Consider the following 144,179-nt stretch of genomic DNA (forward strand, 5'->3'; position numbering starts at 1 on the left):
TATGGCACATCTATTGCCTTTGGTTTGGTATCTTTACAGTAGATATGTGTGGCATGTGAACATCATACTGTTCAGATGATCAAAGAAATTATGTTGAAATAGCAATCAGTGTAATTACTGTATGTGTGCACCTAAGCTTCTTCAATGGTCATAAACGTTGTGAGTGGATTGGCTCACAAAGTAAATAATCCCACTAATGATGTATACTGATCAAAAATATAAACGCAACATGTAAAGTGTTGGTCCCATTTTTCATGAGCTGATGAGTATTTCTGTCTGTAATAAAGCCCTTTTTTGGGGAGAAAAATAATCATTCTGATTGGCTGGGCCTGGCTCCCCAGTGGATGGACCTGGCTCCCAAGTGGGTGGGCCTATGCCCTCGCAGGCCTACCCATGGCTGTGCCCTTGCCCAATCGTGAAATCCATAGATTAGAGCCTAATGAATGTATTTCAATTGACTGATGTCATTCTATGAACTGTAACTCAGTAAAACCTTTAAATTGTTGCATGTTGCATGTATATTTTTGTTCAGTATACATGTGTCAATGTGAGAAATGGACTTCATATAAACGACCACATAGGCTACAACTCTGCAAAAGCACTGTAGGTTTACAAGACATCATTGAATTCATCACAGCTCGCCATAAATTGTTTGGGTTATTTAAGGAAGATGAGTGGAAAAATATGCGATTTCTCTCTCAATTGGATTAAGAATATGATTGTTGTTACCAGATCTCCCTGTTTTATATCTACATCAAAACAACAATTCGTACTAAAAGTAGCGTTACGTTGAAAAGTATCACTTTCATCAGCTATCTATTACTTTTGACTGCTCGATATTGTCAGGATCAACTAGTATGGTATGTCCCCATAATCCTTTGCGCGTCACAATAGTTGCCAGTCATTCTGCCGACGAGACGAATGTGAGTGTTGAATGGAGTCAAATAAATGTGAATTCTACGTAGTTTATTTTGACATGTCTTATTGATAGTTACGTTTACTTGCACGTTTAATTTCAGACAGTATGAAAGAGACAACAGCCAAGAGACGCGAGAAATCCAAGGACTCCAAAGCTGATAAACAGAAGGATGCGGGCCCCGAGCCGCAGGATGTGGAGATGCCGGAGGAAGACTCTGCTACTGCAGAGAAGAAACCCAAGGAACTTGATACCCTCACACTTGAAGGTAGCTTAGCTAGATGGTTAGCTGAGCTATAACAGAAATGCTGAAAAGGATACATTCAAACTTAATGTCAGATACTGAATATTGCAACTGCTTCGTGTTTTTGCTACCTACTGTACTTAATGTTAGTTAGCTAGTTAGCGTTAGCAAGCAGTTGTTAGCCAATGTAACTAGCTAACGTTAGCTTATTTGCCCGGTTTAATTGGCAATATTTTCGTCAAATGTAGCTATACTGGAAGAATATAGTTAGCTGACCTAGTTAGCCTGCTTACTATATGGTCTGACTAACTGCGTTAACGCAGGTCTGACTTGTATTCACTCGCTGTAGTTAACTAGCTAGGTAGCTAACGTTAGTAACAAAAACAAACCCCCCTAGTCATAGCTAGCCAGCTAGTGAATTAATCAGTTTGCTAACAATGTTTACTTCAATGTGTGTCAGTTGGAAATCACTACTGTCAAAGCAGTACATTTATATTTTTGTATCTCTAATTGTAGCTACCTAGCTTGCCATGTCAGTAACTACATTGTATTTTAAATTATTTTCAGTTTTGAGATGAGTGAAAGAACTGACATTAGATGTCTGATGTTTTTGTATCACTCTATCATAAGTCTCTCCTTATGACCTTACTCCCCCTCTCCCTTTGCAGACATCAAGGAGCATGTAAAGCAGATAGAGAAGGCCGTGTCGGGCAAGGAGCCTCGCTTTGTGCTGAGGGCCTTGCGTGCCCTGCCCTCCACCAGCCGCCGCCTCAACCCCAATGTGCTGCACAAGGCTGTGTCTGGCTTCTACACCTCCAATGCCGCCGGCAAGGAGTTCCTACTCAGCTTCCTGGAGGAGGTACGATGAGCACAGATAGTATTAGATAGAAAAGACTCTGGTACTACTATTACTATTGCTGAGAAACCTTGGCTATAAACTATTACTCATGGCCTTTTTCACTCTGTCTCCTTTGGTCACTTTCTGTCTGGTTCCGTCTTTTTCCCTCCTCTACCCACACCCTCTCCCCTCCATCTAATTGCATCCATCCAGCCCATGGACACCGAGGGAGATGTCCAGTTCAGGCCTCGTACAGGAAAGGCAGCTGCCACCCCCCTGATCCCTGAGGCGGAGGCCTACCTGCAGCTGCTCCTGGTGGTTTACCTCACCAACAACAAACGCTACACAGAGGTGGGCTGACTGAGCTCACACGCGCTCTCTCTCTCATGCATGCCCAGTACATATTTATATTGGATTGAGCTCTGATTTCTCTTTGGTTTTACATTGCTCACCATCATACCATAGTCCTTAGAAATAAGTTATGACTGGGTCAATGCCCGACTGCCTGTCTTGGTCGTTAGCTTCTCACTTTTCTCTCTGTAGGCCCAGAAGGTGTCAGACGAGCTCTTGCAGAAGATCGGCCCTCAGAATCGGCGGGCTCTGGACCTGGTGGCTGCTAAGTGTTACTACTACCACTCCCGCGTCTACGAGTTCCTCAACCAACTGGACACCGTGCGTAGGTAAGCCCACCAATACTTTCACTGACTGTTTTTGTTTTTTCTGACTTAAACAGATGGGGAAAAATTGAATTTGTTTCAAAAGGCAATAGGCCAGTTTGGAACCTGTCAATATGTAATGCCTGTGATCGATTTTTAAACAAATTAAAACCCTTCTTGCACAGTTTCCTGCACACGCGCCTGAGGACAGCCACCTTGCGGCACGACGCCGACGGCCAGGCCACGCTGCTCAACCTGCTGCTGAGGAACTACCTGCAGTACAACCTGTACGACCAGGCTGAGAAGCTGGTGTCCAAGTCAGTCTTCCCCGAGCTGGCCAACAACAACGAGTGGGCCCGCTACCTCTACTATACAGGTGAGGGGGAGGAGCCCTAAGCATACCAATTTCTGTTGAAATAAAGCATCACCTGTGATAAAACTGTAAACATTTTATTATTTGACGACATCAGAAGTTTAGTTTAATCACATTCAATTGAATTATCAGGCCACTATGCCTCTACAGATTTTGAAGTGACTATAAGAAACTTCCTCAGAATATGAATTAATTTGTAGTTATGGCCTTAGTTTGAAGTTATTCATACTTTTACTTTTGATACTTATGTAGATTTTAGCAATTACATTTACCTTTGAGAAGTAATTAAGTATATTTAAAACCAAATACTTTTACTCAAGTAGGTTTTTACTGGGTGACTTTTACTTGAGTAATTTTCTATTAAGGTATCTTTTACTTTTACTAAACTATGACAATCGGGTATTTTTTTCCACCACTGCTCAATCGCCCCTCCAGGTCGTATCAAGGCTATCCAGCTGGAATACACAGAGGCCAGGAGGACCCTGACCAACGCCTTGAGGAAGGCCCCCCAACACACAGCTGTGGGCTTCAAACAGACAGTCAGTACACACGGCATGCAGTTTTCCCTAAGTGCAATTATTACATTTCAGTCTTTTAGCAGACACTCTTATCCAGAGCGACTTATAGAAGCAATTTGGATTAAGAACCTTGCTCAAGGGCATAGCTGATAGATTTTTCACTGTCACACGCATTTAAAATGGCGACCTTTTGGTTACTGGTCCAACTCTCTTAATCACTAGGCTACCTTAAGTGTATTTTTTAAATTATATAAAAAATGTTAAAAAGGTTTTACGGTTGTTGCTCAAACTTTATTTATATAGCACATTTCTTACAGGGAGTGATGCATTTCTTTTTTTAAATATATAATATTTCGTTTTACATTTTTCCTAATTTTCTTTCTCCCCTTCATATACAAACCTACACACACAAACAACAACTTAGACGCACGCAATATCATCTCATCTGCCAAGACCCGCATGCTCATAATTCAGCAGATGCATATCAAAGGGCTTAACAAATGTTCACATCTCTCTATCCCTATCAGGTCCACAAGTTGCTGATTGTGGTGGAGCTGTTGCTTGGGGAGATCCCAGACAGGCTGCAGTTCCGCCAGGCTCCACTGAAGAGATCCCTAGCGCCCTATTTCCTGCTCACCCAGGGTAAGTTGTCGGAAAGCTGGGTCATGAGAATGCATTTTAAGTGTGAGTAAGATTTCAACCCTGGTCTCTGTTCCCACACAGCTGTCAGGACGGGTAACCTTGCCAAGTTCAACCAGGCCCTGGATCAGTTTGGAGAGAAGTTCCAGGCAGACGGCACCTACACCTTGATCATCCGCCTGCGACACAATGTCATCAAGACAGGTCAGTGACCAGGCCTTTCACTTCGGGCTCTTCTTCCACATTCTCAGATGGCTTCCTCTTCTTTTTAAGTGTTTGGTCATGGCTCTTCTTTTTTAATACCTGAATGACTTGTTGATATTTAAAACCATCTCTCCCTGTAGGTGTGCGTATGATCAGCCTGTCATACTCTCGTATATCCCTGGCAGACATCGCTCAGAAGCTGCAGCTGGACAGTCCAGAGGATGCTGAGTTCATAGTGGCCAAGGTAACATGACATACTACAGCCATACTCAGTTGGTGGACTTTTATCCGAACCCAGATTGGGGTCAACACGGTCTAGGGGCGTGGATCAGAACCAGTCAGTATCTGATGTGACCATTTGCCTCATGCAGCGCGACACATGTCCTTCGCATACAGTTGATCAGGCTGTTGATTTTGGCTTGTGGAATGTTGTCCCACTCCTCTTCAATGGCTGTGCGAAGTTGCTGGGTCTTGATGGGAACTGGATCACGCTCTCATACATGTCAATCCACAACATCCCAAACGTGCTCAATGGGTGACGTGTCTGAGTATGCAGGCTATGGAAGAACTGGGACATTTTCAGCTTCCAGGAATTGTTTACAGATTCTTGCGACATGGCATTTTCATGATTTAAAAATGAGGTGATTACGGCGCATGAATGGCACAACAATGGGCCTCAGGATCACATCACGATATCTCTGGGCATTCAAATTGACATCGATAAAATGCAATTGTGTTTGTTGTCCGTAGCTTATGCCTGCCCATACCATAATCCCACCGCCACCATGGGGCATTCTCTTCACAACATTGACATCAGCAAACCGCTCGCCCACACGACTCCATACACACTTTCTGCCATCTACTCGGTACAATTGAAACCGGGATTCATCTGTGAAGAGCACACTTCTCCAGCGTGCCAGTGGCCATCGAAGGTGAGCAATTATCCACCGAAGTCTGTTAGGACGTTGAACTGCAGTCAGGTCAAGATTCTGGTGAGGATGACGAGAACGCAATTGAGCTTCCCTGTGACTGTTTCTGACAGTTTGTGCAGAAATTATTTTGCTGTGCATACCCACAGTTTTATCAGCTGCCCGGGTGGCTGGTCTCAGACAATCCCGTAGGTGAAAAAGCAGAGTGTGGAGGTCCTGGGCTGGCGTGGTTACATGTGGTCTGCGGTCGTGAGGCCAGTTGGACTGACAAATTCTCTAAAATGACGGGGGCGGCTTATGGTAGAGAAATGAACATTACAGCTCTGCTGGAAATTCCTGTAGTCAGCATGCCAATTGCGCTCTCCCTTAACTTGAGACATGGCTTTGTGCGCTTGTGTAATGATCATGCTGTTTAATAATCAGCTTCTTGATATGCCAAACCTGCCAGGTGACTGGACAAAGGAGAAATGCTCAATAACAGGGATGTAAATAAATTTGCATCACATTTGAGAGAAGCTTTTTGTGCGTATAAAAAATGTATGGGGTCTTTTATTTCAGTTAATGAAACATGGGATCAACACTTTTTTTTGCGTTTTATGTTTTTGTTCAGTGTATATATTGTACCTTTACCTTAAGATCATGGTGTATCCCCACCTCCTGCTCTACATCAACTCCTGCAAGTATTTCCTAAAGATCATTAATAGAAAAGCACACCGCTTCTGTGTGGTAAATATGGCATGCAGTCCTCAACTGTCCTAAGCCACCGGTGGCAATGGAAAACTACCTCAGTCTCTTACTGATTTCTCTCCTGACATCCCTCTTTTCCAGGCTATCCGTGATGGGGTGATCGAAGCCAGCATCAACCATGAGAAAGGCTATGTTCAGTCTAAAGAGACCATGGATATCTACGGTACCAGGGAGCCCCAGCTGGCCTTCCACCAGAGGATCTCCTTCTGCCTGGACATACACAATATGTCTGTCAAGGCCATGAGGTTTCCACCCAAGGCTTACAACAAGGACCTAGAATCAGCAGAGGTGTGTACCAACCTTGTACTACTCCATGTATTAGCCCCTGAAATTGACCCTCGTGAGAGTTCTGTTGGAGACGGTAGGAAATTGTTCTTTATATCTGTTCTACTGAACTACCAGTATACTATATTTTACTGTTGTGACCACAAGGGGGTAGTGTAGTCAACTACTTTTTGTCAAATGTTATATTTGGGGCTAGAATTTCAGACTAGATGCATACTATCATTTTAAAATGATTGCAATTTGCAAACTTAATAGTTTTAAAGATGCACGATGCATAAATTACTCCGCCATTTTCTGGTTGCTGAGTCTAATAGTTCGCCTAATTTCAGTTTGAGAATCATTGTACCATCTAAACCACTGAAAAATATTTTCCATAACCAAAAATATTATACACTGCTCAAAAAAATAAAGGGAACACTTAAACAACACAATGTAACTCCAAGTCAATCACACTTCTGTAAAATCAAACTGTCCACTTAGGAAGCAACACTGATTGACAATAAATTTCACATGCTTCCTGGCTGATGTTTTGGTCACTTTTGAATGCTGGCAGTGCTTTCACTCAAGTGGTAGCATGAGACGGAGTCTACAACCCACACAAGTGGCTCAGGTAGTGCAGCTCATCCAGGATGGAACATCAATGCGAGCTGTGGCAAGAAGGTTTGCTGTGTCTGTCAGCGTAGTGTCCAGAGCATGGAGGCGCTACCAGGAGACAGGCCAGTACATCAGGAGGCCGTAGGAGGGCAACAACCCAGCAGCAGGACCGCTACCTCTGCCTTTGTGCAAGGAGGAGCACTGCCAGAGCCCTGCAAAATGACCTCCAGCAGGCCACAAATGTACATGTGTCTGCTCAAACGGTCAGAAACAGACTCCATGAGTGTGGTATGAGGGCCTGACGTCCACAGGTGGGGGTTGTGCTTACAGCCCAACACCGTGCAGGACGTTTGGCATTTGCCAGAGAACACCAAGATTGGCAAATTCGCCACTGGCGCCTTGTGCTCTAAACAGATGAAAGCAGGTTCACACTGACCACATGTGACAGAGTCTGGAGATGCCGTGGAGAAGATTCTGCTGCCTGCAACATCCTCCAGCATGACCGGTTTGGCGGTGGGTCCGTCATGGTGTGGGGTGGCATTTCTTTGGGGGGCCGCACAGCCCTCCATGTACTCGCCAGAGGTAGCCTGACTGCCATTAGGTACCGAGATGAGATCCTCAGACCCCTTGTGAGACCATATGCTGGTGTGGTTGGCCCTGGGTTCCTCCTAATGCAAGACAATGCTAGACCTCATGTGGCTGGAGTGTGTCAGCAGTTCCTGCAAGAGGAAGGCATTGATGCTATGGACTGGCCCTCCCGTTCCCCAGACCTGAATCCAATTGAGCACATCTGGGACATCATGTCTCGCTCCATGCACCACAGACTGTCCAGGAATTGGGGGATGCTTTAGTCCAGGTCTGGGAGGAGATCCCTCAGGAGACCATCCACCACCTTATCAGGAGCATGCCCAGGCGTTGTAGGGAGGTCATACAGGCACGTGGAGGCCACACACACTACTGAGCCTCATTTTGACTTGTTTAAAGGACATTACATCAAAGTTGGAACCGCCTGTAGTGTGGGTTTCCACTTTAATTTTGAGTGTGACTCCAAATCCAGACCTCCATGGGTTGATAAATTTGATTTCCATTGATAATTTTTGTTTGATTTTGTTGTCAGCACATTCAACTATGTAAAGAAAAAAGTATTTAATAAGAATATTTCATTCATTCAGATCTAGGATGTGTTATTTTAGTGTTCCCTTTATTTTTTTGAGCAGTGTATTTTCAGCTATTTGAAGCTGATGTACATAACCAAATTTTAAGATTGGGATGCATAGAAATAACACGCACAGAACAGATCTACCGCTTAAACTTGCTTTCAATGAGAGTGACAGATCTATAACATACATTTCTGTGTGAATTTGGTCAGGTCTCCCAAAAAAGAACCTATTGCAGCTTTAATGTGTTGACATGTTCTTCTGTGTGTTTACATTTCAGGAGCGCAGAGAGCGGGAGCAGCAGGACCTGGAGTTCGCCAAGGAGATGGCCGAAGATGACGACGACAGTTTCCCATGATCCTCTCAGGGGAGCAAGTGCAAGGATGCCTTGATGTTTTTTCCCTTTCTCTCCCCCTCCATCCTCCCTCTTGTAATAGTTGTTTTTGTTTATTTCTCTGCAGGCAAAAGGCCATTATAAAGTTATATATCTATGTTAGCATTCTAACATATAATAAGAACACTTCTATTCAACCCTACCACTGGTCCTCGTTGTCCCTGCTTTTAGACTTTGCGTTTCACTGTTAACTTGCTGGTGGAAGCATTTGGTGTATCTGTACTGAGTTTGAGGCCAGCACACAAATAAACAGTCTTTGTCAATTTAATTTCTAATTTGGGGAACACTAATTTGTACAGTGAATGTCTGGAAAACTAAGAGCTGTTTGGCACAGAGCAGCTTGTATTTGTAAGCTTTTCTGTCAGGAATGATGTTGGGTCCTTGATTTGTTATTCAATATCTTGACAGCTGCCCTTTCTAAAATGCATAAATGGAAACTCATATTTCAAAATACCTTGAGGAAATCAATTAATTTGTTGGCCCTCTTGAGAACTGCGTGCCATTGAGCTCAACTAGTTAGATTTCTCTGCCTCATTGTTCACAGCTCCTGTTCCTTCCTCTGAGTTCTTCATTTAGCGCCCTCTTCCTCCTACCTCAGGGTGCATCCCAATTATCTCTGTTTTTTCAGGAAGTCTACACTTGTTCCATTCGCTTCATGGATTTTAAAAGAAATGACTGGTATAATACAGTGCATTCGGAAAGTATTCAGACCCCTCATCTTTTTCCACATTTTGTTACGTTGCAGCCTTATTCTATCTACACACAATGCCCCATAACAAAGCAAAAGCACGTTTTTAGAAAAGGTTGCAAAATTATAAATAAATGGAAATATCACATTTTACTTAAGTATTCAGACCCTTTACTCAGTACTTTGTGAGGCACCTTTGGCATCAATTACAGCCTTGAGTCTTCTTGAGTATTACGCAACAAGCTTGACAACTGTATTTGGGGAGTTTCTCCCATTCTCTGCACAACCTCTCCAGCTCTGTCAGGTTGGATGGTGAGTGTTACTGTACAGCTATTTTCAGGTTTCTGTGCGCTTAGGGTTGTTGTCCTGAACCTTTGCCCCAGTCGGAGGTCCTGAGTACTCTGTAGCAGGTTTTCATCAATGATCTCTATGTTGCGCTGTTCATCGTTCCCTCGATTCTGACTAGTCTCCCTGTCGTTTCTGAAAAACATCCCCACAGCATGATTCTGCCACCACCATGCTTCACCGTAGGGATAGTGCCAGGTTTCCTCCAGATGTGATGCTTTGCATTCAGGCCAAAGGGTTCAATCTTGGTTTCATCAGACCAGAGAATCTTGTTTCTCATGGTCTGAGAATCCTTTCGGTGCCTTCTGGTAAACTCCAAGTGGCTGTCATGTGTCTTTTACTGAGGAGTGGCTTCAGTCTGGTTACTCTACCATAAAGGCCTTATTGGTGGAATGTTGAGGAGATGGTTGTCCTTCTGGAAGGTTCTCACATCTCCACAGAGGAACTTTGGCGCTCTGTCAGTGACCATTGGGTTCCTTCTCCCCCAATTGCTCAGTTTGGCTGGATGGCCAGCTAAGGAAGAGTCTTGGTGGTTACAAATTTCTTCCATTCAAGAATATGTTCTTGGGGACCTTCAATGCTGCAGGAATGTTTTGGTACACTTCCCCAGATCTGTGCCTCGACACAATCCTGTCTCGGAGCTCTACGGACAATTCCTTCGACCGCATGGCTTTGATTTTGCTCTGACATCCATTGTCGTCTGTGGGACCTTTTATATAGACAGGTGTGTGTGCCTTTCCAAATCGTGTCCAATCATTTGAATTTACCACAGGTGGACTCCCAAGTTGTGGAAACATCTCAAGGATGATCAATGGAAACAGTCTCATAGCAAAGGGTCTGAATACTTGTGTAAATAAAGTGTTTTTTAAAATATACATTTGCAAACATTTCTAAACCCCTGTTTTCACTTTGTCATCATGGGGTATTTTGTGTAGATTTTAGGAAAACATTTCATTTTATCGGTTTTAGAATAAGGCTGTAATGTAACAATGTGATCTAAGGGAATACTTTCCCGAATGCACTGTAAACAAATCATAATGCATTCATCTACCAGTCATTTCCTGTCAAATTAATGAAGCGAAGTGAACAAATACCCATGCCAACACCAATCCAGTGCTTTTCAATATGTGGAGACTAGTGAATGAGTCATACTTCAGGAGGTGGGAGAGATTATTGGGACACAACCCTAGACATACAGTTAAAGGCCCTTTGCAAGGTAAGGTCATTTGTGGAAAGTCAGTTTAATTTGTACACCAATTACCATTGCATCTATGAAAATAAAAAATGTTTGTCTTTGGTAAAGCGTGACAGTAGAACCTTGGTGCATGTTTTGGCCATTTATCAATCCATTGTATTATAAAAAATCTATACACCTACTGGCTGCTTGTGATCATTTGTCAATGTGTTTTCATTTGTTAAATTAAGATATAGAATTTGATAATACTTCAGAAAGTTGATAGGTTCAAAGTGGACAAGATTTCAAGAGCACAAAATCTAGAGCACCTTGCTTGATTACTCAATCGCTAAGGTGACAATTGAATATTAAAATGTCAAGGTGCTCTGCAAAATGGATTGATCATATTGTCAGGGACCAGTCATAATGATTCATTCAATATTCACGAGCTTAGCATTACAGGTATGCACAACAACTGGAAAAGGCCTAGCCTACATTAGAAAAAATATATACCACCAAAAGAAGCATAAAGCGCTGTCATGCCAATTCTTGAAGCAATATAGGTTATTCATGAACGGCATGGTAAATGGTACACTAAGACGCTGAGAATGAGGTCAGTTATTGCCTAAAAAGTATTTGTAGTCAAGAACAGCGAGCACACCTTGCAATCAAGATGTGTGTGGGCCTGCTGTCAATTGCGCAATGCACGTAGCCTGAAGTAAGACGACTTGACTTGCTGCTGATAAAACGATTTCATAAATGGGGATATTCGGCTTTAATATGCAAGCATTTGGTAAAGCAACCGTATATCCTTTGTATATGCCTACTCAGAGGGTAGCATACGTAAAACGAGGAATTGCTACAACTAGAGTTGTGAAATTATGTACATATATTTTTCCTGAGTAATGTAGCCCTACATGAACGTCACTGAAAATGTTTGAGTCATGGCTCGCCATGATGTCAACAGCTACACGTGCGAACTTTCTCCGCAGTGTATTTGGAGCGCAGATAGCTACTTTCAAGCATAGCCTATTGTCCGCAGCGCGACTGTTTACTTCAGGCTATCGAATTTAATCAAAAACTCATGTTACATTCTTTCTGAATTATAGGCTACAACTAATTTCCCATTCACAAATGTAAATTAAAGAGTAAAAAAAATTATAGCAATTATAGCCTATAGGCCTGTTAATCAAGTCAAGTCACCAGCTAGGCCTTTTTAAAGTGGATTTCATCATTTTCAACACGCTTTATAAATAAAACGTTGTTTAATAGATGGGGTTAAGACACAGACAGTTAAACATCAGGGAGTGCTGTAGGGCAGGTGCGACAGTAAGTCCAGACATTGACAGCCAGGTGGAGGTGGAGGGATCACCGGGTAGAACAGTGGATCCAATCAACATAAGGCAATTCATAGCTTTGTTTCATTTATTTGATTCATTATGTGCAGCTCAAAGTGCTTCACAATAAGAAATAGGAAATAAAATAATATTGGCCAGTTAAATACAAATAATAGCATTATAATAGATGTAAAACAGCAAAATAAAACAATTAGGCTTAGCCTATATATCGTTTCTGTATTGATAGCCTAATAGGCAAGTTGTCTTTTTTTTAAATCATAAACGCAGTTTTAATCACATGGATTATATATTTGCTCATGTTCTGATTTTCAAATCAAATTTTATTGGTCACATAAACATGGTTAGCATGCGAGTATAGCGAAATGCTTGTGCATCTAGTTCTGACAGTGCAGTAATATCTAACAAGTAATCTAACAATTCCACAACTACCTAATACACACATGGATGGAATAAGAATGTGTACATATAAATATATGGATGATCGATGACTGAGCAGCATAGGCAAGATGCAATAGATGGTATAAAATACAGCATATACATATGAGATGAGTCATGTAAGATATGTCAACATTATTAAAGTGGTATTATTTAAAGTGAATGCATGCCTAGCTATCACAAGGTCAGCCGGAGGTAAATCCTATTCTCTCAAGGAATTTGATTCAAGATGTAATGTAATCTCATTTCCGATTGAGCCTACATAGGCAGCTTTTAGCGTGAATTCAGTCTCCGCTAAAGCGAGAACATTGCCTGTAAATTTCAATCACGCTGTAAAACAGGACTTCCGCAATGTAGATTGAATAGAGACCAAATTATTAGTCACTCACTATTGCAGGTATACAATGACCCTTCAGTGGAAATTCCCATGAATCGTACTATCATTCATATAAATACTTCAAGTCTCCTTCAAGTCTTTAGCAAAATAGACTAACCATACTGACACGGAATGAACACTCTCAAAAGTAAGTGATATTTTATCTTATAGAATGTATAAATACATTTGACTAGGACACTCTTAATGAGTGCATTTGTTCTGCTTGATGCAACTTTTTTTTAAACTTGGAAACAATATTTTGTTTTTTAAAATTATTGTCTGAAGAAAGTCATAATAGCTTGGACATATTTTGAGTGGTTGTCTCCAGGTATTTTTATTGTGCATGGATACCGCGTAACTCAATGCACTATATTTGGCACGCGCTACTTTCTTGCTTACGGTTCTGCGCTGCACTGGCTGTACGTCATAGTTCAACTTGTTAAGGATCTGTAGCATTGTAGAGTCGTTCTGCAGCTGTTTTTTCCTTTCTCAAAGTTGTAGGTCTTCTCTGCTGTTCAGCTTTTCTGGTCCGGTCCGCGCATATTCCAGAGAAATCAATGGACGCAAGGAGTTTGGTCGAAAAAATATTAGGCAACATCCCTGTGGTTCACGAGTCTAGTGTCAAAATCATGGTAAGTCTATGGGAGGGCGATGGTGTCCTGTTCTTACCTGGTGTGTATTGTCTTTACTGCATGTAATTTATCGCAAACGTCTATGGGTAAAATTACGCAGCTTTGCATGGTCTTTAATGCTCAATTTGAGTTGAAATCACGTTGACCGTTTGATGAATTTGTATCATGCAAATATTGTGGTTTGTTTTAGCAAAAAAACACCCCTAGCACGCGACAGGCCACATTTTAAACTAAAGAATGCAAAGCATGTATCTAACAAAGATCAATATCACCTTTAGCTGCAGCTACATTTAGTCAATTCAATCATGCCTTGTAGCTGCAGGCCAATTAAGGAAAATATAGGTTTAATTAAAATGCTAATCAGATGCATTTCTTTGTGCATTTACACTTGCAGTGGTTGGTTTTACATCCAGTCATGACCACTAACACCACAGATTCCAAAAGTGCACTAACCATAACTTATCTCTGTTTTACATTTACATTGGCTCCAGCTCTATAACTTCACCACTCCTGTTCTCCTAGGGCCTGACCCTTGACCCGTCCAGCCAGTCTAGGAACATGCGGTACCAGTCCATGGTGACCTCCCTGGGCATCCCCGCAGCACCAGAACTAAGGACTGTCTGCAGACCCCTAAACCAAATCGATTTCACCCTGGTGAGTGTGCGTGTGTCAGTGCTGTTTAAGATGAGGGAGGACAATTATTTTTTTTTAATGAGCATGGCCTTATTTCTATTACAGTGTATCGGATTACTGTCATTCAAATTCCATTCACCCAGCTTAATATAACATCGCTAAGTTTAGACTACTACATGTTACAACATTTTTCCATATACCCATCTGGAGGTTGCTACAACCTAGTCTATTAATGTAAGTTCACAACGTAGGTGCACAGGTCGAGAGCCGCCTTGTACACTCTTGCCTGCATCTAGCTGATCTAGGGTGTAATCATTAGTCCAACTGTTGCAAACGAGTTTCTATTGGACAAATTCAGGTATGTTTATCCATGTTTCGTTCTGTTTGCTTCTGTTTAAGAAACACTTTTCAACTGAATCGGCAGAATGAATACACCCCTGATCACACGCAAACGCAGTTCACTTTCATAGCAGCCACATACAAACGGCATGATCACTTTTGTTGTATAATTCTATCTCACGTCTATACAATCTCCTCTCACATTTTCCCTTTGCTTGGGGACTTCAGTGCACAACACATCAGCTGAAAACCTTTTCAAGCAAATATTTATATCATAACCATTAAACGCTACATACAGCGTACATCGTTGTCATCATATTAGCTGACGTCATAGTCAACATAGCTACTATAACTAACACGCTAGTAAACCCGCTACAATCACGCAGTACAGTGTAAAGTCAGCAAGCAGTTTTGCAGTTATACCTGCCGGCCCTGGTGGCAGTAAATATTAAAACCAAACGCTAACCTTGACTTGGAAGAGTTTCAGTGTTTGATAGCCAGCTAGCTAACATAGCATCCCTCTCTTTTTGAGCCGGGTGTTTGATTAGGCTAAACTAACTAGCTGCATATTCTAGCTAAGCAAGTGAAAGTGAAAAAAATACAACAAAATATAGCGCTCTCTCTCTCTCTCTCTCTCTCTCTCTTACTTCGCCTTCAATTTTGAGGAAATTAATTTGTTCAAAACTGTTCAACTATTGTCTTTCTCTTTGAGTCAACTACCCATTTAATGCACTGCAGTGCTGGCTAGCTGTAGCGCATGCTTTCAGTTGTAGATTATTCTCTGATCCTTTGATTGGATAGCCACCATGTCAGTTCATGCTGCAAGAGCTCTGATAGGTTTGAGGAAGTTGTCATAATTACTGTGTAAGTCTGTTTGGGGGTGAGAGCCGTGACTCTCCTAGGCTTTGTATTGAAGTAAATGTACCCAGAGAAGAATGGAAACTAGCTCTCCTCCAGCTACACCATGGTGTTAACCTACAAAGTGCTGTTGAGGCTACTGTTGGGTTATCATTTGAAATACTTGCTACACCAGAAGTTAATGGTTATCTGTATGAGGAATGTATATGGTGGGGTCAATTAAGTGTGGATATGAGCCCTGGGCTTGGAGAGTTACTAAGTGAGGGAAAAGCCAATCACATGGTTGTGGTCACTGATAAGGGTGGATAGCTGTGGATTAGTGAGGAATGGGGGCTGAGGTCAGGTCACATGAAGGGAAAATTAAGTTTATTACACACATCACTTAACTTTCTGCCTAGCAACACAGATGTCATGTTTAGAGAAAAGGAGAAGAGAGTCAGCCTAAAGTCGGGTGTAAATACTCGTGCTGGTGGGAACATGTCTTTGTCTTTTCAGCTGTCTGACCCGTTGTTTGGGTAAATAAACTTGGTTTGAGCTTTTCCTAGTTGTCCATTAGTTTTTGCTCTGTTTATTTAGAACCTAACACTACTGTAGACCTTCTTTACAAAACAGTGTGTTTTAATCAATTATTTGGTGGCGTGAATATATTTCGTATTTTTATGAAACTCACTGAGAACAATGGTCCTTCCCTTCCTCCACTTGTGTGTGTGTGTGAAGGGAAAACAATGCTATGGTTCTGCTGAATGTTACAGATAGATTAATAAAGCTGACATGATTAGTTCGGACACGATTCCTTATTGGGTTGTGTCCTAGCCTACTGGACATGGTCCTGGTTAGTTGTCTGACTAGCTGTGTGCTTCTGCCTACAGGAGGTGTGTCTGAGCAGTATGTCTGCAGGGCTGCAGCTGTATCAGGATGTGCTGGGTGAGCTGAAGGAACGTGTGACCACTGACAAGGTGACAGGACTCCTGGCTGATATCAGAGACCTGCTGGCCCAGGTCAACAAGGTGAGACTGACACACACACACACACACACACACACACACACACACACACACAAACTCCCTAAGTAATAAAAAGTAGACACATGCATGCACACTGGCAGCACAAGATTATAGAGGTCCTACAATCATATCATCACACTTGAGATGTTCCTTTAGGTTAATAACCTTCTGTATGTGTTTGTTTTTGTGTTGTTCAGATGCAGGAGCCTGGCCAGATGAGCAGTGTGGCCCAGTACGAGGCCTCGGGGCTGGCCTCACGCCTCCCAGGGGATTACGAGGTTCAGGTTGCAACTCACTTTACCCTGCTGCAGCTCCGTGACTTCACACAGAACCTAAAACGCAGCCTGCGCAACGTCGAACACCTGACTTCCAGGCCAGGACAGAGGGGCTGAACTGTACTCTACAGCAGCAGCAAAACCTGTGCAGACATGGATGGGGGACCGGAGGGGGGTCGTCCGTGCCAGAAGCCTATTGGACATCTAAGGCAACTGCGTAGTGATGTAGTCACTACTGTTCCCCATCAATTGGGATAATAGCAACTGGTCAAGGACTGAGTGCCTGCTTTTCTTAATCTCTTTCTCCCCATGAGGGTTTTGTTCTTAGCTTGTTCTGCCACTCATCACCACCTCTGATTGCTTTCTCAGACTTTCCTTGAGATAAAGCAACACCGATAGCTGCCAGAGAGTGGCAAGTCCCCGACAGTCTTTGAGATACTTATTTATACTTAAAATATATATATTTATGAAGTACTGGGATATCATTTGTTTGTGTATTTGAATTCATTTGTTGTGTATGCCGGTATTTATTTGTAATGTATTTATGTATTTATACTGTATGTGTTTGTATACTGATTGATACTGTTATTCCTAGAGTAATTTCCTGATGGGTGTCAAGAGATTTGTACTGTATGTGGTTTGACAGAGAGGTCATATTTTTTTTTTATATACCAGGAGCTCTGATCTCCTTCTCTTTGTTTTATTTATTATTATATATATTTTTACAGGACAATAGGAAGTTGGAAGACATGTATAGAACAAACGGTGAGGAAGGGCTTTAGACGAACGGCCGAGTTGAGACTTGATCCCGTCGCCTTGGAGGCATGTCTGGTCTGGGAATCGAGTGTGTTACTGCTCGAACCAGACTCCGGCACGAGAGGGTTATTGGTCAATACAGTCACCCCTAGAGTCATTTCCTGGTAGGTGTGTCATTCCCTGTTTTAAGAAGTTCCTATTCTAGTTTTTATTAACACAAGACAAGTGTGAGAAGTGTGAATTGATGTTAACTGACTGTGTGTGTTTTAGTCATCACTTATAGTGTCGTAAACATCACACTTGGTGAAAGCCTAGAAAGGTATCTATTTATTTCGTCTAACCCTGATGAACTATACTCTTCACACTGAAGTATGTAAGACATTGAACATGTTCTAATGTGTGTAGTTTAAGAAGGTTGAATGGTACTTGTGACAACATACTGTATTTAGATTTTAGACTGTATTTAGGTCTAGTGTGTATCAAACGTGTCCTTGTTTAAAATGGTGATGTCATCTTATTAACAGAAAGGTTTTGTTAGTAAACCCTATGGGAAAATGACTTTCTACAATTGTACTATACTTGATCAGTTACTTGCGTTAATCAGTTGCTTCCATATATTTTGCACTAAAGTTTTTTTTTTCTCCAACAGTAATAAACCTTTAATGTGTAACAAGAAACATGTTACTTTTCTAGTCTGTTTCATCAGAATGGAAGTTACCTGGAGCAATACAGTGTACTCAGTTAAATAAAGGTAAAAAGTGTGTGTATAGATATATATATATATACTCAGGAAGGATTTCCTGCAAACACACTTGTGTGAAGCGTCCAGGCTGTTAGAATGTGATTTTGGTTGACTAAGTTTCCTATGAACTTCTCTCATAAATTTACAAACATTGAAAGCTTCCAGGCTGTTCACTGTTTACATGCCTTGTTGTTTTCTGGGAAGAAGCAGGGAGCGCTCCCATTGTTGTTACAGCTATGGTAAGCACTTTGGTCACTTGATTGACCATTTTGAACAGATTCACAACATTGTCATAGAGCTGTGAAGACCTGTTGGAGACGGCAGAGCTTTCACAAGACGCAGGGATGTGAAGAGGGAACAAATCAAATCAAATTGTATTTGTCAAATGTACCGAATACAACCGGTGTAGACCTTACAGTGAAATTCTTACTTACAAGCCCTTAACCAGCAATGCAGTTTTGCCTTTTGATTAGCTGTTCAGGAGTCGTATGACTTGGGGGGGGTAGAATTATTTAGGAGCCTCTTGGACCTAGACTTGGCTCTCCGGTACCGCTTGCCGTGTGGTAGCAGAGAGAACAGTCTATGACTAGGGTGGCTGGAGTCTTTGACAATTTTTAGAACCAAGCTCTGGGGTGTTTTAGGTAAGGAAGTGAGTGCATTCCTAGGTTTTCTGTTAATTAGAACTGTCAGCTAAGTGGTGATCGATAATGTTGAGGGGTCAAAAAGTTAAGTCAGTTGTGTTGTGTGTCCTGTGTATGTGCTGGGGGGGTCAGAATGAACTCAGAACCTCATGAACCTTTAAAGTTCCCTTTGACCCGGTCTGGAGGAGGAAATTCATTTTAGGAGCAATGAAATGACGTCATGTTATTGTATATAAACTGTTGCTCGTGGTAAAGTGGCAGCGCACTCCAAGAATAAATTCTGTTACCTATTATTGAAATGGCTGGTCTCCGTCTATTTTATGCAAACAAGAATCTTACAAATTCTCATAAAATAGATTAAGGGTTTTCAATGAATGAAAACGCATTGGCATAATTAAATTACAGTAACACTGTCTTGGTGTGCTTGGACCATGTTATTTAGTTGGTGATGTGGACGCCAAGGAACTTGAAGCTCTCAACCTGCTCCACTACATCCCCATCGATGAGAATGGGGGCATGCTCGGTCCTCCTTTTCCTGTAGTCCACAATCATCTCCTTTGTCAAATTGACACATTTCTTCAGCCTACTGAGGTTGAAGAGGCGCTGTTGCACCTTTTTCACCACGCTGTCTGTGTGGGTGGACCATCAGTAATGGTTTCGCCACACACTGGAGGGTCTGGGACTGTACCATTATTCACATGAATAATTGTACTTCGTACAATCAGGCAACTATAGACAGGCAACTTACTAGGAATGGGAGTCCATGGGAGCAATGTTCCCTTCAATGTTTGGGCACTGAGCAAATTGTTGGTCTTTTGAGCGGAAACTTGAACTTTGTGCAACTTCTATACCCTTACAGTTTTAGACAGTAGCCAATAGGCTATTGTGGCTATTTGAGCATAATGTAGGCCATGACAGACCAACCCTCTTCATGGAGATCTACTGTCCTGTATGTTTTCAGTCCAGCACTAATTTAACACAACTGATTCAGCTAGTTAAGGTCTTGTTGAGCAGCCAATTAGTAGAATCAAGGTTAAATTAGGGTTGGACTGAAAACCCATAGGACGGTAGATCTCCAGGAAGAGGGTTGGGCAGCCCTGATCTAGGCCTTCCAGCAAACCAATGGCACAAATCCCATAACATTTTCACATGGAAATAGCTTTTGACTTCTATGATTTTCAATGTAGGCCTAAATTGCATGATACTTTTAAAAACATTTTTACATTATGAAGGGCTTGACATCAATTAATGATTTTTTACTTGGTCTGTAACACCATGGGCCAAATAGGTGACTGTAAATAGCATTGTATTGTGTTGTAGTATGCAAGACACCACTTTAAAAAATGTAATGTAATGATTAATTATTACCTGTTTTGCTAGTACAGACTGGAGTATGTTCCGGGATTGTTCTAATGACTTTGAGGATTACACCACATCAGTCGCTGGCTTTACCAATAAGTGCATCGAGGACGTCGTCCCCACAGTGACTGTACGTACATACCCCAACCAGAAGCCATGGATTACAGGCAACATTTGCACTGAGCTAAAGGGTAGTGCTACCTATTTCATAGTTCGGGACTCTAACCTGGAAGCTTATAAGAAATCCCGCTATGCCCTCCGACGAACCATCAAACAGAAAAACCATCAATAGTGGACTAAGATCGAGAAGCACGACACTGGCTCCGACGCTCGTCGGGTGTGGCAGGGCCTGCTAACTATTACAGACTACAAAGGGAAGCACAGCCGAGAGCTGGCCAGTGTCACGAGCCTACCAGACAAGCTAAATATCTTCTATGCTCACTTTGAGGCAAGTAACACTGAAACAAGCATGAGAGCATCAGCTGTTCCGGACAACTGTGTGATCACGCTCTCCGCAGCCAATGTGAATAAGACCGTTAAACAGGCAATATTCACAAGGCCACAGGGCCAGACGGATTACCAGGACGTGCACTCCGAGCATGCGATGACCAACAGGTAAGTGTCTTCACTGACATTTTCAACCTCTCCATGTCTGAGTCTGTAATAGCAACATGTTTCAAGAAGACCACCATAGTTCCTGTGCCCAAGAACACTAACTGGATCCTGGACTTCCTGACGGGCCGCCCCCAGGTGATAAGGCTAGGTAACAACACGTCCGCCACAATGATCCTCAACACGGGGGGCCCTCAGGGGTGCGTGCACAGTCCCCTCCTGTACTCCCTGTTCACTCATGACTGCACGGCCAGGCACGACTCCATGCTGAGACAGCCTATAGGGAGGAGGTCAGAGACCTGACCGTGTGGTGCAAGGACAACAATCTCTCCCTCAACATGATCAAGGCAAAGGAGGTGATTGTGGACTACCTGAAAATGAGGACCGTGCATGCCCCCATTCTCATCGACAGGGATGCAGTGGAGCAGGTTGAGAGCTTCAAGTTCCTTGGCGTCCACATCACCAACAAACTAAGATGGTACAAGCACACCAAGACAGTCCTGAAGAGGGCACGACAAAACCGATTACCCCTCAGGAGACTGAAAAGATTTGGCATGGGTCCTCAGATCCTCAAAAGGTTTTACAGCTGCACCATCGAGAGCATCCTGACAGGTTGCATCACTGCCTGGTATGGCAACTGCTCGGCCTCTGACCGCAAGGCACTACAGAGGGTAATGCGTACGACCCAGTACATCACCGGGGCCCAGCTTTCTGCCATCCAGGACCTTTATACTAGACCGTGTCAGAGGAAGGCTCTAAAAATTGTCAAAGACTCAAGCCACCCTAGTCATAGACTGTTCTCTCTGCTACCGCACGGCAAGCGGTACCGCAGCGCCAAATCTAGGTCCAAGAGGCTCCTAAATAGCTTCTACCCCCAAGCCATAAGACTCCTGAACAGCTAATCAAAAGGCTACCCAGACTATATGCATTGCTCTTTAATCATTTGTTATGCTTATCTCTTACTTTTTTTAGGTAATTTCTTAAAACTGCATTGTTGGTTAAGTAAGGGCTTGTCAGAAAGCATTTCATTGTATTGTATTCGGTACATTTGACAAATACAATTTGATTTGATTTGTTCCCTCTTCACATCCTGCGTCTTGTGAAAGCTCTGCCGTCTCCAACAGGTCTTCACAGCTCTATGACAATGTTGTGAATCTGTTCAAAATGGTCAATCAAGTCATGGACAACATTGGAAAGCAAGAAATATCTGAATCATCACTCTGAATCATCACTCTGGCTTTCCAGATTGACCAAAGTGCTTACCATAGCTGTAACAACAATGGGAGCGCTCCCTGCTTCTTCCCAGAAAACAACAAGGCATGTAAACAGTGAACAGCCTGGAAGCTTTCAATGTTTGTAAATTTATTAGAGGAGTTCATAGGAAACTTAGTCAACCAAAATCACATTCTAACAGCCTGGACGCTTCACACAAGTGTGTTTGCAGGAAATCCTTCCTGAGTATATATATATATCTATACACACACTTTTTACCTTTATTTAACTGAGTACACTGTATTGCTCCAGGTAACTTCCATTCTGATGAAAGAGAGACTAGAAAAGTAACACGTTTCTTGTTACACATTAAAGGTTTATTACTGTTGGAGAAAAAAACACTTTAGTGCAAAATATATGGAAGCAACCGATTAACGCAAGTAACTGATCAAGTATAGTACAATTGTAGAAAATTATTTTCCCCATAGTATTCACTAACAAAACCTTTCTGTTAATAAGATGACATCACCATTTTAAACAAGGACATGATTGATACACACTAGACCTAAATACAGTCTAAAATCAAAATACAGTATGTTGTCACAAGTACCATTCAACCTTCTTAAACTAACCTTCTTGAACATGTTCAATGTCTTACATCCTTCAGCTTGAAGAGTATATTTCATCATCATTGCTAGACTAAATAAATTGATAACTTTTCTAACTTTCTAGACTTTGTTTTGTGTTAATAAAAACTAGAATATGATCTTACTAAACAGGGGATGACACGCCTACCAGGAAATGACTCTAGGGGTGACTGTATTGACCAATAACCCTCTCGTGCCGGAGTCTGGTTTGAGCAGTAACACACTCGATTCCCAGACCACACATGCCTCCAAGGCGACGAGATCAAGTCGCAACTCAGCCGTTCGTCTAAAGCCCTTCCTCACTGTTTGTTCTATACATGTCTTCCGACTTCCTATTGTCCTGTAAAAAAAAACATATAATAATAAATAAAACAAAGGGAAGGAGATCGGAGCTCCTGGTATATAAAATATGACCTCTCTGCAAAACCACATACAGTACAAATCTCTTGACACCCACCAGGAAATTATTCTAGGAATAACAGTATCAATCAGTATACAAACACATACAGTATAAATACATTACAAATAAATAAATTACTGCATATGCAAGCAAATGAATTCAAAGACAATAACAAATGATATCCCAGTACTTCATAAATATATATATATTTTTAAGTATAAATAAGTATCTCAAAGACTGTCGGGGACTTGCCACTCTCTGGCAGCTATCGGTGTTGCTTTATCTCAAGGAAAGTCTGAGAAAGCAATCAGAGGTGGTGATGAGTGGCAGAACAAGCTAAGAACAAAACCCTCATGGGGAGAAAGAGATGAAGAAAAGCAGGCACTCAGTCCTTGACCAGTTGCTATTGTCCCAATTGATGGGGAACAGATAGAGCAAGGCTTGAACCAGCTACCTGCAATTATACTATGAGGTACAGACCTTGGCAGATACAGGGACGCTACACAATTGGTTTTGGTGCCATCCCCTATCTCAGATAAATAAAGTGCTCCGCTTGCTTCATGTTTTCAAATGTCCCGTTTGACCTTGATGGACAGATTAGATAGAAAGACTGAAGCAGGCTCGAACTGAAATGAAACATGTTTCAGCAAGACTACATCACTACGCTGTTGCTTTAGAAGTCCAATAGGCTTCTGGCATGGACGACCCCCCTCCGGTCCCCCATCCATGTCTGCACAGGTTTTGCTGCTGCTGTAGAGTACAGTTCAGCCCCTCTGTCCTGGCCTGGAAGTCAGGTGTTTGACGTTGCGCAGGCTGCTTTTTTGGTTCTGTGTGAAGTCACGGAGCAGCAGCAGGGTAAAGTGAGTTGCAACCTGAACCTCGTAGTCCCCTGGGAGGCGTGAGGCCAGCCCCGAGGCCTCGTACTGGGCCACACTGCTCATCTGGCCAGGCTCCTGCATATGAACAACACAAAAACATACACGTGCAGAAGGTTATTAACTTAAAGGAACATCTCAAGTGTGATGATATATGATTGTAGGACCTCTATTATCTTGTGCCAGTGTGCATGCATGTGTATACTTCTTATTACTTATTGAGTTTGTGTGTGTGTGTGTGTGTCAGTCTCACCTCGTTGACCTGGGCCAGCAGGTCTCTGATGTCAGCCAGGAGTCCTGTCACCTTGTCAGTGGTCACACGCTCCTTCAGCTCACCCAGCACATCCTGATACAGCTGCAGCCCCGCAGACATACTGCTGAGATTCATCTCCTGTAGGTGGAAGCACACAGCTGGTCAGACAACTAATCAGTAGGCTAGGACACAACCCAGTCAAATCAAATCAAAAAGTGTATTTGTCACGTGTGCCGAATACAACAGGTATTCCTCTTCCCAAGTCGGATGGAAAGCAGTTGGATTTGAAAGAGCAACAGGAGAGAGAGATGGAAGAGGATCAAGAGTCAGTTGTTGTGAAGAAGGCTTCAGGGCGCCCAAGAAAGTCCAGCAAGCGCCAGGACCGTCTCCTTAAGTTGATTCAGCTGCGGGATCGGTGCACCACCAGTACAGAGCTTGCTCAGGAATGGCAGCAGGCAGGTGTGAGTGCATCTGCATGCACAGTGAGGCAAAGACTTTTGGAGGATGGCCTGGTGTCAAGAAGGGCCGCAAAGAAGCCACTTCTCTCCAGGATAAACATCAGGGACAGACTGATATTCTGCAAAAGGTACAGGGATTGGACTGCTGAGGACTGGGGTAGTCATTTTCTTTGATGAATCCCCTTTCCGATTGTTTGGGGCATCCAGAGACCGGAGACCGGAGACCCCTCCGATTGTAAAGCATCCTGAGACCATTCATGTATGGGGTTGCTTCTCAGCCAAGGGAGTGGGCTCACTCACAATTTTGCCTAAGAACCACAGCCATGAATAAAGAATGGTACCAACACATCCTCCGAGAGCAACTTCTCCCAACTATCTAGGAACAGTTTGGTGACGAACAAGGCCTTTTCCAGCATGATGGAGCACCTTGCAATAAGGCAAAAGGGATAACTAAGTGGCAAAACATGGATATTTTGGGTCCATGGCCAGGGAACTCCCCAGACCTTAATCCCATTGAGAACTTGTGGTCAATCCTCAAGAGGTGGGTGCACAAACAAAACCCCACAAATTCTGACAAACTCCAAGCATTAATTATGCAAGAATGGGCTTGCCATCAGTCAGGATGTGGCCCAGAAGTTAATTGACAGCACGCCAGGATTGCCGAGGTCTTGAAAAAGAAGGGTCAACACAGCAAATATTGACTTTTTGCATCAACTTCATGTAATTGTCAATAAAAGCCTTTGACACTTATGAAATGCTTGTAATTATACTTCAGTATTCCATAGTAACATCTGACAAAAATATCTAAAGACACTGAAGCAGCTCACAACTTTTGGCCACGACTGTATTACATACCATACAAAACGTAACATATCATACTAAATGGAGTGTCTTGGATTTACTTACAGAATAATGTGAAATCCTCTGAGACCAGGTTGGGAAAGAAGGTATGTGAAAATGACAACAAATGCTGGTTCCTTCCTGCACTGTAATATAATAAAATGAATATGAATTCAATCTTAACATTTGAGTTGGCTCATTATTGGAAATAGCACATTTACCCTCCTCTAATGCTCCACAATTTCAACAGGACCTATTATATCCAAGTATTTGAATGGATTGTTAGTCCTGCATGGATGGCTGTCATAAAGTGAGATTAGTTTTCTTCTAGGCGACAAGAAAGTCAACTGTCAGGAAGCGCTCGACTGAGCAGCATGGCACAAATAGGCATTTATTAATTTATTTTATTTTACCTTTATTTAACCAGGTAGGCAAGTTGAGAACAAGTTCTCATTTACAATTGCGACCTGGCCAAGATAAAGCAAAGTAGTTCGACACATACAACAACACAGAGTCTTCACTATTATTCTACAATGTAGAATTGGTGTTAAATTATGTGTTATTTCATAGTTCATAGTTATCCAAACTTTTGACTGCTACTGTATATACACTACCGGTCAAATGTTTTAGAATACCTACTCATTCAAGGGTTTTCTTTATTTGAACTATTTTCTACATTGTAGAATAATAGTGAAGACATCAAAACTATGAAATAACACATATGGAATCATGTAGTAACCAAAAAATGACGTGGCTTGATCTGTGTCTCACAAAGACACAGTGGTCGGAACCAAAAATCTCCAATTTGGACTCCAGAACAAAGGACAGATTTCCACAGGTCTAATGTCCATTGCTCGTGTTTCTTGGCCCAAGAAAGTCTCTTCTTCTTATTGGTGTCATTTAGAAGTGGTTTCTTTGTAGCGATTCGACCATGAAGGCCTGATTCACACGGTCTCCTCTGAACAGTTGATGTTGAGATGTGTCTGCTACTTGAACTCTGTGAAGCATTTATTTGGGCTGCAATTTCTGAGGCTGGTAACTCTAATGAAATTATCCTCTGCAGCAGAGGTAACTCTGGGTCTTTCATTCCTGTGGCGATCCTCATTAGTGCCAGTTTCATCATAGCGCTTGATGGTTTTTGCGACTGCACTTGAAGAAACTTCCAAAGTTCTTGACATTTTCCGGATTGACTGACCTTCATGTCTTAAAGTAATGATGGTCTGTAGTTTCTCTTTGCTTATTTGAGCTGTTCTTGCCATAATATGGACTTGATCTTTTACCAAATAGGGCTATCTTTAGAATAGGTCCTGTTGAAATTGTGGAGCATTAGCGTAATGTCTGGGGTGTAGTGGAGGAAGGAGTCAGACGCAGGAGACAGAGAGTTCAGAGTAGGCACGTCTTTAATACACCGACCAGGTGAAAAAGCAGACGCCACTCAACACAAATACCCCAAACCACAGGGGAACTAAACTGTATCCAAAAAACAGCTCACGTACACGAAACAGCCGTGACATACATGCGTGCACGACAAGTACACATAGAACAATCCCGCACAAAGAGCAGGCGGGCCGGCTGGCTAATAAAGCCCAACTAATAACCAAATTAACAACAGGTGTAACCAATAAACAGACAAGGAGGGGGAGGAAAAAAATCAGTGGCAGCTAGTAGGCCCGTGACGACGACCGCCGAGCGCCACCCGAACGGGAAGGGGAGCCACCTTCGGTAGGAGTCGTGACAATTAGAGGAGGGTGGATGTGCTATTTCCAATAATGAGCCAACTCAAATGTTGAGATTGAGTTCATATTCATATTATTATATTACAGTGCTGGAAGGAACCAGTATTTGTTGTCATTTTAACTTAACCTCTGAGACCAGGTTGGGAAAGAAGGTAAGGTTAGGGTTTTTATTTTTATTAAAACATTTTTTTGGTAAGGTTACAGTCAGGTGAAGGGTTAGCTAAAAGGGTTAAGGTTAGTGTTAGGGGAAGGGTTAGCTAACATGCTCAGTAGTTGCAAAGTAGCTCAAAAGTAGTACATTGTTGAAAAGTTGCTAATTAGCTAAAATGCTAAGGTTGTCCATGATGAGATTTGAATTCACAACATTTGGGTTGCTAGACGTTTGCGTTATACACCCGACCAACCACCCTACTAAGTAACCATCTGTCTTATGTAACCACACCAAACTTAACACATCATACTGTCAGGATTCACCTGGGGGTCATGATTTGGGGTTGTACAAATGTTTTATGTATTAGAATAATTGATTATGCTTATGTTATATTAATAGAAGAGGAGGGGTTATAAGACCACTCCCTCCTTACATTTATAGGGTCCTAGACTACAGATTAACAATAAATATTCATTATATAGTTTTAGAATTGTTCCACAGTGTCACGCCCTGACCTGAGTATTCTTTGTTTTCTTTATTGTTTTGGTTAGGTCAGGGTGTGACATGGGTGATGTATGTGTTTTTTGTACTGTCTAGGGGTTTTGTAGGTTTTTAGGGTTGTTTAATATTGGTTCTCAATTAGAGGCAGGTGTGTATCGTTGTCTCTGATTAGGAACCATATTAAGTTAGCCATCTTTTTTGGGGTATTTCGTGGGTTATTGTCTATGTTTAGTTGCCTGTGTCTGCACTATCATTTATAGCTTCACGTTCGGTTTGTTGTTTTGTATAGTTTGTTAAGTGTTCTTCGTTTCATTAAAAAGTATGTATTCATCTCACGCTGCGCCTTGGTCTCCTCCATACATCGAACGTGACAGAATAACCCACCTTAAAAGAGTGAGTGCCAGAGCCTGCATGGGATTATTTGGAACAGTGCGAGGAGGGATACAGGAGAATGGAGGAATGGCGAAGATATAAGGGTACACGGCTAGCACGGAAGCCCGAAAGGCAGCCCCAAGACATTTTTTTTGGTGGGGCACAAGAGGACATTGGCTAAGTCAGGTAGGAGACCTGAGCCAACTCCTCGGGCTTACCGTGGGGAGCGTGTAACTGGTCAGGCACCGTGTTATGCAGAGATGCACAGCATTTCTAGCCCGGTGCGCTATATTCCAGCTCCTCGCATTGGCCGGGCTAGAATGAGCATCCCGCCAGGACGGGTTGTGTCAGTTTTACACTCCAGACCTCCAGTACGCCTCCACAGCCCAGTACGTCCTGTGCCTGCTCCCCACACTCGCCCTGAGGTGCGTGTCCCCAGCCCAGTACCACCAGTGCCAACACCACACACCAGGCTTCCTCCAGAGCCCTGCGCCCTGCTCCAGGGTGCATGTCTCCAGCCCGGTACCACCAGTGCCCCACGCACCAGGCCACCAGTGTTCCTGCCTCCCTCGCACTCGCCCTGAGGTGTGTGTCCCCAGCCCGGTACCTCCAGTGCCGGCACCACGCACCAGGCCTATAGTGTGACTCGGCAGTCCAGTACGCCCTGTTCCTCCTCCCCGCACTCATCCTGAGGTGCGTGTCCTCGGCCCAGTACCACCAGTGCCGGCACCACGCACCAGGCCTACAGTGCGCCTCGCCAGTCCAGAGCGTCCGGCTACAGTACCCAGTCCAGAGCGTCCAGTCTACAACAGTCTACAGACCGGAACCTCCTACGACGGGCCGCAGACCGGAACCTCCTACGACGGGCCGTAGACCGGTACCTCCTATGACGGGTCACAGTCCGGAACCTACCACGATGGGTCGCAGTCCAGAGTCTGCCACGACGGGTCGCAGTCCGGAACCTACCACGACGGGTCACAGTCCGGATCCGCCAGAGTCTCCCTCCAGTCCGGATCCGCCAGAGTCTCCCTCCAGTCCGGATCCGCCAGAGTCTCCCTCCCCTCCTGAGCCGCCAGAGTCTCCCTCCTGTCCTGAGCCGCCAGAGTCTCCCTCCTGTCCTGAGCCGCCAGAGTCTCCCTCCTGTCCGGAGCCGCCAGAGTCTCCCTCCTGTCCGGAGCCGACAGAGCTGTCAGCCAGTCAGGATCCGCCAGAGCCGTCAGCCAGCCAGGAGCCGCCAGAGCCGCCAGCCAGCCAGGAGCCGCCGGAGCCGTTAGCCAGCCAGGAGCCGCCAGAGCCGTCAGCCGGCCAGGATCTGGCAGAGCCGTCAGCCAAGCAGGAGCTGCCGATGCCGCCTGTCATGCCGGCGATGCTGGAATCTCCCTCCTGTCCGGAGCTGCCAGAGCCGCTCTTCAGTCCAGTGACGTCCTCTAAGATGATCTTCAGTCTGGGGCCCGCTGCGAAGGTCCCCATTCCAGAGGCGCCACCTAAGTGGGCCAAGACGGAGGAAAAGCGGGGTCCACGTCCTTCACCCGAGCCGCTGCCGTGAGAAAGGCCCACCCAGACCCTCCCCTTTAGATTAGGTTTCGCGGCCGAAGTCCGCACCTTTGTGGGGGGGTGCTGTCATGCCCTGACCTGAGTATTCTTTGTTTTCTTTATTGTTTTGGTTAGGTCAGGGTGTGACATGGGTGATGTATGTGTTTTTGTACTGTCTAGGGGTTTTGTAGGTTTTTGTGGTTGTTTACTATCTAGGTGTTTATATATGTCTATGGTTGCCTAGATTGGTTCTCAATTAGAGGCAGGTGTGTATCGTTGTCTCTGATTGGGAACCATATTTAGTTAGCCATCTTCTTTGGGTATTTCGTGAGTTATTGTCTATGTTTAGTTGCCTGTGTCTGCACTATCATTTATAGCTTCACGTTCGGTTTGTTGTTTTGTATAGTTTGTTAAGTGTTCTACGTTTCATTAAAAAGTACAGTGGGGGAAAAAGTATTTAGTCAGCCACCAATTGTGCAAGTTCTCCCACTTAAAAAGATGAGAGAGGCCTTTAATTTTCATCATAGGTACACTTCAACTATGACAGACAAAATGAGAAAAAAATCCAGAAAATCACATTGTAGGATTTTTTATGAATTTATTTGCAAATTATGGTGGAAAATAAGTATTTGGTCAATAACAAAAGTTTCTCAATACTTTGTTATATACCCTTTGTTGGCAATGACAGAGGTCAAACGTTTTCTGTAAGTCTTCACAAGGTTTTCACACACTGTTGCTGGTATTTCGGCCCATTCCTCCATGCAGATCTCCTCTAGAGCAGTGAGGTTTTGGGGCTGTTGCTGGGCAACACGGACTTTCATCTCCCTCCAAAGATTTTCTATGGGGTTGAGATCTGGAGACTGGCTAGGTCACTCCAGGACCTTGAAATGCTTCTTACGAAGCCACTCCTTCGTTGCCCGGGCAGTGTGTTTGGGATCATTGTCATGCTGAAAGACCCAGCCACATATCATCTTCAATGCCCTTGCTGATGGAAGGAGGTTTTCACTCAAAATCTCACGGTACATGGCCCCATTCATTCTTTCCTTTACACGGATCAGTCGTCCTGGTCCCTTTGCAGAAAAACAGCCCCAAAGCATGTTGTTTCCACCCCCTTGCTCCACAGTAGGTATGGTGTTCTTTGGATGCAACTCAGCATTCTTTGACCTCCAAACACGACGAATTGGGTTTTTACCCCAAAAATATATTTTGGTTTCATCTGGCCATATGACATTCTCCCAATCGTCTTCTGGATCATCAAATTGCTCTCTAGAAAACTTCAGACGGGCCTGGACATGTACTGGCTTAAGCAGGGGGATACTTTGGTCCCAGCTCTCTGCAGGTCATTCACTAGGTCCCCCCGTGTGGTTCTGATTTTTGCTCACCGTTCTTGTGATCATTTTGACCCCACGGGGTGAGATCTTGCATGGAGCCCCAGATCGAGGGAGATTATCAGTGGTCTTGTATGTCTTCCATTTCCTAATAATTGCTCCCACAGTTGATTTCTTCAAACCAAGCTGCTTACCTATTGCAGATTCAGCCTTCCCAGCCTGGTGCAGGTCTACAATTTTGTTTCTGGTGTCCTTTGACAGCTCTTTGGTCTTGGCCATAGTGGAGTTTGGAGTGTGACTGTTTGAGGTTGTGGACAGGTGTATTTTAAACTGATAACAAGTTCAAACAGGTGCCATTAATAAAGGTAACGAGTGGAGTACAGAGGAGCCTCTTAAAGAAGAAGTTACAGGTCTGTGAGAGCCAGAAATCTTGCTTGTTTGTAGGTGACCAAATACTTATTTTCCACCATAATTTGCAAATAAATTCATAAAAAATCCTACAATGTGATTTTCTGGATTTTTTTCTAATTTTGTCTGTCACAGTTGAAGTGTACCTATGATGAAAATGACAGGCCTCTCTCATCTGTTTAAGTGGGAGAACTTGCACAATTGGTGGCTGACTAAATACTTTTTTGCCCCACTGTATGTATTCAGCTCACGCTGAGCCTTGGTCTCCTCCATACATCGAACGTGACACACAGTTGTTGCTCTTTTTCTCTTATAATGTGTGACTTTTTTTATTTTTTATTTTTATTTCACCTTTATTTAACCAGGTAGGCCAGTTGAGAACAAGTTCTCATTTGCAACTGCGACCTGGCCAAGATAAAGCATAGCAGTGTGAGCAGACAACACAGAGTTACACATGGAATAAACAATTAACAAGTCAATAACACAGTAGAAAACAAAGGGGGGAGTCTATATACAATGTGTGCAAAAGGCATGAGGAGGTAGGCGAATAATTACAAGTTTGCAGATTAACACTGGAGTGATAAATGATCAGATGGTCATGTACAGGTAGAGATATTGGTGTGCAAAAGAGCAAGTAAATAAATAAAAACAGTATGGGGATGAGGTAGGTGAAAATGGGTGGGCTATTTACCAATAGACTATGTACAGCAGCAGCGATCGGTTAGCTGCTCAGATAGCTGATGTTTGAAGTTGGTGAGGGAGATAAAAGTCTCCAACTTCAGCGATTTTGCAATTCGTTCCAGTCACAGGCAGCAGAGTACTGGAACGAAAGGCGGCCAAATGAGGTGTTGGCTTTAGGGATGATCAGTGAGATACACCTGCTGGAGCGCGTGCTACGGATGGGTGTTGCCATCGTGACCAGTGAACTGAGATAAGGCGGAGCTTTACCTAGCATGGACTTGTAGATGACCTGGAGCCAGTGGGTCTGGCGACGAATATGTAACGAGGGCCAGCCGACCAGAGCATACAGGTCGCAGTGGTGGGTGATATAAGGTGCTTTAGTGACAAAACGGATGGCACTGTGATAGACTGCATCCAGTTTGCTGAGTAGAGTGTTGGAAGCCATTTTGTAGATGACATCGCCGAAGTCGAGGATCGGAAGGATAGTCAGTTTTACTAGGGTAAGCTTGGCGGCGTGAGTGAAGGAGGCTTTGTTGCGGAATAGAAAGACTGAGACAGAACTCTGCAGGGGAGTGTGGGAGATAAGAGACTACTCAGACATTACACAATAAATCAACTTTTGGGAGGGGGCATTTATTGCCTAGCTTTTAGATAAACACTGAAACTCTATGTTTGTATAGCTACAGATGCAGGGTTTTGGTCTCAGGAGTAAAAGGGTAATGACGTAGTCAGTGACATCACTAAGGCAGGACTTCGGTTTAATAAAACAACTCGAGACCTTTTGTACGATGCAGAACTTACTCATAAACATGCGTGTCATGTTTCTGTTTGTCAACCTCTGTCTGCAATTGCATTAATAAAGGTTTTTGAATGATTTAATTAAAGATATTGTCATAATGCTAATTTCACCAATGAACTCATGATTGACAAGGTAGGACGTAAAGAACGAACCTCACAATACTAAATGGAGTGTCTTGGTTTTACATTATTTTACAATAATACAAAAGGCTCTGAGACCAGGTTGTCTTTCCACTGCCAGTCCTGTTTTTCTTTGGCTGGACTACTGAGTCTTCATCCTCTTCCATCTCTCTCTCCTGTTGCTCTTTCAAATCCAACTGCTTTCCATCCGACTTGGGAAGAATGCAACATTTTTCATTTTTTTCTATTTACTAAAACATGTACAACCAATACAAACCCGTTTAAACTGCACCCTGAATTTGGGAATTGCAGGTGTCATAAAGTGATAATGATAATGTCATAAATATAGTCCTACTGCACCTGATTGGCTAGGTGCTATTCTATAATGCAACCACTATAGATAGCCTATTAGCAATAGCACTAATATATAGGACTATTATATGACTAATATGCCTATCTATCAATATCAGTTGTTATGATTATTACAACTTTTAAAAATGTATTCACAGGCTAATGACATAATAGGCCCACTGCTGATTATAAAATGTTATAAACTGCGTGGTTCGAGCCATGAATGCTGATTGGCTGACAGCAGTGGTATGTCAGACCGTATACCACAGGTATGACAAAACATTTATTACCACTCTGCGTTGCGTCGTGCATAAAGAACAGCCCTTAGCTGTGGTATATTGGCCATACACCACACCCCCCTGTGCCTTATTGCTTAAATAGCTTACCGATTGAGGCTATAGAGGCCTAACGGTCCTTAAAACATTTGAATTATGTTCGTAAACGGTTTGCTCCACCACGATGAGAATATATAGCTAAATATGAAGGATTCGTGTTTTTTTATCAGCGGTCTCACTGTTAGACACAAGATGAAAATGAATCCTGCTCTGCAATGGGCTGAGGAAGCTCGTCTCTGCCCCTGATTGTTTTAGCTACAAAACAGGAATTTGAGAAGAGCACTTATCCAAGTAAAAACAATCCAAAGGCTACAAGCCAGTAACCATACCGCTATTGCAATATTTTAGGGCATAACAACTTATTTCCAATACAGTCAGTCAGATTCATCTTTCATGTAGGCAACTTTTGAAATCCCTAGCCTACGTGTATTTCAAGGACTAAGCCTGTCTTTCTGTCATCCATAAGTGATCCACTTGAAGTTTCTGTCCTTGTACGTGTCAGCTCCATGGAAGAACAGTAATTACTAATGATGACTGACGAAAAGTAACAGACTTTATAACGGTATTACGTCACGCAACCTAATGTTGTGCATGACCTCATCAAGGTAGTTTTGTTCGTGAGGAGTGCGGGGCTGGGAACAACATGGGGGGGGGGGCAAGGATATAGGCATGGTGCTGTGATAAGAGCAATAATTCAAGGATGTGTTGGCTATGTTCCTTGTTATACCTTTAGGCCAACTATTAGCCTAAAGCTCCTAGAAGACACTTTGAGGAAATCATTTAAAAGTGAAATAGCCTCTAATCTTTAAGAACCTCTTGACTTTTGTGAACAAATTGAGTGCATAAAATTGAAACAGACACTAACATTACTATACCTTTCATTTATGAAAATGATACCCCTTTCAGTGCATACAAAACAAGCCAACGTGACCCTTGAACTCTTGTTCAACACATCTGCATTTATTAACAATGACAGTAAATTATGTGAGACAAACATGATGAATTTCAGGACTTTTTCCCCTCTTACTCATTGTGTTTGCAAACCACAAGGCAAGGATTAAAAAAAAGAATACAAAAAGGAATGTAACCAGTTTCCTTCCACCTCAGAGGAGGGCAATGCTATTACACTTACTAATGGGCCATGGTCAATAACGCAAGATCCTCTAGTATGAAGCAGAGATCTAGAATGAGTTTCCAACAGCATTTATCTGGCATATTGAATCTCGTGCACTCAAAGTAATGACAAAGTGTACGATGGAATGTGAAAAGATGAGACACCATACGATTAATCTGGTCTAGATCACAATATAGAGCTCCTGTTTCATGCCCTCATTGGCGCGTGGTTTATGTGTACATGTGGTTCCCCTTTCCTATTCTGAAGTACAGATATGAACATGCATTGCCCAGCATATGTACTGTATTCTAATACTGCCTCGATGGGGTACTATCAGAACTGGAATCACAAAGATGCTAAATGTCGTGTCAAATTCAAAGATCCACTTCAGTAATTACACCACACCCCTTTTTCACCCAGCCATTTCATTGGTCAACTATCCCATTTCTGACACGTTTCCCATGGTCGTAACTTTACTGACAGCATAGCTAGCCGTGGAATGTTCATGGATGAACATATTTCATTTAGTCCCGTTTGTAGTTAAATGAAACTTGTCCAGTGTCTGCCCGCCATCTGAGAGGTGAGAGAAGGAGTCCATTTTGTGATGAAGACTTTACAGGCAAGTCCGTTGGTTAGGTCCGTTTGAGAGTCATACATTAACAGACACAGTAGCAGCGTATCTATCTGAATGTGTTCTACGCAGTTCTCTCTCTTTTGGTTAAGTAGAGGTCAACAGTTTTGATTCACAACTGTAGGCAAGGTATTCACTATGAAGATGGATTTTTTTTAAAGTAAACATATACTGCATATAGCCAAGAGGAAAGCGCAAAGTAGCAATAATACCATTGGGGACAGTGGAGAAAAAAGGTCTTGAGATGAGAGAGGCACTGCTTATCTCTAAGTTGGACCATGTGTGTTCCATACTGGCACACTCACTATGTTACCGCCAGCATCCTATACAAGCATACTGTGTGGAGTTAGTAGGCCATACAAGACAAACACAGAAAAGTCCTTTTTTTTTGGAATGTTTCCTTTTGCTTTAAAAAAAAAGGTCAAATTCCTCCATTTCATCTCAATATGAATTCATTTCTGGGTAACATCTAAGTACCTTTTACTGTTGATTGTTTTCAATTCAAATCATCAAAAATAAACAAAAATACTTTCTTAGCAAAGAGCAATTTCTCAAGCAATCCTTTTTCTAGGACTGCCTGGGAGTGGTCTGAGTGGGCAGGTGGAAAGTGAAAACTAGCTGTTTGGAATTCTATTAGCTAATTAGGGCAGGCCTAAACTCCATCCCACCAAAACAGGCAGAAATTCCCAAGCAGTCTTTTCAAACAACTCTTACACTAAAAGGGCATTATCAGAATTTTCAACATTTTACAGTATTATTCCAACCGCACAGTATGGAAATATATAATTTTACACAGGAAATCATGTTTCGACTGCACTGGGCCTTTAAAGTTCTGTTCAATGCCACTTCTCAGCATGTGGAAGTTGTTCACACATCGACTCCAATATTACCTAATACTGCAAAATATGGTCATAAAACGTGCCAGCTTATTCCAGAGATGGCAAACCAGGAATTGTTCACGACCTGATGACCTAGTATGCCTTCTCTCAATCAAAACTCACTGAAAGTGTGACACCTCCTGGCTTAGAGCAGTACTGCAACATGACAGAGCTGTACAGTAACATTGGGCCCATGAAAACACTGTCAAATACATCTGTCTTCATAGTTAAAATAATACAAATTTGACATTAAAACAATTCAAATGATACAAGATTAAAATAATAATAGGGCCATTTTTAAGATTAAAAAATGAATACATAGTGGGGGCAAATGTGTCTGACCTGTTTGTGCTACTAGGGGACAGTGAAGTAAGTGATGACAGGAAGTTCCAAATGCCTAGTCTTAGATAAAAAAAAAGACACTGTTAACAAACATGAGCAGCAAAGAGGGAGCAAGGCAGCTGACTGGTATTATTGGAGAATCAAGTGAGAGCATCGCGTCTACAGACAAAGACCTTTTTACTGCACCTCAGTAGTCCACAGTGGCCTCCTCCAGTCTCCTTCATCTGCACTGACCTGAGATACACTGGACAGGTGACAGGAGCACCTCTGGTAGGAATCAGATCAGACACACTGCTTTGCTTTTACCTTCCCTGTGTTTTTCAGATCAGATGAAGTGAAGAAAAAGAGACAAGACAGGAAGCCACTTGAGACTATTGAGGCATGCTGGAGAATCCCCCTGCCTCCGTCAATCTCGCTCTCTTTCATAAAGCTACTATGTAACAACATTTCCCCATGGTTCTAGCTACCCCAACATTACACAAAGATTGACATCTAGTCCCCAAATTCGAAGGGCTACACCGTCTGGGGGCTAGATTTAACCCCCTTTGCTAATCTAGCAGTGATTCCAGATGCAAACGTTAGAGCGTGAGTAAGACCTTACTGGTCGGGGCGGGAAAAACCCCAGATTCTGAAACACATATAGAGTGAAGCACAAAGTCAAATAATACGGACCCTCTACATTATCAGAACCCAAGGTGAGACATACGCAAGTAAAACCACTAGTAACACATTGAACTGTTAACCGTACACATATTCACACCCTGTTTGCCATGTTGCTAATAGAAAAGGAAAATGCACCCACTTTGCGTGTCCTATATCCACTTGGAATTAAGACCATCTTCTGTATACCCAGTCTTCTCGATGCTTACGTCGATTCCATTCAACACCCTCCCACCCCCCAACCCAGCCACCATTGCTTAAGCTTTTTAAGCTATTTTAAATATATGTAAAGAATATATACAAAACAAGCATATCATCACTGTACAAATGAACTCGAACCCAACCTGAGTCTTTCCATCATACAAGGGGAGCAGTCTAGCAAAAAGGGGAAGCGGACAGTTTCCTTTGTTCAGTTAGTAGAAATCAAGAGAGATCATGCCATACAGCAGAAGCACTGTCTATCACCAGTATATTCAACAGTATCAGAGGAGAGTCTCTGTCATCAATACAGATTCTTCTGTCCGGTTCTGTTCCCCATATCCAGTAGGTCTAGAATAGACTAGAAGCATTAAGTCAGTAGGGGCTGTATTTCCTGGTTAGTTATTTTACAAGTGATTAGACAAAAAGAAGAGCATAGAAGACAAGCAACCTCCTTCACAGATTGATCAGTTGGGTAGTTAACTAGTCGAATGTGGTTCAATGCAACAAGGACTCAAGGTACTGAATAAGGAGCATATTGGGATTGTTGACGCGGCTCGAAGCAAATGACAGACATCAGTTAAAAAAAAAAAAAAAAAAAAAAGTATTCAATTTTCCCTTGCAGGTGTCTTTGACCCCCCCTCCTCCCCACTTAAAACTGCTGCCCCTAAAGTCTTCTTCTCCATTATTTTCTTCTTCTTTCATCGTTCTTACAATCCGTCAGGTGCAACGTGGATTGTAAAAGTGTGAAGGCATTGTCCCTCCTTTCCCTCTCTCTGCCAGAGGTTTAGGAGGGATCAGAGGTCTTCAGAGCATCCACCTTGGTCTCCAGGTCTGTGATCTGAGGAGAGTGAGAGAAGGGGCTTTTATTACACACAAAATGTCCAGACAGAATGATCATAACTCAGTAGCATCCTCTTGCTATGCATCTTGATAAACCAAAGCAAAATGTCTTACATAATTATTGAGAATTTCATGAAATGTTTCCACATACAGTAGAACCTAAATATACAACACCTTGTCCTGGAGGTTGTCGGCCTCTTCCTTATGAGTGGCCTCTGTCTCCTCTTGGGCTCTGCGCTGAGCCGTCTCCTTCTTCAGATACTCAATCTCCCTGAGACACAAGGCGTGGTTAGGCTGAATCCTGCCCATCCACCCTCCTACAAACCCGATAATCCGATTCCTCTACCTCCTACAAACCCCAGAACCTCCCATTCCTTTTCCTCCTACAAAACCCAGAAACCCCCATTCCTCTCATCCTCCTACTAGTGCTGAGCACTAGTGCTTTTTTGAGGTTGGTTCGGTTTCGGTTCGATTATACAAAAATTGTTCATGGTTTTCAATTTCGTTTTCAATTTCCAAAAAATGGGGGTTCAAACCAAAAGCAGTGAACATTCAATTGCCAAAACATTGAAAACAATTCATTGTCTCTGTCAGGTCCACATTGAGAAGACATCAATATAATTACTATGAAATAACTCAATAGATCAGTTGTGTTTATTATTTGTTTTTTATTTTATGACTATTATTTTTAATTCAGTCATCTCATCTCAGGCAATAGCAGCCAGTCAGCCAAACAAATATCCAACGTTCTCGGTGCTCCCCATACTGTACTGTCTGACGAACCTAGTAGCTGTAGCTGCCTAATAGCTGGCTAAGTACGCTGTCTGACAAAAAATCATTTTACTAGCTCCAATCCGCCAGTCAACTTCGGTACAACATACAATGGGGGAGTCGCACTCTCGTGACTTCAGTTGAAGGATCTACAATCACGGCTGACAAGGCCAATGAAATCTGCGCCTCGCTGGAAGCCCTGCCTTCCATAGGTGATAAGCGTGAGGGTAGGATTAATTCTTTCAATTATTCCACTCAGTGTGAACTGCAATGGTTCACGCTACTAAAACAAACCACCTGAAAATGAGACTGTCGTTGCGCCAACTAAACTGTCCCATAGTGGTAGAGCCGGCATCTTGCCGTGGCGGCAAAGGGCGTGCGGGCGCGGCAATGTGGATTTCTACATTTATTTTGCAACGCTCGCGCACGGGCGACGTGTCCGGTCTGGTCAGCATTTAAGACAGAATTTGTTGCTTTATGCGTGATGTATGTTACGCCATGACACGTAACGATGTAACGTACAGAGCCGGAAGGGCCAGTTTTTGTCAAATTTTCTCCAATACTGTAGACCCATTACCATGTCAATCAATGCTTGAATAGAAATGTAGTTCACACCCCACATTTTGATGTCAACACGGTCGCTACAGTCCAATTAGTCTTCTTTGCGGCCTCGTTTGAATGTCGCGGTTGCGCACATTTGTACGGAATGGGGTTAGCGTACGTTACACCCTACCGCCTGTGTCTGCCTCGGTGAAGCACCGCTTGCCTCTCTTCCCAGACTTGTTGATGGGAGAGTCCGGTCCCACCTCGGTTACACAGTCGCAGAGGTGAGCTAGCTATTACTAGCTATTCCTGCATCCCCACAGTGGAGTTGCTGGGGTAGCTCTTTTGTTTAGTATATGTAGCGTTAAGTCGCTTGGTTATTCTAAAATGGACCATGCTGTGGTCAAAGAGGCTAGCTAGCCTAGCTTATGCTAAAAACAACTGGCTAATGTTGGTTAGCATGCTTAACTTCCTGCGAGTGAAACTTAATATATTTTCCCCCGGCTTTATGGTAACCTCATCCCCATTTCCCTCTGGAGTTGGAGGGAGTGAAGGAAACAGTGCCAAGGCCAAAGCCATATCAAACGGGGTGATATGTCAGCCATTGCCAGAGCCCCCTATGCCCATAAAGGGTCCAGGCTTCATGTAGGCTATACAGTCTCACGGAAGCACAACTCATGTTGGAAGCGTGTTTAATGCTGCCCCCTCTGTTACACTGCGCTCCATGGGGATCAAGAGGTATATCAATCTCCCCAGGGTAACCGTGACAAGTTGGGTCGCCCCTCCCCCACAGATGGCTCATTACTGGGAATTATTGCAGATTCATGCTTGTAGCTCACTAGTCCCTATGAGGTGTTTAGTGATACAGGTTATGGGGTCTCTAGGCGATTAGTGGGTTGTTGGTAGCAGAGTCAAGGGAACGATCAGGGGTTGACGCGATCATACTATTATCCCACATGCAGTCTCTGGTTCATATGAGCTGTCTGTCTCCAGCTCAACGCTTTTCATTCCTGGGAGTTAGATTTAATTACGAATCGCCCCCATCTGTTACAACAGAAGGGGTCTATCCCATTCCCAGCTAGGTTACAAGGCGCTTTGGTCGCCAGACCTATGACTGGTCAGTAGGGTAACCTCTATGATAAAGTTTTCCCTGTCTATTTTTTATACGTGCGGTACAGCGCTAGATGCCAGCCGGTTACCAGAACACATCTTACCGCCTAAACTGACAGACGCTTGTTGTGACAACAGTACCTCCAAGTGTCCCGGCCAATTAACCTTGGCATATAACCGGAGCCTGTGAACCTTGGCACATGAACACCGTTTTTTTTCAACCGAGTTCCAGTGTTCACTGGTGTTAAAAGTGTTGTCTCCCATGTGAGAGTTCGATGAAAAGCGTTCCTTCATGTTCAGACACACGGTTGTCAAGAGTGGTGGAAATGGAAGTACAACCAATCTCTCCAAGTCTACAAGATCTACTTCACGGGAGTCTCACTGTCTGCTCCAACCAATGGTGCAGTGTCGCCCTGGATCATGCCAACAGTGACGTCAGGTTGCAGGCTACAATTTGTTGTGCTACCCCCACGCTTCTGCAGCCTCATCACGTCGACTGTTCCCGAGGCCTCGGTGCTCGTTTTGAGAGAGGAAATATCCTCCAGTCTACCAATCCGAGTGATTCCTATGTCGAAGATCCGGGACCGCTGGTACAGCTGGTATTCCTGGTTACGAAAAGGGACAAGCGTTTGAGCTCTGGTGCCAAGATAAAGGACTTGTTTCTTTTCAGTACTCTCTGTCTCAGACGGGTCTCTAAACACATTGCGACTACATGGGACTTGGTGTTGGTTTTGGAGGCACTATGTGTGACCCACTTTGAACTTCTGAAACTGGTGGACCTGAAGATCCTTTCCTACAAAACCTCCCTGCTCATGGCTTTGGCCTCGGATAAACGTGTTGTGGACCTCCCTTCCTATCCTCAGTTCACCCCAGGCGACTCTAAGATGACATTGTGTCATGGCCATGGCCATGTCCTACAGGTCCTTAGCTTTTGAGACATTTCCCTTTTCACCACCTCCTTTTGCATCTGAAGAGCAACAGAGGTTACTCTGCCACTGGATTGTGGATGCTTTCTCCCTGGCATGCAGCGCCAAGTGGCAAGGGTTACCTAGCAGTGTATGTGCGCACTCAACCAGGGGTCTGGTGGATGTCACTGTTCCCGGTATAGCACACAGTGTTCTCACGGCGGGGATGGGGGGAAAGTCACTAGGCAGTGTGCCGTGTGCGCAATACACAGACTGCCGCATCTGGCGGGGTCAGGGGCCGTTTAATTTAGTATCCGTTGGGGTCGGCTTGGGGTGTGATTATTCTTCCCCATAGTATGTTGTACGTAGTGTTATGACTATAACTACTGTTCCCTGAAAGAAGGAAACGAGGTACAACACCTGTTTGGCGCAGCACCGCCCGTTCCTGGGCTCGGTGAAGAGCGGTATTAAATTGAAGGAATTAATCTGAGCCTCACGTTTCTCACCTGTGGAAGGCGGGGCTTCCAGCGAGATACAGATTTCGTTGGCCTCGTCAGGCATGATTGTAGATCCTTCTACCAAAGGAATTTAAGTAATTGAACTGATCTAGGTCGTTTTAATAACAAAAACCTGCAATTTCGGTTAATTGCTCAGCACTACATCCTACAAACCCCAGAATTCTCCATTCCTCTCCCTCCTACAAACCCTCAGAATCCCCCTTATTTATCAGCCTTACTTCTGCTGGTATTCCTTGATGAGGCGCTTGGCCTTGCTGTACTTGCGCTCCAGGGTCTGGTACTGGGCCTGTGTCTCCTTCAGGTGTTCGTCCACCGCTTGACACAGACTCTGGGCCTCCATCCAGTAGCCCTCCAGCTTCTCCATGCGCTCCTTGTTCTCCCGAACGCTCTGTTCCAGCTGGGCACGCTCCATGCGCCAGCGCAGCTTGTCCTGCTCTGAATGCGCCAGCTACATAAGGGAAGAAAGTGTCAAGTTTACTCCTGTATACTTCTAGTTTACTCCTGGACTGTGTGTTTTAGTCGAGGGTTAACGTTTGTCTGTGAAACCAGTCCTATGTTTGTTGGTTAATTGATTTTGGAGCAGGTCTAACCTTTCTCTTCAGCTGTTGAATCTCAGCCTGGGTGACCGCATGCTTTATCTGTAGCTATAGAGGGAGAGAGAGGTAAAAAAATAAATAATGTAACACCATGGTTCACTCCAGCACAATGTCTCATCTCATACGCTCTCTCAACAAGAAGTTGAATTGAATATAACTTTTTCTCCATTTCGAGATGAACATTTGCCTTTGGAATCAAGCTTCCCTGCTCACCTCTTTGAACTTGTGGGCCATTTTCTCAGGGTCCATCTCCATTGGGGAGAGCATGTCCTCATTCTCCGCCAGGTCAAACACCTCTATGGCGTTGGGGAACATGGGGCTCATCTCCTCCTCCTCGTCCGTGGCATACTCACCTGTCTGGAGGACATTCAGAAGATTCAGAGTACATTCACAATATATTCAGGGAGTGCATATAGACAAATTCCTGTCATGTTTCGGTCTTGTTGTGAACCAACAATGTCACACACTACCCTAAAATGGCCACTAGATGGTAAAGTTGAGCTTAGAGGAAAAAGCCATCCATGAGTAGAATGCTAGTGGGCCAGAATTGACACCCTAGAATTGGGCAACCACCATTTTATGTTTACCAGGGAAGCCTGTCAAAAGGCAAAGCTTGTCAGGGGACTCCGTGGCTGCAGTGACGGGAATCTTTGTTGAGAAATAGTTTATACAAATTTGTCTATAATCGTTCTGTTGATTGACGCAATAAATCCCACTATACTGTACCGTCTATATCGACCTGGTGAGGTCAATAACACAAAAAACACACACCTCTGTTTGAAAGTCCCCCTTCACACACACATAATTCCAACACACTCACTCTTAACACCTCCCAACACACAGACCGACACACAGCCATTCTAAATATTCCTTTAACAACAGCCGCCTGGGACAAGCCCCAACAAAGGCTTGTTATACCAATGAGTCACTCTCTGAGGGAATGCCCCCCCCCATCAACACTGGTCTGTCTGCCCGTCTGAACCCTCCCAGTTGGACCAAGCATCGAAGCCCTGAACGCGCCTGTCACAACAACACTGTCTGATGTGTCAACTCTCCAAACGTGCTGAAAATGTTGACACTGTTTGAACGTTGCATAGCCAACCAGAGTTGGGGGAGAAACAAAGCACAGAGACTGAGGGATTAGCCGGAGTCACATAGGACAATGCCATCAAACGATGCCTACCCATAAAAACAAGACCAAATAACAACTACTATTCATTTTTAAACGTATTAGAAAGGACTTGTATGTTAACTGGTAACGCATCTTTAGCAGGAAATTACATTGACGCAGGCTCAGATCTGTTGGGAGGGGGGCATGTTCTGATGGGGAGACACAGTATGATGGAATACCAGACCTGGGTTGTGGCATCTGGTCCATACTTGTCGGTCTTTCACACCCAAGCCCAGACATCTATTGAACATGATTGAATTTAACAAGGAGACGGATTCAATTATTCAAGCATTTCCGCTCCATGGAAGAGACTGAGGGGAGACAAGGAACTAAGACAATTGCTGGGCTGGGCTTCATGCCACAACGCTTTCCCCTACCGCCTCTGTCCTTATTCAGACCCTTTCAAAGATCTGAGATGACTGGGCAGGTATAAAGCACTATGTGCACCTAGGTTCCGTCACATTGCTTACACCTATCCGGTCCTGTTAGATCAGTGAAGGGGAGGTGAACAAGGAGGGTTCTGTCTAGAATTTCTAGTTGTATTATTCCATTGTGAAGGGAGCCTGATGGAACATCTGTAAGGCCTTGGGGGGGAAGTGTCAAACGCTTCATGAGCGCCATCTTGTTTTGTCATATTATTGACTGACGGAACAAGCGAATATGTTTTGGATGGGCTGAAGTAATCTTTCTCATGGTGTGTGTGTGTGTGTGTGTGACCAGGGCCCTATGGTAACTGGTCAGAAGTAGTGCACTATAGAGGGAATCGGATGCCATTTGGGACACAGACAATTATGAGCCCCTCACCTCCTCGTCCTCCTCCATGTACTGGCTGTAACGCTGCTCCATCATCTCTTTCTGCCAGCGCTCCTGCTCCAGGGTCTGCTGGATCAGCTGGGCCACCTCGCTCTGCTCACCTGGCTTCTCTCGGCCAATCATGAACCTGCATGGGCAACAACGACCAACAGGGTGAGTAAGGAAGGCATGTCTGTCAAGGAGTAGCCAATGGGAAACCTAGGGTAGGGTTTAAGTGGGTAGTAAGGTAAAACTAGGGTAGGGTGGTTAAGTTTAGGTCTAGTGGTTGCAACTTCAGAAGATACACAGTAGAATGTAGATAAATATGATATAATCATAGAAGGACCAGACTGTAGAGTTCAAATAACTCATCAGTTACATTTTCCAAGAAAATAGCCCCCACAGATTACAAACAAGTGCAAGCCAGGGCAGCAACATTTGGTGGGGAATGAAAATTACAGCTTGTGCCTGGAAGGAACATGACACTCACTGTACATGGATGGATAAGTTGACATTGTAACGAGTAGAAAATGTGACAAGATTATGCCGAGGGAGAAAGACAATTCAGTGAATAAGTGTAGCACGCCATCTGAAGACTGTCTGAAATGGAACCATATTCCCTATTTAAGTGCACTACTTTTGCCCAGAGCGCTATATAGGGAATAGATTGCCATTTTAGAAACACCCCTTTTCTATGTATCACAGAGAATAACAATGAAATAAACAAAGCATGAGAGGACATGCATGTTTTATAGAATGAGTGACTGAAGCGTCTACAGAGTTATCCTGTTGCAGATGGGACCCTTAAGACCGCGACACCAGTTCTGGCTGTCACATGTTTGTCCAATGGAATGATCGAGCGGAAAGACCTCAACTGGACGGTTGCCTGGGGATCATTTGTCACACCCAAGCCTGTGTGCAAAGCAGCCAGATGCACAGTGACACGCAAGACAAAGGAAACCATGTCGCTGTAGCTAACACCACGTTGTGCCAAAAGGGATCCTTTCAACAGAGCATCATATCCCTTGATGTTGGTGCTCTAGACAATATGATGAAAATGACCATTTCTAAATCTATTCTAACGTGATAGATTTGTGTACACCTAATATGGTTCACTGCAGAAAAAAATGATGGCACTGATCATTACATCATAAAAATCCCTTAAGTGAGATTTGAACTAACAACCCTCTGGTCACCAATCTGTATCCCTGCCTGAGACTAAACAACCACACATGTGCAATGAGACCGCAGAGAGAGGTAGCTACATCATTCAACACGACTGCCAGCATCACTGTGGCATTCAGTGTGGGCGGGGGTTTGGTGAAGAGTGTGTGAGGGTTAAGAACCCACTAGGGTGCCCCTTTCTTGCCTGAGGAGAAATAACTCCGTGGTGGTCAAAAGTGAGGAAGAAACGGTGACTTGGAATCTAACCACTATGTGGAAAAGCCAAGCTGTGCACGGAGAAAGATGTCAAGCAAATACGACACCTAACCTCTCCAGCATTTTCAAAACAAACCACGCCATCTATTTGCTGCGACTATGCTGAAGCATAATTACCAGAGAGACGGCGCTTCTAATTTTGGACCAATCAAAACATCACCACCTGTCCGTGAAACCAGTCAGCAGCCTGTGAGGGGGAATCGACGGATGTGCTAAATCAATGAATATTCACAAGCTCAGAGACACGCTCCATCCAGGAAGTAGGACATGAGGCGAAGTAGAAAACAACCAGGCCTTGTCTGGAACCGTCTGTACGTGTGAATCTGCAAGTGTCCCCCTGCCACCATCTGTACAAACCCATCCTACCTTGGATGAGGTCATACATCAGCATTCTCCACAGAGAATTTTGTCTACAGACAAATCCATTTCCTAGATTTTTGATTAAACAGGGCGTACAAAACTGAACAATAGGTGGCAAATTCACTTTGAACAAAGGTGCTTCCACAAGGGGAGACAAGAGTCCGATTGGGCCATAACATTTCTGGGGCATCCCTCCCTCCCTCTCTTCCTCCCTCACTCCTTTGATTATAGTCCGTAGTGTCAGACAGCAACCTGAGCTTGGTCCGAGAATCAGGTTGGACCAGGCTGTTTTATAAATGGCCTCGCCGCTCCCTCACCGACACCGGCCTCTCCGCCATCTCCCTGGGATCCAGGCTAATGTCTTAAAAATCAGGCTGTCCGATCTCTGGGTGGCTGTGATGTGAAGACAATGAGAGACGTCTCTGCTCGCCTAGCTACACTACAGTCAAACTGCCCCGCCAATTAACACAAAGACCTCCACAGGCAGTTAATAATGCAGGAGAGAGGAATGAGAGCGTCAGGATGAGGGGATTAGAGGTGGGAATGGGCAGAGAGGGATTCCAATTGTGATCCAGTCTGAAGGGAGGTAGAGTTATGGTACTTGGGAGCAATAGTGTGTTTGGTTCCCCACACCAGTCTTTATACGGTTCTGATCTAGACCCACTTCTCTCCAATCCCATGCTTAGTTTCTCATAACAGATTTTGTCAGGGTACTGTGGCACCATATTTGACCAGAGTGCAGTAAATACACTATAGATACTGTACCAATAGCTTGATGTTGAAACAAAGTGTTTATTGACAGCTATTGAGTGAGGGTTCTTACTTGACAGTGCCGGTGGTGTTCCTGAGGACGGAGGCAGCAAAGGCCTGGGTCACGCCCACCAGACTGGTCCCATCCACCTCCACGATCAGGTCATTCACCTGGATCCTGCAGGGGAGGGAGGAAGAGAGTGATAGTGAACAATGGGAAAAGAGGACGAGGAGCAAGCAAAAAAAATCATTTTGGGATACACTGCTGGAACACAGATGGTTCAGAACCTTTCATCTCGGTGTGCAGCTCCTCCGTCAGTGACCGTCTTGACAAAGATGCCCAGTTTCTCCAGACCCATGTCCGCCCCGGCACCCATGCCAATGATGCTGATCCCCAGACCATCCCCATCTGTGCAGAAGAGGGGATAGGAGATAGGAAATGGGGAAATAACCTGATAAATATGAGTGTCTTACCAAGACAAACTTCCAAAAAGGACTAATTCAAGGTAAGTTGGAGCACTCAACAAAAAAGAGCAGAGATTGATTTATTTTTGCTCCCTTTAATCCATTGTTGTGTCTCAATGGGCCACTAGCTAGAAATAGGAGCTAAGTGCAGTGGTCACTGAGGAAGACGTCAGCTTGATGTCGAAACGTCATTGACCTGTTTGCATCCTGTACAACGTATTAAAGTCAGCAAAAATAAATCAGTCTCTGCTCTTTTTTTGTTGAGTGCTCCTTTTGGAAGTTTGTCTTGGTAAGACATTCTCATGATATTTGTCATGGTCGTTAAGCACCCCTCCTTTCCTTTGTTGGCTGAAGCGAGAAGGCCCAACTGAACTCTACCCTCATAAATATGTTCCCTTCCCAATGTAAGGAAATAAATTGAATAAAATGGGGGACCTTGACTGGAAGATACAGTAGCTAGCTAAAGCTACTACGCCACTTTGTATAAGCAGGCATTATCCGTATTAGAACCCAATTAGCCACTGCTAATCTAGTGTAATATAAATCCAATAAGGAGATAACGGGCGACTCTGGATTCATTGGTGACCACTAAGGTGTTCGCTCGTCATGTGGCTAGCCGATTTGTGAGGAAAAAGGTAAAGGTTACTTAAAGACTTCAACCAGCTAGTTGAAGCAATTCATGCTCCTGAGTGGCGCAACGGTCTAAGGCACTGCATCTCAATGCAAGAGGCATCACTACAGTCCCTGGTTCAAATCCAGGCTGTGTCACATCTGGCTGTGATTGTGAGTCCCATATATATATATATTATATATGTATATATATTTTTTTTTTGGGGGGGGGGGTTTAATGGAAACTACAGACTTCACTGAAAATGTTTAGCTACTAGTTGTAACTTTAATAGTTACAGTTCATTAATTCTCTCTGTCTTTCTGTTGTACTGGTTTATGCTATTGAACTCCAAAGCGACAGTCGTGTGCATGCATTTTACGTATGCAAATCCACGGCCCTTGGTGTTGCAAGCGCCATGCTCTACCGACTGAACCATGCAGGACTAACAATATAGTGAGGATCAGTAGGGTTCTGTAATGCTCTAGAAGATTCCACCAGGTTTTTACCTTTCTCCAATTCCACAGGGAAGAGGTCCAGTCTCTCCACCCTCTTCTCCAGCTCGTACTCAGCCGAGGCCGCCATGGGATCCACGTCATCATTACGCCGGTCGTAGTCCTCGTTGGAGTACGTGGAGAACACCTGCCGAGAGAAGACAAAAAGGTCATAGGTCAGTTCGACACTCACCAACACGCAAGGTTTACACCACAACAGGCTTCCCATAGAGGAGGCATGTCCTCTAGAACAGTAGTGCATCATCAGTTTTCCTCTTGTCATGTTAAGTCATTACATACCTTAGAGAGCTATTTAGAACTTGTCTGAAATGTCCAGATCAACTAGCCCATGTCAGCTAATGTTTGTTTTTTTAACCCATAGATGTTGTCATTTTTTTGTCACTCAAATATCACATGAACACATAGATGTGGCAAAATGTATAGAATTGCAAGAAAATTTGCTTTAAATCCGCAACATCTCCTTTGCATCCCAAGACAAAATGTGGAGAATTGCAGGAAATAAGCTTCAAACCTGCAAAATTCTCTCCACCCACAAGAGGGGTGGTGAACAGTTTGTCATGAACAGTGCTTGTGCCCATAGAAATAGACGTGGGGTGTGCGCAGGATGTTCTCCGATGCTGGATGGGGGTCCCCCCAGAGTGAAAAACTTTGGGAACCCTTGCTCTAGAAAATGATCTAAGGTCAGTTTAGCATGTTCACCACGAATGGTTAAGGATAAGACTATGGGAAATGTAAGCTGATCCTAAATCTGTGCCTACAAGCCTCAACCCGGAGCTAAAAGGAGAGCCAGGCAGGCAAGGCGCTAACGGGGCGGAAGGAGACGCCTCCAACAACCAGACAGACAGGGGTGGTGTTATACGGCTCGCTAATACAAACACACACCCTCATGGCTTCTCGCTGAGCTAATGGCTTCTCATCCAACCTAATAAAGTCTATCTAGTTTCACGTGTGTGTGTGTGTGTGTGTGTGTGTGTGTGTGCGAGAGGAGAGAGAGCGTGTGTGTATTTAAGGCCTCTCTCCTCCCTCTGCAGCTAGCCAAATTCACTCTGGCAGCGAGGACATACTTCTGGGGGGTGTTGGAGTGCCATGTTACGCTGGCAACATGTGGGTGTGGAGAGCGGTGGTGAGGGTGCTCCAGTGAGCGGCTAGGTGGGGCGTATTTTAGTGGTACTCAGGTGATTTATATTTAACAGGGGGGGGATGTATTTTTCATAACCTCCCGTCCTGCATTAGTGTATTAGAGAGGTGTCCGGGCAGGTCAGGGCGTTTTTTGGTACGTGTTCTGCTTTCAGTGGGATGAGGTTTAATATTTGAAATGGGGTCATGCACGTGGCCGTGGCCACACACACACACACACACACACACACACAGGTCATGGAGTTTCACGTGTATTATTCATATCATAAATTGTGAGGAATCCTTTATTCAGTTATTTGTTCTGATCCAGGGTTGCCATGACAACATTATTAATATGCATTTTGAATTCCATTGTAAAAAATTAAATAAAAACACCAACTAATCAGATGAACAACAACAGCTCTAACAGAGTAATCCACAAGCGTGCTAAGAGGGTCAAGTATAAATAAGGTGGATATCCTCTTGCTGAGGTTAAAGGATAAACACAACCCTCAACCTTTACGATTTTGTACTGCTAGAATTCTAACACCAAATCCCCATAGTGGCCTAGTCCAGTTCTATGTTATCTAGGCCCAGTGAGCCAAATTTGCCCAAAGGCATCTTTTCAATGTCTTGTGCTCATAGGAGGGGAGAAAAGAAAGGTAGATGGGGGCACAGATGTGAGAAATAATTAAAAGTAGGCAACAAGGGAATTGAGTTCATCAGCTGGTCAGGGTAGAATGTAATGAGCCGTGTGTTTTTTTTTATACAGGAACTGGAGGTTTACTGTGTAAGAGGCAGAAGGGAGAAGAAGCGAAAAGAAAACATGACAAACAAAGTTTTGGAATTCAGCATTGGTTCAAGTCCTCGAATCTCCTCTTCAAGTTCCAGCGTTCCAGAGTGACACGAACACCGTCTGCCTCATAAGCTCTTACGAAAAGAAGCTTGCAAGCCCCATCCCCAACAATGCAGGATTCAATATCAAAATAGTCAAACTTTTTTCATTCAAAATAATTAAGTGTAGGAGTGTGATGCGTCTTCTTGTCAAGTGAAAGACGTCACCTTATCCGCCGCTCTATTCAGGGCTGCTAGAAGGTGTTGTCGCGCCCCTCTGCTCCAAAAAGGCAGAAGCTTCATAGTTCCTGTGTGCAAGCCAGACCACTACCCCTAGTAAATACCAATACCTCTTAGCTTTCTTTCACATCAGAGACGCACTACTTATCACAAAGCCACACTGAACCAAGCCCAACCGTAAATCAACATGATTTTAACTGATGACGGCTCAATTTACACATCATTTGCATAACACCCCCCGAATGGAATATAAGCCTAAAAACTATGCCTCTGATTTTACAGCTCATTTCAGCTGGTGAAAGCCCAGCAGCGCCATCCAGATGTTTAAAAAACAGAAACATTTTGTCCTAAGACAGCTGTGGACGAGTTACTTTACACCACAGCATAAGAAAAGGAACAGCCATTTCAAAGCACATGAACCAGAAGTGTTTTTTGCATAATATCATATGATTGGCCCTGTGCCGCAGCCAGCGAAGATGATTTTTTTTCTCTCTCCAGCTATTAGATAACTACAACCAGACAGTCTATGGATGTGTCCCAAACAGTCAGTCTACAGTGTAGCTATTCCCTCCACAAGGCAATCGAACAAGCTAAGCGTCAATATAGAGACAAAGTAGAATCGCAATTCAACGGCTCAGACACAAGAGGTATGTGGCAGGGTCTACAGTCAATCACGGATTACAAAAAGAAAACCAGCCCCGTCACGGACCAGGATGTCTTGCTCCCAGGCAGACTAAATAACTTTTTTGCCCGCTTTGAGGACAATACAGTGCCACTGACACGGCCCGCAACCAAAACATGCGGACTCTCCTTCACTGCAGCCGAGGTGAGTAAAACATTTAAACGTGTTAACCCTCGCAAGGCTGCAGGCCCAGACGGCATCCCCAGCCGCGCCCTCAGAGCATGTGCAGACCAGCTGGCTGGTGTGTTTACGGACATATTCAATCAATCCCTATCCCAGTATGCTGTTCCCACATGCTTCAAGAGGGCCACCATTGTTCCTGTTCCCAAGAAAGCTAAGGTAACTGAGCTAAACGACTACGGGAAATGTAGCACTCACTTCCGTCATCATGAAGTGCTTTGAGAGACTAGTCAAGGACCATATCACCTCCACCCTACCTGACACCCTAGATCCACTCCAATTTGCTTACCGCCCAAATAGGTCCACAGACGATGCAATCTCAAACACACTGCACACTGCCCTAACCCATCTGGACAAGAGGAATACCTATGTGAGAATGCTGTTCATCGACTACAGCTCAGCATTTAACACCATAGTACCCTCCAAACTCGTCATCAAGCTCGAGACCCTGGGTCTCGACCCCGCCCTGTGCAACTGGATACTGGACTTCCTGACGGGCCGTCCCCAGGTGGTGAGGGTAGGTAACAACATCTCCACCCCGCTGATCCTCAACACTGGGGCCCCACAAGGGTGCGTTCTGAGCCCTCTCCTGTACTCCCTGTTCACCCACGACTGCGTGGCCACGCACGCCTCCAACTCAATCATCAAGTTTGCGGACGACACAACAGTGGTAGGCTTGATTACCAACAACGACGAGACGGCCTACAGGGAGGTGAGGGCCCTCGGAGTGTGGTGTCAGGAAAATAACCTCACACTCAACGTCAACAAAACTAAGGACATGATTGTGGACTTCAGGAAACAGCAGAGGGAACACCCCCCTATCCACATCGATGGAACAGTAGTGGAGAGGGTGGTAAGTTAAGTTCCTCGGCGTACACATCACAGACAAACTGAATTGGTCCACCCACACAGACAGCATCGTGAAGAAGGCGCAGCAGCGCCTCTTCAACCTCAGGAGGCTGAAGAAATTTGGCTTGTCACCAAAAGCACTCACAAACTTCTACAGATGCACAATCGAGAGCATCCTGTCGGGTTGTATCACCGCCTGGTACGGCAACTGCTCCGCCCACAACCGTAAGGCTCTCCAGAGGGTAGTGAGGACTGCACAATGCATCACCGGGGGCAAACTACCTGCCTTCCAGGACACCTACACCACCCGATGTCACAGGAAGGCCATAAAGATCATCAAGGACAATAACCACCCGAGCCACTGCCTGTTCACCCCGCTATCATCCAGAAGGCGAGGTCAGTACAGGTGCATCAAAGCTGGGACCGAGACTGAAAAACAGCTTCTATCTCAAGGCCATCAGACTGTTAAACAGCCACCACTAACATTGAGTGGCTGCTGCCAACACACTGACTCAACTCCAGCCACTTTAATAACGGGAATTGATGGGAATTGATGTAAAATATATCACTAGCCACTTTAAACAATGCTACTTAATATAATGTTTACATACCCTACATTATTCATCTCCTATGTCTACGTATATACTGTACTCTATATCATCTACTGCATCTTTATGTAATACATGTATCACTAGCCACTTTAACTATGCCACTTTGTTTACATACTCATCTCATATGTATATACTGTACTCGATACCATCTACTCCATCTTGCCTATGCCGCTCTGTACCATCACTCATTCATATATCTTTATGTACATATTCTTTATCCCTTTACACTTGTGTGTATAAGGTAGTAGTTTTGGAATTGTTAGTTAGATTACTCGTTTGTTATTACTGCATTGTCGGAACTAGAAGCACAAGCATTTCGCTACACTCGCATTAACATCTGCTAACCATGTGTATGTGACAAATACATTTTGATTTGATTTGGATGTCTATGGACAGACAGTCTATGGATGTGTCCCAAATAGCAACATTAAAGCAGCCCCCCCCCCCCACCTCTGATTCAGCGGGGTTGGGTTAAAATGCAGAAGACACATTTCGGTTGAATGCATTCAGTTGTGCGACTGACTAGGTATCCCCTTTCCCTTTCAGAAAGTATTCATACCGCTTGAGTTATTACACATTTTGTTGAGTTACAGCCTGAATTCAAAATGGATTAAAATTGACATTTTTTTCTTCACCCAATTACACACAATACCCCATAATGACAAAGTGAAAATGTGTGTTTAGAAATGGTTGCTAATTTATTGAATAAGAAATACAGAAATATCTAAAATCTCTGTCTGTTGGAAAGCAGGCTGATCCAGGTTTTCTTCTAAGATTTACAATGTGCTTAGCTCTATGCGCTATTCCATTTATTTTTATCCTAAAAAAAAACAAGCTAGTCCTTGCTGTTTCCAAGCATACTCATGATGCAGCCACCACCATGCTTGAAAATATGAAGAGTGGCACTCAGTGATGTGTTGGATTTGCCCCAAACATAACACTTTGTGTTCAGGACACAAAGTTAATTTCTTTGCCACATTTTTTTGCAGTTTTACTTTTGTTTTAGTTTTGTTGCCAACAGGGTGCATGTTTTAGAATATTTGTATTTTGTACAAGCTTCCTTCTTTTCACTCTTACATTTAGGTTAGTATTGTGAAGTAACTACAAATCCTCAGTTCTCATATCACAGCCATTAAACTAACTTTTTTTAAAAGTCACCATTGGCCTCCCAGTGAAGTCACTGAGCGGTTTCCTTCCTCTCCAGCAACTGAGTTAGGAAGGACACCTATAGTATCTTTGTAGTGAATGAGTGTATCGATACACCACTGAAAGTGTACTAATAACTTCACCATGCTCAAAAGGATATTCAATATCGGTTTTAGTTTTTTTTACCCATCTACCCCTAGATGGTGCCCTTCTTTGTGAGGCATTGGAAAACCTCCCTGGTCTTTGTGGTTGAACCTGTGTTTGAAATTCACTGCTCGACTGAGGGACCTTACAGACAATTGTATGTGTGAGGTATAGAGACGAGGTAGTCATTCTAAAATCATGTTAAATCAAATCAAATGTATTTATATAGCCCTTCTTACATCAGCTGATATATCAAAGTGCTGTACAGAAACTCAGCCTAAAACCCCAAACAGCAAGCAGTGTGGGTGTAGAAGCACGGTGGCTAGGAAAACCTCCCTAGAAAGGCCAAAACCTAGGAAGAAACCTAGAGAGGAACCAGGCTATGAGGGGTGGCCAGTCCTCTTCTGGCTGTGCCGGGGTGTAGATTATAACAGAACTTGGCCAAGATTCAAATGTTCATAAATGACCAGCACGGTAAAATAATAATAATCACAGTAGTTGTTGAGGGTGCAACAAGTCAACACAATTATTTCCCAGTCCATGTAACTTATGTGACTTGTTAAGCACATTTTGACAGTATTTAGGCTTGAATATTTAAAGTGAGAGGGATATAGAATGATTGGGTCGGTCAGAGAAAATAAATAAAACAAGCATAAAAATCCTTAAATATCCCATAGGCCATTTCTTTCGCAACCTTGTTTTTGACCTCTCCCTCCATACACACATCTCATCAATCTCACTCTCTCTGCCTAGGAGCATCAATATTTTATCAAATGCATTGTAATCTTGACTCTGCTTTTCAAGAATCTCACCTGAGCTCTCTCAACGGCTTCCCCACTCTGTGTAAATACCATCACCGTGGTCACGTGATGCACCGTCGCCATAGCAACCCGCAGCTTGGCAAATGTTAGTTTGACACCAGTTTCTCTCTCTTTGTCCCCTTCTCCCCAGGCGGCAGTCAGAAGGCAGTTTTTTCCCCCAGTCTCAGCATCACTTTCGGTCTAGACTTCAGGGAATTCATTTTACACATACACACAAACACTCACCCACTTTATAAAACGTGCACAGCACACACACATTTGAAAAAACCTGTGTGTTTTCAGTGTCTCCACTATCATGGCGTATTGCCCAGTTAAATTGTGAACATCGAATTAAGCTATTTGACATTTGAAAACATAACCTACAATAACTTTGACAATATGGCCGAATTAGCGGAAGCTTCAATAATCGGTCAGAGCATAAAAGATACTGCCCGCGTTCACTTGTATTGAAAAAGCTGACCAGCTCAATGATATCTCTCTATACTAATCTCTATCTTCCCATAGAGTCAATTATGAAATGTGCTGTACTAAAACTATAATGGACAAAATCTAAGTAATGGCTTTTAGAGCTGTAATAAGAATGAGGACAGACACAGAGAGGTTTGTACTGTAGCTGTTAGTAGAGTATAACGCTTGCAACGGCAGTATAGTGGGTTTGATTCCTGGGACTACTCGTAGGTAAAATGTTTGCAAGCATGACTGTAAGTCGCTTTGGATAGAAGCATCTGCTGACTGGAATATATTACTGAACAAAAATATAAACGCAAAGTGTTGGTCCCATGTTTCATGAGCTAAAATAAAAAGATCCTATACATTTTCCATACGCACAAAAAGCTACATTTCTCAATTTGTGCACAAATTTGTTTACTTCCCTGTTAGCATTTCTCCTTTGCCAAGATAATCCATCCACCTGACAGGTGTGGCATATCAAGAAGCTGATTAAACAGCATGATCATTACACAGGTGCACCTTGTGCTGGGGACAAATAAAGGCCACTAAAATGTGCAGTTGTGTTACACAACGCCACAGATGTTTATCTTTTCAAGTTTTTGGCATGCTGACTGGAGGAATGTCCACCAGAGCTGTTGCCAGAGAATTTAATGTTAATATCTCTACCATAAGCCACCTCCAACGTAATTTTAGAGAATTTGTCAGTACGTCCAACCGGCCTCACGTGTAACCAAGCCAGCCCAGGACCTCCACTTCGCAGCTTCTTCACCTGCGGGATCATCGGAGACCAGCCACCCAGACAACTGATGAAACAGAGTAGTATTTCTGTCTGTAATAAAGCCCTTTTGTGGGGAAAAACTCATTCTTATTGGCTGGGCATAAGGGTATGATTTCATTTATTTCAATTGACTGATTTCCTTTTATGAACTGTAAGTCAGTGACATTGTTGCATTAGATTTCTGTTCAGTATATTGGTATATAGGCCATATACTACAAACCCCTGAGGTGCCTTATTTCTATTATAAACTGGTTTGTGGTTACCAGCATGAAATACAACATGAGAATGAGGGCGGACTGAGAGAGCAGATTCCCGATGACCTCAGAGATCAGATATGACCAGTGGAAAATGAACGCAGCTGCCCAGCATGATTTCACAGCCATAAAACACCAGCCAAATGCAAACCAGTAAAAACATTTTTTTTTTTAACTCTACAGCTGAGAGTGAAGTTATTCTAGTGAATAAGGGTGGCTAAGATAGTTACAGTAGCCAACAATTTTCCATTTATCCATGTAGATGTGCAGTTAGCCTGTGTGCCTGACTAGCTCTACATTCACCAATGCTATATTGTCATCTCACCAAAGACACACAATGACACGTAGCAACATCAGGCTAGCAATCAGGCTACTGTATAGCACACAGATGTGAATAAATCATGGTGATATTACAGTACGAGACCAATTCTGAATTTTGGGCCCTGCTCTGGCATCATCCCTAGCTGGCAGCTTGTCATAGTTCCCTGCCTGCCTGCCTGCCCGCCCGCCCTCCGTCCCCTGGAGCTGTGGCAGGGAGAGTGTCTGAATACCCATACTTGCGTTCTAAATAGGAGACATTTAGGGTATGCAAAAATATAACGCTTTATAGTTTGACATTTCGAACATTTAGTGTGCTTTAAAATGCCTGGATGTCATACTCGTTTTGGCTTTTCATCTCGTAGAATTCCACAGCACACTATTGAGGAAGATAATCGTCTTTCGAGATCCACTTGTTGGACAACTGATAATCACATAAAGCGACGCGCTGTACCAAAATGAACGAATGGCTGGAATCAACTCAATTGTGCATTAGATTACGCATTCCCAGTAGGATGAGCCAAATATGGTGATGTGTGTTGCTTACTGCATTCGTTCTTACTAAACAGTGTGTTCTAAATAGTATGAAGTAGGATTAGCACACCGTATGTAGCTTTAGTAGGGAAGACAGACTTCTTACACTTCCATGGACTAACCCGATTCAGGGGGAGACCGAGAGAAAAAAAAAAAAAAGAGAGCGAGAGGGCGAGAGGGGGATAAAACAGATGCTCTGGTTGTTTTCAGTTTGTGGGAGCTGTTCTTAACAATTTATACAGGATCAACTATTATTCCGTCAATCTCCCAAATGGTTGAGATGAAGAATGAGGGTAAATCTCAACCTAGATATGTTAAGGGCAACCCCTACCTTCAGCGGGTTACTTAGGGAGATGGGCAGAACGTTTTCAATCCCAAACGGTCCTATGGGCCCAGTTTAAATGTATAGGGAATAGGGTGCAATTTGGGACGCAAAACAGAGACAGTGAGGAATGTGGCTGGGCTGACCACTGTGTTTACCCATCTCCTGGTTCCTGCCTCTCAGCCATTCCACAGGATTTAGCTGGCATGTGGCTGGCACTACGCTAGCACGTTGCTAATGCTAACAGCATAGCAATAACAACCCTAGCATAGCCTGTTACTTCTCTCTAGGCACTGCCCAGCTAGCTGTATGTGCACTTCAGTGGGGTGGAGGGGTTATGATGGCTGGCTGGGGTGGGATTGGTAGAGGGAGAGTGAGACATGAGGTAACATTCAGAAGGCGAACACAATGGACAAATGTATGTAGAAGCTCTGGCACAGTCAGCAGTTTAGACTCCAGTGAGGCAGGGCAGAGTTTGTGCGTAGGTTGTATTTCACTAGCAGTTTTTCCTTTAAAAAAAATAAGCATATGGTTTCATGCGCCTTGAAAATTGGGCATGCGGGCCCATGTTTGACACTGTTGGCCTGGTTACCATGGAACACACACACACACACACACAGCATAGCTCTCAGCCAGGCCTGTGTACACAGGGAATGTGACTAGAGTATTTTCAGCATCCCTCACAGAGGAACGCCATATAAATGCAATCAGTTTGGGCAATAGGCTCATGCATGTGATTAAAGCATGAGGCAACCCGCAGAGAGAGAGAGAGAGAATCCCGGAGAAGGCCAGCATCCCGGAGAATGCCAGCATCCCGGAGTCGCCTCTTCACTGTTGACGTTGAGACTGGTGTTTTGCGGGTACTATTTAATGAAGCTGCCAGTTGAGGACTTGTGAGGCGTCTGTTTCTCAAATTAGATACTCTAATGCACTTATCCTCTTGCTCAGTTGTGCACCGGGGCCTCCCACTCCTCTTTCTATTCTGGTTAGACAGTTTGCGCTTTTCTGTGAAGGGAGTAGTACACAACATTGTACGAGATCTTCAGTTTCTTGGCAATTTCTCGCATGGAATAGCCTTCATTTCTCAGAACAAGAATAGACTGACGAGTTTCAGAAGAAAGTTATTTGTTTCTGGCCAATTTGAGCCTGTAATCAAACCCACAAATGCTGATGCTCCAGATACTCATACAGGTTTCATACATTCACAAATAACAATTAAATATTCACTTACTTTTTGAAAATCTTCCTCTGATTTGTCATCCAAAGGGTCCCAGCTATAACATGTAGTGTCTTTTTAGTGTCGTTGATAGATAAAATCTTTCTTTGTATCCCAAAAAGTCTGTTTAGTTGGTGCCATTGATTTGAGTAATAATTTCTACAAACTTCAGTGTTTGTGTGTGTTTTCTTTCCAATGGTACCAAGTATATGCACATCCTGGCTTCAGGGCCTGAGCTACAGGCAGTTTACTTTGGGCACGTCATTCAGACAGGAAGTGGAGAAAAAAAGGGGCCTAGCCCTAAGTTAACAATCAGCAATTTCCAGCTACAATGGTCATTTACAACATTAACAATGTCTACACTATATTTCTGATCAATTTGATGTTATTTTAAATGGACAAAAAAAATGTGCGTATCTTTCAGAAACAAGGACATTTATAAGTGACCCCAAACTTTTGAATGGTAGTGTACATTTAGAGTATCTGATTGATTTAGCTTAGCAACCAAATAGTTCCTTTTGGAAACAGTAAAAAAAATGATGAATAATTGAGATTCCGATTTTTTTAAAATACATTGCTCAAGGTGAAAACTGCAGCCTTTATTTCAAAGCCCGAATCCCACATTATAACACCAACTTTGTCCCAGCCACTATTTTACATTGCTGCCTTAGGCCTAAAAACGTTAGCATAGCGTGCGAACAGCTACCACAGCAGGGGCAGGAGGATGCAGAGGAGGGTGTTTGCCTAGCTAAATAATCCACTTGGTGATCTGATAATGAACCTAAGGAGACATGCTGGTTTTAACAGTGGAGGGGAGAGGGACCACACTGCTGGGGTTTAGAGAGGGAGGAAGGGAGGGAGGCGGGGGCAGTGGGGAGAGAATAATTTGTTGAAGATGTTTTCCTGTCTAGATGTGCAGGTTTAGAGAAAGAGGGGAGAGAGAGAGCTAGGTGGTTTTGAGGGTTGGTTGATTTCCTTGTTGACTTGATGTGCTGGGGATGCAGTCTGACAGTGCCCGCACACATGCGCACACCCCCGCACCATTAGCCTCAATCTGTCTGTATGTCTCTAGGGGGTTCATGTGTCACTACATCTGACAGCTAAGAGTGCTGGGTAAAAAAAAAAAAAAACTTTGTCGCTAAGGAGTTGCTATGGTGTCTGCCACGTTGTGGCGCAATCGCTGTATCATAGGGCTATATTCAGCAGAATACGCTCAAGACGGACTCTGCGACAGTGTCAGACACTACTGGGGAATGACAGGAAGCACAACATGGTGACAGGAAGTGGTAGATACAGATCGAGCTTGTGTTCCACCTCCCCTGTGACAGGCCTGTGTGTGTGTGCGCGTCGGTGTGTGTTTCCACTGTCAGACTTGTATTCTCTTCCTGTGGGGGGGGTATTCTCTTCCTGTGGGTGTGTGTGTGTTTTCAAACGTATCTTCAATAGAGCTTTGGGGTGTTTTCCTGAAAATATAAGCCACAAATAAAGCAAAAGCATGTAGCCAGTGCCCAGTCGTATGACTCAACCCAAAGAAATCCGCAGGAACCCACCATTTGGGAAACACTGGTCTGAATCACTGTACATTGTAGCCTGTATAGGAGGCCTAAGCCTACAGATAAACAGTGCACTATTCTAGTCAATGAAACCATTCAGAAGATGCACACACACACCAGTTGGTGTTTGAAACGACCGTTCACAGTTGAAACACAATACATGCTTCGTATGCCCTTCTGCAAATGACTTGGGTTGTACAGCAGATATGTTATTATGGCATCTTACCATAGCCAGAGGGAGGGTCTGGCCAGTCTATTGTGTAAGGATGATGTGCCAGTAATGACATGGAGACTATAAATCAAACCATTCACGAGATGCATTCTCAAAGGACGGCTTCAAAAACCAGAAGATGTACATACTGTATACAGAGATCCCCCCGGAAGTAGAAACACAACCCTGTAGGATACTTTATAGCCGACAGTATACGCCTCTGCATGTCAGTCCGATCTATGCCCATTAAAACGTAGCAACTAGCTATATGGCTAGCCATCACTGAGATGGCATATTACTGTAGCTAGCATGGCTATCCTTGGCTATCAATAGCACTGACACTAGCACAGACTATTCATTAGCTCCGTTACCATCAGATGGCATTGTAAAGTGTTAGATTAGCAGTAGGACATGTAGTCGTGGTAGAACACTGCAGGCACCACAGCAGTTTCCTATGTAACAGCGGGGATATGTGTCAGAAGATGTGCATGAGGTCATAGTATGTTAAAGCCTGGCAGGGTAGCAGCTACGAGCTATTAAATCGTGTGTTGTTAACACTAGGTCAACGCTCAGCAAGCGAAACCATTCATTAGATCCATTTCTATCGTACAGCATGTCAAAACGGTTCGATTAACAGGAAGCGTACGAAATGCAACATATTAAATCATATATTAGAAATATAGAATAGCAGTTTTGAAAAAAACGACAGACAGAGACAGCTTTGATCTCCTAAAAGGGATGGAATCCACGTGGAGACGAGAAAATCTCACGCTCCCCTTTCTCCCCGCTCTGTCCACTTCCCTGGCCCCAGGCTCATTAGCATGGATAACCGAGGAAGTAGTGAAGGGAGGGATAGACGCTCCTCTTTTTGTGAATGGAGCAACAGAGGAGGAGGAAGAGGAGAGGGAGCAGACTAGCTGCAGGGCTTCTGGCTGTCATCGTCATCAACACATTGAGCTAGCCAGGGCAGGGTACCAGGTTTGAGACCAGACCAGGGTTGAAGACGAAATCAGACTTTGGGCAAGATTCAAAACAACAACGTGGCTCATGTGCAGCACGTAAACATCTTTTTTTTTTTTTGAGCTGAAGGAAAGCATTCATATAAATAACGTGTTGAGTTAATTACTGTATATGATATTGGCTGATTTGAATATCGACTCATACCAGGGCTCAAACCAGATAAACGCATGACACATAGTAGCTAAACCGCAGTAGCTAAGGACTGAGGCCATCGAGCTGAAGTGACGTTCAATTTCCTGTTCAATTAACCTTCTTTGGTTTTTTGTTTTACATTACACAAAAGGTCATTTGTCACAGAGTGCTTAGCCCCCCTCCAAAAAAGCCTGGAGGCCTCAAACGACAACAGATCTCCCAATGTTCCAAACACCATTTGGGGTTAAAAGATCAAAGCTTAAATAAATGTTATTGATCCCATGATGTATGGCTGCTTTTAGTGGTCACCAATCAATAAAGCAATCACATTTCATTACGGTGTTCACCCCAGCTGTAGCCAACACAGTGGCCTTGTGTTTAGAGTGTCCGTCCTGAAAGAATCGTAACAAAGACTGTAAAAATGGGCCCCAATTTGCTTGGCACTCAGCATTAAGGAGATAGATTGGGGGCAAAGCCCTGTGACAGACTAGCATCCTGGCTCGGGGGGGGGGCGGGGTGTACTGGTACATCAAGCTGCCTCACGCTACAGATACAGGAGATGGGCTCCTTCTCCTACGAGGCATACTTACTTACAACCCAGCTGTATGAGGAGGAGAGACGGCAGGGGTGGAAGCTATCCCCTCATCATGTCCCTGTAATTTCACTGTGTCTCGGGTTGACAGAGAACCACTCTGTTGATGGATAAGGTGATGCTGCCGAATATGAGACTCGGTAATGCGAGTCATGTGGCAACACAATCACCGCCGTGTGAAAATTGTCAAGCCCGTCACAAAACAACTATCACACTAGTCAGCATACCGACAAGCGCCGTCCTCTCTGTCACATAATCAATGCATGTCCAATCAACATTCAATATGATACATATCCAACATAACAGTGTTCAATTGTGGATTTGGGGCTCTGCACTGTTAGCACACTGCACTCTCTCATCTCTGCAGGGAGAGACACACTGGAGATTGACAAGCAAATCCTCGGTGTTCTGTCCATTTAACCCTTCTAGGGCACACAGATAGACAGACAACGACTAGAAATGATTGAACCGATACAAAACGTGCTGAGGGAGGGACAAAAGGAGTGAGAGGAAAGACGAGGGTGGGGGGTGCTGAGGGAGGGAGAGAGAGGAGGAGGGGAAAGACGGGAAAGACAAGGGGTGGGGGTGCTGAGGGAGGGAGAGAGGGGAGGAGGGGAGGAGGGGAAAGACAAGGGGTGGGGGTGCTGAGGGAGGGAGAGAGAGGAGGAGGGGAAAGACGGGAAAGACAAGGGGTGGGGGTGCTGAGGGAGGGAGAGAGAGGAGGAGGGGAAAGACGGGAAAGACAAGGGGTGGGGGTGCTGAGGGAGGGAGAGAGAGGAGGAGGGGAAAGACAAGGGGTGGGGGTGCTGAGGGAATGAGGGAGAGAGAAAAGACAGGAGTGGGGGGTGATGAGGGAGGGAGAGAGAGGAGAGAGAGAGAGAGAGAGAGAGAGGAGAGGAAAGACAGGGGTGGGGGTGCTGAGGGAGGGAGGGGGAGAGAAAAGACAGGAGTGGGGGGATGAGGGAGGGAGGGAGAGAGAGGAAAGACAAGAGGAAAGACAGGGGTGGGGGTGCTGAGGAAGGGAGAGAGAGAGAGGAGAAAAGACAGGGGTGGGGGGAGTGCTGAGGGAGGGAGAGAGAGAGAGAGAGAGAAAGACAGGGGTGGGGAGTGCTGAGGAAGGGAGAGAGAGAGAGAGGAGAGGAAAGACAGGGGTGGGGGGTGCTGAGGAAGGGAGAGGAGAGAGAGGAGAGGAAAGACAGGGGTGGGGAGTGCTGAGGAAGGGAGGGAGAGAGAGAGAAAGACGGGTGGGGGTGCTGAGGGAGGGAGAGAGAGAGAGGAGAGGAAAGACATGGGTGGGGGTGCTGAGGAAGGGAGAGAGAGAGAGAGAGAGGAGAGGGAAAGACAGGGGTGGGGAGTGCTGAGGAAGTGAGAGAGAGAGAGAGGAGAGGAAAGACAGGGGTGGGGAGTGCTGAGGAAGGGAGAGAGAGAGAGAGGAGAGGAAAGACAGGGGTGGGGGTGCTGAGGAAGGGAGAGAGAGAGAGGAGAGGAAAGACAGGGGTGGGGAGTGCTGAGGAAGGGAGAGAGAGAGGAGAGGAAAGACGGGTGGGGGGTGCTGAGGGAGGGAGAGAGAGAGAGAGGAGAGGAAAGACATGGGTGGGGGTGCTGAGGAAGGGAGAGAGAGAGAGAGAGAGAGAGGAGAGGAAAGACAGGGGTGGGGAGTGCTGAGGAAGGGAGAGAGAGAGAGGAGAGGAAAGACGGGTGGGGGTGCTGAGGGAGGGAGAGAGAGAGAGAGAGAGGAAAGACATGGGTGGGGGTGCTGAGGAAGGGAGAGAGAGAGAGAGAGAGGAAAGACATGGGTGGGGGTGCTGAGGAAGGGAGAGAGAGAGAGAGGAGAGGAAAGACAGGGGTGGGGGTGCTGAGGGAGGGAGGGGGAGAGAAAAGACAGGAGTGGGGGGTGATGAGGGAGGGAGAGAGAGAGAGCAATAGAAGGAGTGACGCTCTCCTTCCCGCTAATCAACAATGAGGAGAGAGAGAGAGATGGCGAGTGGAATGCAGCATTCCCTCTGTTCTAATAACCCCCTACCTCTCCCCAGAAGGAGTGAGGGAGAAAATGAAGGATCTTCATTTATGTTATTGGCCCTGTACATATTGAGAAACAGAGCGAGCAGTGAGAGGGCGAGCAAGCCGTAAGAGAGAGCGAGCGAGCCGTAAGAGAGAGCGAGCGAGCCGTAAGAGAGAGCGAGCGAGCCGTAAGAGAGAGCGAGCGAGCCGTAAGAGAGAGCGAGCGAGCCGAGCCGTTTTGAGAGAGCGAACAAGCCGAGCCGTAAGAGAGAGCGAACGGGCCATAAGAGAGACAGCGAGCGAGAACTAGGATGTGGATAGGGAGAAAGAGAGCAATACAACAAGAGAGAACTAGGTAGTGGATAGGAAGAAAGAGAGAACTACAACGAGAGAGCGTATCTGGCTGTAAACGGCATGGTACTTGATGTGTTTGTTCCTGGTCCCTCCACCATGGTGAATGGGGACAGTATTGCAGGTCAGAGCGATCCACCATCGATTTTACAAATAATAAATGACAAGTCAACACGCAGAGTTGAACACTCTCCGTTTCGAGTTTAAAAAACAATGAAGTGTTTTCCTGGCAGGCCCGGTTATCCATCTTTCTAATGGTGTGAGCCTTGCTAACACCTTAACGTTTCCCACATTCTATCTATGATGGCATCGTTTGAAATGACAAGCCTTGCCCACCAAGAATCCAACACTGCAGAAGCCACAATAGTCAAATGCCTCCCCGAAATTGCCCCCACGCCTTCTGCACAACCGGCATTGAAAATAGCAGGCCCTTGACGCACTACTACCAGCAGTAGTGTCACTGCAGAGAGAGAGAGAGAGAGAAGAGAAAGACATGAGGAAGAGAGAGAGAGAGAGTATATATGAATGTCTCTCTCTTCTCTCCATCTTTCCTCCTCCAACCTGGCAAGAAAAAAAACATCCGTCCTTGTATTGGAGGGGTTCTGAATGCTGCAGTGTCCCCTCCCTCCTGCTCCTCCATCATCCACCCTCTTTCTCTCCTCCCTTCTCGCCATGCTGACCCAGTGAGCAGTACTGACGTCAAACCCCCCCATTGGGACAGCCCCCGCCACTGGAGCAGCTGGACCAATCACAGCACTGCTACTGCTGCCACAGAGCACACTGGCTGTCAGAGACCGTCCAATCAGCTTAGAGAGAATGGAGGCGGGCTTACACACACGCTCACCAATATAACTACACACACGCGTGCATAAAGATACGAACACTCTCTCCTACATACTGGCCAGATGGCCACAGATACACATTAAGAATGCACAAATGGTCTCCCCCTTTCACACACACACACACACACACACACACACACACACACACACACACCCCCCCCAGGGCAGTCATTGAGCTATGTCTGACGAAGAAGCAGGGGCATGTCTCTCTCGCTCTTTTAGAGGTCATGTCCTTCTCAGCCTGCATCCTTTTAATGACGAACACCCATAAATACCCCTGCTGCTGGTGTACTGTACCGCTGGTAGGGGACTACTACTGCACATTATGTCACAGGGAAACACTAGCTGTAGAACCGTCCACACATTGGGTTACTACAATGCATGTGTGTTTCCAGACAGTATACACTTCCATCTCAGCCTGAGCAGCTGTAAAAGCCTGATTATGCCCTTTTGATCCTCACAGGTCCTTTATTTCTCTCTGGCCACTGGACCGAGGCCGATAGCGGGCGCATTACACTGGCCAAAATGGCTGTCCTTTGGCCACACAAAAGAGGCTCAGTAGGGTGGAGGGAAAAGGGTCAAGGGTCAAAAGGCATCACGCCCAGCCTACCACCCGCCTAGGGCACTGTCTCCGTCTCAGCCCCTCTGTCCCATTGACTGAGACTGGCTACTGCCTCCGAGGTCACGGCTGCTAGTAGCTGCTACTGTTGTGTTAACTGTAAACTCTGCACAGTTACAATTATGTTAGTGAGACAACTGCCAGTGCTTCTAGCCTACCGCTACTAGCAACAATACAGCTACTTTAACTGAACTACCAAATGCCAGACGGAGAGAAAGACCCACCCCAAAGCTTCTACCAGTTACAACAAACAAAACAATCATGATATCTCTCCCCAAACCACTGCATCTCTACTTGCCCATCCCTCCTTCCTTCCTCTCTCCCTCCTTCCTCTCCACAACCACCCAGCCGGTTGCTAAATGTGTGGCTCCAGGAATCCCATTTAGAAAACAGCTAACCTAGCACACACAAACAGACAGACAGACAGACAGACAGACAGACAGACAGACAGAGACAGACAGACAGACAGACAGACAGACAGACAGACACACATAGACACACTTAGTGGCAAAATGGTCCCTCCTGTACAGTGTGGATCAGGACCCCCCTCAAAAAACAGGACCCACCAGGCACACACAGCGGAGAGACAATAACAAAACAACGCATACATAATGCAGGAGCAGTGAGCAGGCTTTCTGGGCTGGATGAGTTTGACACCCAGAGGCAGGGTGGCAGCTTTTACAATGAGACCATTTCTTTAAATGGCTGCTTTGAGCGGATACGCAGTGAGATGGATGCAGGAGGGGTGGAGAAAAGACAGAGAGAGATCAAGCGAGAGGAGGACAGCGCAAAAGGAGGAGGGTCGAGGGGTGAGAGAGGGGTGACAGAAAGCGAGAGGGGAGACAGTGGCACTAACTGACAAGAGAGCTCGGGAGGTTGACAGAGACGGCAGACAGAGAAAGATGGAATGAGAGGAAGAAAAGAGAGTGGCAGGGAGAGGCACAGATCTCATGAGCAAAAGAGGGAAGGAGACAAGAGAGTGAAAGAGAACAAAGATGGCAGTGTGCTCTCTCTCTCCCTCACACTCTCTTTCTTTCTAACCCTTCCACAGGCTTCTAGCCAGTGGAAGACTATCAAAGGGACGTGAACAGAAAGCGAGAGAGCGAAAGACAGAAAAGCTCTCTCTCTCTCTCTCTCGTTTTTCTGTCTCTTTCCACTTCAGCCTGACCCGTTGTGGCCCTCTTCACAACCAACCCCCTGTGTTTCCAGCCAAAGACAGGCGCCATTTTCTCCCAGGCGGAGGAGGAGAAGGGGAGGAAAATAGCCTGTGTGTCAGCAGCCTTAGCACTTCCTCTCCGAGACCAAAACAACCCTCTGGGACCATCCTGCAGTAAAACAAGAACAATAACAAGACAACCAGAAGAACCGCAAAAAGTCTATTCAAAGCCCGTCGCGTGAAGAGATGCACCTCGCGTAAATAATTAGCATAACACAGGAAAAAAACTAAAAACGGCAAAGATCGGCTGTCATGGGAGAAGAGATACTTAGTGGAAGTTACGAGTGTGAAAGGTAGGAAAACAGGACACGCACACACACACACGGTGAAAGCTCGTCTTAAAAAAAGGTCCTCTTCACTGTCCCCTCTCCTCCTCTCGGTCTTTTAGCCACGCCACGTGAGAGCATAAACAGCCCTGGAGGCCACCGAGCCAGAGTGACATTCCTCGCTGACGACAGCCATTTTGGGGCCAAACAATCACAATGTCGTCCAGAAAAGCCGTTCTCCAGGCGGAAGCTGTCTTAAAAAGTGTTGCACAGAAACTAAATGACAGAGAAATAGGTCTCAGTCTACCAGTGCTAATGGGGGTCATTGCTATGGAACAGACTTTTACATGTCACAATGGAGTGTGTGTGGCGCACACACACACACTATTTATCTGCTACTCAGTATATATATATTTTTTTAAAGACACTGACAGTAATGTCAAAAGAATGAGGCGAAAGTCAGCTATGCCCCCTAACACAATTCACTTTTAGGGTAACAGATTTGTAGAATTTGACATTTGTAGAACAGAGTAGGCATTACAACTGCCAAACAATTCAGGAAGTAAGAACAAAGCACCAAACATGATTTCAGATCATATCTACATTGTTTGAAGAAGAGACAGTGTTGGGTGACAACAGGGCACTGAGGGCGACAGTATCACTTTCCATACAAACCTCTTCTATAGAATAAACTGTATATCAAAAAAATGTCAAATAGACCAGATAGACACATAGATCTACAATTACCAACAAAAAAAGACCAGTCAGTCAATGGAGCTATTTCTACTTGGAAGCAATTACCACACGTTGGTTGCGGTAATACCCGAGCTATTACTTATACATCTATGTTTGGCGCTGCCTGTTGCGAAAGCCGAAACACCTTGGTTTCAGTGCACTTCCTCCTCCTCCTCCCGGGGCCTCTTGTAGCCCAGCTAGCTAAGTGACAGTAAAAGCTGTGCGTCACTAGCGCAACATGAACACAGCCCTCTCTCCCTTCAGCTCTAACTGCTGTTTTCCTGCCTGCCCTCGGCTCTCGTAAACAAGTTTATATTGCTAAGTCTTTCATGACCTCGGCCCTCACAAGGCGTGATTAGACCTTGAAGTCAGCAGGTTCCTGTTGGATTGGCTTTTGAAATGGCCGTTGCGTTGTCACAATCTGTAACATGGTGATAATGGTAACAAACCGCCCAGGGAAAATCCCACTTCTAAAAGTTCACAACAAACACTTTACTGTTTGCTGACCGTTTCCCCACACTGGCCCATAGGGCTCTGGCCAAAAGTGGTGCACTACATAGGGAATAGGGTGCCATTTTGGGACTTCGACATTGTCACATTATGTGCTGTGATTCCAGTGGATGTCATGTCTAGCGGGCCGACTTCCAGAGAACATTCTTGTTGGAAATAGTGTTCCTCGTTGCTGTGAAACTGGAAGGAAACTGCGGAACCATAAAAGCAACAGAGATGCCAGGGCAGTGGGAGGACGGATGGGAGGACGCAGCATGTTTTTATAGACATGATTACTTATGCAGGAGCATTTTCTTCACGTCTTAGTTACATTTAGTTACATTTAGTTACATTTAGTTACATTTAGTGCACATAGGCTTTTTTTCTTCTTTTTTTTGTGTTCAGATCGCGGCCTATGAAACTAGACATGCAGAACTAAGACGTGCAACAATAGGTTTGATATACGGTGACATCAACGGTGGTCATATTCAGTGTTCATCGACAAGGTGATCGCTAAGCAGGGAGCAGGGACAGCCTGCTACAAGCCATGACATGACAGCCATCCATTGTAAGGATCACACACACGTGTCACATACTGTATGCCCCCAAAAAAAAAAAAAAATGTCTTACACAAGAGTCCAAATATAAGTACAGGGAAGCTGATTTAAGAGGGTTGTGTAAGAACGAGAGCCAGCCACACCAGAGAGCCACAGTAGATCGTCAGACATTTGAGATTTCACTGTGAGCTCACGGACCAAACCAACAACTCTCCTCAAGTTTTGTTTGCATCCTGCCAGAGGTGTTGGGGACACTTTTAAAGGAAAGTTTCAATTAAAAAATAAAAAGCATAATAATTACTGTTCACTTTAAACACAACAAATGTTTGAGACTTCAACAGAAGCTCTGACAGCGACAAATACAATCCAAGGTTTGTCTGTAGTTTACTAAAGGCACGTCGAATAGGCAAAAATATGTCAAAAACTACCAAAAGTGGGGTGCAACAGGGATGGAATTTACTCTAGTTTAGAAATGAAAGGCCTTGTCTCGAAATACCAGGTTGAGACAAGGGTAAAGAAAAGTTAACGTTTGCTCCTATTCAAGGGATGCACTGTGGCCCTAAGGATTGCATACGTAATAAAGCGAGCATAAACTGACCCAGCAGCGGTACCCGCTGACGCGTTGCTACGGCATCACGGAGAGAGCAGAGGAGTTGTAGTGACAGGCGGTGGAGACGGTGCAGACAGCTTGAGGACAAGTGGAGAAAATAATAAGCGCTTTCTAAAAAAACGGAGGATGTGGGAGTTCCAGGCCGCCACACCACAACCTCGCCATCAGAGTCGGTCTATGGAGGGGAAGTGGGCTGAGAGAAGCTGGAAAGAGGAATGGGGGTGAGTGTGGATGTTGGGGGGAGGGGGTTGCACTGTGCACTTCATTAGACTCTGCAGTCTGGGAGGGACATCCTGAATCAACCCCCCTCTCTTTCTCTCCTTTTCCCTCCTTCCATTCCACCAAACTCACCCTGGCACATATCACCTCTATATCCATCACCTCATATATATATATATATATCGACCTCCCTCCCTCCCACCGACTTGTCCTCCTCGCCTTTCCCCCTTTATCACGGCGGGTGCGGTTCACACTTCCCCGTGCCCTCGTAGGTGTCTCTCCCAATCACCAGGAAAAAGGGTCGGATAGAAAACACAATAACACTAACAGCAGACTCTAGCCTAGCTTCTTTGGGTGTCTGAGAAAGTCAGTAACTAAGCCTGTATCCAAAAGGGCTAAAAGTATCCATGTGCCGTCCACAAAAAATACAAATCCCCCACAATGCACTGTAACTGTAACATTGGAGTGTTGACTACATGGTATATTTCAGGGCTGGGCTCAATTCCATTTCAATTCAGTCGATTCGTGGCACATTTCTTATTTTTGTGACTTTTGAATTGACCCAAGAGGGAAGAGTAAGAAAGATAAAGAAAGACACACAGAGAGAGAAAACAACACGATAAAGAAAGAGAGAAAGCAGTCAGTCAGAGGTACAGAGCTAGAAAGAGAGAAAGCAGTCAGTCAGAGGTAAAGAGCTAGAAAGAGAGAAAGCAGTCAGTCAGAGGTACAGAGCTAGAAAGAGAGAAAGCAGTCAGTCAGAGGTAAAGAGCTAGAAAGAGAGAAAGCAGTCAGAGGTAAAGAGCTAGAAAGAGAGAAAGCAGTCAGTCAGAGGTAAAGAGCTAGAAAGAGAGAAAGCAGTCAGTCAGAGTTAAAGAGCTAGAAAGAGAGAAAGCAGTCAGTCAGAGTTAAAGAGCTAGAAAGAGAGAAAGCAGTCAGTCAGAGGTACAGAGCTAGAAAGAGAGAAAGCAGTCAGTCAGAGGTAAAGAGCTAGAAAGAGAGAAAGCAGTCAGTCAGAGGTACAGAGCTAGAAAGAGAGAAAGCAGTCAGTCAGAGGTACAGAGCTAGAAAGAGAGAAAGCAGTCAGTCAGAGGTACAGAGCTAGAAAGAGAGAAAGCAGTCAGTCAGAGGTAAAGAGCTAGAAAGAGAGAAAGCAGTCAGTCAAAAGAGCTAGAAAGAGAGAAAGCAGTCAGTCAGAGGTAAAGAGCTAGAAAGAGAGAAAGCAGTCAGTCAGAGGTAAAGAGCTAGAAAGAGAGAAAGCAGTCAGTCAGAGTTAAAGAGCTAGAAAGAGAGAAAGCAGTCAGTCAGAGGTAAAGAGCTAGAAAGAGAGAAAGCAGTCAGTCAGAGGTAAAGAGCTAGAAAGAGAGAAAGCAGTCAGTCAGAGGTAAAGAGCTAGAAAGAGAGAAAGCAGTCAGTCAGAGGTAAAGAGCTAGAAAGAGAGAAAGCAGTCAGTCAGAGGTAAAGAGCTAGAAAGAGAGAAAGCAGTCAGTCAGAGGTAAAGAGCTAGAAAGAGAGGACAAAAAAAACGGAGCAAAAATAAAGAGAGCTTTAGAGAAAGGAAAAATGAATGAAAGCAGCAGGATTGAGTCATGGCTCAGGAGCATGTTGAGACAGAGAGCAGGGTGTGAGTCATAACTAGTGAGAGGGTTGCCAGTTGTTCCCCTACTGTGACCTTCCTTGGACAGCCTCTATAAGAACTAGGCTAAATCAAACCCAAGCGCTTCACAAATGGTGGATTGAAAGGTTCAGTACTGGCAACCCTGCTCATTGCTTTGAGGAAGGAAGAAAAAAAGTGAGACATAAGCAAGTCCTGCTTTAGATGGCATTGGTGATGACATCTTGGTAAAGAGGCAGCTTAAGCATGGTGGTATTGTGCAGGAATGCATTGACAGACAGACAGACAGGTGAATATGGTGTCAGAGAGAAGGTGTGTGTGTACAGGGGAGAGGAAGAAGAAGCTATGGGTCCACCGCAGACAGCAATTCTTAATATAAATGTGTGAGTAGGAAAACGGCTGCCACGGTTTAGACTGACAGGCAGAAGCCATTCTCCAGGAGAGAGAGAGAGCGCGAGACGAGGACGAGAACAAGACAATTATTCACATTCAGTGTAGAATGTCCTTGAAGTCGATTCATTTGCAGGGGATTGTTCTGCTTGTTAGCTCATAATGGTCATGGCCTTTGGTAGAAATCTTATCCTGAAACAGATGTCAGAGGCTGAAAGTAAGAAGGGCAGCAGCGATTGGAGTTGCCTGGGCAACAATCACATCGACAACCATTAGAAGGTCAAAGCCTTCTCTGAGTGCGATGGCTTGATTCACTGTGTTCACATGATCATCAAACTACAATGGAAACCCATGCTGGTGTAATGCTATGAACCCAGACTTCATGGTTCACAATTAGGTTACTTAAACAGTCGCATTAACGCAGAGGGGAGACAGAAGAGCCACATGCAAACCAAGGTTCCATTGTAACCAACACGCAAATGCAGAATGGAAACAATGACTAGCGTTGATCAGGTCAAGACAGGGCTAGGTCGTTTATTGAAAAGACCACCATAACAAAGTTTGGTTACTGATCAGCTACGCTTGAATCAAAGTGCACCATCTTGTTGATCTTGGTTCACAGTGTATTTCTGAATCTCGGATTCCAACATGGCCACCCTTCCCTGTATACACTAGTAAGTGTCGCTGTTATCGAAAGGAGACATAGCAGTAATCCTATTATGACGGTTACCATGTGGTTAGCGTCGCGTCGCACCGCGGCGCGGAAAGGGTGGGGTTCAGGTTGAATGGGTTACATGAGGGCTAGTCATTAACCAACATTCAAAGCTCACTGCAGAGGTGTTCTATAAGGCTAGGTGCTTTCATGGGTCACTTGGAGTGAATGTAAGCCAATCACATTGTCATACTTCCTTGACCAGTTACATTTAACTCAAATGTGAGAAAGTTGCTCGATTTTGAGGTTTGTGGGCTAGCTATTTTAAGGAGAAAATATAAGAAAAAAACTTTACAGGGAATAACTATTTTTCGCTACAATGAGAGACAATAGGCGCTGGGTAGTCTATTAATCATTATTACACAATCGTTTCATTGTAACCTTATGATGACAGGGATGTAAATGGTGACTAACTTACATCCCAGCTCAATTCAGACCCCCGCAACGCACAATATGGCACTCCAGCCTCTTAAATCGATGTGGCACAAACAATCCATTTTCACCATTCTCCGTCTCTACATGTCAGACTCTGACTGGGAGAAAACACTGAGAAGAGATCACTGTGGAGGTTACACACAAGATACAACAAATCATGGCTAAGACACTGCCTATACCTGGGGCTATAAAATAAACACGGCTTTGGATTGAAAGTCCACCGTCATATGGTTAAATGCTGTTCTCATCTCTCCCTGACGGCAAGGCACTCAGACGCGCGCACACACACACACACACACACTTTTTTTTTAAGCACAGGATCAGCACACCTGGATGGAGAGCATGTTAAGAGACTTGCTCAAGGGGCCTAACGGTAGGGGCAATGTCTTTTAGGATGTGTTGAACCCATCAATTCCCACATTTTTTGCAGTGCCCAGCCCAGGGTTCAATCCGGCCACCTTTCGGCTACAGGTCCAAGTCCTTAGCAGCTGGGCTACCTACTGCCCATGATACATGTACAAAAGCTGTGTGTGCTTTACAATGTTTACCTGTGACCTGGCTTTGTGTCAGGCTTCTGACTGTGACAGCACCTGAAAGTAGATTTGTTTGGTGGGGCACATACTGAGGTAGAAGAGATTGGAGTAGGCCTATGTAGAACTGCAGAACTCCCTATTTTGGGTTGTGATTTAACCAAGTCAATATGCCAGGTCGCAGTTGTAAATGAGAACTTGTCCTCAACCGGCCTACCTGGTTAAATGAAGGTGAAATTAAAAAATATTTCATAACACCATATTCAATAACCGCTGCTTTAAATCAGATGAGTTACTGCACCATTACAGTCAGCAGCGGAATGAATCCTGGGAGTAGTAGGATGTTAATCTCATTGATGGCTGAAGCACAGCCAAGACCAGTTCATACGGACGCACACACTGACTGGGGGTACAGTACACGCTATCGCTGAAGTTAACCTCACAAACAATCTATGTCATGTACAGTAAGAATGCCTCTACTTCCATAAATGGGGCATGTCACATCGGCCTACATCACTACCAAGATGGCCGCCTCACGGCCAGGAAAAAAAAAAAAACACTCTTCCTCCCTCATTCTAAGCATGTTTCAGGTCATGGGCATCTACAGAGGAGTAGGCTCTCTCTAACACGAGGGCACAAGACAAAGACGATATAGTAACAATGGACGAGGAGCGTCATAAACTTGTGATTTTCCAGTTGGCAGAAACAAACACTGGGGTCGAATTACATTGGCTTTTACTGGTAATGTTGAAGTCATGCTATATCCTCATTTGTTCCAAAGCTTCAACAGACACCACCCCCCCACCCGATTCTGTAATGGGGGAATGCAACAGCAGGCAATTCCGAAGGCATCGGAGGGATGGAATGAGGTTCGGAGATAATTAGGATCATTAGGAGCTTTCGTTCACACAGGCAGAACACTGTTAGCAGGCTGGAGAGAGACTCCCAAGGTTAGGCTAATGAACCAGAACAAATACAATAGCATGTTTAAATTGAGTTAAGACCATTGGTAATACAGTAACTGTTCTGTATCAGTAAAATTGTCTAGAAGTGGTATAGAAAGAGTTCAAGACAAACCAGCCTGGATGGTGGAGAACAATATTGCAGAGGCAAACCAATTGAAAGAAATGGAACATGCGCTCTGTCCGATTCCTGTTCTTAGAGGTTCTACTCGGAACTCAGAAGCAGTCTTCAAAGATTCTGCTAACGAGTCCTGCCCTTTGGATGCAAACTGCCGTCGGCAAAAGAGCAAACATGCCAGATGGCAACAGAAAATGTCTGTTGAGGCAAAATCTGGGGAAATGATAATAGGTAATGTGAGGTTGTTTTCAAAACCGAAAAAAACCACAGTGTGGAATCAAAGACTTAAAAGCTACGTTGAAATTCGGAGGTGTATTGGGTGCGAACTGGCACAATGAGGCTCACGGCATAGCCTATTTCCTGTTGAGGATTTGGGAGAAAGAAAGAAAGGGAGAGACAGGTTTTTTTATTAATCCTTCTCTCCAGGGAGAGGGGAATGGCAGACTGAGGCGAGGGCGGGAAAGAGAGGGAGGTCTGCTGTGCTGCTCAGGCATGCCATTGGTATTGTTCTCCTTCCTCTCTTTAATATGATACACCCAGTTTCTCCAAACTCACTGACACAAAATGCACACAGATCACCATTCCAACTCCATCACACAGTCCAACCATAGACATATAAACAATAGATTTAGACCACAAGTGTCAAACTCAAGGCCCGCGGGCCGGACCTGGCCAGTGACACATTACTATCTGGCCCGCCGAATTATTTAGGTTGTCAATTTATTTTTGGCCCGCGTTGCACTGCACTACAAGTCACAGCAAGCACTGTCAACGTGCTGCACGCCAAACGGCAGTGCATTGCCACACACACACACACACACACACACACACACACACACACACACACACACACACACACACACACACACACACACACACACACACACACACACACACACACACACACACACACACACACACACACACGAGCCAGCCAATGCACAGTATTATATCATCACTGACCAAATCTTCTACCAGACCGAAATGTTTAAAGCTGCTGTGGCTAAATGTCCATGCCAAGTTATGGTTCCAACGGGTCATTGCCATAGCCTACAGAAGATGTAATCTTGGTTGTCAGTTGATACAACAGTAGCTAAGATGGCGAGAAGTCTGTCCACAATAAAGTGCTGCTCTTCCTTCTTAACAGCACTGTCAACAAGGCAGGTCCTACAGGCCCTAGTTTTGTCGCACTTGGGCTACTGCTCAGTCGTGTGGTCAGGAGCCACAAAAAGGTACTTAGGAAAATTGCAATTGGCTCAGAACAGGGCAGCACAGCTGGCACTTGGATGTACACAGAGAGATAATATTAATAATATGCATTTCAATCTCTCTTGGATCAAAGTGGAGGAGAGATTGACTTCATCACTACTGGTAGTTAGGAGAGGTATTGACATGATGAATGCACCGAGCTGTCGGTTTGAACTATTGGCGCACATCCATGCATACCCCACAATACATGCCATAAGACGGCGCCTAAGAAGAAGGCAGACGTTTTACATGCCCCCAGCCGATTGTGTTTTTTTCTTTGTTTATAACTTCTTTTTTAAAAACTTTTTTTGTACATAATGTTGCCGCTACCCTTTCTTATGACCGAAAATAACTTCTAGACATCAGGACTGCGATTACTCACCATGGACTAGCAGAATCACTTTTTTCCTATCATGACTCTGATGAGCCCGATGCGAAGGATATACTGCTTCCTTGGGAAAAGGCCCCGATCCCGGTGATCTGTTTGAAGAGGCGGTGGAGAAAGAGGGGCCGAAGTTCAGGCTGCCTTCTGAGAATTCGTAGGCGATCGAATAAACCCCCACTTCCCTTCATTCTGCTAGCAAATGTGCAATCTTTGTACAATAAAATTGAGGAGTTATGTGGAAGATAAAACTACCAACGGGACATTAAAAACTGTAACATCTTATGCTTCACGGAGTCGTGGCAGAATGACGACAATATCAACATACAGCTGGCTGGTTATACAATGTACCGGCAGGATAGAACAGTGGTATCTGGTAAGACAAGGGGCAGTGGTCTATGTATTTTTGTAAAGAACAGCTGGTGCACGATATCTAAGGAAGTCTCAAGCTATTGTTCACCTGAGGTATAGTATCTCATGATAAGCTGTAGACCACACTACCTACCGAGGGAGTTTTCATCTGTATTCTTTGTATTCTGTTTACATACCATCACAGTCAGAGGATGGCACTAAGCCAGCATTGAATGAGCTGTATTCCGCCATAAGCAAACAAGAAAATGCTAACCCAGAGGTGGCAGGCCTAGAAGCCGGCTGACATTAATGCAGGGAATCTTAAATCAGAAAAAGAACTCTGGACCACCTATACTCCACACACAGAGACACATAGAATGCTCTCCCTCGCGCCCCATTTGGCAAATCTTACCATAATTCTATCCTTCTAATTCCTGCTTACAAGCGAAAATTAAAGCAGGAAACACCAGTGACTTGATCAATAAAAAAGTGGTCAGATGAAACAGATGCTAAGCTACAAGACTGTTTTGCTAGCACAGACTGGAATATGTTTCGGGATTCCTCTGATGGCATTGAGGAGTACACCACATCAGTCATTGGCTTCATCAATAAGTGCATCGATGATGTTGTCCCCACAGTGACCGTACGTACATACCCCAACCAGAAGCCATGGATTACAGGCAGCATCCGCACTGAGCTAAAGGCTAGAGCTGTCGCTTTCAAGGAGCGGGACTCTAACCTGGAAGCTTATAAGAAATCCCAATATGTCCTCTGATGAACAGGCAAAGCATCAATACAGGACTAAGATTGAATCGTACTACACCAACTCGGATGATCATCAGATGTGGCAGGGCTTACAAACTGTCACAGACTACAACGGGAAGCACAGCCGAGAGCTGCCCAGTGACATAAGCATACCAAACAAGCTAAATAACTTCTGTGCTCGATCTGAGGCAAATAAGACTGAAACATGCATGAGAGCGCCAGCTGTTCCGGAAGAATGTGTGATCACGCGCTCCGTAGCCGATGTGAGTAAGACCTTTAAACAGGTCAACATTCACAAGGCCGCAGGTACAGATGGATTAACAGGACGTGTACTGCGAGCATGCACTGAACAACTGGCAAGTGTCTTCACTGACATTTCCAACCTCTCCCTGTCTGGATCTGTAATACCAACATGTTTTAAGCAGACCACCAAAGTCCCTGTGCCCAAGAACATTAAGGTAACCTGCCTCAATGACTACCATCCCATAGCAGTCATGTCTGTAGCCATGAAGTACTTGAAAGGGTGGTCGTGGCTCACATCAACACCATCATCCCAGAAACCCTAGACCCACTCCAATTTGCATACCGCCCCAACAGATCCACAGACGATGCAATCTCTATTGCACTCCACACTGTCCTTTCCCGCCTGAACAAAATTAGCACCTATGTGAGAATACTATTCATTGACTACAGCTCAGCATTCAACACTTTAGTGCCCTCAAAGCTCATCAATAAGCTAAGGACCCTGGGACTGAACACCTCCCTCTGCAACTAGATCCTGGACTTCCTGGCAGGCCACCCCCAGGTGGCAAGGGTAAGTAACAACACATCACCACGCTGATCCTCAACACAGGGACCCGTCAGGGGTGCGTGCTCAGTCCCCTCCGGGACTCCCTGTTCACTCATGAATGCATGGCCAGGCACGACTCCAACACCAACATTACATTTGCAGATGACAACAGTGGTAGGACTGATCACCGACAACGATGGGACAGCCTATAGGGAGGTGGTCAAAGACCTGGCCGTGTGGTGCCAGGACAACAACCTTGTTCTCTCAACATGATCAAGCACGCCCCCATTCTCATCAACGGGACTGTAGCAGAGCAGGTTGAAAGCTTCAAGTTCCTTGGTGTTCACATCAGTAACATGGTCCAAGTCGGGAAGAGGACACGACAAAACCTATGCCCCCTCAGGAGACTGAAAAGATTTTGCATGGGTCCTCAGATCCTCAAAAGGTTCTACAGCTGCACCATTGAGAGCATCCTGACTGATTGCATCACTGCCTGGTATGGCAACTGCTCGGCCCCCGACCGCAATGCACTTATAGGGGGTACTGCGAACGGCCCTCCTGCCATCCTGGACCTCTATACCAGGCGGTGTCAGAGGAAGGCTCTAAAAATTGTCAAAGACTCCAGCCAACCTAGTCATAGACTGTTCTCTCTGCTACTGCATGGCAAGCGGTACCGGAGCCCCAAGTCTAGGTCCAAGAGGCTTCTAAACAGCTTCTACCCCCAAGCCATAAGAATCCTGAACATCTAGTCAAATGGCTCCCCCCCCTTACCCCCCTGTATATAGTCTTGCTATTGTTATTTTACTGCTGCTCTTTAATTACTTGTTACTTTTATCTCTTATTCTTATCTGTATTTTTTTGAAACTACATTGTTGGTTCGTAAGTAAACATTTCACTGTAAGATCTACACCTGTTGTATTCGGCGAATGTGACTAATAAAATTTGATTTGATTTGATTTGAAGAGGTCTCTTCACAGTCCCCAAGTCCAGAACAGACTTTTGGAGGCGCACAGTACTACATAGAGCCATGACTATATGGAAAAGCTAGATTTAAAAAACAGATTAAAAACACATTATGGAACAGCGGGGACTGTGAAGTAACACAAACACATGCATACACACTACACACACACATGGATTTTGTACTGTAGATATGTGGTAGTGGTGGAGTAGGGGCCTGAGGGCACACAGTGTGTTGTGAAATCTGTGAATGTATTGTAATGCTCTTTTAAATTGTATAAACTGCCTTAATTTTGCTGGACCCCAGCAAGGCAGCAGCTAATGTGGATCCATAATAAATACCAATAAGATAAAGGATTCACACGTGGGTATACATTACTACTAAAGTACAATAGGACACAAGCAAGTATAAATTAGTTATCTACTTTATGAAATAACAGCCTGACGAGGAGCTGGCATCTGTGAATTCAAAGTCAATTGTGCTGCTTCGCGTGTCCTGTTTACCTCGTGCACAGTGGAGGGAAAGTGTACAGACACATTTCACAGTCAGTTTTTAAAGCTTGACAATTAATAATCCCCCCTCCCCCAAAAAACTGCAACAAAACACCATGCAAAGGAGAAACATGTAGGCCTATTACAGCAACATATGAGCAGTAGCCTAGGCTGGCTACTTACGGTTGCAAAGGGTCGGAAACTTTCCGGTAAATTTACGGAATGTTTCCAGGTCATTTTCCATGGGAAGTTAAGCCAGGGAGTTTTGCTTAAATTCATCACAAAAGTTAGCTTATAACAGTGAACCTTTTCTTTGTGGGATACACAAGGCAATTCTAGGTATTGTGGCATATTTTGGTTAAACCAGCCCCAATTCAATGGAATTGCAACCCTCTGCATGCACAGTGCATTCTTTCATCACACTCTTCCATCACATGTACAGCTGATTCACAAGATATTGCACACTAATAAGGTGCTATTGAGCCCACGCTACTACACTGTCTGAGCCAAGGACAACATGCTTTCTGCTAAATTTTTATTACAATACTGATTGTATTATATTGTGATTATATTTTATAGGACATACATGATTTTTTGTTAACTAGTAAATAGTAGCCTACAGCAAAGTGTGTTTAAATCCTTTCTAACTAGTTAACAATTTCTGCTTGTTAGTTTTAGCTACCATGTGGGTTTTAGCTTAAAACTTCTTGGGGATCGGTGTCCAGTCCACGGGACGGTTGAGCTAACATAGGCTAATGCAATTAGCATGAGGTTGTAAGTAACAAGAACATTTCCCAGGACATATCTGACATTGGCAGAAAGCTTAAATTCTTGTTAATCTCACTGCATTTCCAATTTACAGTAGCTATTACAGTGAAAGAATACCATGCTATTGTTTGAGGAGAGTGCACAGTTTTGAAGATGAAATGTTATTAATAAACAAATTAGGCACATTTGGGCAGTCTTGATACAAAATGTTGAACAGAAATTCAACGGTTCATTGGATCAATATAAAACTTTGCACACACACTGCTGCCATTTAGTGGCCAAAATCTAAATTGCAGCTGGGCTGGAATAATAGATTATGGCCTTTCTCTTGCATTTCATAGATGGTACAAAAAAAATACAAAAGAACGGTTGTTTTTTTCTCTGTATTATCTTTTACCAGATCTAATGTGTTATATTCTCCTACGTTCCTTTCACATTTCCACAAACTTCAAAGTGTTTCCTTTCAAATGGTACCAAGAATATGCATATTCTTGCTTCAGGGCCTGAGCTACAGGCAGTTAGATTTGGGTATGTCATTTTGGGGGAAAATTGAAAAATAGGGTGGATCCTTAAGAGGTTTTTTAAGCCTGCTAAACTGAGGAGTGTTAATTCACCTGATTCCATACATGTTTGATTTTAAAAGATTTATCTCACAAACGTTTTTGTTATTTGGAGTTAAATACTTTTGGATTAGGGTGGCAGCACATGATGCACATCTGCAAGCATAGCCGCAATTGCTGGACAAATATCATTTCTCTCAAAGTTAGTTTTAATATGTAAAAATGCTACATACAAGCATCCTGAGTGGACAGTAGCCTAGGCTATGAGTGGATTTGGTACTTTGAATAGCCTCCTATATGTCACAAACACAGAACTTCAGGTCCTGTCTGGTGAGTGGTCTTATAGGCTACTAACTAGCTTAACCCAAACAATGAGTCATGAGAGTGTCACCCTTTTGACATTCGTATACAAATGACATTATCAGTGTCATTATCAGGTGGTGACGAGGGGACAGGAACTGGAGACGTTAAAACTTCCTGTCTACTGACATTATTGACCTGCTCCCCCCTCCTAAGCCTTAGGCAACATTGTAACCAAGTCTGCCCGTTTAAGACTATAAAAAAGCACTGTCATGGAATGCAGAAACTTTGATAACAATCGAAACGTGAACAGAAAGGCTGCTGACTGCGGAGCAGTCTGTATCGGAAAGATAAGGGCCTCTGCATAACTGGGAGAGAAACAGAAGAAAAGATTCACGGTATGGCGGCGTTACTCTCTCATTTATGGTACAGTGCGTCTACCTAACCTAAGTGGCTTCCAGAGCTGCCCCCCTGCAGCGCCACCCTAGCATTCTGACACAGGGAGATGTCTTTAAATAACCCTGCACGGCAGTACAGAGGCTCTAAGAACCAAGCAGTGGATTATGGGAACGTTCAGAGCAGTAGACTTCTATTTATAACCACTAGGGCATTCCGCTAATCTGTTTCAATACTTAGACTGTGGCACTGTACAAGGCCTGGGCAAGACAATGGACCAGGTTATGGTCCTATATACTGCTTATACCCCGATGCTATGGATAGATGTTGATGAGAAGGTAATTTGTTCAAATAAGTCATTTCCTTTGGAATGCTAGATCTACATTTAGATGATGCATCAAAAACAGTACTGTTTACTAACGCAATCACATGGTAGCTGGTGGTTAGTTGGACACATATAATCTACCAGATGCATTGAAGGATGTCAGCTTGTAATACTACGGATGGCAGGCAGTTGTTAGTCAATGTGAGCAAGGTGAAACTAACCGCTAATGGACAAGACAGTGTCTGCCGGTTCAGATCCCTGGTCAGAGACACAAGCCCAGCTGGCTCTGGTGATGGCAGACTCATCAAGGCACTACCCCAGCAGTGAGCCAGGTGTCCACACACTGAAATGTGATCTCTCTCTCTCCCTCCCAACTTCCTCTCGAAATTGGGCTATATCCTTCTCTGAGACATGCCCCCACCTAGGGCTGTTACGTTGACCGGATTACCACCACACCGGCGGTCACGAGTCATTATGGCAGTCAGATTCCACGTGACCGTTTAGTCACGGTAACTAGGCTTCTCCAAGCTCTGATGCTGCTGAGGGTCATTAGTAGCCTACAAAGCTCACTAACTGCTTGGTACTCAGCACTCTATTGTCCCTCTGACATCAATGCAAATGTAATCGAAAATCTAATCAAACACTTCATGAGAGCCCATGAGCCCATGTGGCGCAACATTTCTTCAGGCTATGCAATTGTGTGAGAAAACAGAGTGATGGCCTCTGGTTGTATCACAACTAAAGTGGTCAAATATCGCCATCAAATTAAATACATTAAATCAGCATTACAATGGGTTTAGAGGCTAACTGGCATACATAATCAGCATGTGTTAATCAAATTTGGGGAAGATAATTTTCACCATAAAAACGCACCTTTATAATGAAAGCATTACATGCATAATCACATTTGTGGTCACGTTTGAGAATGCCGTTTTCCCGCTAATGTTAAATTTGCGCCTACTGCCATGTGGGCATTGCTGCGCTTATAATGTGAAGAAATAGCCTAATAGTTTCTCAAAATTGTAAGCTAAACGTTCTGATCTGTTATGTCAGTCTCATTGCTTACAGTTTTTTTTATGCTAGTGGTTGTATTAATTTGGGATCTATCCCATCCTGCAACTGTCCCAGACTATGTTTGGAATACTTCTTTCTCGCACAGAATATGTCAAATTTTGTACTATGAGGGACAGAAGATTGACATAGGCTAGTGCTTTTGCTGTTCATTAGGCCTACTCATCTTGTTGGCTGACAAAAAGTACATGTCGACAGTTCTTCCAATATCCACCTCGGAATTGGATAAGGACACGTGCAGTTGCGTCCCCAATGTGTCGGTCTTCACTTGTAGCCTGTGAGAAATACCTGATCATCCTGACGGAGAGCCATGTAAGTGAGGGGTGCTATGGAGCATGCAGCAGGGAATTATAATTATTATATTCAGCCCAAAGGCAAAACGGCCACTGGCCACAAAAGGCCTGGATTTTTTTAGGGAGCATTACGGCCACACTAAGGGGATGCCACCCGGAAATTTGAGGCATTATTAAGTGCTTGGCAAATTGTGAATGATAGACTGATGAAGTGTGAGCAGCCTGTGCAAAAAACAAAGCAGAGTTCATGCATTTCATGCAACTTTTTAAAAAATCATTAGAGTCGCATCATGCAGCCTTAGAATGTATTAAGGATCAAACCATATACAGCCCAGCGTTTTTTATCACAACTAAAGTTACATAAATAACTCTAAATTAAGCAAATAGGAGTACCTGTTTCTTTATTAACTGCTCAACACAGAATAGCTGCTTTTGCGCTATTTATTCAGCTATGTTCAATTGTATTTTCATACTATGAAATAATATCACGGAATTCCAAGCAAATCTTGTCTGCTGAATGAACTAGTGTAGCCCACAGCCATATGGCACAGCCAGATCAGGGACTAACATAAGGACAACTCAGACTATGCTATTCTGTTCATCTGAAATAGATGACATTTTCTACATATTATGTTCTAGACCTGTCTACAATAAATCATGGATTTATTGTGAGGGTGTAGGCTACATTACATGGATGTATTAGACTTTTTAAAATGTGATGTTCCAAAGGACTGCATCAGTGGTTTATAGGCTATGCGTGGAACGCAGGAGATGCTAAATGTGTTCATGTTAATTAACCGTCAATTACTCTGAGAGTGGCAGTTATTTGCTTGACAATCACTGGCTGATTCAATTTCATGATCACCACAGCCCTAGCCCCACCCAGTCCTACTTCCCCCTAAACTGCCCCCACACTCGCAGCCCTCCTTCCCTCTCTACTGCTTCCTCCCTTTGAGAGGATAAGAGGGGCCACCCAAGTCTGTCTGGGATCAGGAAAAAAACTTAACGGGGTCACAGACCCATTGGCTCCAGGTCATCTACAAGTCCATGCTAGGTAAAGCTCAGCCTTATCTCAGTTCACTGGTCACGATCGCAACACCCACCAGTAGCACGCGCTCCTGCAGGTGTATCTCACTGATCATCCCTAAAGCCAACCCCTCATTTGGCCGCCTTTCCTTCCAGTTCTCAGCTGCCTGTGACGAATTGCAAAAATCGCTGAAGTTGGAGACTTTTATCTCCCTCACCAACTTTAAACATCTGCTATCTGAGCAGCTATCGCTGCAGCTGTACATAGTCCATCGGTACATAGCCCACCCAATTTACCTACCTCATCCCCATACTGTTTTTATTTACTTTTCTGCTCTTTTGCACATGACCATCTGATCATTTATCACTCCAGTGTTAATCTGCTAAATTGTAATTATTCGCCTACCTCCTCATGCCTTTTGCACACAATCTATACTCTTTTTTTCTTTTTTTTCTACTGTGTTATTGACTTGTTTATTGTTTACTCCATATGTAACTCTGTGTTGTGGTCTGTTCACACTGCTATGCCTTATCTTGGCCAGGTCGCAGTTGTAAATGAGAACTTGTTCTCAACTAGCCTACCTAGTTAAATAAAGGTGAAATAAAATAAATAAATGAAAAACTCTCTCACAATCACACAAGGATGGACAGATACAAACTCTCTCATCACATACAAATATTCAACCACACTTGAGTAGGCATACACACAACGGACATGTGTGGGCATATAAACACACAGTTGGGACCATCTCAAATTATTTTACAAGGTAAGTTGACTGAGAACACATTTTAATTTACAGCAAAGACCTGGGGAATAGTTACATGGGAGAGGAGGGGGTGAATGAGCCCATTTGAAGCTGGGGATGATTAGGTGGCCCTGATGGTATGAGGGTCAGATGGGGAATTTAGCCAGGACACAGGGGTTAACACCCCTACTCTTAGGATAAGTGCCATATGATCTTTAGTGAGCACAGAGTATCAAGACACCGTTTAACGTCCCCTTCGAAAGAAGGCACCCTTCACAGGGCAATATCCCCAATAACTGCCCTGGGGCATTGGAATATTTATTTGGCCCTACGGTAAGAGTGCCCCCTACTGGCCCTCCAACAGCAGCATCTGTCTCTCGCCCACTGACTGACCAGGACCAACCCTGCTGAGCTTCAGAGGCAAGCCAGCAGTGGGAAGCAGGGTAGTATGACATAGGGGACTGAAGGAATGTGTAGGCAGGCAGGCAGGCAGGCAGGCAGGCAGGCAGGCAGGCAGGCAGGCAGGCAGACAGGCAGACAGACAGGCAGGCAGGCAGGCAGACAGGCAGACAGGCAGACAGACAGACAGACAGGCAGGCAGGCAGGCAGACAGACAGACAGGCAGGCAGGCAGGCAGGCAGGCAGGCAGGCAGGCAGGCAGGCAGGCAGGCAGGCAGGCAGGCAGGCAGGCAGGCAGGCAGGCAGGCAGGCAGGCAGGCAGACAGGCAGGCAGGCAGGCAGGCAGGCAGGCAGACAGGCAGGCAGGCAGGCAGGCAGGCAGGCAGACAGACAGACAGACAGACAGACAGACAGACAGACAGACAGACAGACAGACAGACAGACAGACAGACAGACAGACAGACAGACAGACAGACAGACAGACAGACAGACAGACAGACAGACAGACAGACAGACAGACAGACAGACAGACAGACAGACAGACAGACAGACAGACAGACAGACAGACAGACAGACAGACAGACAGACAGACAGACAGACAGACAGACAGACAGACAGACAGACAGACAGACAGACAGACAGACAGACAGACAGACAGACAGACAGACAGACAGAAAGAAAGAAAGAAAGAAAGAAAGAAAGAAAGAAAGAAAGAAAGAAAGAAAGAAAGAAAGAAAGAAAGAAAGAGCAGGGTCTAGCTTGCTCTAAATGCAGAGAGACGGTGTTTATCCTCAGCTCTCCACCATGGAAAGTAAAACACTTGTCTGATAAGAATGACAGCATGCATGCTTGGAAGAAAGAGATGGAGAACATATTACGTTTTCATGTCATATTACTGTGCTTTCACTGTCATTGAGGTATGAATGCCATATTAGTCTGAAAAAATCTAATGAATCAATCACTGAGAAGAAAAAGCAAAAGGTAGGGTTGAACAGGTTAATGGCTTTTTTATACCTTTATTTAACTAGGCAAGTCAGTTAAGAACAAATTCTTATTTTCAATGACAGCCTAAGAACAGTGGGTTAACTGCCTGTTCAGGGGCAGAACGACAGATTTGTACCTTGTCAGCTCTGGGATTTGAACTTGCAACCTTTCGGTTACTAGTCCAACACTCTAACCACTAGGCTACCCTGCCACCCCAACAAAGGAAGCACTACAGTTTCCCTTGGAGATTTCAGGGACTGAAAAGCCCATTCCAGTCATTAGAGCACAACAGCAGAGCTGAACTGGTTTGACATGTCCTTCTCTGGAAACCCTAAAGCACTAAGCCTTTGGTCTGCCAGATCACCAGCTGATAGTAGCTACCACTTTTTCACAAGGCTCCTGTCCTTAAACTGTCACATCTTATCCATGTGTCTTCATATAACGATAGAAAAGTACCTTTTCACAGAGGACTTAAGGTAGCAAATCCTGTATTACCCGAACTGAACAAAATATGATTCAGAATAGCAAGTCACCGACATGGAATGTGTAAGTTAGTGTAAAACAAACGTGAAGGCAGACTCAAGACTCAAGTGTCATAACCTATAATCCTTACAAATAGCCCCCAAAATGCCTTATGACCCTCACCTCGACTTCTTCACACTGTATAGCACAAACATGGACTCTTCCACTACATACTACTTACTACCCTATGGTTTGCACAATGCCACACATATAATTAGAGGCCTATCAGGGCTCCCTCTCTCTCTTTAGACATAAAGGTCCTCCTACACCAGGCATTCATCCGCCAGATTAAAATAATCTTGGCCTTACTTGAAGTAATTGCAGCACATCCCTTTCCCTGTTGTACTGATATTATTATTATAATTATGAAAAGCTGGTGAATTACAGCAGGCCTCCACAATAACTTATATATATGTGCGGGTTTTATATATATATATATATATATGTGTGTGTATATATATAAATATATACACACACACACACACACACACACACACACACACACACACACTCAAAAGTCAAATAGTGATGCTCCAGATACTCAACTAGCCTAAAGGCCAGTTTGTATTGCTTCTTTAAAATCAGTACAACAGTTTTCAGCTGTGCTAACAAAATTGCAAAAGGGTTTTCTAATGAACATTTAGCCTTTTAAAATGATAGACTTGGATTAGCTAACACAAAGTGCCATTGGAACACATGAGTGATGGTTGCTGATAATGGGCCTCTGTACACCTATGCAGATATTCCATTAAAAATCAGCCGTTTCCAGCTACAATAGTCATTTAAAATATTAACAACGTCTACACTGTATTTCTGATCAATTTGATGTTATTTTAAATGGACAAAATGTTTTGCTTTTCTTTCAAAAACAAGGACATTTCTAAGTGACCCCAAACTTTTGAACGGTGGTGTGTGTGACACACACACACGGTAAGCACAAATAAAATCACATATCACCCAGAAAACCAGTTACATTCCTCAACAAATAAGTTCCCAGTCAATAACTTACAATGCCCGGATGGCACCAGAACATCAAGATGAAATGTAATTTTGATGTATTCTATACGTCAACAGCAAAGTTAGGTAAGAAGGAAGTTGATGAATTAGGGCCTTGTAAACAAAAATGGAGTAATATACAGGTCTTTAGGGAAGTCCAGCCAACCTTTTGATACAGGATGCGGTGACGAGTCTCAAAACTGTCACCTGTAACATAATGAAGGCCACTATGGTAGATGGCATCCAACAGTTTAAGAGTAGTAGCAGCTGCACTTTGATAAATAATATCACCATAATCAAGAACAGATAAGAAGGTTGACTGAATACTCAGAATACTCAAGCACAATCGGTTTCTGTCGAAAAAATACAACTTTAAGTCTTAGCTCCTTAACCGGCTCATCTATATGTCAAATCCATTATCAATCCAAATGCGGGAACACGTTCGATTGGAGAACCATCTAATGAGTGAACATGTATTTCATCTGAAACATTTTTTACGAGAGTTTAAAAACAACATGTATTTGGTTTTGCCCGTATTAAGCGCACGTTTTAAAATCAGCAAGGGATTCCTGCATAGCTACAACATTTGACTGTAGTTTTGAAAATGCCAGATCAACAGTCTGGTCAATAGCATACAGAGTAGTATCATCCGCATACAGATGAAGTTACCATTTTACACACCTTCATGTACTTCAAGAAATTCAGACTAAACCCCATCAATCACGATAGCCTGAGTTCTGTCACTAAGATAATCGTCAAACCAGGAACAGGTGTCAGAGCTCAGGCCTATCGAGGACAACTTATTAAATGAAATAGCCTGATCAACAGTATCAACGTCTTTTGACAGGTCCACAAACAAAGCGGCTCATTTCATTTCAATGTCTAAAGCATTGACAAGATCATTAACAACTAAAATGCTTGCTGTAATAGGGCTGTCCCCAGGCCTAAACCCTGATTGGTATACATTCGTAAATAAATGAAAAAATGAGAATAGAGAATAAATGAAAAAAAAAGAGCAAAGCTGTACATTTACCAAGGATTCAAGAATCTTAGCTAGACCAGGAAACCTTGAAATGGGGCAATAATGATTAAGATCACTACTATGCCCATCCTTATGGAGTGGATGCACAAGAGCTGATTTACATACTTTTAGAATATTTCCTGATAACAATTTTAAATAAAAAAAAATGTGGGTTTGAACCAACAATGATGGGTGCTGCACACTTAAGCAGACCAGGATCCAATTGGTCGGCCCATGTGGATTTCTTGTTGTCCAATGATAGCAAAGCATCCAGGACTTAATTTTCGGTAAATAACCTAAAAGAAAAGCTTTGAATATAATTTCTCTGATCATTCGGCAAGTTTCTCCAATCAGCATCCAGCCCAAGACCATTGTGAATAGGCTTGGAATAAGTTATTTCAAAGAGATACCCTGCTGAAGTCAAATGGTGTTTAAATGTATCAATGATGAGATTTGTTCCGTAATGAGGCCAATGTCTGAATTTAATTTGCTACAATGCACTACTTTTGACCAGGTCCGTGCACTATCTAGGGAATATGGTGCAATTTGGGATGCAGCCCTGTGACCCAGACACTCTGGAGCTGACCGAGTGGACAATGTACCTGCCTGTTCTGTCCTCATCTCTGCAAAGAGGACAACACGGGTGATTCACCAAGTCATCCCCATGGCCTGCTGAATGCCTAACTGACATTCCTTCTCTTCACCGAGTGCCATCACCTTGGCTAAGAGAAGGAGTCAGTCAGTCACGATACGGGAATATGCATAAGTATCAGGCACTACTGCAGACAAAACAAGACACTCATGTACAGCACAGTTGATCAACAATGGAAGCTGACCACAGAATGAACTCCCAGGTGCAGTGAATGTATCATGGTTAAGCCACACCCTTGGTTGAGTTAAAGCCATGACATTGTAACAGGGTCGATAGGTCAGAAAGGTCAAATAAGACGCTGAACTGTCATCTCCAGCTCTTGAAAAGGTCAGATCAAGCCAGTGCAACAGCAATGGCTATGCAGAGATAGGTCTAGTAGATTTAACAGCTTCAAACCTTCCACTCTACACCATGATGGACTAGCCTAAATGCTAGCTTCTATCCTCCGCCACTGAGGAATAAAGGGACATTACTTACTGTGGCAGCAAAGTCATGGCATGCCACTACACGTGTCACAAGTGGCTGCGCTTAAGGGTGGCCCACTGCGAAGCAGTCAATGCTTTACGAGGATTACAAGGCTATGCAGCAAATCTATTGGGCCCCATCACAATCATGAAATCTCAGACACTCACTGACTGAGAAGAGGTGAGGATATATTGTATAGGCAAAAATTGCTACTGAAAATCCATCTCACATAGTTACAGTGATAGGGTGGCTGTCCGGTTGGTTAGCATGCTGTGCATGGTGGGGAGACAAAATCCTTGCTGGTGGCATTTAATGACAAGTCACCAAGGGACAGGAGAGAAAGGCCACGGGCATATTCATCTGACATTTCATAATGACAATATACAGAAGCGTAGAGCTAATATCTACCTACCTACATCATTTCACATTTGATGTAAACTATGTGCTTGTGGTTCAGGCTGAAGCCCCTGAGAACACCTAGCCTATACCTGGCTGCAAATTATATATCATTGGAGCAGGAGTCAGCATTAGGAATTTAATTCTTCGCCCCAGCTTTTTTGAGGTCCCTTGATACAGCATACAGATCTTAGAGGAACTAAGCTGTTGAAGAGGGATTTCTACATTGGATTTCACCACAATAATTATTGCTGGTGCAAGCTGAAACGATTAATCTGACTGGCGTCAAGGCAGGTGGAACAAGTCTATCTTGCTGTCAGGACTACTGAGTAGGCCCTCAGTGTCAAGCAAACGAATGAATGCTGACCACGCCAAAAAGAGATTTCACACGTTGTCAGTCACTTAGTCATACATAGAGCAGCTCACACAGTAGTGCTAAATGTGTTCTGCAGTAAACACACGCTGAAGCTGCTGTGTTGAAACAGCTAAACCAATAAGTGGGCCTGATATCCAGAAGTCAAAACCTAGCTATTAGCTTCTATCTCTGAAGCACTCCGTACAAGAGTTGGGAAGTATCCAGATTTTCATACCGTTTCTGTACCATACCGGGGTATATGGTTATACCGGCACTGCACACAATTGAATGATTTTTTTTTTTTAAATGCACAAAAAAAAACAGCTGGAAAATTTATATAGTGAATACTAGCTAAATGCTAACAAGCGCATGAGAACATTAAACTAATTGCAAGGACAAAGACACCACAGGTCATGAAGTTGTACAATTATCTCAAAAAGGTTGCACGCACAAAACAAATACTAGAACAGCAGGGATCTTGATCCAGGGGATTGATTGTCTCTGCTGTAACCGAGAAGCTTGATCTCGCAACCTATCTTGAAAGTTAGCAAACCAAATGCATAGCTGGAGCCCTGAGCTGGAGAGAATGTATTTGGCACATCTTAGATAGGTAAAACTACAGTTATAAGATACTTACCTGGCAAACACTAGTAGAGAGTTTCAAATGTAACTTGATCACCTCTTAAAAGGTTAATTAAATAGATAACCAAATAGTTACCCGGACTATCTGCATTAACTATTTAGACTCATCACATACACTGCTGCTACTGTTTATGATCTGTTACTTTATTCCTAGTTATATGTACATATCTACCTCAATTACCTCGTACCCCTGCACATCGACTCGGTACTGGTACCCCTTATAGCCAATTTATGGTTGATCATTGTGTATCTATTATTACATGTTTTACTTTTCGATTATTTCTCTATTTTCTTTCTCTCTGCATTGTTGGAAAGGGCCCCCAAGTAAGCATTTCACTGTTAGTGCACACCTGTTGTTTACAATGCATGTGACTAATAACATTTGATTTGAAGGTGGAAGGAAGTATGTGGATGCTAATCTTTGCACAGGCTTTCACAAGATGTTTTCACCAATACAGGAAATGCAAAGTCATTCAAATGTGTAAAACGTGTAGAGGCGTAGGCCAATGTAAACTGTGTGGTAGCGTCAACAAACTACTATTATAACTTCTACACAAATGAGTCATAGAGCTTAGTCTTCTGAATACTACTGTAAAACAAAAAATAAAATGAAGTACTATGCCTAAGGGTAAAAATAACAGTCTACCACTAGATAGCTTCTGATCTCCACTTCAGACCAGTCTCTTCCCTTATCTCCTGATAAACTGTTCCTCATTTCTGCCCACCTGAACCAGAGACTCACCTTTATCGGTCCAGTGCTAAAGCAGATCTTCCTGTTCTCCGGCGGTGCTTCCTCCTCAGCAGGCAGTCCCGGGATCTCAGAGCAGCTCGACTCTGGCTCGTAGGGCTCATCTTCCTCCTCCTCATCCTCATCCAGCTGGCTGCCGCCGGAGTCCTCTCCGATGCCGCTGTACGCGCTGATGTCCACCAGGTCGCCCTCTGAGTAGTCATCCTTACGAGACTCCTCCTCCAGGCCATCCTCTTCCTGTCCCTCACATTGGGGCCCTTCCCCTGGCTCCTCCCTGTGGCCCCTTTCTCCCTCCTGCCGCCCTGCCATGTCGCTGGGGCCCCCAGAGGCCTCTCCATTTTCCAGTGAGGCGTGGATCTCGGCCTGCACCAGCCGGCTTCCTGCCTCGGGTGCGGAGGAGTCCTCTTGGTCCCTGGGTATTGGTTCCCTGCCAGGCTCGCCTCCGGTACTTGAGCCCCTGGCTTCCTTCCCTCTCTCCCTCTCAGGCTTGGCTTCGGTAGAAGCAGAAGAGGTCCTGTCGCCTGTTTGTGGACTTCCTGAGGAGCCGTTGTCGTTTTGGGGAGCTGCTCTGTTCCTGGGGCTTCTGAGGGAACCCTCTTGGTCCAAGGGTTGGCTGTTCCCATCCTCCTGACTTCCTGGGGGCAAGACTTGCACCTTCCTGGCGATGATTTTGGAGTTGAGGCATTCCGCTGTTTTCGCCGGAGTGGGGCTTTCTCCTCGGGAGGGCAATGGGGACGTGGAGGAGGGCCGGTTCAGGTTGTTCCTCAGGTCACCCTTCTCGAAGACAGCGCTTAGCTGGCTAACGGTGGGCGACACCGCCTCACCGGCTCCCCCTACCATATCCAGGCAGTCCAAAGACTCAGTGCTGCCATTGAAGCGCACTACCACATCCAGCCGACTGTCCTGGACCGCGGATGAAACCGGACGCTCCTTCTTGAGCAGGATGCGGTTGGTGGCCGACTGCTTCTCCTGCAGCTGGCGCTGCTCAAAGATCTTCCTCGTCTCCTGAAGCTTGGAGTGCCCCGCTGAGGCCCCTCGGGACCCGCCGACTTCGCCGCCCTTGGGGTCGAAGCGGTTGACGCGCTCGGAGACAGTGGCGCCCAGCTTGAGCAAGGCGCTGTGGTTCACGTCCTCATTGAGGCTGCTGGCTCTGGGCAGGGACAGCCGCACCGCCTGGTCATTGGCCTTGGATGGGTCATCCTCATCGCCAGGCGACTGCATCTGCATGAACATGTTCTTGATGCGGTGGACATTGGAGCCGTACTGGCGGCGGCCCCTGCCAGTAGGCCGTGGCGGCTTTCCATCCTTGGCAGCATCGTCCCCATTGGCGGCATTATTCAGGGCGTCGTGGGCCTGCTTCAGAGCCTGGATGCCCGCCTCATAGGCGTTCCTGTGGGGGGACGGGCTCCGGAGGGTGGAGCTGGCACTGCCCGCCGATGGGGGTTCAGTCTTCATCATGGTTAATCAAACTGAGCCACTGAGACTTGGAAGTAACAGCATAGCTCCTCTGTCATCCTCCCCCTGGATGAGAAAAACAAACAAAACCACTCAATTTCACCTGAGGGAGTCTGCCTGCCACATAAGGTAGACAGACACAAATGCAATAACCGCATTGAGCGATAGTGGGGAAGAGAGAGTGGGTTAGTGAAAATTAAAGGAAGATAGATAGAGATCTTGCACACAAGAAAGGAAGAGAAGTATGGATAGAAGCTTGAAAAGGAGCAAGTTAGAGAAATCCAAGAGAGAGAAAAAATAGAAAGCTACACACGTGGGTGTGAGGGAAGTTTGTGCTGATGTAAATAGGAGATTTGCAACGCCCCAGGCTGTAACCTACCTATTGACCTACACGTAGAAAGGAGAACTGCAGTGAATGATATGAGATAAATATGATATGACTAGTCTAGGGTTTACAACAATAACACACAGATAGCAAATTGGAGTAGGCCTGGCAGAAGTTCAACTTGTGCTGTATCCCTTAGTCATTATATCATTTTGATCGCTAGGATTTCTCTCAGCTGCCTCAAGATTTCTGGTCTCACCACCGACAGCAAAAGCTGCTGCAAAGTAGAAAGACACCACAGGGTCTTAAAGCTAACTGTATAACAATAATCCTCATTCATGTAATCAGAGCCATGAGTCTGTTTGAGAGAGGACTACAAATCCAATGTCTTTACGGTCACTCAAATACAGTATATAAGCAACAGTATGTAGACACCTGCTCGTCGTTTGCAGCTATAACGCTCTTCTGGGAAGGCTTTCCACTAGATATTGGAACTTCTCTGTGGGCACTTGCTTCCATTCAGCCACAAGAGCATTAGTGAGGTCGGGCACTGACGTTGGGCGATTAGGCCTGTCTCACAGTCGGCGTTCCAATTCATCCCAAATGTGTTATATGGAGTTGAGGTCAGGGCTCTATGCAGGCCAGTCAAGTTTTTACACAGCGATCCTGACAAACCATTTCTCTACGGACCTCACTTTGTACACAGGGGCATTGTCATGCTGCAATTGGAAAGGGCCTTCCCCAAACTGTTGCTATAAAGTTGGAAACACAGAATTGTTTAGGATGTAAATTGTGTGTTGTAGCGTTAAGATTTTTTTTGTTGCTTCCAGTGGCAGTTTGGAACTCGGTAGTGAGTGTTGCAACAAAGGACAGGCGATTTTTACACGTTATGCGCTTTAGCACTCTGCAGTCCTGTTCTGTGGGCTTGTGTGGCCTACCACTTTACGGCTGAGCCAATGTTGGTCCTAGACATTTCCTAGACACTTCCCAATAACAGGACCTACAGTTCACCGGGGACAGCTCTAGCAGGGCAGACATTTGACAAACTGACTTGTTGTAAAGGTGGCATCCTATCACAGTGCCATGTTGAAAGTCACTGAGCTCTTCAGTGAGACCATTTATCTGCCAATGGTTGTGTGCTCAATTTTATACACATTTCACCAACAGGTGATGCTGAAATAGCCAAATCCACTCATTTGAAAGGATGTCCAGATACTTTTGTATATATTTGTATTTATTTAACTAGGCAAGTCAGTTAAGAACAAATTCTTATTTTCAATGATGGTCTAGGAACAGTGGGTTAACTGCCTTGTTCAGGGGCAGAATGACAGGTTTTTACCTTGTCAGCTCAGGGATTCAATCTTGCAAACTTTTGGTTACTAGTTCAACGCTCTAACCACTAGTCTACCCTGCCGCACTCAGACCATGTAATAGACTAAATATGCCTAAATGTTGTTGAAAATCACGTACAACATACCAGGCTGGACCATAATTATGCAAATACCTGCCACAATGCCTTTATTCTTCAAATCAGCAGCACTGTATTGATCCAGTTTCCTGTTGTCATATATTACCATGGCGACCCCTTATCCCATGAACGTTCTAATTGTATTTACAAAGAAAGCACAGTATCCTTCTACCACTACACATAGGCCTATTGTATGTAAACGGATGTAGTCTACATGTCATGTATGATGTCAGTTGGATTTAAATATGATATACCTAATGCCTTTGATGAGAATCTATCCAACATTGGGCCTAATTGAAATCGGACAGAGAATCCATATATCCGCATTTGATCAGTACCATTTCAATGAATGGAATAAGCTATTGCAACAGCCTATGCATGGACAGCACAAAGGACATCCTCTACAAAACACGAACACAATCTACCCTAAATTCTTTAGTCATGGAGCACGCTATTTTGTCAGTGACTCATCTTCTCAGCGTATAGACCATTCCGCAATTTTTTACACAAAATAGACATTTTCTCAGCTACAGTCCAACAATCGTACATTGTATCAGGAAACGACACGTTCCAAATAGGTAGTCTGTAAAATGTAGCAACGTGTGTCTGATGTGCAACGGAGCATCTAAAATAAACACATGTCATGTTATGATAGGTTTTTGTTGTTACTAATAGACTACCAGGCAGACAGTCAGTTAGGATTACGGAGCGCTATAGTTGAGTCTGTTCGCTATAAACGCTAGCACGCTCAACAAACTATGTATATACAGGACATTTATTGTGGAATACACTTTCATTAAACATCCCCGACAATACCCTATGTGCGTCCGTCAAAACGCCGTGTTGTCAAAAACATTAGGACCCTGCGGAAATGAAGGGCCTCGAACACCTCGCTTGCATGATGGCTGTACATCGCTTCCTGCATCTTCTGCAGTTGGAATAGCAGTTATTTTCTCTACAAGAGCAAGATAAAAGCAAAAACATGTAATGTCGTTACATCTTTACTAGGTTTGGTTACCGTACCTTGCTCACAGTGTTACGTTCAAGTTTACAATCCGTCTATTATAGAATCCATTGTGTCCACGTTCTGTTTTCGCTTCTGATTCCCTTGTGAGCGTAGCGAACTGATGCCTTTGCTCGTTCCCTCTCTCTCTCCCTCTCTCCCTCTCTCTCTCTCTCTCTCTCTCTCTCTCTCTCTCTCTCTCTCTCTCTCTCTCTCCAACCTCCCCCTCCTCACCACCAACAGCATATGGCATCACAGGCAACTTTAACCCTTGATGTAGAGCAAAACAAAATAGACTTGAAGATTCCCCCCTAATTTATCTTGCAAAAGACATGCCTCTCGTAGGGCTATTGGCTACAATACATTCGGGCCAATAATCGAACAGGCCTATAGATGATTTATTATCCCAATGAACCGGCTGCTAGACCTATGGGTTTATAGCCGATTAAACGTCACATAAAATTAAGTTTTTATACAAATTACTAATTTCAGCACCCAAATAATTACAAATGACATTGTATTTGCGTGTATAGCCCCTTATAGCCCAAAACCATTAGACCGACTGGTGACCAAACGCCAAAAGCTGTTACACTTTCATATAGCTCGATCTGAAATAAATTAAGTCAAAGTATAGCCCAATGAAATGTTACACACATCATTAAAAAATGTAATATAATGAACAGTAAAAATATATATATATCGAAGTGGTGGTGGTTGTTACATTGTTAGGCTGTTCCTTGGAATGGAACAAAAAATGTGAGAGTCGGCAGCGACCTCGTGAGTTAAATCTGTGAAGACACAAGAAGAACAATGGTTAATGCTCACGATTCAAAAGCAATCACAACATCTTCCAAAGACACGATGAACTATTTTGACGGGGTGGTATGCTAGGCCTGTTTTACTATTTGTCTGTGTGTACAGTGCACAGAAGTGTAGCAACAGCCAGTGGAACCTCCAAATGACACCACTTTCCTTTTGACACTTCATCATAGGATTATCCAAACCCAATGAGGTTTTGGTAGATCGTTTATCGCGATGGTGATAAGTGTGACGAGTTTCTGTTCTTGGTTTGTGGTAAAAATTGAAACAATCCTTTGCAGAATGTCCTACTTCCATGCAAACACCATTTGCCACGGGCAGTTGCTCTTTAAATGCAGGGACAAATAGGATTTCTCTTGAGCCTAATACAGTTATTCATAGATTACAACAACAAAACATGTCTTTATCGTTTATGGGTTTTAGGGGGTTTAAGAAGGCCTAATCTAGATGAGATCCTTGTCGAGTTTATCGGATAGGCTACAGGCGTTATAGTGCCTTTTCATTACATTAAACAGATGTTGTCTAAAAGTGTTTACATTTCCTTTATCGATGTATACTGAACAGAAATATGAATGCAACATCCAACAATTTCAACAATTTTAATCAGTCAACTGAAATAATTTAATTAAACCCTAATCTATTGATTTCTCATGACTGGGCAGGAGCGCAGCCATGGGTGGGCCTGGGAAGGCATAGGCACACCCACTGGGGAGCTAGGTCCAGACAATCAGAATTCGTTTTTTTTCCACGCAAAAGTGCTTTATTACAGACAGAAATACTCCTCAGTTTCATCCGCTGTCCGTGTGGCTAGTCTCAGACGATCCCGCATGTAAAGAAGCCAGATATGGAGGTCCTGGGCTGGCTTGGTTACACGTCATCTGCGGTTGTGAGGACGGTTGGACATACTGCCAAATTGTCAAAAATTATGTAGTAGGTGGCTTTTGATAGAGAAATTAACATTAAATTATCTAGCAACAGCTCTGGTGGACATTCAGCATGCCAATTGCACGCTCTCTCAAAACTTGATACATCTGTGGCATTTTGTTGTGTGAAAAAACTGCACATTCTAGAGTGGCCTTTTATTGTCCCCAGCACAAGGTGCACCTGCATAATGGTCATGCGGTTTAATCAGCTTCTTGATATGTCATACCTGTCAGGTGGATGGATTATCTTGGCAAAGGATAAATGCTCACTAACAGGGACGTAAACAAATGTGTGCACAACATTTTAGAGAAATAAGCTTTTTTGTACAAACAGAAACATTTCTGGGATCTTTTATTTCAGCTCATGAAACATGGAACCAACACTTTACGTGTTGCGTTGATATTTTTGCTCAGTTTATATTTTTGTTCAGTTGTTCTACAAACAAATGACCTCTTGACATAAAGATGTCTTATAGTAGCCTATACCACTGACCACATCAGGGAGCATGACGTTGTTAATTACCAGCCCTTTTTGGTTCGAGGTAGAACTCTTTTGGGTCCCATGTAGAATCCTATGGGGAAACCCTTTTGGGTTCTAGATAGCGTATTTTTTCCAAAGTGTGTAGGCTACTACTAGGCTAGTTGCACATATGGACTGGAAAGCTGAATATACATAGTAGAAATGTATATAAATGAAGGTCTCTCTTGGAAAAAAATAGATTTTTATCTCAATGAGACTAACCTGGTAAAAATGAATGACAAATAGGGAATAAACCAAGCCATCTCTTAAAATGCAGGCCTATCCCACTGAACATGACAATAACATGCAGGATTAGAGGGAAACTTGTATTCTATGAGGGATGCCATTGTTTTATGTTTTGTAAATTGATAGAGTCATCATTTTTGCACTTAGAGACACTTTGCCACCATTCTCTGGGCACCGCAGGTGGAAAGTGGCATGTTAAAGATATTTTTTAAGATATTAAATTATAGGCATCTTTTTATAGGCTCATACCCATGTGATTTGCTCACTCGCCCTCTATAGAATGAATACCATAGGCTATATACTGAATTATAAAGGCATTGCAAAAGTGTAATTATTTTGTATTCCTTTTGTGTTGTTTATTTAAAGAACAAACACCATCTTCATGTTCAGTCTTTCCCTAGCCTCTTATATGTGTTGCCCTTGCCTTTTTTTCTGTTCGGTTAAGGTTCAAATCAAATCATCAAATCAAATTTTATTTGTCACATACACATGGTTAGCAGATGTTAATGCGAGTGTAGCGAAATGCTTGGTTAGGTGGTTCCTCCTGTCAGTGTCACCACAATGGTCCTTGGGCATGTAAAACACTCCAATAACAGACCTGATGGGCACAGAGGACATGGTGAGAAAACCATGTTCTAAAATATCTGTGTGTACATTTTTGTTTTTTACCTTACAGTTTATAGTGGGATTCCATCTGTCTAGTCTCCACGGAGAGAGATCATTTCCCTCTACCACCAGGTTCTAATGTGCAGTGGCAGAATTATCATCCTTTGGGGTTAACCATGGGTCAACACAGAAGAGGAAAGTCTCAAATGGCACCCTATTCCCGACATAGCACACTACTTTTGAACAAGGCCCATAGGGCTCTGGCAAAAGAAGTGCACTATTTAGGGGATAGTGTGACATTTGGGATGCAGACCCAGCTGTCTAAACCAATGACTCAACACTGCAGACTTACTGCAGAGAGAAGAGGCGGGATGGTAAGAGATGTTGCCTTGACAGAACCCTATATATCCCTATATATCAGCACATTCACTATATACCATGAACATATTAAAGATGACTTGTATCATTCCTACCTATTGATAATAGGACTAGTGGTAACAGTAAATACAGGTAGTGGCAATATTGTTATCTTCAACCTACTGAAATGTAAAGATGTATTTCTACTGACCATATGTAGCCAGCAGATGGCAGAGCAACAAACCACACATCCCTACTCTTCTCCAGCTTGGATAACAAAAGAGAACTGTGTTCCTACAGTGTGAGTCTGTGAGAAAATGCACATTATTATTAATATTGATGGGCTTAAATTATTTATATGTAACACCCTCGAATATCCACATCCACATTGTATAATAAAATAAGTATTAGCCTCAAAGCAAGTTGTTATCAAACATATTCTGTATATGTGGCCCCATTCAAGATTCAAAGCCACACCTCTGGTGGTGTTACAAGCAGCATGCTGCAGCCAAGTGCCACCAGAACCAAATGGTGTAGGGTCCAGACCACTGTACCTGCAGCAGGTTGGCTCACAGCAGGCACCAGTTCTCAGGGAGATTCATTGCAGCTGAGGCCTTGAATCTCTCAACTCGAGTGCGGCCCTCACACACACACACAACTGTGGTGGAGTCTCCATGGCAACGCCTCCCCTGCCTGTGGTCATGTGGCTGCACAGACACACACACCGCAGTAATGACCCACATTTGTGCTGCCTGTTGTCTCTCTCTGTCTGGAGACTCACTGTGGTGAACGACTGGAGCCTCCCCAGGCAACATGTGATGCATGTGACAGACAGCCAAAAGGACTCAATAGCGACTGCGGGCGGTGGTGGTGCACATTTTGTCAGGCATCACGCCAAAATACTGTAATGACCCTGGGTTTATACGCGCGGATATCGACTCTGCCACTTGAGCATGCTTTTTGGGACATAGTCGATAGCGCGCTGGACTTCGGGTTTAGTAGGTCGAGAGTTCGAGGCCTGCTCCCTGCCTGTTTCATTTCAATACGTTTAATCTCACGGCTGTGATCCAAAAGCCAAGCCACGCTAACATTGTCCAGCGTGGCTCGTCATGTGGTTGCTAGCAAGCCGACAGCATGCCCGGTAGTGCTAGGTATCAACAGCCTATCCAGTAGTGTCTGGAAGTTATATTGGTAAATTGCGCTGCGATATCGCAGAGACTTTTGCATGAAGTTAATCTTTCCCCAATTTAAGTCCCTCCCAAGACTAGAAGTCTCCATTCTTTCTATTCCTTTAGCTTTGCTTTTATTGCCTCAGGGCAGTGGTTCCCAAACTTTTCATATGCCCCTACCCCTTCAAACATTCAAACGTCCACCTGCGTAACCCCTCTAGCACCAGGGTCAGCGCACTCTCAAATGTGGTTTTTGCCATCATTGTAAGCCTGCCACTTCGATATATTTATTAAACATAAGAATGAGTGTGAGTTTTTGTCACAACCCGGCTTTTGGGAAGTGACAAAGAGCTCTTATAGGACCAGGGCACAAATAATAATATAATAATAATACTTTATTTAGCTCTTTATTTTACTATCTTACATATAAAACCTTATTTGTTAATTGAACATTGTGAATAACTCACCACAGGTTAATGAGAAGGGTGTGCTTGAAAGGATGCACATAACTCAATATTGGGTTGTATAGGAGAGAGTCTCAGTCTTAAATAATTTTCCACACACAGTCTGTGCCTGTATTTAGTTTTCATGCTATTAAGGGCCGAGAATCTACTCTCACATAGGTACGTGGTTGCAAAGGGCATCAGTGTCTTAACAGCACGATTTGACAAGGCAGGATACTCTGCAATTCACAGAACCGCTTGTTGCAATTTCGATGAGGCTCTCTTGTTCAGATATCGGTAAGTGGACTGGAGGCAGGGCATGAAAGGGAAAACGAATCCAGTTGTTTGTGTCATCCGTTTCAGTGAGGTACCTGCGTAATTGCGCACCCAACTCACGCAGGCGATTCGCTATATCACATTTGACATTGTCCGTAGGCTTGAGTTCATTTGCACACAAAAAATCATACAATGATGGAAAGACCTGTGTGTTGTCCTTGTTAATGCAGACAGAGAATAGCTCCAATTTCTTTATCATAGCCTCAATTTTGTCCCGCACATTGAATATAGTTGCGGAGAGTTCCTGTAGAGTTCCTGTATTCCTAGATTCAGATCATTCAGTCAAGAAAAAAACATCACCCAGAGGCCAGTCGTGGGAGAAACTCGTCATCAAACAAGCGGTCAGACGTGAAAATGATGGTCAGTAATAGTGATGGGCATTCCAGCTCTTTTCACTGAGCCGGCTCGTTCGGCTCAGCTCACCAAAAAGAGCTGGCTCTTTTGGCTCCCAAACAGCTCTTTAAAAAAATGTATGTTTTGTATTTTTTCAAGTCAAACAGTTTGCGATAGTTTGACTCTGATTGGTGTTAAAACAATTCTAATTAAATTATTAAATGAAATCATACTCTCCCTTAACAAACCAATCCATTGTTAAATCCATTTGCTTATGAAAAAGAATGCTATTAAACATTTGCATTTAAAGTATAACCTTTTAATGTACATAAACAAACTGCATATAAACCTAACAATACAAAACGAATACAATCTTTACAACATAATAATAGAATATTGCACCATATCAAAGAAAACAAAATAACAATGTGCAAAACTGCAGCATCCCACTTAAAACATGAATCTGTTCCCTCTTTTCTCTCCTTCATCGCCATGTTATAACCAGCATCACACAGCAATGCTGACCACATTTAGCTTTTATGAGAGATTTGCATTCAGAAATGCAAGCTGCCTCACTTTCGAGGGGCTGATGCGGTTTCTTCTCTCAGTAATTATTTGTCCCGTTTTCGAGAAGACCCTTTCACAGGGAACAGATGTGGCCACTATGCACTATGAGTATCTCTGTCATGACTTTAGTAAGCAGTGGGTAGACAGAGGTCTTGTTCTTCCACAAGCTCAGAGGATCTGCAGATAATGCAGGAGGCATCCATTATGGCATCTGCTGAGGGATTCCTTCGTGCTGCATCCCCAGTTACTCTCTCGTCAAACAGCATTTAAACAGCAGACGTTTGTGGCACTACTGCTGGTGATTCTGCTCCATCTGATTCCTCTTCTTCCTGTTACCCTGGTGCCTGAGCCAGCTGACTGCTGGGGCTGTTCCTCCCTACTGCTGAGGTTATTATTTGAAGAGCCTCCATCAACCACTCTGGCATCACTGAAGGCTAACTTCTTAAACCTGGGGTCAAGTGCAGCGGTTTCTGATAGCACGTGATTATATTCCATTCTGTGGTACTTTCTGTCCATTGATGAACATAGGGTGTCCATCAACTCTGTCACATGTCATGTGGTTACATTTGCTTCTCTCTGGGGGCTGGCTGTGATTCGCTGCAGACCCTTACACAGGAGTATCATTTTTGAGGCTGTCACGTAGCTGAAAAGAGAGAACAGTAACTTATTAGTTCAGGTTCATGTTTTGTCTACTGATACTACATTCTCATCTACTGCTCATATACATATATAATGTATATAGCTGCATTGTCGCTAATACAACAGACCACTTTTCCATCTACTTGCTCAAAAGCAGTCCAGAACTCAAAGCATTCAAGAAGACAGCTAGACATCGAAAAATCTTCAATGAAGTGACATGTAACCGATATGTAAGAAGTGGTTACCCTTGATGTCCAGCAGTCAGTGGTAAGGCAAACTGCAGTAGCTTTTTGGACTCTTGTGTGCTCTCGTACAGTTGTGGAATAAGTGATTTTGAAAGGGTTTTCCTGCTTGGAACTGTGTACATTGGATTTAGACTATTGCTATAATTTCTAAAACCTCTGTCCTCCACGATCGAAAATGGCTGGAAATCAGTGGCAATCATTTTAGCCAATGCAATATCAATTTGGCCTTGTTTTGCGACAGACATGGGACTTTGGTATAAACTGGTCCATGCTGTGGGTCGCGGAGTAGGCCTACTTTCTCAAGCTCCGCTACAGCTAGCTTCACAGTTGGGTGCACAGTTCGCATATGTCGGTGTAGGTTGTGCGTAGAACCGGCTTCATATGAGATTTTGTGAGATTTTGTTTTGGCAAATTCTACACTGTGCTCTAACATTGTCTACGTTGTTAAAATGCATCCAAATGCTACTGTGCTTCCAACTCATTTCCCAGCTGTTGTTTTCACAACTGTCCTACCTCTCTCTCCTCGGCTGCTAAGTGTGTGACTTTGAGTGAGTTGGCTCGGCCCTCCCTCACACATCTTTGGTTCATTGGTTGACACTGCGTGCCTGATTGACAGGAACAACAGGTGAGGCTGTTAGTCTGAGCAGACAGTCAGAACGAATGTGTGTGGGCTTGAGCATTTAGGCCTATATTATTTTCTTTATTTTTTTGTTATTTGAATTAGTTAATTCTATTCATTTAAATATTTTGATTATTCATATCTTAATTTTTTACATATTTTTATAAATAGATTTGGCTCTTCTGATATGCGAGCCGGGTTCACGAACAACCCAGCACTTCCTGTATGTTCTAAAGCACCGCATGGTCGCTGCCCATATAATTGCACAGTGCAGAAAATACAGGAGAGTTCAGGGGCCTTGCTTTAACAAAGTTAAACCATTTTCACTGTAGTACCCAAAACATCTTTCAAGCTGTCAGGTATTCCCTTGGCTGCAAGAGCCTCTCGGTGGATGCTGCAGTGTTCCCAAGTGGCGTCGGGAGCAACTGCTTGCACACGTTACCACTCCACTACGTCTCCCTCTCTTTGCTTTTGTGCCATCAGTACAGATACCAACTTTAGCAGCAGCTACAGTTTGGCTCCATACGGACCGTTAGTGGAATTCCTGCGGGAGAGTAACGGTTAATGTGATTGGATGTTCATTATTTGACTAGGCTACCTGTATTTGACGTTGTGTTGTTATTTCACTGAACGCTAGATGGTTAAAAAAAAATTGGGCATTGAAATGAGAAACGAGGCTACTCAGGTGAGAGAAGAAAAACCTCGCCCAAGTGTACAGTATAGCCCAATTGGAAAACATAAATGGACTGTTTGAAAATATGAAGATTTGTATTTTTATTTGTTTTTATGTGAATCACATTTTTATTTAGCGCACCGTCTGGGTACGCAACGCCATTCTCAGTTTAGGAATACCTGCCTCAGGGGATATATACATCTACTGGTTTTAGAGTGCCGCTAGGCCTAGTCTATATGACCCGAGCCACCTGGTTCCACAAGATGGCAGTATTTCCTCTGTTGACATTATTTTAAACACTGCGCTCTACAAACAAACGGCACAAAAACAATATGCCCACCGTGAATCAAAGAGTTGGTCACGAACAAAAATGGAAACAACAGAGCAAATGCAAATTCATGCAATGCAAATAGTTGATCTACTTCATTTCTATGGCCAATATACAGTATCTGGGCCTGGTGCATGACATTTCATTACGAAAGCAACACAACTTACTAAAACAAGCATGGTTTGTGGTAAAACAAGACAGTAATAATCTCATCAATTCCAATGACTGGAATTTTACATACAGAATGTGGCTTTAACGATCTGTGTGTGCGTGTTTGTGCGTGTGCATGTGCGTGTGTGTGTTTTACTATCCTTATGGGGACCAGAAATCCTCACAGTGATTTGGGGACATTTCACCAGTCTCCCCATGGAAAAGGCTATTTTAGACTTACGGGTTAGATTTAGGGTTAGGGTTACAATTAAGTTTATAGTTAGGTAAGGTTAGGTATTAGAGTTAGGGTTCGAATTAGGGTTAGGTCTTAGGGTTAGGGTTAGATGTTATAGTTAGGGTTAGGGTTAGGTGTAGGGGTTTGGGTTACAGTTAGGTGTTAGGAAAAATAGGATTTTTAAATGGGAATCAATTATTTGGTCCCCACAAGGATAGTAAAACAAACGTGTGTGCTTGTGTGTGGATGTGCCTGCCTACCTGCATGTTGTCACACTTTTCTTGACATGAAGTCCAGATTGAGATAGGGTATAGAGAATATCAACAATATAGGAGAAAAATAAGCAAATTATCTTTTATTGAACAATGATTATAACATTGTTATAAAGATCCTTCTAGAGCGAAATTACAAGGGCATTCATTTACGGAATGAATTATCCAATTTCGCAATATTCCTTCATGAATCTTCACCCCCTCTCAAAATCTTTACGTACCCCATCCCCAGGCCACGACTCCGTCTACAAAATTGAGTACAAGCAGGAAAACCAAAACAGACTAGCCTACCCAAACTATATTATTTAGTCAATAAGCTGTTATTTGTGTTTAGCATTGATGTTGCATATCCGAGAAATGTGAGTCCAAAAGTTGGAATTTACAGACTAAATAACACCCTTATACTCCTCGGAATTTGGGGGTAGCCGCCTACTATGCTGCTGCCTGCTGACACAACAGGGTGGACAATCGGTCCCTTTGTAAAGCCAACTCAGGGCTAACTGGTAGAGTAGAGCCCAGCTGAATAGTGTGCCTCTGAAAGGCAGAGATGGTTAGACTATGGTGCTGGGTCTCCACAGCTGAATGCTCATCAGAGAGAATGTCTTACGGATGGCTATCCTCTTGTATTTTTTTTCTATTTCAGATCCACTATGCTTGAAACAAATTGGATTCCAATTGTGACGCGGTTTTGCTTTTGCCGACGGATGCGTAAACATCAATGCGTAAACTGTGACCACTGCATACAGAGGTGTTGTCTCCAAGGGAGCGCCAATGTGGATGGTTATCACGGGTGGATATACTTGACAGAACAGAACATCTATTTTAATTAACCCCGTCGAAAGGAGACGAACAGCGTGGTGTACTGAGGTCAAATGTCTTGGATATTCATCTTCAAACTGGATTTTGCCCTGAGCGGATTTAAGTTTGAAAAGAGGATGAACCCATTTAGCCTATGTTGTAAAGGTAGAGTATTGAAGTATCCATCTTCTGTTCTGTGTTTGTACTATTGAACTGTCTTTAACACTAACAATGGCCACCACGTGTTTTTACTTTAGCCTAATTGTTGACTTGGACACGGTTCCACCTTAAATGTTACCTGGTTCTGAGGAGCATATCATTTTCAGAGGCAAACATTTCTGAGATTTTCTTTAATCTTCCTTTCAGTCAAAACAACTGTAACAGGTGCAAGCTGTGCCTCATTCAAGTCCATTGGGCAGTCAGGGAATAGTCAAGATCATGTCTGACAAACATAAGGTAGACCACTTAACATGCTTTATTTCAGCATCCAAAATAATTAAAAACATCTCAAATTTTTATACATATACAAAATAGGTACAGATCCTCTTGTTTTAATCCCCCAACGGTGTGTCTGCTTCGCTCATAATTTGATATTTCCATTTTTTCTGTGTTCAATTTTTTTCCAAAACCCTTCGCATAAAATAAGAAAACAAAACAAAAAAACTAAAACAATGGGGGGTGAAAGAGGGGTACTGCTAGAAGCAATTGGACAACAAAAGGGGGGATTTCAAAACGAAACAAACAACAACCAAAAAGTGTCAAAAGATGTTAAAAACAAAAGACAACAAATCCACCTGCTCATTCTACACTAGACAGGACTGTGTGCATCCTAACTACACTATACCTCTTGCTATGCCTCTGTTGCAGAGATCTTAGCCAACACTTGAAACACATCTGTTATGACTGACATCAAGATAATCTGCCAATTTAGCACCGAAGGTCCTGCAAGCAAGAATGACAACATAGTAGCACAATTTTGATCACCCTCCATTGTCAGGACCTCTTGAAGAATAGCACCTTTTGCAGCTGTTGCTTTCAACCATACTTCTGCCGTGTAAAATCTAACCTGGGCTTCACTAACACTGGGTAACGTGGATTTCTTTTTTGAGGTAGCCATAAGATTAAAAAAGAAGTTGAACCCATGTCTCTAATGCTGCTTTCGTGTGACTTCAGAAGGAACAACTGCTTCTCCAGGTGGGTACAACAACAAGACACTTCACTGTCATTTTTAAGATTTATTTGACATCACCTGAAAGTGGTACAAAGCATTTGGTTTTCTTTTTCATTGTCCTTCCGCAGTGGTAAAAAAAGTCACCTGTATCTGGGATGTTTTTTTTCTGTCAAACTCCAGGGGGGGTAGATTTTACACTTTACAAGTATATATTATTTTCTTTTTGCCAGTGAAACCATTGAGTCTTCTAAAGTATCCTCGGTGTTGATGGTGGTGGTAAAAAAAGCTTGATGACACAACCACTGTCTTCAGAAGTGCAGTTTTAAGCAAGTGGACCATTTTTGAACGGCCAAATGAAACTCTAGGGTTTTTTAAAAATGTATAGAAAAGGGTTGAGAGGGATGACTGCTAGAAAAAAAACATACACACACACACAAACAATTTCAAGTCCAGATTTCTTTTTTACAAGAAGCAGACTGGGCCAACTTCAATGCCAAATTCCTGATTGGGTGCACCAACGTCCATAGGAGCGATGTCAATAATAGGCAGACGGGATGTTTTCGTTGTCTTGTAGTCGATGACTGTCTTGCCCCATGCACCGGTGTGCGACTGTGATGAGAAATAAGATGAAAAAGGCACAATCAGAATCCATAGTTGCATTTCCCAATCCATTTAAAATCATTCCCTCCCTTCCCCCTTTCAAAAGACGGCTCCTGGAAAAAGCCCTTTATACCAAGTGATGGAAGAATATCATCCCAGATCACAAAGCCCCTCACATCAAACCCTCATCTGCTTCCAACCAGTGAGACCCTTGTCCGACATTAACACCATAATCCCAAAAGCCCTTTCCAAGACGACTGCTGCTCATGCCCACAGTCTTACACCAACTACCTCTTTTAGAGGCGAGAATTCTCTCTCCAACCATCCCTGAGAGGAAGGATTCTTTTGAGAGAAGTTCCTGAGCGGACACAGCCTAAGATACAGCAGAGAGTAGGTAACAGGCGGAAGGAGGACTCACCGTGCAGCCGTCCTCGGTGACGCTGTATGTGAAGCGGCTGTTGCCCTCGGCTCTGATCTCGATCTCGTTGGAGCCCTGGAGAAGCAGGGACTTCTTCAGGTTGCCGGACTGCTGGTCCATGTAGGCGATGCTGTTCTTGCAGTGGTATGTGATGTTCTGGCTGGCCTCGGTGGCCATAAGGCGCAGGAAGGTCAGCTGGATGTTAACATCCTTAGCGTTGGAGCCCTCACTGCCATACTCGAACTGTGAGGGAAAGGAGAACGAGATAAGAGTTAGCATCAAGGACTCATCATCCGAGAGAATGGTGCGATTAGGGTCCTCTTTTCCCAACGGCCCAGGTTGTCATGCCGAGGTTCTCACCTGGAAGCCATCGGTCATTGCCTCGCCGAACCAGACGTGCTTCTTCTCCTTGATGTTCTTACTGGTGTACCAGCTCTTCTTGGGGATATCAGCCTCGGTGGGGTAGACGCAGGTCTCGCCGGTCTCCATGTTGCAGTAAACCTTGATGGCGTCCTGGGTGCAGCCCTGGTCGGGGTCGATCCAGTACTCGCCTGCATGGAGAAGAGAGTGGATCGCGTCAAGAACATCCACTGTGATTGTGGTCGTTTTGAGACTCCACAGACAGCAGGACTCAACAGAAACTAAAAGAGCTTGTGTCTACTGAAGATGTCTTTACACACTACGCCAAAACTTGTCCGAACCAATACAGCTCCATGCTTTCCTCAAAGCCCAAGCAATTTCTTGACAAATGAGGAGCGAGCAACCATAGTCTAGCGAGGGGTTATGACTCTCCAACTCACCGCTCTTCCAGTCGGGGTGGCACATCTTCAGGTCTCTGCAGGTGCGGGCGGGGTTCTTCTTGGTGCCCTCGGGAGAGCGGATGTTCTCAATCTGCTGGCTCAGGCTCTTGAGGGTGGTGTCTACCTCCAGGTCGCGATCGCGCATCACGTTGGCGTCGTCGGCGCGGAAGTGACGGAAGGGATCGGGGGCCTTCTCCTGAGCGGGCTGAGCAATGAAGCCCATGTCGAATCCACCGCCGGGAGGTCCGGGGGGGCCAGGGGGACCGGGAGGGCCAGGGGGTCCCTATATGTGGAGGAAGCAAAGGCCAACCAAGTTAGGATGTGATGAAGAATAAGAGAAGTACTAGGAGCAAAATATTTTGATTTTGAAGTGGTTGAAGTGACTTACGGAGGGTCCCATCTCTCCAGAGCGACCACGGGGTCCGGGAGGTCCGATGGGGCCGGGCAGACCGCTCATACCATCCTTACCGGCGGCACCAGCTGATCCAGAAGGTCCCTAGTGTAGGGAGAGCCATAGCTTAATAAGACAGTGTAGACTATCCACATCATATTGTCACCAGAGAAGTGATCCACAGTCATAACGTTGCTGTGTTGATAGTTGTGTGACTGTTGTCATAGTGTGGGTCATACTCACTCTAGGTCCAGCGGGGCCAGAGGCTCCAGCAGGTCCTGACTCTCCAGATTGTCCCTATGGGCAGAAACAATAGATTTAGGTGCCTGTTGTATCAAACCACAATATTACAGTGAGAAGGTTGATTTTTCCCACTTGCTAGGTTTTGTGTTATCTCTTCCTTGTGTGTAGCGACCCATTTCCCTTGATTCTGCTGGAGTCACTTGTGTGTTGTTATTATTGTTGATTTGTAATCAGTAGGGGTACTCACAGAGGGGCCAGGGGGTCCCTGCATGCCAGTGAATCCTCTGTGTCCCTTCATGCCTCGCTCTCCAGCCTCGCCAGACTCTCCCTTGTCTCCACGAGCGCCAGCGGGCCCCTGGGTGGGAATAGGACAGGTGTGTTCAGTATACCCTTTCCTCAGACTCAGAGTGGAAGAGCAAACATTGTATTCATCGTGATGGTTTTATGAATCCGTGATGGAGCATATACGTACAGATGGGCCACGGGGACCAGCAGGGCCAGCAATACCAGCGGGGCCAGCAGGACCCTGAAGAAGAGAGAAAGGGAAAGAGAGAGAAAGAGATTATGACAATCAATTCAGTTGATAAACCCAACTCGATGGCATGTCATAAAGACTATGTAGCTCAACTACTAGGAGCTCCAGTATATGCTGTATTCTAACAGGACTACAAACTAAGACATCAACCCCTTCTAGAGCCTTAAAACTAGTTACTGTGCGACGGGCGGCCATTTTGAGGCAACAACCACTTTCGACATACAGTAAGGTCTCTGAACATCATCAAGTCTGAATTGCTCCCAGTTACGTATTCCTCGCCAGTCTAAGGGAGTAATGGCTGAGGATCTGGACACTTACAGACTCTCCACGGTCACCGGACTTTCCAGCAGGGCCGACGGATCCAGGGGCACCAGGGGGCCCGGGGGCACCGGAAGCACCGGCAACACCAGACTCACCACGCTCTCCCTATAGGCAAGACAGAGGGGAACAGAGACGGGCCAAGAGAAGATCAAACTCCTGACATAATCCCAATACTTTACAGTATGTGATGCCTATTTCAGCCATGCAAGTAGTCGTGTAATGGTACCCAGTGTAGATTGTCTTACAGTATGCCAACAGGCTGGTTCCCAAAGTGAAGGGATTGACTCTGTCTTGTGGACATGTGTACGAGTATAGCTCTCACCTTGGGTCCAGCAGCACCATCGCGACCAGAAGATCCCTCGTTACCAGGAGTTCCCTCACGACCAGGCTCACCAGGTGCGCCAGCCAGTCCAGGGGGCCCCATGGGTCCGGGGGGTCCACGCTCACCAGAGGGGCCACCAGGTCCCTGTTTGCCAGGCTCTCCCTAAAGCAGGAAACAAGAGAACAGGGTTAGACCTCAACCATAACACCGGAGTACCACTACTGAAGTAGCGCAATGACAACTGCACTCTATGAATAAGCTACTGCAAGAGCGTTGCACGCGTTCCATCTTGGCAGAGATAGCACAGAGGGCCTTTGGCATCATCGCGGCAGGCTTATACACCACCTAGCCACTGCCTTATTGAAAATGAGGGATATCCAGCGTGAACGCTGCCTCCTCTTGCAAAAGCCTAACGCCCTTTAACGCGAAGATCTAGAACTATAGCACTCCGAGGCACTGACCAGTTGTCCGGCGAGGCCGGGGAAACCGCGCTCGCCTCTCTGTCCGGGCAGACCAACAATACCACGCTGTCCACCGATACCCTGAGGTCCGGGAGTTCCAGAGGGTCCCTGTAGGAGAGAAAGAGAGAATGGGTCATTGAGGTGTCCCTTTTCTAAAGCGTCAGATCTCAACTCCAGCGGCGTGTGTTACAGGTGCACTCCAAACGGAGTATTTGTATTGTTCTCTCTTGTCAGTTTAGGGGTCAGGGTGTTACTTTGTTAGGGTGACAGTGACAGCCCAAAAAAAAGGGTACTTACATTGGGACCATCTCCACCAGGCTGTCCCTTCTCTCCCTGGGCACCAGGGGGTCCGGCAGCTCCAAGCTCACCAGGACGACCGGCGGGGCCAGTCTCACCACGGTTACCCTTCTGTCCTTCCTTTCCACCAGGGCCTGGGGGTCCGGGGGGTCCGTTGTTGCCCTGAAAGAAAGAGGAGAGGATGGTTGAGTGTGAGACGGGGCTGAAGGTGACCGAATAAACCTGTATCAATGGCTGTTATCGATGACAGTATTGGGATCAACCAAATGCTGAGCTAACGCCTAGCTAGATGCTTGTTTGGGCATCGGGCAATGCCGTTGTGTCTTGGGTTGGTTGCACAATAACATGTTGTATTGATAGTTGTGCCGTTGTGTTGTGGGATTGCTGTCTTAAGCTATAATCGAGCTGTTTGCTTGCTTAGTGTTAGCCTACGGTTAAATCTGGAACCTATGGCCAGATCCGGGGCATTGACTGGTATATTGATGGAGGATGGACATGGTTCAGTTCGAATGGAATGGTGGTAGAGAAAGAAGTACTTACCGATGGGCCGGGAGGTCCAACTCTACCAGCGGCACCGGGGAAACCAGTGGCACCCTAAGGAGAGAAAAGAGAGGCACTGGTCAACCTAGCGTATCAGAGTGGGAAGCATGATTCTACTTTGCAAATGCTACCTTGTACAGTCAGACAGATGAGAGATGTTGGGAGGATAAGATAAAAAAGCTACTTACAGGGGGACCAGCAGCACCACGGGCGCCCTTAGCTCCGGTGTTCCCAGCGGGACCCTGTGTGGATACAGCAGTGCTTCAGTCAGTAAGGAAGAGGAAATACAAACACCTCTGTGATACTGTGGTCTTACCGGGTAGACCAATATAACAGCACTGAGAGCACCGCTGTAGGGCTATGATAGTGGAATTAATTTGAATGCGTATCAATAAAGAACTATATAATAATATATGCCATTTAGCAGATGCTTTTATCTAAAGTGACTTACAGTCACGCGTGCATACATTTTACATGTGGGTGGTCCCGGGAATCAAACCCACTATCCTGGCGTTGCAACTGCCGTGCTCTACCAACTGAGCTACAGAGAACCATTTAAGATGGGTCAGGGTGGGTACTCAGTGGTCAGTCCCACGTGTTATACCTGAGGTCCAGGGGCTCCAGTAGGTCCAGCGGGTCCTTGGGCACCACCGTCACCCTTGGCACCGTTATCTCCGGCCTCTCCCTTAGCACCAGGCTGACCATCACCACCCTGAAGGAGGCGAGAGAAGAAGAAGTGATTGAGTGAATGTAGAGCAGATTAGTGTGGAGGTCCCGTCTAGACTGGATGCTATGATAAGATAAGCCTGTCTCGTTTAATGCCAGTGAATTTAGATTTGTCATAGTGTGCAAGGTGTTACGAGCCATCATCTTGATTGACAACCGACGTCTGTTTGAACTGGCAATGGATTTCTGAGTGAATTGACAAGTGATTTCTGTGTGGATTGAGAAGTGTTTTCTGTGTGGATTGAGAAGTGTTTTCTGTGTGGATTGAGAAGTGTTTTCTGTGTGGATTGAGAAGTGTTTTCTGTGTGGATTGAGAAGTGTTTTCTGTGTGGATTGAGAAGCGATTTCGGTGTGGATTGAGAAGCGATTTCGGTGTGGATTGAGAAGTGTTTTCTGTGTGGATTGAGAAGTGTTTTCTGTGTGGATTGAGAAGTGTTTTCTGTGTGGATTGAGAAGTGATTTCGGTGTGAAATGAGGACAGGTAAAAGAGGTGTGTGTACTTACAGGAGGCCCAGCGAATCCGGCGGGTCCAGGGGCACCAGACTCACCGCGCTCACCCTGGGAGAGAAGGTCAGGGTTAGTCAGGTCAGGAGTGTGTTACAGGTCAGGGACTAGCATCACATGAGTGTGGGTAAGTTCATTCTTCTATACGCCTTTATTTCTACTTCGGTTTCATTCTTTATTGCTCGCTTTGGTGCTCGGTACGTTCCGGCACCGTTTTCTACTTTACTTCGTGCATTGTGGCAACGTGGTCCCTATTCAAAGCTTCAAGGCTAACTCCCATAGAGCGATGCCCGTGGTAGGGATGCATGTGGAGCTATGTTTTTAGGTCTTTGTGTCATGTCTGTGGTGAGATGGTGACAGGGTGGGCCTGAGGTACTCACAGGTGCACCACGGGCTCCAGAAGGTCCAACAGCTCCAGGAGCGCCAGTCTCTCCCTTATCACCAGGAGAGCCAGCAGGGCCGTTGGGTCCGATGGGGCCAGTCATACCACGGACGCCATCCTTACCACCGGCGCCATCAGCACCCTTGACTCCTTGGTCACCCTGTCAAACACAAGAGTAGCTGAGTTAGTATTGTAAGCTGTGGGTTATGCAGATACAGAGACGAATGGACTCAGTCAAGTCCACTGTAATGCAAGTGGAAGTTTGGATTAATGGAGGGTATGCCACCGAGTGCAATGAAGCCAAGGCCTACTGATGAACATGAATTTAGGCATGGCGGATGACAAGTGAAGGGCAGCACCGGTACTCACTCTGTCTCCCTTCAGGCCTGGCAGACCACCAGCACCACGCTCTCCGGGCATTCCTTGCAGGCCAGGGGGTCCCTGGCCACCGGGGGCTCCTGCGGCACCAGCCTCTCCCTTAGCACCATCGTTACCAGCAGAGCCAGGAGAGCCACGGGCACCAGAGGGTCCAGATGGGCCGGGGGCACCACGCTCACCGGGGAAGCCTCTGTCACCCTGGGGTATGGAGAGAAGAGAGGGCATCAGCTTTGGTTCCGGTACATCACATCACATGTATATAAGATGAAGGACGTTATCGATGTCAATGCTAATGTCTTTAGCCTGGGTCGGCTGGGTGCTAGTCTGTTGCTGCTTTAGCTGTTAGTCGTTGTCTTGTTTGGCTAGGCCGCTAGGCTACAGTGTAGCTGTAGCAGTCTACCACCCAGGAAGTGATGTGATTATTATTCTGGGATACTCACTCTGGATCCAGCGGAACCAGGGGCACCACCCTCACCGGGCAGACCCTAGATAGGAGAGAGAGAGAGAGAGAGAGAGAGAGAGAGAGAGGAGAGAGGATATTAGAGATCACAATTAGAGATTTGAGATTAGCATTGTCAGTACCAAGGACAAGGCATGGGGAAGTGAGTGACACCAAAGATGCTGTACTCCTGTAGTATTCTTACCTGCTCTCCGGGCTTGCCAGTCTCACCAATAGCACCTTGGGGTCCTGAAAGTCCCTGTTATACAAAGAGACAAGTGAGAGACAGGTGAGGCCAGGGCCAGAGGTCCTGAAGTAGGTGGAGATCTGTGATTGGTCAGATGCTGATAATTTCCCATAGTTCAGTGCTGTACCTGGAATCCAGGGGGGCCACCGGCTCCCTGCTCGCCTCGCTCTCCAGAAGGTCCCTATGAGGAGGAGAAGAAGGAGGAGGAGAGTCGGTTAGGAAAATCAGTGTGACCGGCTTAATGGTGGGTGCTACACCTTGGTAGTGGATGGAGTTACCCCCATATAATGTAAGCAAAAACAAACTGATTGGTTTTGCAGTCTCCTAGGAGATTCCATGCTGGCTTGTATTAGTGATAGTGTGTTTGCTTGTGTTCAAGTGTGACACAGTGCAGGCAATGCTGAAGAATGAAGCACTGTGGGATGCTGGAGGGTGGAAGTGAACTTACGGCAACACCGGGGGCACCAGGAGCACCAACATCACCATCTTTGCCGGGAGCGCCAACAGCGCCACCAGGTCCCATGACTCCTCTCTCACCAGGCTTGCCACCCTCACCCTACAGGACAAAAACAATTACCCATTAGCTCATTTCCCATCAGAGAGCAATACTGTATACTGAAACCTAGGTTTTAGGCTATGGACAACTATATCATACATTGCAGTGGAGGCTGCTGAGGTGAGAACGGCTCATAGTAATGGCTGGAATGGAGTCAATGGAATGGTATCAACCACATGGAATCCATATGTTTGATACCATTCCATTGACTCCATTCCACCCATTGTTACGAGCCTTCCTCCCCCTCAGCAGCCTCCACTGATACATTGTTTCCTAGCAATTTCAGATCTAATTTCTCGAATTAGCCCGTAAAATATTGCGCCCGAGTGAGAGCAGCACGAGAGAGGGTTACTCACAGCGGCTCCCTTAGGTCCGGGGAATCCCATGACTCCGGGCTGGCCTCTGGCTCCAACGGGGCCGGGAGGTCCGGGGCGACCATCTTGACCACCGGCACCCTGTTTACAGGAGAGGGTAGAGAGTCAGTGACCAGAGTGATATCGGGCTACCTAAGTAGCCATAGGTCTTTGTCTTTATCAGTGTCTTTCAGTGTCGTTGAATTGGTGTCGTGAGGGTCAGGTGAATCTGTAGCTGAGGAACTTACAGAGGGGCCAGTCTTGCCATCGGGACCAGGGCTGCCAGGGCTACCAGTCATACCCTAGAGATGGGAGGGGGGTGAGAGGGCAAAGGTCAGGTACATAACATACCTTGATATGCCATATTAACATGAAGATATGAGTTTCATTCATCTAGTATCTATTAGTTGTTGAGTATAACAAAGGTCCTGTGATCTGAGACCGATCCCCTGTCTAACTCACCTTGGATCCAGGCATACCAGGCTCGCCGTTGCGGCCAGGCTCACCAGTGTTACCCTTAGCTCCAGCAACTCCGGCGCCACCACGCTCACCAGGGCCACCCTGTGATGGAGGGAGAGAGAGAGATGGAGAGATGAGTTTGCTGTACTTAGCTAGTGACCATAGCATGTAACAACATTTGGTGGTGCACTGTAGTATATACATTTGAACAAGTGGGTGGGTGTTGCAGGTGTGGATGTGTGTCTGTTCCAGGTGTGTGTGTGTGTGTAGTCACCTTGGGGCCAGCAGCTCCATCAGAGCCAGGGAAACCGCGGCTACCAGGGCCACCCTGTAGGGGGCGACAAACACAACACAGGTCAATACCTCAACACCGTCACTCAGTCAGTACCAGAACATTACTGCTACCTCAGCACCATAACACAACCATTCAGTAACACTACATTACTGCTCAGCGCTCACTGCCCTCTGGTGGCCAAATGAGGTGAAACATCAGGGAGAGGGTGACAGAGAGGTTGTTAGCTAGATATTGGTTCCAACGAGCTAAGCATTCATGAGTCAAAATGTGATTATTTATGTGATGGAATAGTCATAGAGATATCATCATTGTGAATGCGTGTGCCAACACTAGCTGTACTGTGAGGAAGTAAGCAATGTATGAAAAGACTAAAAAAATACTATAAAAATACTAAACGGTTTATTGAGGCAGGGGGAGGGTAATCTAAAACTAAAAGATTGGAGGACATGTGGTGTAAGAGGACAGTGAAACTGGCTGTCCTAAGAGTAAGGGGTAAGAGGACAGTGAAACTGGCTGTCCTAAGACTAAGGGGTAAGAGGACAGTGAAACTGGCTGTCCTAAGAGTAAGGGGTAAGAGGACAGTGAAACTGGCTGTCCTAAGAGTAAGGGGTAAGAGGACAGTGAAACTGGCTGTCCTAAGAGTAAGGGGTAAGAGGACAGTGAAACTGGCTGTCCTAAGAGTAAGAGAAGGGGGGGATTCCTACATGTAAAGAACAGGAGAACAGCATGATGAAGAGGGGATAGTGTGTGACCATCTGGGTTACTTACGCGCTCGCCGGGGGCTCCACGGGCACCAGCAGCACCGGGCTCACCACGGGACCCTCTCTTGCCTTCCTCACCAGCAGGGCCGGCGGGTCCCTGGACTCCAGCGGGGCCCTGGGTAATGGAGAAACAAGATGGAGGTCAGAGAAATTGAGGGTGGCAAGGCATTGTGCTGAGATGTGGATCAGACACATATAGGCTGCTGACAGAGTATGTGTGTGCAGTGTACATGGTATGGGTGACTTGGTAGATCACATTTGAGTAAGTAAAAGGTGTACTTACAGACTCTCCCTTAGCACCAGCCTCTCCCTTGGCTCCATTAGCACCAACCTCACCCTAGGTTGAAGAAATAACAAACATCATTATCATTATTATTATTATCGTCGTTATAGAAACACTCAATGGTCTATGTATTCTGACCAAGTTATAACAGCAACTTTAGATAAGATATCATTATATATATTTACAATATTTAGTGATAGAAATAGAGAGAGAGCTGGACTTACAGTGTTACCCTTGGGTCCGGGAGCTCCACCAGCTCCCTGGGGTCCGGGGGGTCCACGGGGTCCAGGGAAGCCAGGAGCGCCAGCAATACCAGCAGAACCCTAAAGGAGGCAGCAGAGAGACAATCAATATACTTCCTGGATTCATTATCACTGAGAGACCGGTCAGTGACAACAATCTTGGTTATTTCCAAAGTTGAACTCTAACAAATACCAAGACAAACCAATGACAACTAAAATGGCTAGTTCACTGAGGAGTGAGGTGAGGTGTATACTTACAGGGGCACCCTTGGTACCGGGGTTTCCGTCAGCACCGTTGTTTCCCTACAAGAGACACAAACCAATGGGTTAGAGGGGAAAGTCTCTCACAAGGACAACAAATGTAACTTCAAGTCTCCCACACAGTCCAGAGGTGTATTTCACTAGAGGTTTCTGAGGGTGAAACTCACAGCAGGGCCAGCAGCGCCAGCGGGTCCTGGGTTACCAGCCTCTCCACGGGATCCCTGGGGTCCCTCGCCACCACGAGCTCCCTGGGCACCAACCTCTCCCTGTTGGGGTGAAGATAGATATGGTCAGGGCAAGAAGAGAAAGAACATGGAACTAGTATTGTACTAGTACTACCCTGCACAAGTACTACTCAAGTAGTACTACTGCTACCAAGTGAAGTACTAGTGTACTACACTACCCTACTCCCTAGTACTTCCCTATGGTAGTTCTGTACTAATACTCGACTATGCTGCCATTCAATAGAATCATATCCACATATAAATCAATGTGACCTCTGAAAGTCACAGGGTCACATGGCATGGCACAATCACAATAGGGAAGCTGGATATACTTTCAACTGGCAGCCAACTACACACGGTTTCATGCGTTGTGCAAATGGATACCACTATCTTGGAAACCCAACAATATGTAGATTACTATTGCCATTGTTGTTTTTTTTGTTTTCTTTTGTGCTAGAATGGTTGTACTGTATTTTTTATCTCATCTACCTCTCCAAATACGGCCCCCTGGGAAAGAACTAGAGGTGAGGGTAGAGGGTGGAGGATAGAGGACAGAAGGTAGAAGGTATACAGGTGTGTGTGAACACGGATTAGGTGCAAGTTGACATCTTACCTTGGCTCCGGGGCCACCGGGGAAACCGGGGGCACCAGCAGGGCCAGTGGGGCCCTAAAATACAAGAAAACAAGAGAGAGAGAGGATTGCGTTACAGTCTAAATCATGAATATGGCATAAGTGTGCTTGTGTACCAATATGTTTCTGTTGATGGTTGTGTATGTGTGAACAGACAGCTGGCATTAGTACTTACAGGAGGACCAGCAGCACCAGCAGCACCATCGTTACCACGAGCACCCTGCAGGAGAGAAAGATACAAAGAGAGAGAGAGAGGCACAACTGGGTCAGATGCAACCAGCTACCACCCTTCAGGGTCCAATTCCAATATGGCTGAACTGTAAACATCAATTGTAAACAAACAAAATGGCTGACCCTTCAATGTCAGAATCCAACATGACACTGTAAAATGAATGAACTGACATACTGAATTTTTTAGAACACATAAAATATGTCTTCCTACTGAGGCCAGTATGCAAGGCTTTACAAGGCGTAGGTTCAACAATATAGGACATTCAGGTAAATCAGTTTGTGAGGCATTTTGTAGATTGAGAGTAAGAATGGTTGTTTCCAACAAGTTAGCACTGGACTGACATACAAAATGACTTGGGAAATGTGATGACCTTTGAGCTACGGGAACAGGGTCTCTGCCAATAGGACTATGTTGTGATGATGATATTGCACCCCTTGTTTATTGTTACAGAGGGTGGTGTAAAGTACTTAAGTAAAAATACTTTAAAGTACTACTATTGAGGTATTTTTACTTTCCCTCCAGTATGACAATTGGATACTTTTTCCACAACTGGTTACAGGGGGGGGGTTGACTTACAGCAGCTCCGTTGGGACCAGCACGGCCTCTCTCACCAGGCAGACCACGGGGTCCCTAAAAGAGAGGGAGAGATATTGGCATGGTAAATAATCATGGCTGCCATTCACATTGCTACTGCTGCAGAATGCTAAAAATGCTAGTGATCCTCTCTCTACACTCATATTATTTTGTAGGTCTGCTGACAAAATGGAGGATGGGACTCACCATGGCTCCAGCGGCTCCGTTCTCACCGGATGCACCACCCTCTCCCTGAGGAAGGACAAACAGACACAGACAGGTCAGTGAATGGGGGATGAGAGAGGGGAAAGGGGGATGGTGTGTGATTTCAACATCCGTAGGAGAGGTGGAGGAGAAGGAGTCTCACCTTGGGTCCAGCAGGGCCAGACTCTCCCTTAGCTCCATCAAGACCGCTGAATCCCTAGAGAAGGAAGTAGAGAGGGAGAGAGAGGGAGCGAAAGAGGACAAGATTAGAGGAGAGGAAAATAGGGCAGATTGTATTGCTGCTATTTGGGAAGTATAGGCTGATGTTGCCACCAGACACTGATCCAAGATCTGTTTAAAGTGCATCCCCTTCATGATTAAGTTTAGACAAGGGGACGTTTAGCTGATCCTGGATCTGTTCTGGAGAGGAACTACTACCAGGACAGTTTGGGGGTGCGGTGACTCACTCTGTGTCCCTTGATGCCGGGAAGGCCGGGGGTTCCGGGGAATCCACGAGCTCCCTGGAGAGAAAGAAAGAGAGAGAAAAAAAGAAAGCCCGTTAAGATGGCTTAACATCCCTTCAAGTATATGAGATGTCTCATGGTGTCTGACCATTAGGTGCTATTGCTCTTGAGACTAACGTTCTAGAGTGAGTGTATGGATGGAGTATGGAATGACATAAGGTGACATTAGAATGATATTGCGACTCACCTGTGGGCCGGAAGCGCCACGCTCACCGGGGCGACCAGGCTTGCCAGACTCACCCTGGATTGGAAGAGGGTAGGAAGGAGGGAAGGAAGGAGAGAGGGATGGAGAGGAGGAGACAAGGTGAGGAATAAATTATGCTCCAAATCCATCCCCCTTATGAATATCTTACCCAGAAATTGTCCTGGGACATAGATGTTTAATGGTCGATTTTAATGATGGATATCTTGGTGACTTACATCATCTCCGTTCTTGCCAGGGGGACCAGCAGGACCACGGGGACCCATGGGACCCTGTAAGAAATAAACCACTGGGTGAGAAGGCTGTGTGTGTGTGCGTGTGTCTGTGCGTGTGTGTGTGTGTGTGAGATATCTTGATATGAGAAATTACATTACAATTTGTCAGTAATGGAAATAATCTAGGATCATGTGTCATTAATCTAGAAACTATAATTAATAGGTAGGACAGACAAAATACTATTGGAAGATGGTGCTGTGTGTGTGTGTGCATCTGTGTTGTGTGTGTGTGTGTGTGGGGGGGGCTACATTGACAAACATTGGCGACCCTGTGACCTTAGTGGAGTCCATTCCAAGCATCAGGCTAGGGCGAGGCCTATGCAGCAGGTAATGGGTGGCTTAGTATTCTGGAGATTGTTTGGAAGGTTTTTTTTTACGTGTAGCTATTGTATATTGATTTATTTTTCTGCTTTTTGACATTGTTTTGCCCTGCAGAATATGGTGTAGAATTTAGCTCAAAGTGCGTGTTTGTGAGGGATTCAGATACTGAGGTGATATTGAGATGGTGGTGTATCATTTTGTGGAAGATTCCGGAACGAGATACTCACAGAAGAACCAGCCTCACCAGGCTCACCAGGGGGGCCAGTGAAACCCTGAGGTCCCTGTAGGGGGAGACAAAGAGACAATGTCAGACTATGATGTTCATCCATCCAAAAAACAACATTGTTTAGTTCTGTTGTCAATGGGCTATGAGCATATGGGAGAATGTGTCCTGTGGGTAAAACATTCCCACGATCATTATAGTTATCGAAGGCTGAAACTGAATGTAACAACAAAAAAACAGAACAAAAAAGCAATACAAATAAGTCTAAAGGTAAAGCCAATGACAGACACTAAAACTGAAATCAAGTGACAAGAACTAAACAGATACTAAATAGAAATGGTCAGGAACCTATCAAATTAAACTAAGTTTACATACAGCCATATATGCTTTAAAATACACACCTACAATTAAACAACTCGAGAGTGACTTCCACTCCCGTCATGCAATTCAGCTAGGGTCATAAACGGACCTCTTTTTGACCGTTGACCCGAGGTCTCTTCCCCTACATGACAAATGTCACTTAAACAGCTAGAGCACAAAGGGAAGGGATACTTACACTTGAGCCAGGAGGTCCTGGGGGACCACGGGGACCCATGGGGCCCTGTCAATCAAAAGGAAGAGAAACAATCAGTCAATTATTGACCAATCACATCAGTCTTCCTATTAGAATATATATTTGAGAAAGAGCCAACTGACCAAAGGATCAACCAAAGTTTGGGTGGGTGAGGGTTAAAGTCCTCCCAAAGTATACATTCTAATGTCCCAAAGTCATACCAGGAAGAGTGATATTTGAATAGTGGTATCAGTAACTTTTCAAGGCATCTAAACAGTGGTAACAGGGAGATTATGAGTCAAAGATTATGCAGATATCTCAAACATGCACATTAGCTGTTTATGGAATATGGAGGTACCTAAGACATGAAAATATCTTATTTTTTAAGGGATAGTATTTGCTGTGACCTGTGGAGTACCACAGAGGTCAATTTGTGGGACTTCTGCTGAGCAAAAGTGTCTCATGGCCATAGTTTTTGGTAGTGCCTATACATCAAACAGATTCCATGAGTGAGTGATACTACTGGGCCAACAGGCTCTGTGTAGTTGTATGCCCGTACCATGGGGCCGGGCATGGACATGCCACCACCGCTCTTCTCATCAAAACCACCAGACATCTGAGGGGAGAAGTTCTGTAGGGGAGACACAAGGGAGAGATGTGTTACAGTCAGTCAGTATTGGAAATCAGGAGAACAGTGCTGTGATCTCGACATACAGTACATGGATGGGCCTAACACGGCTAGAGAATGCAAGGCCCTAGGCCTGTCCATATCAATGAGAGATCTGTTCATATCCATTACATATCTACAGGGTGACTACCTCTCTGGCGTTCCCTAGCTGTGTTAGGCATGACCTCCCTGTCCACTCCTGGCTGGGCGCTGTCCACCTGCCCTGGTGCTGAAATACAGACTGCACTGCACTCTAACCACGATAGCTTAACATTACACCTCCCGTGCTCTTGCCTGTACTCTTTCTGGAGGTTTATCATTCTGAATAGACAATAGTTTCTGTTGTATTTACTGCGCTAACTGTATTTTGAGCCTGTCCAGACTACATGGAGATCAGTGAAGTTAAGATAAGTGACATCATAAGAGGGTGTTGCTGTGTTGTCCTACCAGCTGTCAGAGTTAGCCACTTTCTCCCATGTCTTTAAATCTAAGTTACTAACCCCAAACAGAAGCTGCCCCTAATCTCTGATCTAGGATCAGTTCTCTGTCTAACGCATAACCTTTTAACCTTTCCACCTGGGTCAAAAGGCTGACACCGGGTCATTACTAAGTGGGCTAAACGTTCATCTTGGCCTGAGCTACTTACTCCGCCGAGGCCAGGGGGTCCAGGGGGGCCTGGGGGTCCAGGAAGGCCGGGCTGGCCGGGAATACCATCGTTGCCGGGGAAACCAGCAGGTCCCTGCAGTAGAGACGAGAGAGAGAAGCTGGTTAGTGATGAACTATCACAGAGACATAGTAGTAGTCATTGAATATAGAAAATGGCTTCATCGTTAACTATGGGGGATAAGGCATCAGTGAAGAGTGACAAGGGAAAAGCTAACATAGGCTTGGGTTTGGGGTGAACTCAAGGCATAAGGGCCCCTAGTATATTAGGAGCAAATTGATGGGTCAAATCTGTGATACCTTCAGATTACTTGTACATTAGTCTAGCTATCTATCTGTCCTTCCATACATATATATCTCTCTTTATTCATCCAACTCTATAAGTATCTACCAGTCTGTCCATCCATACATCCATCCATCCATCCATCCAACTGTCTCAGTTATAAGACAATCCCAAGTGACTTGAGTCAGAAAGATTGTAACACTACACTGTACCCACTTAAAAGTATTTGGTTAGGGCACTGTCCCGGATGTTGTGAGAACTACATTATTCTTCAAATGAATTTGAAATGGAGTAGAACTATTCAAGTTAAGAAATGGTATTTCTATTTCAATAAATGTGCAATATATCTGCATATGCTGCAAATCCGCACATATCTCAAAATGCTAGTCACCAAATGGGTATCGAGACAGGTTGGGTTTTGGAGTAAGTATAGCATCTATACCAATTGAAGAATATGAATTGAGATTTAAATAATGAAGGTAGTGGTCGACTATTTAGCCATTTACCTCCACCAGTAAACTCCAAAGACTCTGGATGTACATGTCTATCCATTGCCTTCGATAATAATCTGACCTCATGTCAGATATTACCAATATAAAAGCAGAATCTACTAATGGCTAATATCTTATAGGCCAAAACTCCGCTATGACTATTACGAGATAATACAACAGTCATTATGAGTGATATGTGCAAGATGCTAGGCCTGTCGTTGAAAACGGAGACAAGAGGCACCACAAATACAAAAATACACCAGAACACAATGGCCAAATCCTAACTTGGGATACAGGTGCAAACCTTAAAACGTCCACACACCTCCGTCAAAGGAGGATTAGTGAAAGACTGTGACTTGAGGTTTTACATGCATCTCATGTGTGTTAGGTTTTGGCCCCCCAGGAAGTGAATACAAAGCATGATAGGAATAAGGAAGTGGAACGTACTGGCTCTCCCTTGGCTCCACGATCACCCTGGGGTCCCTATTTGACGGGAAAATAGTAGCATTAGGTTATGATTGTCAATGAGGATGTGGTTCTTATTGTCCTAAGGCCTTACTAGTTTTGCAGTCAAGATCAAATCGTTTTGTTGCAATGATGTGTTTATAATGAATCAACAATAAAGAATACATGTAAAGTACACTTTAAACGTTAACAATAATAGCAAATCTAATTATATGTTTTATCTAATAGATAATAACAATAAGGATAATATTATATTTACCTCAACCTTTGGCTCCTGGAAGCCTATGGTAGCAACAAACAAAAAAACAATTAGATTGAAATGTGAAATATCTGATAGTCTGAACAGTAAACAACTTAAATATTTGTAGGGAGTATTCAAATTGTACATAAGGCCTATGCTATTAGATTTAGAATTAATAGGGGCCTACAATCTCTGAACTAGGCCTAATGAAAATGTACACAAAATGCCCAATTTAAGACTAGGTCAAAGTTGAAAGGAAGGCCAAAGGTAGTTAGGAGGTGGCAGTGGCACCAGACTGGTCATGCGTATAATATGTGCCTGGAGCACTGAGTATCCCATCACATTTCGGAGGAAAAGGGAAAAAAGTGACTGGTGTGATTGGTATAAAGGTAAATCCAAGTTTATTCCTCGTTGGCCATCCATAAAATGCTGTCCAACCCCTTAAAAGTAAAAGCACATAGTCCCTCTGAGGCCTCGAAAAACTTTTCAAAACTGACTCTGGAAGCGCCTGCGCCTGTAATGTAAACTCCGTGAACGTTGCGTCGGGAGGAAATCGCCGTACCGTCATCGGGGCAGATGGGGCAGCATTCATCGTGGGGGATCACTGGATTGGGGCAGTCGGATGTGTCCTCGCAGATAACTTCGTCGCACATGACCGTGCCGCTGTCGCACACGCAGATCTGGCATGGCTCGGGTTTCCAGACATCTCTGTCGTTGTAGTATTGACCGTCCAACGTACAGCTGCCGGCGGTGCCTGAGAAAGATGCAGAGAGGAAATAGGTCAGAACGCTGCCTTCAATGTCGACTTGGAAGGCACGGATGCCCATGTGATGACGCCTTGACCAGGTGATGTATACGAAAATGTATGCACTCACCAAGTCGCTCTGGATAAGTGTCTGCTAAATCAACTCCAGTCCTCGAGTACCCCCACAGTACACATTTTCTTCTAGCCCCAGACAAACTGACCTGATTCAACTTGTCAACTAGCATTAATCCCCAACAAGTTCATTCAGGTGAGTTTGTCAGGGGCAACAACATAAATGTGTGCTGTTGGGGGTACTCAAAGACTTGGGTTAAGAAACACTGTGCTAAAGGACAAATGTATTTGTAATGCCTTGATTGGAATGAACAACAGGACAGAAGGCCTGGAAAACGACTCAAGTAAGGCCTATGTCCTACATTTATATTAACAAATATTATTGAAATGTAAAATAGCAATCCCTGAGGGGTATACTACAAAGTAGGCTCAATTAGTTACCCGGATAACTTGCCTAAATCTGAAACAATTTATTTCTTAATGAACCAGAAAATGAATAACGTTAAGTATTTCAGTTTATTTTATTCAAATTAGCTGGCTAACTAATTGATCCTGCTTTGTAGTATACTCAGCAGGCGTGACTACCTCAAAATTCGTTTTGAGCTTGTTTATTTATTGTTAGATATCCAACCAGACATTGCATTTCCAAAGTAAGCCCAGCTAGCGCTCGAACTAGGCCTAAAATAGCCTATATTATATATTGTATTGATGGCTAATTTGTGGTCTTCGTTTAGCCGTGGGCCCGCCTACCTGTGTCCAAACCAACAATGTTGGTCCACTGGAGTTACTACAATTTGACTGTAGAGGGCGAAACAGTCAGTGGAAAAGGTCCACGTCGTCAATGCTGTCCTCCAAACGCCGCTGAAATAATTGAAAACTATCGGCTTGGCAAGAACAAGCGTTTATCCCTCAGTGGAAAGTTTCCGAAGTCTCAATGTGTTTTCAATTATCATTAAAAAAAATGAAAGGGGATGGTAGGTGGCGCGTCTAAAGCATTCCACTGTTGGAGTTGCATGTCAGAACCACATGGTGGCGCTACTGGGCCGTAGAGCGAATTTGCACATCTGTCCGCCCCAGATGCAACTAGAAACCCTATACTCAACCAGTCTAGACAAGTTGACACCATAATCCAATACATTAAAACGGATTATGTAGTTTGTCTATAGGTAATGCATTCGGTTCTTATCCTTTATCTCTATTATAATAAACTTTTTGTAAGTGGCTACCTAGGCCAAATAACTGAGCTTGAAACTCTTCAAGGGAATTTGCGCATGATGATGCTTTGTCCTCTCCTTCAATGTTTAGGTCAATGTATTCTTTCCACAAAAGTAAAACAATTATTTTTGAAAATATATTGCCTACGTGTGATGAATGACTGTATCCTAGGCCATATGCCATTTAGAAAATCCCGAGGTTCAAGATTTCCATCGTTCAGGAATGACCCTGTTCTTTTTCTACTTGGCTGACGTTTAGCCTCAGGCTACAAATGATTGTTTAATAACCAACTGAACACCTGTATCCTTTATTTCCAGACTGTTGAGCCATACAGGCCTATTCAATTCCACTCAATCCAATGGGCAGAGAGTTGGCATGCCTTGTGGCTTTCCCCTCTATCCCTTACGTGCATTCCAATATTTCCCGCTGTTAAAATGTACCTCGAGGGTATCAAATAAGGAGTGGAAGGGAAAGCCTTAGAACCTGTACCAACTCGTTCCAAAAGCACGTGCCAAAGCGTGAGAAGGCCAACGAGCAATGATGCGCATACACTCTGCTCAAGTTGCAAGAGGTAGGCTATCCTTATTAATGCCACACAACAACAAAAACAAACAGGGATCCAATAAACACTTACCACAGATAAAGAATATAAATGTATCCCAATGTGCATATGTATCAGACTGGCTCAGTCATCAGCAAACCTTGTCCCTATGAAAACCACTTTTCTCCATCAACCCACTGTCTTTCCATATCGATTTCGTTAAGACAACACATACCAGAGGCAAGGATAGACTTAAAAGTGACACTTACGATCGTCCTCGCCTTGTCCTCTTGCCAAAAGCACTGTTGCGCTGAGCAACAGCGCTAACCGAATATCCACAAAGCTGAACATGGCTAAATATTAGACATGTAGACTCTTTGAGGCGAGGGGGAAGTTTTTTTTCCGTTAGACTCCAATCATACAAGTAGGGTCCGGTCCTCTGTATTTCCAATCCAGACCCCGCAGAAAACTCCCTACTGCCTACAGAAACTTTTTGCCCTGCCTTTTATATTCCAAACTTTTGGGGAGGTGCTGGCTTCACCAGAAAGCTCTAGCATGGTCATGTTCATTTAAAAAAAAGTCCCTCCTACCATCAGTGCAAAGGGGGTGTCTTATGCACTTTTTTCACCTTAAAGTCTCAGGAAACTTGATATTTCTAGAAAAGGTGGAGGCTTTGTTAAAAACCATCTCATCCTGGCTTAGACAGGCGACAGGCCATGACATCTCCAAAAGTCGATTGGCGAGGAGGGCCCGGATACCTAGCTCACTTTCGGTAGATTCTTCAGGGTTGCAATTAAATAGAAACGAGCTGTGCACAGGAAATGGACTTAAATGATGTTCCTCACCTCGCTTGTGTGATTCCAGGCAGATGTTATTTTGTTGTCAATAATGCTTTGCAGTTGTAGCACAGTGTTACTTTTACGAGTAAAAGTGCCACATCAACTTGGGCACTAAATTGGGCATGCACTGTAAGCTCAGGAGCTGTGGTTTTGTTGCCATGTATTATTCTGTGGGGATGGATTGGCTGTTGCTTAGCAGGCCTATACATCTGTGTCCAGGCCAATAATATTTCTGATCGAAATGTATCTATCGGAAACGTTTGCCTACATTTTTGTGTACGGTGACATTGCTCATCTATTGAATCCAGATGTGGGGCACTATCGAATGTATTTCTAAGATTATTTTCGTTTTTGTAGTAAATGTGGTTTGAAGGTCTATGACCTATCATATTGGGAGAGGTGCTTTCGATAACCTATTGCATGTAGCCCAACATCATATCGATAAGGATCTTGATTTCTGAAAGGATGGCTGCTAGGCCTTACTGAGATACAGTTTAGGGGAGGACTGTCGTTATGTGGCACAATGGAACGCCACAGTTTAGGCTATAGTATTATTTTGGCTGTAATTTTACGTTTTTGTTTCAAATTTGTTCATAGTATAGTTCATGCGATATGGGCTCGGCTTCGGAAGGTACGTGGAATGAGAGGTCGGAAAATTGAATGCCTGTGGATTGCCAGCTCATCTTTCATCTTGGCATCAACTCCAAGACAGGTCGCCTGAGGAGAATACCGTCAATTAACTCCCGGTTATAGCCTGTTTGAAGAATATATACCTGATTCTCTCTGTCAATGGAAACCGTCAATTATTCTACTTCTACTGGTCATATGTATGCTGCAGAACCTCTGTGCACAGCCATAAACACGAAAAAATGTTAGCATGACAGAAACAGATGTGGAATTTTAGGGAACTTTCCAAAATGGAAACGAATTATTCAGAACGAAAAATAATGTGTTTATGTAGGACGTTTGTCTCTCTCAAGTTTGTTAAAAATCAAAACAAAAAGCATCCCAACTCCCCAGATGAAGGAATCATACAGCATCCATGCACATATAGCAAATCAATACAACGAGATATCAGTGAATAAAGTGTAATTGTAGGTCGTCGGAGGCACTGCTCCGTAACGCCCAAACTGTAATTATTACGCGCAGAACGACAGCTCTCCATAGACGCGCCTGCGTCTTCGTCTTCCTTATGAAGAAAATTGGCATCAATCGTCTTTTCTCTGCACTGCAGACACGTTGCAGCTTTGAGCAGAACTACCCAATCCCACCCCTGCTCTTTCCCCTTCACTTCTGAGCCTCTCTCACATGCCTTCACATTATCAAGAAATGCGTATGTCTTTGTTTTACGAGGATGACGATGGAATGCTTTCTCTGAGATGGAAAGCGCCACCTCATCATTTCGAGTTCTGAATCAGATGTAGTTGGGACTAAATTAGAGGTGCAATTGTACCATTATAAACACATAACGGGGCATGATTGGCTTCTCATAATGATGGAAAGTCAGTGAGAAAAGGAAGCTTGCTTTGCGTGAATGCACCCTCCATGTGGATAGGTAGCATTTAGGATGGACTGCTGTACAGTCAAATGGCAGTCTACAGGACCAATGGCGAGCCACCCGGCAATTGTGTGAATGAGATAGATTGCGGTTACGACCAAATCATCCGTCCTAAAGATAATTTCACTCAGATCAGCCGCATGTTTGATAGGCTGTATATCTACAATGATCAATGCAATTCATCGTCGTTTTGTGATTTTCTTTACGAGCGTAAAATACCCTACCTTTTGTAAATGTAAGCCTTCTTGCTTTATTTTTGATGATGCAATTTTAAGCGTCACTTGTCGATCAGCAGATTAAAATAGAAACGTAATTTGATGGAAGACTGTATATTTATGTTGAATGTTTAACAACAATGACTGAACTGCAACTTCGCATTGGTTACTGCAATTACGTATTTGGCACTTTTTCCTAGATTGGCTTGTATAGGCCTAGACTACTAATTAAAACAAACAAAAATTGACAGACCGCAGGGTCGTGTAAAAGTAATGTCCGTCATAAATTGAGGGTATGCGGAAAGGCGTTCGCCCAAACTCTCAAGATCGAATCGTCCCTAAAATGTAAAATTGACCGTGCAGTAAGAATGTCAAGTGAAACAGCAAAAGCCACAGTGTTGTCTGCTGTGATGGACACCAATGTCTCCAGAGGGAAATGCATACAAAAAAATTGCCTACATTAAAAAAATACATAAACATGGTCACGCTGAATGGTTTGCTAAAGAAGGAGTTGTGTGTATAACTTTAGTCTGTTCCCTTGCCCCTACCTGGGCTCGAACCAGGGACCCTCTGCACACATCAACAACAGTCACCCACGAAGCATAGTTACCCATCGCTCCACAAAAGCCAAGGGGAGGTCTCAAAGCGAGTGACGTCACCAATTGTAACGCTATTAGCGCGCACCACCGCTAACTAGCTAGCCATTTCATATTGTAACAGTATAGACTTTACTTCCATCCCTTCACCCCGACCTGGCCGTGAACCAGGGACGCTCTGCACACATCAACAATAGTCACCCTCGAAGCATCATTACCCATCTCTCCAAAAAAGCTGCAGCCCTTGCAGGGTAAGGGGAACCACTACTTCAAGGTCTCAAAGCTAGTGAAGTCACCGATTGAAACGCTATTAGCGCGCACCACCGCTAACTAGCTAGCCATTTCACATCCATTACATGTGCAGGGCTACTTTTGACAAGCAAAAGTGTCAGATATCTCAACTTAAAAAGTCAAACTACAAGCCTGTAATTCAAGACCCTGTCCGTGGCTTAGTTCTTAGTATATCAAATCAAATTTGATTTGTTACATGCATCAAATACAACAAGTGTAGACCTTACCGGGAAATGCTTAGTTACAAGCCCTTAACTATCAATGCAGTTCAATAAATAGAGTTAAGAAAATATTTACTAAATAAACTAAAGTAATAAAACAATAACACCATAAAATAACAATAATGAGGCTATATACAGGTGGTACCAGTACAGAGTCAATGTGCGGGGTACAGGTTAGTCAAGGTAATTTGTACATGTAGTTTGGCGTAAAGTGACTATGCATAGATAATAAACAGCGAGTAGCAGCAGTGGAAAAACAAAGGGTGTGTGTGTGTGTCAATGTAAATAGTCTGGGTGGCCATTTGATTAATTGTTCAGCAGTCTTATGGCTTGCGGGTAGAAGCTGTTAAGTAGCCTTTTGGTCCTAGGCTTGGCGCTCTGGTACCACTTACCGTGCAGTAGCAGAGAGAACAGTCTATGACTTGGTGACTAGAGTCATTGACCATTTTGTTGGCCCTTGCTCTGACACCGCCTAGTATATAGGTCCTGGATAGCAGGAAGCTTGGCCCCAGTGATATACTGGGCCGTACGCACTACCATCTGTAGCACCTTATGGTCAGATGCTGAGCAGTTGCCATACCAGGCGGTGATGCAACCTGTCAGGATGCTCTCGATGGTGCAGCAGTATAACTTTTTGAAGATCTGAGGACCCACGACAAATCTTTTCAGTCTCCTGAGGCAGGAAAGGTGTTGTCGTGCTCTCTTCCCATCATTCTTGGTGTGTTTCGACCATGATAGTTCGTTGGTGATGTGGACACCAAGGAACTTGAAACTCTCAACCCACTCCACTACATCCCCGTCAATGTTAATGGGGGCATGCTCGGTCCGCCTTTTCCTGTAGTCCATAATCATCTCCTTTGTCTTGATCACGTTGAGGGAGAGGTTGTTGTCCTTGCACCACACAGTCAGGTTTCTGACCTCCTCCTTATAGGCTGTCTCATCGTTGTCGGTGATCAGTCCTTCCACTGTTGTGTCATCAGCAAACCTAATGATGGTGTTGGAGTCATGCCTGGCCATGCAGTCGTGCGTGAACAGGGAGTATAGGAGGGGACCAAGCACATACCCTTGAGGGGCCCCAGTGTTGAGGATCAGCATGGCAGATGTGTTGTTGCCTACCCTTACCAACTGGGTGCGGCCCGTCAGGAAGTCCACGATCCAGTTGCAGAGGGAGGTGTTTAATTCCAGGGTCCTTAGCTTAGTGATGAGCTTTGTGGGCAGTTAGGTGTTGAAAGCTGAGCTGTAGTCAATCAACAGAATTCTCACATAGATGTTCCTTTTGTCCAGGTGGGAAAGCGCAGTGTGGAGTGTGATTGATATTGCATCATCTGTGGATCTGTTGGGGCAGTATGCAAATTGGAGTGGATCTATGGTTTCCGGGTTGATTGTGTTGATCTGAGCCATGACCAGCCTTTCAAAGCAGTTCATAGCTACCGACGTGAGTGCTACTGGGCGGTAATCATTTAGGCAGGTTAATTTCGCTTTCTTGGACACAGGGACAATGGTGGTCTGCTTGAAACATGTAGGTATTACAGACTTGGTCAGGGAGAGGTTTAAAACGGCAGTGAAGACACTTGCCACTTGGTCCACGCATGGTTTGAGTACACGTCCTGTTAATCTGTCTTGCCCTGCGGCTTTTTGAATGTTGGTCAGTTTAAAGGTCTTGCTCACATCGGTTACGGAGAACGCGATCACACAGTCGTCCGGAACAGCTGGTGCTCTCATGCATGCTTTAGGCATTTAGTTCGTCTGGTAGACAGGCGTCACTGGGCAGCTCGCGGCTGGGTTTCCCTTTGTAGTCTGTAATAGTTTGCAAGCTCTGCCACATCCGACGAGCATCAGAGCCGGTGTAGTAGTATTCAATCTTAGTCCTGTATTGAAGCTTTGCCTGTTTGATGGTTCATCTGGGGGTGTAGCAGGATTTCTTATAAGAGTCCGGATTAGAGACCCGCTCCTTGAATGCCTTTTTCTCGGTGCGGATGTTGCCTATATTCCATGGTTTCTGGTTGGGGTATGCACGTAGGGTCACTGTGGGGATGACATCATCAATGCACTTATTGATGAAGCCGGTGTTTGAGGTGGTATACTCCTTAATGCCATTGGATGAATCATGGAACATATTCAAGTCTGTGCTCGCAAAACAGTCCTGTAGCGTAGCATCTTGGTCATCTGACCGCTTCCGTATTGAGTCACTGGTACTTTCTGCTTTAGTTTTTACTTGTAAAGATGAATCAGGAAGATAGAATTATGGTCAGATTTGCCAAATGGAGAGTGAGGAAGCACTTTGTATGCGTCTCTGTGTGTGGAGTAAAGGTGGTCTAGAGTTATTTAAAAAAAATCTCTGTTGCACATGTGACATGCTGGTAGAAATGAGATAACAGATTTAAGTTTGCCTGCATTAAAGTCCCTGGCCACTAGGAGTGCTGCTTCTGGATGAGCATTTTATTGTTTGCTTATGGCCTTGTACATCTCATTGGGTGCAGTCTTAGTGCCAGCATCAGTTTGTGGTGGTAAATAGATGGCTACGAATAATACATATAGTGTGGTCTACAGCTTATCATGGGGGTACTCTACCTCAGGTGAGCAATACCTCAAGACTTCTTTAATATTAGACATCACGCAGCAGCTGTTATTGACAAATAGTCACAACCCTCGCCTCAGAAGTGGGGCAACATTGCCATATGATCCTAACGATATATGAATGTGTAAAAGCAGTGTGATGGAAATCTCCGCTGCTATAGCTGGTGGCTGCAGCAGCCATATTGCTCTCACCTCAGGAAGGAAGGGATAAAGAAAACTAGGAAGCAAAGACATTTAGGCCTATGAGTGTTTGGACATGGACTGTTGATGGTGGAAAGAGCGCATGAACAGAGATGGGAAGCTGCAACGAAAAAGACTGTAGTTTTGATCATTCAGTCGGAGGGCGAGATCGAGGCGGAGAGAACGCAGAGACTTCAATGATCTCGCCATCGTCTAGAACCAGCATTGAGAAAGAATCTTCATCTCTTTGCCAACCAAAACACCTCACATGTGGCTTATTAAGAGCTGCAGAGCTTCACTTAGATATGTAATGCCAGTGATAGAATTGAGATGCCATTGACCCCAAGCCTACATGATAATGTCAAAAACCACAGTGGAGCACATTAGGTAAAAATGGTATGTTAATGGAGTACAGTAATTGAGTAAAAGGAGTTTACACATGCATGCCAGTTTACATATAGGCAATTCCACTGTGCAGATGCAAAGTTTGGTAACAGAATGATAGTTTGTGCTGTTTGTGTCATCATTCTGTTACCAAACTTTGCATCTGCACTGTTCTTCAAGAAAATGTGTTTTTGTACAAAATAATCTGTAGAAATGGATACAAATGATCTGTGTGTGTGTATAGAGTTGGTTTGTTTAACTTTGCAACCATTGGTTTTAGTTTGACATATAGTACATTTTAAAGTGAAAAATCTGAGTCTCAGCATCACTCTGTTACTGTGGAATTACCCATTACCCAATTACCCAACCTTTCAAGGTAGAGCTCCCATCTACAAATAAACTAATGATCAGCTTCCTATGAGTGTCATTCTTTGCTGTGTTATGCCAAGTGGCCCTCTGAAGCTGGGTTTACACAGGTAGCCCAATTCTGATCTTTTTTTCTCACTAAGTGGTCTTTTGACCAATCAGGTCAGCTCTGAAAAATATCTGATGTGAAAAGATCTGTTGTGATTGGTCAAAAAGCAGTTAGTGGAACAACTATCCGAATTGGGCTGCCTATGTAAACGCAGCACATGACAAGCCTTGAGCCCTGACCAATGATGCACAGCCACGTACCCTCTCATTAACCTGTTTTAGAGAGTTGCCTAATTAATCTAATCAACGGCTACTGGCACTGTTTGTTGAAGGAAAATACAAGGAGACTGGTTGATGGGTGGGTGTCAGTCTTGTGCAATCAGGTGTTGGGACCCTCCTTGCCCTTTCTGAGGGGATGCCTCTGAAAACACCAGCTTCACGCAGGTTGTTGTTTCACCGCAGCTGTTCCCTCTTGGAAAGGGTCCCATCCTCTTTGTGGTTCCCTGTAACATCATAAAAACAGAAAATGAGTAGGAATCTCTGCAAACCTGGAAAGAAGGAGAGGAATGCATGATGGACCCAATGGCACTGCAAGACCTCAATTATCGTCAGTAAATCATGGAAAGAAAAGCGTACACTGCTCATTCATAAAAAAATACATGGTTCTATTCTGTCTATAGTAATAATAGCTTTATTTTGCAGAAACTTATCTTCATCACTTTCTGTTCTAGACTCTAGAGAAATGTGCATTTGGAAAGTACACCTAGACGTATTCTGTGTGAGCATAGTTCAAACACAACATCATATGGACATCTATGGACACACTGGATGCAGTACATAGGTCCTCAAACAGCCTCCACCCACACACACACTGTACAAACAAAACGAATCTCTCTAAAAAATGACTTGGGAAAAATAGAAATGACTGACTTATAGTTCTCGGGAATGAGCCAATCAAAGGCCTCAAACTGTGACTCGATTGGCTCGTGGAAAACCATTGGCTCATTTTGAGAGGACGTTTTTTGCTCACAAAATATTTGGGTCCTCTCGTTTCATTCCAAGTCACTGAAATTGTAGCACTCAACGTGATTTCTGACAACAAAGGCCAAACCACCACATCTGAAATGGAACAAAAGACGAAAGGACTTAATCTGAGAGGTACAAATATTTAGTCATGGGTTTTTAACTATCTGGACTACAAATAGGAAGACATTTGAGGTTCCATCACACCCATACTACATACCACTACTGTCTATTCATCTAAGGTTGAAGATAAGTAACATATATTATGAACTCGATGAAGCCTGGACATACAACATGCGAGACTTCAGATCTGTCTCATCGTGTTACTATGTTGTAACTCTTGACAATACCATTATCATATTGACTTTGATGCATGCTCCAACCAATTGTATGCAAATGAGATGGATTCTTGGTGTCAGATTGGGTAAGACGGAGATCTATCGTTCCATACCCCACCACCACACCCTTTTTTTTTACACTGTGACCAGGTGAGGGTTTATGATGATGTCGTTACCATTTCAGTAGGCCTGTTAGGGGAAGAATGCAACCCAATATCACTTACTATGACTCATCGCCTCATACTGTATCATTTCTGTTATGCTGTAGTTGAATACTATATTTTTATTGTCTGCACTGCAGTGAAACTGTATTTTATTATTAACTAAGAATACAATGAAATCGGGAATTAAGAAATTTTATCACTTTTGTTGCTGAGAATTAAAAAGGCTTTTGAAGTTTGCCATTTCAGACTTGATTTGCCCTTACGAAAAATGTATCAACCCCTACAAACATTCCCATGAAATTAATTATAATCCACATAATAATTCACATTTCCTGTTGCTGGAGGATTGTTCTTGCTGTAGTAAACTGGCTCAAATTAAGATCCTGTATATTTTAGTCAAATAGATGTTTTATACAGTGCATTCATAGTATTCAGGCCCCTCAACTTTTTTTTCACATTTTGTTACATTACAGCCTTATTCTAAAATGTATTAAAATGCCCCCCCCCCCAATCAATCTACACACATTATCTCATAATGACACAGCAAAAACAGGTTTTTCAAACAGCCTCAAGTCTTCTTGGGTATGACGCTACAAGCTTGGCACACCTGTATTTGGTGAGTTTCTCCCATTCTTCTCTGCAGATCCTCTCAAGCTTTGTCAGGTTGATTGGGGAGCGTCACTGCACAGCTATTTTCAGGTCTCTTCAGAGATGTTTGAACAGGCTCAAGTCCGGGCTCTGGCTGGGCCACTCAAGGACAGTCAGAAACTTGTCCCGAAGCCACTCCTGCGATGTCTTGGCTGTGTGCTTAGGGCTGTTGTCCTGTTGGAAGGTGAACCTTCACCCGAGCCTGAGGTCCTGCGCACTCTGGAGCAGGTTTTCATTAAGGATCTCTCTGTACTTTGCTCCATTCGTCTCTCCCTCGATCCTGACGAGTCTCCCAGTCCCTGCCGCTGAAAAACATCCCACAGCATGATGCTGCCACCACCATGCTTCACCGTAGGGATGGGGCCAGGTTTCCTCCAGACTCAAAGCTTGGCATTCAGGCTAATGAGTCCAATCTTGGTTTCATCAGACCAGAGAATCTTGTTTGTCATGGTCGCTGAGTCATTTTTCTGCCTTCTGGCAAACTCCAAGCGTGATGTCATGTGCCCTTTACTGAGGAGTTGTTCTGTCTGGCCAATCTACAATAAAGGCCTGATTGGTGGAGTGCTGCAGAGATGGTTGTCCTTCTAGAAGGTTCTCCCATCTCCACAGAGGAACTGTGGAGCTCTGTCAGAGTTACCATCGGGTTCTTGTTTACCTCCCTGACCAAGGTCCTCTCCCCCGATTTCTCAGTTTGGCCGGGTGGCCAGATCTAGGAAGAGATTTAGTGGTTCCAAACTTCTTCCATTTTAGAATGATGGAGGCCACTGTGTTCTTGGGAACTTTCAATGCTGCAGACATTCTTTGTTACCCTTCCCCCAGATCTGTGCCTCGACAAAATCCTGTCTCGGATTTCCACGGACAATTCCTTTGACCTCATGGCTTGGTTTTTGCTCTGACATGCACTGTCAACTGTGGGACCTTATATAGACAGATGAGTCCCTTTCCAAATCATGTCCAATCTATTGAATTTACCACAGGTGGCTCCAAGTTGTAGAAACATCTCAAGGATGATCATTGGAAACAGGATGCAACTAAGCTCAATTACAAGTCATATCAAAGGGTCTGCAAACTCACATAAATAAGGTATTTGTTTTTTATTTTCAATACATTTGCCCACCCCCAAAAAATATTTTCGCTTTGTCATTGATGTATTGTGTGTAGATTGATGAGATTTTATATTTAATCCATTTTAGAATAAAGCTGTAACGTAACAAAATGTGGAAAAAGTCAAGGGGTCTGAATTCTTTCAGAATGCACTGTATGTGAGTGTTGATCAATGTGCTGGTTGAAGTCAGACGGAGCAGAGAAACTTTCTCTTGTTGAGCGTGGCCCTGCCAGCAGACCGACCGGGAGCTTTCCTGGAATGGAAACACAGGATCAGGGAGGAATTGAAGTTCTGAAGAAAGGAGGAGACACTGTAGAACCAGTTGAACTTTTCTGTACTATATATGAGTGTTGTCTTTGTTGCTTTTCATTTCAATGGCTTCATTACTCTCAAGGAGCCTGTGGAATTCAAAGGGTTGTACTGCATTTCACACTCGAATTTGTCATTTCTAACACATTCATTCTTTCGTGAGTTTATGTAAAGTGCAGTGAAGGCCACAAGTGGTCAAACACCTTTATTTTTCACTTAAAATGGCTGAAAGTAGGTCAATATGCAAAATGCCGTATATGCTAAATGGATTACAAACTAAATGTATTACTGCAGTACCACAAAGTCACACAGCAGTTAGTCACCTACTCTTACCCATCTCCATTTGTTAGAGGTTCAGCTATCCTGAGAGCACCGCTGGTGCCTTGCATTGGCCAAAGGGCAAACAGCGTCTGAAATAGAAACATTAATTTACTGGTCCGGCTAGCCTGACAGGACTCTTTGTAATCTACTGTTCTGCGGTCAGTGTCTTGTACAATTCAAACTGGTGGTTAAGAAGGGTGGAGTCCCACTGGGTCGGCTCAGACTCTTAGAGAGATGGAAAGAGGGAGAGGATGAACTGTCGTGGTGTACATTTCTTCTGCAGACCGCAGCGCAGAAAGGTTACTACTCCTCTCGCAGTTGACACGAGACAATAGCCCCCCATAGCGATAGCAGACGTCAGGCTCTTGAGTTAAGTTGGACACAAGATAATGGAAAAGTTCTGAGACTGGATGCAGTTGAGTGCCAGAGAAGCACATAAGATTAGCATTAGTCTTAATTGGGGAATAATACTATTATTGTTTTTACAACAGAAAGAAACAAAGTTTGATTTACACACATTGTTAACCTTTTACTGCAGTGGGCTAAACAGGTGTTTCTTGGCGTCGTTCTTGGTAGTCTTTTTGATCATGTTTATTAATTTAAATGAAAATATGAAAAATATGAACATTCCACCAATGAGGCCCATAGGTCATTTCACTGCAGGAAAGGGTTTTAAAGAAGGACAGATTATTACATTTGGGGCCTCTAAGGACAAACCATAAGAGCAGGGTTGGTTATGCCAAGCTACTAGTAACATTTAGGGGTTTAGTTTGCCAACTGCCATATGTGCGCACAGACACAGACACGCGCAGACAGACACACACACACACACACCCTTCTATAGCTTGCCATTTACCCCAAAGTTGAAGACGCATGTTTGTTCAGACCTAGGTGGTCGACTCCTTTATAATTGCTCAGACTTATTCTTGGTCAGCACAAGGTTTTAGAGACAAATTCATCTAAATATAATTTTTAAGTACATGTATATAGTACAATAGAAAGATGATCAAGTGCACAGTAGAAAGATGATCAAGTGCCTCCTTTAATTGTAGTACTTTTGTCTTACTCATGAAAGACTTGACTGAGTAAGTATGTAAGCGAACACATTTCAATGAAGCAATAATGCCGAGAGGCTACAGGTATATCAAGAATATTAGCATGGCTGGGGCTAGACTTTAGGCACAAGGTTTATCTTTACTTATCGGGAGTTGACTGCACTGTGTAAGTGTACAGCATCACCTTGCTACCATAAAACACACCAATGTAGCTTGATGTTCCGTTTGGTCTACCTTGCACTTCAGAGCAGCTTGAGGGTAAAGAAAATGATTTGATGGTTATAATTTATTATGTACCATTTTCCACTAGGGAGACCAAAGACTTGCAGAACAGAGCAAGCCAGCACAGCAAGTGATGAAAAGATGACCGTTGTTTTTTCATTACCTCCATAAGAGGCCTTTAATGAATACACCGATGCAGCTTTTCCCTCACGACCCACAACCCTAAAGGTGCCTCTCTCTTTAAAGCATGTCGTTTTTATGAACGGAAGCCTTGCTGTTTTGAAGTTTTGCAGGAGCCATGTGTTTGCCAAAAGCAGCGAGTGGATGTCAGTGGGGAGGAGGTGGGTGGGAAAAAAACTCATTACTGGGGGGCTAATAATCATATATTTAAACACACAACATGTGGTTTACGAACATCTGCAAGACAGGAACCAGGGCACCAGTAAATTGGGCATTCTGTGTCTGTTTGAGGAGCGAGGTTACCTAAGATTTATTTTCTTTGCGTCTGCAGAGGGGTTCAAGCTCCACGTCAATGGCTACATGGACGTTTCTACTGACTGTCTCATGTTTAAAAATGAAACACACCTGTACAGTAATGTGAACCTGGAATTACCCAATGAGGAAAAGTTGCTCATCTCAGAAGATGGGAAGTAACACACGAAAGGTGTCATCTGAGCAGTGGCGGCCTCTGATTGGCTGAATATCCGGGTTGCGGGGTGGTTGGAGTTCTCAACAAAGCAGCACGACAGGAATACAATACCAAGTGTTCGAACTACCAAGTGTTTCTTTGAGAAGATAAAGTGATCTGTGCAATTTACAACAGCATAAATACATTTGGAAGTTTACATACACTTAGGTTGGAGTCATTAAAACTCGTTTTTCAACCACTCCACTAATTTCTTGTTAACAAACTATAGTTTTGGCAAGTCGGTTAAGGACATCTACTTTGTGCATGACACGTCATTTTTCCAACAATTGTTTACAGACAGATTATTTCACTTGTAATTCACTGTATCACAATTCCAGTGGGTCAGAACTTTACATACACTAAGTTGACTGTGCATTTAAACAGCTTGGAAAATTCCAGAAAATTATGTCATGGCTTTAGAAGCTTCTGATAGGATAATTGACATAATTTGAGGGGTACCTGTGGATGTATTTCAAGGCCTACCTTTAAACTCAGTGTCTCTTTGCTTAACATCATGGGAAAATCAAAAGAAATCACGCAGCCGTCATACCGCTCAGGGAGGAGACACGTTCTGTCTCCTAGAGATTAACGTACTTTTGTGCGAAAAGTGCAAATCAATCCCAGAACAACAGCACAGGACCTTGTGAAGATGCTGGAGGAAACGGGTACAAAGGTATCTATATCCACAGTAAAACGAGTCCTATATCGACATAACCTGAATGACCACTCAGCAAGGAAGAAGCCACTGCTCCAAAACTGCCATAAAAAAAGCCAGACTACATTTTGCAACTGCACATGGGGACAGAGATCGTGCTTTTTGGAGAAATGTCCTCTGTTCTGATGAAACAAAAATAGAACTGTTTGGCCATAATGACCATCGTTATGTTTGGAGGAAAAAGGGGGAGGCTTGCAAGCCGAAGAACACCATCCCAACTGTGAAGCACGGGGATGGCAGCATCATGTTGTGGGGGTGCTTTGCTGCAGGAGGGACTGTTGCACTTCACAAAATAGATGGCATCATGAGGTAGGAAAAGTATGTGGATATATTGAAACAACATCTCAAGACGTCAGTCAGGAAGTTAAAGCTTGGTTGCAAATGGGTCTTCCAAATGGACAATGATCCCAAGCATACATCCAAAGTTGTGGCAAAATGGCTTAAGGACCACAAAGTCAAGGTATTGGAGTGGCCATCAATCACATAGCCCTGACCTCAATCCTATAGAACATTTGTGGGCAGAACTGAAAAAGCATGTGCGAGCAAGGAGGCCTACAAACCTGACTCAGTTCCACCAGCTCTGTCAGGAGGAATGGGACAAAATTCACCCAACTTATTGTGGGAAGCTTGTGGAAGGCTACCCGCAATGTTTGACCCAAGTTTAACAATTTAAAGGCAATGCTACCAAATACTAATTGAGTGAATGTAAACTTCTGACACACTGGGAATGTGATGAAAGAAATAAAAGCTGAAATAAATCATTCTCTCCACTATTATACTTACATTTCACATTCTTAAAATAAAATAATGATCCTAACTGACCTAAGACAGGGAATTTTTACTTGGATTAAATGTCAGGAATAGTGAAAAACTGAGATTAAATGTACTTTGCGAAGGTGTATGTAAACTTCCGACTTCAACTGTAGTTCACCTTTGCATGTCAAAAACTGAATGAATGCTGCACAAAATGCCACTTGCTAAAAAAGATTAGACTACTGGTGCGGCTGGCTTCCGGGTTAAGTGGGCATTGTGTCCAGAAGCAGTGCGGCTTGGTTGGGTTGTGTTTCTGAGGACGCACAGCTCTTGACCTTTGCCTCTCCCGAATCCGTATGGGAGTTGCAGCGATGAGGCAAGACTAACTACCAATCTGGATATCACGAAATTAGGGGAGAAAAAGGGGTGATAAAAAAATTAAATGTAATCTAAAA

At 44.3% G+C, this 144,179-nt stretch overlaps 4 protein-coding genes across 5 annotated transcripts; 2 read left to right on the forward strand and 2 right to left on the reverse strand.

The window, feature by feature from the left end:
* The first annotated feature begins 814 nt into the window (after positions 1 to 814).
* LOC112258530 (26S proteasome non-ATPase regulatory subunit 3) lies at positions 815 to 8,762 on the forward strand. 2 transcript variants are annotated; one of them, XM_024432951.2, is made up of 12 exons: positions 815 to 923; positions 1,020 to 1,184; positions 1,829 to 2,019; positions 2,212 to 2,349; positions 2,542 to 2,678; positions 2,840 to 3,030; positions 3,463 to 3,566; positions 4,073 to 4,187; positions 4,269 to 4,388; positions 4,529 to 4,632; positions 6,146 to 6,352; positions 8,381 to 8,762. In XM_024432951.2, exons 2-12 carry the CDS (start codon positions 1,025 to 1,027, stop codon positions 8,456 to 8,458), a joined length of 1,545 nt encoding a protein of 514 aa, XP_024288719.1. In that variant the 5' UTR covers positions 815 to 923; positions 1,020 to 1,024; the 3' UTR covers positions 8,459 to 8,762. The 2 variants fall into 2 exon arrangements, with proteins under 2 accessions (XP_024288719.1, XP_024288720.1); XM_024432952.2 differs by lacking the exon at positions 815 to 923 and having other exon boundaries at positions 930 to 1,184.
* A 4,100-nt stretch (positions 8,763 to 12,862) lies between these two features.
* Positions 12,863 to 18,336, forward strand: LOC112258531. Its single transcript, XM_024432953.2, has 5 exons — positions 12,863 to 13,018; positions 13,366 to 13,502; positions 14,025 to 14,156; positions 16,202 to 16,339; positions 16,534 to 18,336. Exons 1-5 carry the CDS (start codon positions 13,003 to 13,005, stop codon positions 16,726 to 16,728), a joined length of 618 nt encoding a protein of 205 aa, XP_024288721.1. The 5' UTR covers positions 12,863 to 13,002; the 3' UTR covers positions 16,729 to 18,336.
* Positions 18,337 to 38,186: 19,850 nt separating this feature from the next.
* LOC112258532 (neurabin-2) lies at positions 38,187 to 97,675 on the reverse strand. The gene is made up of 11 exons (XM_042327328.1): positions 97,521 to 97,675; positions 93,244 to 94,770; positions 48,924 to 49,056; positions 47,631 to 47,751; positions 47,416 to 47,520; positions 44,805 to 44,940; positions 43,043 to 43,186; positions 42,824 to 42,877; positions 42,452 to 42,681; positions 38,561 to 38,657; positions 38,187 to 38,384 (listed from the first exon to the last, which is right to left on the reverse strand). The coding sequence occupies exons 2-11, from the start codon at positions 94,705 to 94,707 to the stop codon at positions 38,331 to 38,333; spliced, it is 2,538 nt and encodes an 845-aa protein (XP_042183262.1). The 5' UTR covers positions 94,708 to 94,770; positions 97,521 to 97,675; the 3' UTR covers positions 38,187 to 38,330.
* Positions 97,676 to 108,230: 10,555 nt separating this feature from the next.
* On the reverse strand, positions 108,231 to 129,591 carry LOC112258533 (collagen alpha-1(I) chain). The gene is made up of 47 exons (XM_024432956.2): positions 129,378 to 129,591; positions 127,098 to 127,289; positions 126,554 to 126,576; positions 126,277 to 126,312; positions 125,039 to 125,131; positions 124,285 to 124,356; positions 123,729 to 123,773; positions 123,177 to 123,230; positions 122,572 to 122,625; positions 122,339 to 122,392; positions 122,095 to 122,148; positions 121,791 to 121,844; positions 121,631 to 121,675; positions 121,427 to 121,480; positions 120,794 to 120,838; positions 120,601 to 120,654; positions 119,931 to 120,029; positions 119,761 to 119,805; positions 119,485 to 119,583; positions 119,261 to 119,314; positions 118,985 to 119,092; positions 118,196 to 118,249; positions 117,925 to 118,023; positions 117,711 to 117,764; positions 117,466 to 117,564; positions 117,002 to 117,109; positions 116,681 to 116,734; positions 116,512 to 116,565; positions 116,308 to 116,352; positions 115,859 to 116,065; positions 115,488 to 115,649; positions 115,108 to 115,161; positions 114,482 to 114,589; positions 114,066 to 114,119; positions 113,878 to 113,931; positions 113,338 to 113,499; positions 113,041 to 113,148; positions 112,580 to 112,741; positions 112,255 to 112,362; positions 111,874 to 111,927; positions 111,649 to 111,756; positions 111,402 to 111,455; positions 111,156 to 111,263; positions 110,768 to 111,050; positions 110,328 to 110,518; positions 109,968 to 110,210; positions 108,231 to 109,558 (listed from the first exon to the last, which is right to left on the reverse strand). The coding sequence occupies exons 1-47, from the start codon at positions 129,457 to 129,459 to the stop codon at positions 109,412 to 109,414; spliced, it is 4,350 nt and encodes a 1,449-aa protein (XP_024288724.1). The 5' UTR covers positions 129,460 to 129,591; the 3' UTR covers positions 108,231 to 109,411.
* Between the last annotated feature and the right edge of the window lie 14,588 nt (positions 129,592 to 144,179).

Source organism: Oncorhynchus tshawytscha, linkage group LG09 (assembly GCF_018296145.1).
Source record: "Oncorhynchus tshawytscha isolate Ot180627B linkage group LG09, Otsh_v2.0, whole genome shotgun sequence".
NCBI lineage: Eukaryota > Metazoa > Chordata > Actinopteri > Salmoniformes > Salmonidae > Oncorhynchus > Oncorhynchus tshawytscha.

Coding starts and splice junctions, on each gene's coding strand:
- LOC112258530 (XM_024432951.2), top strand. CDS start 1,025: ATGAAAGAGACAACAGCCAAGAGACGCGAGAAATCCAAGGACTCCAAA. Junction 2,679..2,839: donor CAACTGGACACCGTGCGTAG/GTAAGCCCACCA, acceptor CTTCTTGCACAG/TTTCCTGCACACGCGCCTGA. Junction 6,353..8,380: donor AGGACCTAGAATCAGCAGAG/GTGTGTACCAAC, acceptor TTTACATTTCAG/GAGCGCAGAGAGCGGGAGCA.
- LOC112258531 (XM_024432953.2), top strand. Junction 14,157..16,201: donor ACCAAATCGATTTCACCCTG/GTGAGTGTGCGT, acceptor TTCTGCCTACAG/GAGGTGTGTCTGAGCAGTAT. Junction 16,340..16,533: donor TGCTGGCCCAGGTCAACAAG/GTGAGACTGACA, acceptor TGTGTTGTTCAG/ATGCAGGAGCCTGGCCAGAT.
- LOC112258532 (XM_042327328.1), bottom strand. CDS start 94,707: ATGATGAAGACTGAACCCCCATCGGCGGGCAGTGCCAGCTCCACCCTC. Junction 42,682..42,823: donor TTCAACAGCTGAAGAGAAAG/GTTAGACCTGCT, acceptor TCCCTTATGTAG/CTGGCGCATTCAGAGCAGGA. Junction 38,658..42,451: donor ATCAAGGAATACCAGCAGAA/GTAAGGCTGATA, acceptor CTTGTGTCTCAG/GGAGATTGAGTATCTGAAGA.
- LOC112258533 (XM_024432956.2), bottom strand. CDS start 129,459: ATGTTCAGCTTTGTGGATATTCGGTTAGCGCTGTTGCTCAGCGCAACA. Junction 115,650..115,858: donor CAGGCCTGAAGGGAGACAGA/GTGAGTACCGGT, acceptor TGTGTTTGACAG/GGTGACCAAGGAGTCAAGGG. Junction 114,120..114,481: donor CTGGAGCCCCTGGACCTCAG/GTATAACACGTG, acceptor GTATCCACACAG/GGTCCCGCTGGGAACACCGG.